Genomic DNA, 127,815 nt, shown 5'->3' with positions numbered 1-127,815 from the left:
GTAGAATATTACACTGATACCATACCAGCTTTATCCTTTAACACTGAAAGATTTCTTCTCATTGGCTGTGAAAGCTAATTTACAAAATGTATAAAAACAAATGTATGTTCTCCCCGATGTAACTTAAATTCAGCACAACTAATACCTGGGGTAGGACAATGTATTGTACGTCAATTTTTGTAGTTATGGCTTATGCAATATTATTACGGTATTGCTTGCATCCAGTATTGATCATTTAATTAAATAATTATATTAAACAGATTTCCCTCCCAATTTGATTCATAGTATCATGACTGCTTGCATTGGCACTTATGTCTGTCACCCTACACTTTACCTTGTTGCAGAATTTTATATTCTTCAATGTGCAATTTATCGGGCAAATTTCCCTGTAAAAACCATTCACCATCCCCGGTGTCCGCTCCTCCTATCTTACCTACCCATATATATAGACGTCACCCGGTGCAAAACTATCAACCTATAAAAGTGAGTAACCAAATATACTAATACCCCTATGGCATCAAAGGTAATTACCCTAAATTAAATAACAATAAATAAATCAATTGATTAAAGTAAAAATAATCAAATACACGAAACAATGCAAATAGCTCCAACACAATATTTGTATTGCATTGCATTAATTTTGTGAGTATTGTGAGTTATCCTGCAATTCACCCCCAACTAATACCATATAAAGAAAACAGGAGCCCCACTTCATCAAATTATGCAATCATGAATCTCTGCATGAAGTACTTGCCTTGCTAAATCATAAATATTACTTTGAAAAACATGTTTTCAGCATTGGATAAAAAGTAGAATAACACTGACAGTAGCGCGTGACTTAGATAAGCAGACAAAACCGGCTGAGAAAGGTCAAGTTCACATGTCTTGGTTGTATATTTTCAGCTATATCTGGAGGCACCTTGACATCGGCTACGTGCAGGGCATGTGTGATCTGCTCGCTCCTCTTCTAGTCATTCTGGACGATGGTGAGTCACTTTGTATTTTCCCCCTTCTCTGACATTTTGGTGTATTTTTACAGTTATTTATGAAACAACACAGCACAGTTTGCCCACTCATTTTCTCACTCCCGCTTCCTTTCACTTTGCTCCTCTCAGAGGCCCTAGCCTTCAGCTGCTTTACTGAGCTCATGAAGAGGATGAATCAGAACTTTCCACATGGAGGAGCTATGGACACTCACTTTGCCAACATGCGTTCTCTAATCCAGGTGACAGCCCCTGTAAAGTAGCTGTTAGATACCACTTAATCCATGTTTAACCCACAAAGAACCTGCTTTCTCACCACCAGTCTCATTATGTCCTTCCCTGAATCTCCTCTGATCCCCTTTCTGTAAAGATCCTGGATTCTGAGCTGTTTGAATTAATGCACCAGAATGGAGACTACACCCACTTCTACTTCTGCTACCGCTGGTTTCTTCTTGACTTCAAGCGAGGTAAAGACACAGCTTGGTGTTAGAGATTTTTTGCCAATTAGAGGAGTGGGAGTTACACTCCTCTTAAGCCTTATTTGTGGATGAAATGCCAAGCCTCTTGTCTTGGCGGTTTGTTAGCAAGAGATGCAGTTATTAGGGCTTGAGAAGGATTTAGAAATCAATATTATTTCTGGAAAAACAACTCTGGGGCTACTTAGGAATTCACTGAGAAAAAGTGTGTCTGCATGAAAAAAGTTTTTAATTATGCTTTCTGCTGCAAGATTGAACAATGGACTCTTGTTTTCTGTGAACTCTCTCACTGTGGTGTCTCAGTTTATCCTCTTTCACACCCTAACAAACACCTGCCCCCACTCTTATCTCTCTGTTGATAACTTGGTTTCCTTCAAGCTCGCTCCCATCCAGGCCCTCAAACACTGACACACTTTCACTCCTTTTTCTTTGTGTGTCCTGTCTTCCAGAGTTGGTATATGAAGACGTGTTTTCAGTCTGGGAAACCATCTGGGCAGCTAAGAACATCTCCTCCAGTCACTTTGTCCTCTTCATCGCTTTGGCATTGGTGGAGATCTACAGGGACATCATACTGGAGAACAACATGGACTTCACTGATATCATTAAGTTCTTCAATGGTAAAACATGTCACTTTACAGCTAATGTCTTCACATATCCTGTCACCACTTGCCACTGATTTTACACAAAACATAATTGAATGTTGTCTGTGACCCTAAAGAAGCTTTGTCCAGTCTAATGAAATCACCCAATGATTTCATCAGGGTTATCTCAGCTTTGGAACAGAGATGAGAGGTTTCTAACTGAAAAGTCAAATCTTTTAGATAGAATTTGCTTGATGTGAACATTTTTCAGGAGTTATGGGAATTTTAGGAGCTAGCACTGTCAGAGTTTGGTCATACTGGACATACTACCATATGTTTTCTCCAAGCGCCAACCTCCGGTCTAAAAATATGAGTCCAATGCAGAAGTGCTAAAAACTGCAGTTCATTGAGGATCCACTTGAGGCTGGCTCTGGAAGTACCAGAAACCACATACACACCAATTCAAAAAAGCTGATCTTTACAGCAGAAATAAACATGTTTACAGCCTGGTACAAAAGACGAGTGTAGTCTGGATAGCTCATTTCTGGATGTGCTCTTACTGTGAGGGGGGTGATTTTTTTTCTAACGCGGCAATTTCGAAGGTATTGAGATTACGAGTCTTCCAATGAGAGGCATAGCTGCCTGGGGGAACACTGTAGCTGTTGGCCGGGAGGCTCAAAGCCCGCCTCTTTACGTCACAATCGCTCGACAGCAGCAATATGGAAACAGATGGGTGACGCCACGGATCCTACGTCCATATTTTATGTCTATGGTTTTCCCCCATCCCACACCATTTTTTTCCTTTTTCAAATCCACCAAATTATAGATTTGACTACATACATACTGTATATGGCTGCTTCAGCTTTTATTATACTTGTCACAATTTAAGTTGCATTACTGTAAAGCTCTGAATGGCTTGGCTGCTTTCAACAAGGGAACACTCGTCAGTGTGTACAATTCATGTTGACAGAGTAGATTATTTTGGGGTTTAGAGATCTGAAACCAGACCACCTTTTAATGGTGCAATGATACATTGCTAGAGCACTACTTTCAGTGAAATCTATCAGAATCTGATGCTTCACATCTTTTCAAAACATACATACATAGTGAAGATTACAGGGTCCATTAGCTCTTTGTTTTCAAAGTACACCTACGCAGTAAAAGTAATGTTATATGCTTTTGTCTTTCAGAAATGGCTGAACACCACAACATGAAGCAGATTCTGACCCAGGCCAGAGATCTTGTCTGTAAAGTGCAGATACTTATAGAGAACAAGTGATCACTCTGTTTGTCTTCTTTTCCTTCCAAGTGATGTGCAAACGGCTGTAGCAGCATCAGAGTTAAATACTTATGAGCACACACAAACACACAGACGTTACACAAGGCCTTTACAATCACAGTTTGCTGCTATGAGCCTTATTAACTGTACCCACAATGTTGTTTGTGTTGTCAACAGCTGTAAAAGAATATTTTCCTTCGTATTTGTCAGTATGTTTGAGTGAGAACAAAATCTACACATATATATGTGTTGTGTGTGTGTGTGTGTGTGTGTGTGTGTGTGTGTGTGTGTGTGTGTTTATATACTCTATGTATATACACACACCATTCAGTTTGTTCTCAGAGATATAACGTTTGAAAACTCAGCCTGAGCGGCTGTTCATATGCAATTATCCTAAAAAAATGTGTATCTCTAGCAAATTTGGTCATATATGAACTGATGTATGAAGTAACTGTTAATTACCTTACCTTAACTACAATTCTACAATTCTACACTTCAATTTAGCAGACCCTTTTGTGCCCCAAAGTGATGTACAATACAAGCAAGAATTTAGACTGGGGGGAAAACCTTAGTAAGTGCGACAAAGTGCTTAAAGTTGATTGGCCACAGGTTCTGCCGTCTAGTGTCAGAAGAAGTCCCAGTTTTGTTTTTTTTTTGTTTTTATTTCTTTATTTTTTTATTTTTTTTTAAGATAATGTAGCCACTGCTAATCACAACAAATAATTCAAGTCAACAATATCGTTCAACATTCAACAGCATTGAATCTTCAGTGCTAAATATTCAATTAGAGCAGGGTTTTAGACCTTCTGATTCATTCTACCCCAGAGGAAAAAGAGGAGAAGGGTCAGGTTAAGTACCTAAGTGTTCCCTGAACAGTTAAGTCTTCAGACATCTCTTAAAAGTAGAAAGGGACTCTGCGGATCGTAAGGAGTTAGGTAATTCATTCCACCAGTTTGGAACAACAGAGGAGAAGAATCTAGCTAGAGATTTAGAGCCATGCTGGGCTGGGAGCACCAGGCGTCTTTCACAGGTCCAATTTTAATTCAACTTAAAGCTTAAGTTGTGAGACTGAAATCAATACTGGTGCCTCTTTATGATCTATGAAATCAAACAAAACCATATTTGAGATGATTCATTATTTTCATATGCTTTTTCTAATGTCTGTAACTGCTGCAGCGATGTAGGCAACGTGAGATCAAAGAAAACACTGCCAGAAAATATTCCTTGTGCGTTTTTCTCTGGCGAAGACTTTTAATGAATGATGCATTTGACTATAGAAAGCATGAAGATATGTTCTGTTTCAAAATCTGTGAAACTATGAAGGCAATGTGTTTTGCTTGATTGCTCTTGTTTCATGAGTTAAATTTTAACATCTGGCAAAACATTCTGGGACCATGTTGCAAATTTTGTGTAACTGCATTTTAAAGCAAGGGTTTGTGATTCATGTGCAATTATTGGTCATCGCATGTCGATTATATTACTGTTACTATAAAGTTATTCAGATGATGGGTGATGTCCTCAACTGAGACAGTGTGTGAGAAGTTCATGTGTTTCATATGTTTGAGTGCCTATTCCAAGTCCCTTTCCTGTTTCAACATGAGAAATCCCCTTTGCACAAATCCATGCAATCCTTTTGGGATGAAGAGAATCACTGAATGTGAGCCCCTCTAGCTTTCTGGGCCAAGTGTTGGACAACATCTCAGCAGCCAGGTCCAACACTTTTTAGAACTCTTTGCCAGAGTGAAGTCTATTTTAGCACCATATACATGTGTACAGATTCGGAATGAGATGTTTCTGTCCCTTTTTGGCTCTCAACATCCAGCTGGGCATACACAGTATTTAACTTAAATCCATAAAACACCCTCGTGTCTTTCTGTATCTTTCAAATTGACCTGGAATACATGTGGTATTCGGTGGACACACATATCCAAAGAATGTTATACCACTGTTCTGTGATTATGAGTCAGACAAACATGATCAGGTCTCGTTAAGACAGACATTTGGAAGCAATCAAATCAACAGAGGGAGGAACCATGAGTGCACAAGGGAGATAACTATCAACATCCCCCGTTTCTGTAGAACATTTTTACAGTGCACAAAAGAGACAGTTAATCTTAAAAGCTATTTCTTCAGTATTTCTGTAGAAGACATTGAGGTCATATCCTTCACATTTTCAACCATAATTTGGGTTATGGTAACTTCAGGAAAGCAACTTGGCATCATTAAAAACAGGTGTTTAGTATTTTATAGGCTGAATGGGTCAACAAATAAACATAAATGAATAAATTAGTGTTCCTATCAGAGTTGTAGTTTTGGCAGAGTGGAAAAGAGTGTTGAAACTTTTAGAACAAAGAACCTGAAGGCAGCAAGTTGTTTGAAAAGAAGAGGTTTCTTTTCAGTAAACATTTAACAACGAACTTTCTTTGTCCAGAGTGGTTCTTTCTAAATGTCCCCGGGTTTCAATACTTGGAGCTTTTTCAAAGTATCTTACACAAATTCTCATGGTGGGATCAAGGTTATTCTAGGTTAAGGAGCCCAGACTCCTCCACAATTCATTTTTTGCCAACTCAACCACTGTATCATAAATAAACATGAATGTTTGGGCACAGAGCTTGTAAACAACACTCATCATACAATGACAGTCTGAGGTCCTGCTGACATCAGTCTTTACCCTCTTTTTATGTCTGTATCTTTTCTTATCTCATTGCAAGGGTATGTATAATTCAGGATGTAATTTAATTTTGCATGACCCCATGATCAAATCTTTAATGTTACTTGCAGGTGTGCTGGAAAATGAGTTATCAAGACTTACTCATGTAAATTTCCCAATGTTGGCTAGAATTACTCTGCAGGGGGACTAAATGGATCATGACGTTCATATCAGAATTGTTTCAGTGCACAGCTTTTTAGGACAACGCTGTTGATAACTGTAGTGAGTTCATTAGACCTAATAACACTTACCAGATGGCCAATAAACCTACTTTGGGATATTTTCACACATCTGGAGAGCTGTCAAAGGAGAGAGGCTTTGGGAGAGGAATTTAATAGAACTGATGAAATGTGATAAATTCGTGGGAGTTCTTAAATGGTTGGAAGAAAGTATTTACAATATTGTTTTTATTACCTGTTGGTGAAATTGCTCAACTCAACTTTATTTATATTGCACCTTCATACATAAAAACATGCAGCCCAAAGTGCAATGGTAAAAGACATGATAATAAATAAAATACTTAAAAATAAAATAAAATAAAATCAACACAGTAAAATTAATAAAATAAGTAAGAGTGGAAAGAAAAGTTAAATATAAGGTAGAGTTAACAAGATTCGATGAACACAAGAAATAAATAGATAAATGAATAATAAACTTTTATAAATAAGATAAATAAATGTTAAAACAATGATTAAAATGATAATAAAATAAATAATAATAATGCATTCCAGGGCTGAAAATAAACATCTCCAAATTAAAAGCTAGATTAAAAAGATAAGTCTTGTACGAAGATTACTTTTAAAAACACCAAGCGATCTGTTTTGATGTCCAGAGGCAGAGAGTTCCACAGCTTAGGGGCAAAAAAACAGAAAGCTCTCTGGTGCTTGTGTGAGACTCATGTGCTCTCATGTATGAAACAAGATCCTGTCTATCCTATCTACATTATATGTTCTGAACATTTCTACAATTGGCTTTCTGGATGTGAGACCATAGCAATAAGGAACTTGGCTGGTGATGCTTCTGTGCTGCTTCTGTGTGTCTTTAGGCACATTTTATGTTATCATTTTCTGCCTCCATTTTTCACAGCTTATTTTAAGTTATACAGTTGCTTTGTCACCTGGGAAAATCAGTATTAACTACCAGGTTTACTCGGTTGTACCATTTTCCAAAATAGGCCCTTAGTGAATAACAACTTATTTTCCCTTTCTGAATTTATCCTCTGTTGGGAGAAAACAGAAATTAAATCGACATGTTTCACCTACAGAGGTACTTGGGTGGTATGGGCACATGTGTGAGCATGTGTAGTGGAGGGAAATTCTGTGATCAAATTGCACTCCTACTGAGCAGTTGTAAACTTTTGAGCATTGGCAGAGGATGCGGAGGAGGTGTGGTAAAGGATCGAGTTTGGAGGAGGGAGGGCAAATTTCAGGCATATTAGCATAGAGAGTCACCACGGGCTACAGTGGACAGACGGTTTTTCTCCCAGGACATCTTGTGAAATACTGAAAGAAAGCAGGTATGTTTCTCTGCAGGCTTATGAGGCAAAATTTATCTTGCTCTTGCTTTTGCAAACCTTTTTATGTGGTCCAAGCTTCAAGTACAATAGGTTGTCAGAAATAAATGCATGGATGTAATCAACAAGACGTTATGCAAGACAAAGTTTCTTGGTATCTGTAAAACAACACTCAGTGTTTGAGATTTAACAGCTGCCTAGCTGGAAGCCGGACAAGGGCTGAGACGTTCATGTCAGAGGTCAACTTTCACAATAGTGCACATGGAGGAGTTTGTGATGGAAAGAATCACTTCAACAGCCAACATTTATAAGGCAGGGGGGAGTGAGGCTGTTTCCAATCTTTCACTTTCCGCTCTTTGATTGAATCTGTTTGTGTCTGTGCAGCAACGCAGTAAGAACAACAGCCATGAAGTTCCAAGCTCTTTTCTTCCTCCTGCTCCTCACCTGCATGTATATGAGTCTGGCACAAGGTAAGTGGGACAGATTATATTTCGGATTAAGACTTCTAAATTGCAAATTGGATTTAGATATTTGATAGATTTAACATTTTTCACAGCAGCTCAGTGTTGCACATTAGCTGTTTTTAGAATTAGACAGTTATGCATTAAACCTAAAGAGATAGACAATGTTTGCATGGACCGGCCGAGGAAAATATGTAGAGTCTCTCTTTGACCAAATCTGGTTGAGCTGTGGCTGCAGCTGTATTTCACAATCCACATTCCTTTTGTTCTGTGACTAAATCTGGTCGCCTAATGAGGTGAACATATCCGGTCCAAACTATTTACCACAACAAAGCGTAATCTGTCTAGGAATGTTATTATAGCCCACTTAGATGTTTGTGACATTGTGACAGGTTTAATTAAGTTGATTTTAATACTGATTGAAGGAATGAACACTTACTACCAGCAGAATAGGGCGTACTTTCCAGCATATGGCCACTTGAGTAAAGGTGAAAGTTCCATTACTTTTGGACCCATGTTTGACCACTGAGATGGTTTATGTAGCTTGCATAAGGAGAAGAGTGTAAATATGTTTTTCACAATATGTTTTCTCCTTTTCAATAGATTTCCAGAGTTTTTTTTTTTAGATCAATAGCTTTTCAATGCTGTCATTATAATCATAATACATTTTCAAATTCTTGAAATAGTGATGTGTTTTCTTCCTTTTGATACAAGTACAGTGATTTAAAGTAATGAGAGTAAAACGATGAAGATTTTTCAGACCCATGATTCTGTTTTACTTATTAAAATTGAGTAAGCAGTCCAGAAATTAGAGGTATCTGGTCATAGTTAGACTAAACAGCGCTCAATTGTGCACATTTTACACATAAGCTCTGTTGGCATGCAAATAAACACAGGTATCCATGTTCAGTACACATGAACGAGACTTGTATATGTTCCAGTTATTCAAATTGAGCTGTATTGATTTCTCTGAGGACCCATGCTGGAATATGAGTGGTTACTTAATTTTTCCATTCTTGTGAAACAGTAATATTTTCAGGTGATGTGTTTTATCTCTCCCTAACCCTCCATATATGTACCTTCTGCCTCTCTCCAGGCTCATATGGCAACTGCTGCCTTGGCTATGTGAAAAATTTGAGATCCAGAGCAAAGAAGAACATTGAAAGTTTCAGGATGCAGGAAACAGACGGGGACTGCAACCTTCGAGCTGTTGTGTGAGTAACCATTCTCATATCCGTCACTGTTGGCTCTCAACTGTCTTTTTGTTTTCCTACATTGTTGAAAATTTCTAATTAAATAAATAACTTGGAAAAGCTGATGGAAAAAGAAACAATCCACTCACAAAGGAAGTGTGCACACTGGGGTCTATGATTACCTTCAAAAGCTGTTCAGGAGCCTTGCTATCAGTGTATAATAATATTGATGTGTGCAGGTTTCTGATGAAGAAGAGGGCCAACCAAGCCAAACCGCCGACTGTTTGTGCCAATCCAAACAAAAAATGGGTTCAGGATCTGATAGAGACTGTGGAGGCAAAAGCGAAAGCGCAGATTATATAAGTGAGTTCAGTAAGTTACACATACATACTTCATTACCTTCAAGAGAGACTCACTGACTGAGCTGATTTTTGTATAACTTCTGTCTTCGTAGACCCCGAAAAGAAGAGAAACGAGAAGAATGAGGCAAGCTGTCAGCCATTATCTAAAATCTTTAATTGGATGGATCATGTTTCAGCACATCTGTTCTTTCCTGTTGCTGACACAGAATGTAAATGTTCACAAGTCACTTATTAGACTAACGTAGCATATAATGCTATAGCCAGTATAACAACAATCTTTTTTTTTTATGAGCCATTGCTATATTACTGTTCACTGCTCTATGATATGTGATAGAGCCTGCTAGGAATGAGCCACTGCTTGGCAGCTTTGATTTTTATTTCCACACTTTGTTTGTGAGCACGTATGTCAGTGTGTGTAATGTGAAAAAAAACCCACTTCTGGGTATAGGTGAGAGTCTTTTTTTTATACGACAGATTTTCATATTTTTGTATCAGCATTTTAATTGTTCTTTGTGACTTTCTGTTTCCAATAAAAACACAAAACAAACCAGACTGCTGTAAGTGTGAATAATTACCCAGAAACTGTATAAGACTGTGTAAATCTGTTTAGTTCTGATGTTGGGTTGTGGCACCACTCCAACCTGCTGACATTTTAACTGGATATCCATGAAACAAAACAGGCTTATCTATAGACTCATAATCTCTCACTCAATCTTAATTTGGCATCAAATTGAGCCTATAATTGGCAGCAATAGCCATCTGTCACCACTCTAAAACTCAGCCTATGGGGCAGTTGGTCTGGAGGGCCAGTTTTTGATGCGTTGAAAATCACGATGGTGAGAGAAAAAAGCTAAAATAAATAAAACAAACAAAACAAGGTTTGTTATGCAATGTAGTACAATGAGGCTCATTTAGAGGTTGTAACTTTTCATGTCTGAAACCTGTCAGGTGCCCTTATGCACACTGAAACAGGTTTTGCTTGCAGTGATAATTCATGCTTTTCACCTTGACAGCAAAATGTCTTTTTGTGATGTGTTTTCAATGTTCGCAAATGGTATGGTTCATTTTATAGCCTTAAATCGGGCAAAAATCTCATAAGAAATTATCATTAGGCCTCAATATGTTCTACATTTTTCTTTCGTTTCTCCAGTACAACATTATGTCTATGAGTTTCCCAATTTTTTTCTTGATGAGCTCTACTGTGAAGGGTTAGTGACCGAGAGGACATTATTTTGTATTAGAAACCAAGGAAGATATCCCTTTGACATCATTAAATTAATCAGCCAAAGCTGCACAAGAAGTTCAGTAGGACTGTGCTTCACTTGCATGGTTTAATCTTTGAGACAAGCATATGCTACTGGTAGGATCAGCCAGGTAGCCCCTCTGATGAACCCGACATGGGAAGCACGCCCTAACCACTGGGCTAAATTGGCACGGCTATATCGTAAATATAGTATAACTTTTGGGCCGTGATTGGTATTTATTGGCCAATCTTACATAAATTCTTTGTTGGAAACCTAAAAACTTGTTTTGTCTTATTAATAATTCTTAATAATTCTTAATGCTCAAAGCACTCTGACTGGATAATATAATTTATTTTTCAAATGTAGAAATCAAGTGTGTGTTTTTTTTACAACATATAAAAGATAAAAATGTTAATCTAAAAAGGTCAAGATGTGTTATAATGTGGGGTTCCTTTCAGAAAACATTACACATATACATGAAAATCAGAAAAGAGATAGAGGTGTCGCTTTGTCTACAGGGGTCGCCGAAGTCAACACAAGCTAAAACTTTCACACAGGAGGTTTAAGGCTTTGGGTTATTTAGAACTGCAGGACCCAGTAGAAAGTGTATTTAGGAGAGGTATCATATTACTGAGGAGCAAATGAAAACCAGTGAACCTGAGGCTTTTGGGTTTGCATATGTCCATTTTTCCCTGGTTGGTGATCAAGCCTCGACCTGAAGTCACTGAGAACTGAGTTAGTGGTTAAAGGTCTGTCATCACTAAATCCAAGCTGTCCTTCGTTTCCTGGAACTGGATAGACTGATGGTGAAATGTTTTCAGATGTTATGAGTGAATTGATGAGATCAAATAGGGGCAGAGACATGGACTTTCTAAACCTCAGTGTTGCATTGTATCATGTAGCCCTGTAAATATTTCTTGTGTATTTCTACAATCATAAAAGAGGACAAAAACTAATCAAATATTATTTTAAGTGTAACTTGTGTCATATATTCTGTATTTCATTCTGTTATGACAGTACCCTGTTTTCTGCTTTTAGAAAACAACTAAACCCACATAGTTAACATTATGTGCTAGCAGGAAATGCCATTAGACCTTTGCCGACACATTTCTATCAGACTGCAGCTCTGTTGCAACTGCCAATTTGAATTTATTGCAAACAAACAAGGCAACAAAATGTTTTCACTGAGGTGTTGTTGGAGCTATTTCAAATATTGTTGCTACAAGTAGATCTCTTTTTTTTGTGTGCATTGCATTGTGGGACAATTATACAACAATAGCAAATGTAAAAGTAAAGGATGTTTCAGTTTATTTGTTTTTTTGGGGGTTGAGAATAGGTTTTGTGCTGCCACGTATAAATGGAAAAAACTCTCACAGTCTTGGGTCAGAACTAATTCAGTTTCATTTTACACACACTTTCTCGAACAAATTAACTTAACAGGAACACAAACAGTCTCTAGGCTCCATCAGGTCATTGAGAAACTAAAACCAAACTGATATTTATTGTTTTTATCTGAAAATCCTGACAAGATGCGACTCAGTTGCTTCCAGCATTCATCAATTTACATGCTTCACAGTTTATGAATTCTGATGATTGTGACAGTAATTCAGAAGTTCCCTTTTCTAAAGGCTGCCATTTTCCTCATAAGTGGGCTCAGATATGAAGTGGGATCAGATGTAATTACATACCTGAGTGTGATATAGAACAGCAAGTGCAAGTCTTGATGGTTTTAAAGAGCAGTGCTACAGTTGACCTTATTTTCCATATCAGGAAGCATAAAGAAAGAACCAATCAGCCAAAAAGTAAGTCACAGATGACCCTCTTTTTATTCCAAATCATTCGTGTGAATATAATGACCCACCTAATGAGGGAAAGATGATGAACGACCATTGACTGAAGGCCTGACTGTGTGTCCCTCCCTCTCACCCCAGGCTCAATCTGTGAAAAGTTTATATAACTCTTAAGAAACCTTCAACAGCAGTTATTAAGTGACAGTTAATGGTATAGACATGTTCGGTCTCGCTTCAGTTGAGCCCCATTTAAAAACATTTATGCTTGGTTTCCAGCCTGTATCAGCAACATCACATTTTGTACATCACCCCTATCTGACTGAAAACAAAACAGAATAAAGCAGCTAGCCATGCATTGAAAAATGTAAATAAAGGAGCAAAGCGAGCTGTTTTAGAATCAGATTACTCTTCTGACCCTACCTATTTTGGGGACAACTTTTTGCTTTGGCGTTCAGACACAAGAAGATAATAGGAATATGTTAGTGGACACAATAGTATAAATACATTTGGTTTGTATTCCTCCCTTGCAGTTTTCTCAAGGGCTGCCTTGTGGTCCTATTGTGCTCTCACATACTTGTAAAGGAAACTGTCCTTATAAGGCTAAGTTTACTCTTTCGCAACCATCACATTCATGTCTTTATGAACTAAACACTTTGTCATGCAAGGCTCAGGGCTGAACTTTCACTGCCAAATGTAATTACAAATAAATGCTGACTTGCTTTCTTTTTTTCAGGGCTGACATATTGGCTCCTTGTGTTAATCCCACGGGTTTAGGAAAGGGTGAAGACAAAGAGAACCCATGGTTTATATAAGCATGATGGCGCAGCATAAGAGACAGTGTTTGTTTGTGATGATGATGAAACCTAATTTGGCACATTATGTCTTATTTGAATCCTGCAGAGATCAAAGAAAGCGTCACTTAAAGCTGCTGTGAGGAACTTTTGTTTTGTATCGATTCCGGCGCCACCCTTGTGGGCAAAGTGAAACCTCTTATCTCTTGTCCTGTAAATGCAAAAGTAGTTTTTTCAACAAAAGCCTCATCCTGTTGTGTTCAACAGGCCATTATCAGGCAATGTGATTATTTTCCATGAAAACAGTCAAATAAAGGCTGTTTCTGAAGCAAGATGTCCATCATCTGGTCTGGCACCCCCCCCCCCCGATGGACCCCCCCGATGGACTTAATTGCTATTGAAGGTCATAAAGAGGCATCAGTATCATTTTCAGTCTGTTTCTCAGCCAGTTCAAAACTCCTCACAGGGCCTTTAAGGAGATTGGTGATAACATATTTTGTGGCAGTTGTGAGTTGTTCTTATTTATCAGATTCAAACTTAATCCTCCCAAAATTAAAAAGAACTTTGTTAAAACAAGTTTTATCCTTATCTGATTGGATTTAAGCATTTTAAGATCGGTTTAGTTTTTGTTTCATGCTATCAGTATTTCAATTACCAAAATCAGCTCCCTTGCACGACTCTGTTGTTCACTCTGCCACAATGAATAGAACTGAATGCATCCTTTGAAGGATGATCCCACAGTCAAAATACCTCTCATGTGGAAATAATAACGGACATTTTCATACAAGTGATATTGTGCAAGAACAGGATTCTTACATAAACAGCAAGTCAGGACTCCTCCTTGGCACCTGAAGGACCCTGGTAATCTCTGTGTGCATCGGCTCCTGCCTACAATGTGCACATGTTCTTGTGAGAACAGGCTGAGGGCTTTTTATTGGAGAATGAAGCTTTTATTTGTGCCAGTCACTGATCAGGAACACAGGGGGTGGGTGCAGATGCTCACAGAATTGGCTCTAAATTCCTAGAAGATGGTAATAGGCAAATAAGCATGCCTGGCACTTTGAGATTGTTGCTCCTTGAGGGAAATTTCAGAGCAATAAGTGAAATTGAGCTGAAGGACTGATCAACTGGAAGAGAACCAGATTAATCAAAGTCTAACTTCAAAGATTAAAATTAATGGAAGTGTCACAGCCTCCAAGGAAATAAATATTTCCTAATTCTGTGGAGTGTACACATGCAAAGTGCGTCAGATTTCATAATCAGACCTTTTACGGAAAGTGCTTGAACAGCACCCAAATCAATTCCTGTAAGCAAACTAGCTGAAAAGTCAACATTTTTTAAACAGCCAGATTTGTGATGAAACAAGAAATCACCCAGCGTCCCATTGGGAATATCTGTGTAAACAGTCAAAAACTTCGCTGGAGTCCTGCATCCAGCAGAAAAGACAATAACCAATCCCATAATCATTTGTCTCTTGCTGTAAGAGAGGATGAGAAAAAAAAAACATTTTTGTAAACATTTTTATTCAGCTTGTTGGTTCAGTCCACACCAGTATCCATTACCAAAGTACCAAGTGTTGCTTTCAAACATGAGCAAACATAACACTCAAAATAGATATCAACAACAATGACATCCAAATTGTGCAAAGAAGTCCAAAAACTTCCTGAAATCCATAAACATGCATGAAGTTTGCAAAGAAATTACATAATTATCCACATGAAATTAAGGCATCCAAAGACCAGTTCGACAAGATCACTGTTTCTGTTTTTTTCTATTATTCTGGACTCGTGAAGCTCTTTTTTTGCTTTACATCTGATTTCAATTTTCCTCCGACATTTTTATTTTTCCAATGTCTCTGCTTCTGTTTCTGTTGGAAGGAGCATGTTATTTGTGTCTTGTTGGGGTTAATTGCTCTGGATTAGTTCAGTAGAGACATGAGCTGTCTAAAAGGGATTGCAAGATGCTAACAGCCATACAGAGATTGATATGTGTCACGCATCATTAAGCTGGCAGTTGGGAAGGTAATCAGAGCAGAGTTAATGACTTAAGATGTGTACAGCCTCGCTCCGTGAGCTATAATGGACTTATAAAGTGGGGCATGTATTCCAACCCAATCCTCAACCTACATAGGTAGACGCTTTGGTCCAGTGTTACACAACAGAGCTTGTATAGTCAGCATCCATCCTAACACCTCACAGACTTAAGCTTTAAGTGATTGAGGGGGTGTAAGGGATAAAACGGTCACATGTGTGTTTGATTTAGTGGCTGAGAAGAGTCAGTCGAGTCCAGCTATTTCCCATTAGAGTATAGCACACACAGCTGAAGGAGTGTGTTTGTCCATAGATGCCACAGACCACTTCCCTGTACTCTCATACTCATCAGGGTGGAGGGATGAATAACTTACAGCCTCTGTGGTCCTCTTCTTCTGGACCCGATGGAGGAGGATCCGATAGGTCCCGGTCAGCGGGCTCCTACAGTCTATGCAGGGGTTGTTTTGTAAGTGAACCACCATAATACCTAACTCTGAGAGTAAAGTCTTCACCTCCTGCTCCTCCACTGATAGTTCCTGTTTGTCCATAGCAAAGTGGGCCGGGGACAGGGGCAGAGAGATGTATGGACTAGGGTATTCAATCCCCTGCAGCCATGGGCTGTTTATGATCTGTGAGAGAGAGGAGCGATCAACAGGCACAGACCGCAGCATGCCTTTAATGACCAGCTGACAGGGGTCAGGCACATAAGTAGGAATACTGTAGGCCCCCTGAAGGATGCAGCGCTTCAGCCTGCCCAGGGTGTCCGCAAAAAAGGGCATGGTTGCTGTCACCATGAAGTACAAGAGAATACCTAAAGCCCAGGTGTCCGAATGGTATCCAACAAAACCTTTATCTTTAAACAGTTCAGGAGCAGCATAGGGGGGCGAGCCACAGAAGCTGGTGAGGAGCTCAGTAGGGCCACACTCTGTGCTGAAGCCAAAGTCTCCAACCTTGATGCAGTAGCTGGTGGTGTAGAAGACATTCTCCGCCTTTAGGTCTCTGTGAACGATGTTTCTGTCATGCTGAAATATCACAGAATAAAAGGAACATTTTGGTAAGGGATGAGATCTGTTCAGACATTTTAGATGTACATGTTATGTTTTGTAAAGCACTGTACAAAAATGGTTCAATCAATTGTTTTTATAACTAGTATTGAAGGAGACATTTCTGGTGGAGTCATGTTATTAAAAACAAGTTTTAGGTATCTTGAGTCTATTTTAGATTTCTCTATCTTATTTATATTATACTTATAATCCTATACAGGAATTTTTAAGAATTTTAAAACTCATCTTTGTTCCTCATTATAGTTACTGCAAACAGAATGTGATTAGAGACAGCACAATATTAAGAAATGTAATATTTTTGAAGTTTAAATTAGCAAAATTAAATCTCAAATTTGGCTTGTGCTACCTAACAGGAGGGAATACTTGTGGATATTTAGAGAAAGTCAAAACGTAATCCAGTGACTCACTGGAGGGGTCAGACTACTAGATTGGGAAGTACTGGACTAAACCAGTTATATATCACTCTATACAACCAATAATGTCAGCAATGGATGTAACACACCCAACATATGACCATTTTTCTGCAGCATGGGCACATGGTTTTATGTCAACTAGTTCATTTTGAAAAACAGAAAGTCGAAAATTCAGAAAAAATACAGAAAAATGCATGCATGTAAATAGGAAAAATTTGATACAGTTTAAGCATGTGTAGTACAGCTGAAGCTTTATCTTAAATGATGTAAGGCACAGATTCAGCATAGTGTTGAGCAGTAAATAATAACTGAGGCTGACACTGAAACTCACCATGTGTTTAACAGCAGCTATGATTTGTGCAAAGACCATCTTGGTTTCCAGGTTGTTGAGTCTCCCCCTGGTGGTGATTCGGGAGAACAGGTCTCCCCCACTGCCATACTCCATCATCAGATAGAGCCTTCTGGTGGTCTCAAACACCTCGTACAGTCGTACTATGTTGGGGTGGCTAAGTTTCTCCATGCAGCTGATCTCTGAGGAAGTCAGTGGCTGTTTCCTGTTATCAATACGCAGCTTTTCCACCACTTTGATGGCGACTCTCTCTGTGATAGAAGAGAACAAGAAGTCTAAATGTCGGTGATGGATTCATGGAGGGCCTGACAAGTTAAAAGGCAAGAATAGGAAAGATAATTTAGGGATTTAAACATGTGATAAAATAACATGTACGCTCTTGTTTTATGCACATGAGAAGATGGAAATGTGTTTCTGGCATAACATTCAATGAGGACTGTTGCAGCATTATTCTGAGGTATGACAAAAATGTGGCTGTAAAACAAGGATCCCCAAAGCTGGATCAGTAAAAAACTTACAAGTGTAATTTTCAACTGAAAAACAACTCTCTGTAGGGGTTGAGAAGGGATCTTGTAGGAGACTTGTTTCATTATTTAGTGTCTAACTGTGCACATAACAGAAAAGACTGACTGCCCACACTTGACTGCATGGAAGGTGCATGTGTTAAAGTAACAAACAATGGATCTTTTGGAGCTTACCTGTATTGTTTTGCTGTTAAAGAATGTAATTTGGACCTTGATCCAACTAGATGCCAAAGAAAAATAAGTAAAACCCTTTCTTACCTTTTGTTAAAGTATGAATCCCCAGCCTCACTGTAGAGAAGTTCCCCTGCCCGATCTCCCCACGCAGCTCATAGAAGCCAACCCTTCGGCCAAGCGTGAGGTCGTTGACAATCCTCTCGTTGTGGGCCATGTCGTAGACAACCTTCTCAAACGGTGACAGCCTCATTTTCTCTGCTTCACTTAGCTGCGGGATGGTCTGTACTGGGGTAGAGGCCTGAGGCTTAGCTATCCCTTCCACCTTTGGAACTTCTTCTTTGGTCTTTTTGCTTGATTTCTGTTTTGGCCATAGTCTAGTTTTGAGAACTGAAATGAAACAGAAAATCTAATTAAGAAACAAGGAACAATTAATAAAGCGTTTGGTTTCTAGACAGAAGTCTTCAGTGCACTGTAAGCCATTACCACTGTGTGAAAGGAGAATGTCGTTCATGCTTCATATAGCAAACGGCATTAGTATAAGGTAAAGGTACTTTTAATTCAACAATCAGCTAAATGTGTTACATGAGTTCAAGGAAATAATGGTCCAGTTAAGTTATTTGAATACGGGATCGTTGAAGTCTTAAAGAGGTCAGTGTCTAAAAGGAGAGATTAGACTATGTTTAGAAGTCTGATAATGAGATTAACCCCCATTTTAGCTAACTTTGTTTTATATGTGGAAATCGGCTGGCCTCAACAATAACAACTATGTATCTATTTAAAGGTTGTTGATGTAAAAATAATATTGAATTCAAGATAATTTGAAACATTCAGATGTGTCCTTCCAGTTTTTTTTTATACATACAATGCATGAATAAATTGACATTGAACATATGAGCAGGTTGTAAAGGGGGCTCCTCTATTTACTGTCTTAGACAGAGGATATCAACTTCCACACCTTTACAGTGTTAATGTCAGCAAAAGAGAACAAAGCTGATGCTACTATATTTTGGCAGGTATGTTAAATCAATTTCAAAAGTGTATATTTTCATTTTTAATGATGAACAAAAGCAGGATGTTCAGACCTTTCCTGTTTTCTCTGTTCTGGGAACACAAATCTCATTCTTTGGACACAGCACTCAAGTCTTAGCACATTTCTTCACTCAACTTGCCAATGTTTTCATTTCCCAAACAAGAAAGTATTTTTAGTTTCTTTTTTAGTAAAGCTTATACAGTGTTTCTTTTGTTTTCACAGAAAACTGTTAAACAAGATTCTAGCTTTTAAAAAACACAATGAGACCAAGGGGCTAAAGGTCAGATGGTTCATTCGTCTGGTCTTAAGCTTTGTGTGAGTGTGACAGAGCACATGTAACTTCTCCACATGACAATATGTGGAAAGACCTTGTGAATAAGTTCAGTACAGCTACCGGTGGTTAACTGGAATATTAAGTGTTAACAAACGTTTGCAAATCAGCAGTCTAATACGGTAAAAATGTGTCTTGTCCTGGTCACTGTGGGCTAAATTTAGCCTGAGGTTCAAAAGGCTCATCCCTCGCAGTGGCCAGGATTACCTGCTTCTTTTAGATACTGTATTAGCAGGTCTAGCCAATTTGAAATGGACATATTTAGACATTTAATTAAGTTATAAACTTATGTAATTATTTTTGTTGTTGTTGTCGTTAGTCTCGCTCTACCCTTTTTTAAAATGTACATGAAAAACAACATCCAACTCATATAAAACTAAGTTGCGGAAAATAATCCTGACACAAAGCCTGGGCTGAAACCTGAAAAATTCTAAATGAATGTCCAATCAGAATGGAGTATTGAACCCAGCCAGGTCATTAATATGAAAGCCAGGTAATAATTGCATTATAACTTTTTGTTGAATGTTAGTGCTGCCTTCAGGTACACTTGACAGTTTAAGGCACCATAATGTAACAATTCAAACATGCCTTGGATAATAAGACTAATAAGATACCCATTGTTTAAGTTTTAATAATAGTAAAAAATATATTGGCACTATTGATTTTCAGTTATTATCTACCAATGCCTTACAGATTGGTTATAAGCCAGTGATAGGAAGAGGCTCTGCGTTTTAAGGATGTGAAATAGTGTTGCCTTGTACCTTTTTATTATATCTGACAACAAAGAGATAAATGTTGGTTAACAACAGTTAAGGTCTTATTTGAGTTTTCCACTTTTTAATAAGCTACTTTTTAATAAGTGTGCAACTATTCACATTAGCAAGATGTAATGAAGGGTTAACAATGAACCATGTTACTGATAAATCCCAGAAGCAAAACACACGTCATGATAAAGGACAAACAGAAGTAAAAGGGTCCATTCATGATGTCACAACCAGTCAGTTATTGTGTTTGAAAAAACTGATACCAGAGTTATGAAGCAAGTACAAAAAAAGCCATTACAGAAGATATTCATTAACTCATAAACTCTTCATTTAAAGTCTGACAAGAGAGACTTCTTTAAGACAAAGCACTGTTGCGGAACATCTACATGACTGAAATAATAGAGACTAGATAAACTTACCTGGAAGATGTGGATCCTTCATGTCTGTCTCAGACTTTAAGACCAGACAACGACTGAGCATGTGAATAGAGCCTTGGAGGACATGTAGGAGCTCATCACAATCCGATTAGCCCGGTGTATTAGTAGACTGCCCATCGGGTTATGTGACACAGGCTAAAGGGATGTATGTTACATCTTTCCAAAGAAAAAACAAATCCTTATCCTTTTTAGTCTAGACACCAAGTGATTGCGTAGACTTGTAGATATTTGAAAGTCTCAGCTGTGTGAAACAGTTGATGGGTTAAACATTTCTATCAGGCAGATAACATATCTTTGTCATGAAGTTGGAAATTTAGCCTTGTTTTTTTATGCTGCAGAACCCTGTTCTGAGCCTTCCTTAGCTCATGGCATGTTGCTAGAGATTAAAGCAACATGTAGCCTACATCCACAAAAAGAACAGGACATTGAGTGAAAATTAAGCCACACCATCAATGCTAAATAAGTTGATTTTTTTTTATCACCAGGCCTTCCTAGGCTCAATGCAATTGTTCAGCATCGTTTCAGCCTCTAACAATAGTACTGCTTCATGCCAGATGATAACTTATAAAAGATATTTGCTATAATGCTACATAATCAATCATAATCACTCAAGGTGCAAGACTGAACACTTCAGGTGCTCCTTTGTGCCCAGATTCATACCATCCCTGCATTGTCTGTCACACTCCCTCTTATCATCTCGTACTGACTCTCTGGCTACTGATGACATGATAATGCATATTACATTATATTGTATTATATAATAATCTGTTATATCATATTAAGTCATATTACATTATTATTGTTTACTACAACTTACGGTCATATTTGAATACCCATATTTCTTTTTTATATTGCTTAATCTGTCATTACCAACCATCACACCATGTCAACCTGTCAACATTTTTATACTGCCTGTAATTACTGCTATTTGTCCATCTTCAACATTTGTATTTATCTAAATTAAATTTTTAAAATTGTATATATCTAAATTGTATTCTATCTTGATTTATCTATTTTTATTTTCACTTATTTTGTTTTACTATTTGGAACTTTTTCTTGACTGTACTTGTGTTTGGGTTGCTGCAACAACTGACTCCCCCCCGGGGATCAATAAAGTAATATCTTATCTTACCTTATCTCATCTTATAATGCTTATTATCAAGCATGTGACTCCATGGCAGTGCTGTGTTTACAGCTTGCTTCTGCTGCCCCCCAGGGGCCACAAGTATTTAGGACCCCTATCTGGTCTCAAGCCACTATGGTTTTTAATATTATCAAGGTTTCGATTACTTTTCTGGTGTTGAGCCTTAAAAAATCTGAGCAACACAACCGTGCAAACAGAGCCGTAGTCCATGTTGTATGGCTCTGCGTGTAAACAACCTCACATAATATCATCATCAGTTGTATCCGAGCCGAGCCAAGGCAACAAGTTTTGATTGACATTTCACTCCAGCCAATGGCCAGTGTTACTCTGATATCTATCCAATCAGTGACGAGGGTGAGTTGGCGGGAGAGGAAAAGGCGGGGCGTCGAAGTGCCTGACTGACCAATCAGCGACCCGCTCCATGAGAGACCGGAAGCACATGCTGCCGCGCTGCAGCTAGTTATGTTGTTGTCTGCGACATGTAGCTAGAAAACAGAATTGATTTGTGTGATTTTTTTTATATATACAACGTTTCTGTAAAATAACTTGAATGGCTGCAACGGTGGTTACACCTGTCTCTCCACCGGAGCCCGACCGGTGTGTGAGTGAGGAGGAGAGCCGCGGGGCTGAGGCCGAGGAGGAGAGCAGCCAGCAGCAGACAGGCCCCGCTCCCACCGTGACCCACACCCGATTGTCCAGACTCCCACTGGCCCGCATCAAGGCGCTCATGAAGACCGACCCAGATGTGTCACTCGCAAGCCAGGAGTCTGTGTTCATCATCGCTAAAGCCACGGTAAAAACCTCAAGAAAGTTATACAGCAGCACGCTGTACTCACTGTACAGTCCCTGACAAGTCTTATCACTTATCCAAGTTGTAGGAACAACAAATAACAACTTTACTTGTAGTTGATCATTTGGAATCAGAAATGGCTCATATGTAAGGCAAAGCCCTCTGAATTATTTTTATTTTACCAAAATCAAGTTTTTATCATTCATTGAGTTTTTTCATTTAATAAGGACAGAAATGTCAGATTTTGCTTGGACAAAAGTCTTGTTGCATACAAAAACTTATCATCAAAGTCTTCTGGAATGGCAAAGAAAGCAGTCTTACAGGACTCCCAGAGTTCATCAAGATTATTAAGTTTCATCCTCCATACCTCCTCCTTCATCTTACCCCAGACATGCTCAATAATGTTCATGTCTGGTGACTGTGCAGGCCAATCCTGGAGCACCTTGACCTTCTTCGCTTTCAGGAACTTCAATGTGGAGGCTGAAGTATGAGAAGGTGCACCATCCTGCTGCATAATTTGCCCTGTCTTGTGGTTTGGAATGTAATGGGCAGGAAGAATTTCTTCATATTTCAGGCTGATGATGTTGCCATCCACTCTGCAGATCTCTCACACACCTCATGCTGAATGTAGCCCCAAACCATGATTTTTCCTCCACCAAACTTGACTGTTTTCTGAGTGAATCTTGGGTCCATGCGGGTTCCAACAGGTCTTCTGCTGTATTTGCGGTGATCGGGATGCAGTTCAGTGGATGATTCATCAGAAAAATCAACCTTCTGCCACTTTTCTACTATATACTTATGTGACAAGACTTTTGTCAAGCAGTGTATATGTCCTCACAAGATGTCACTATTATGACTTTACAGAAACTTTGTCAAAAATGTAATTTTCATATAAAAATCTGATGGAAAATGTGATATATTTGTTTAGTAGAGTTTATTAAGATCTCAACTAGTTGGCCCAAACCCTTAAAATCAAGATGAGCTTTGCACCTGCTATTCTTGGAGTTAATATTAATCAACTGTATAGCACTTTTCTCAATAATTTACAAAGTACTTCACAAAAAACACATATAAGTAAATAAACTGAACACAAAGAAGACTGATTAAAAAAAATCAAGAGAATAAAAGACAGATAAAGACAGCAAATAATCTCGGGAAACTTTTCCTGGAAAAGAAAGTTTGAGGAGAAAATTCAAATAGACTTTAAAGATGTCATCTATCTTGTTGTTAGTGCCCCACAGTCAAGGGACTCCTCAAATTCACAGAAGAACACACTTTTAGGACAGATAAGCCTCCACTGGTAGAAGACCCAATACACATTATGCCGGGCCCTCAGTGTGTCATTATTGCACTTTACAATAGCTGACTAAAAGTCCTGTATCATTTCACATGGATACAATACAGCATGGATCACTGTGCCTCGTTTGTTATTGCATCTCCAACAGCTGTCATCCTTTCTAAGTCCCAGCCATGGCATTTTTGAGGATGTCTTATAACTCCTATTTGACTCTTTATACCTCATCAATGATTATTTGGTATGATAGGGATTCACCTGCCAGGTCTGAGGAGCTCTTCTCAAACTGTTTCTTGCAAATGCCAGCACAGGGTTTCTCAGGAAGATTTGATTTTAATGACTGACTGACTGAGTGAGTGAAGAAGTGTAATGGTACCAGTCTAGTCTTGGGCATCCCAGTTCACCTTCTTCCACTGGAGCAAATAGTTTCTTTTTATTGAAAGAGGGCGTCTTGTCTGTCCATAGCAAGCAGATAATAGCTCTGTTCTGTCTAGTTAGGAGAGGAGGGGGAAATGAGGTTGTCCGGCAATTCCATTATTTAATGTATTGTGTGTATGTGATGATTTTGTTAACTCTGAACAATATACTAAAATGAATGCCCAATGTGAAAATATATTGTGTCAGAAAATAGCACAAGGGGTAAGAGCTTGTTATGATGCACTGAAGGTTAACCAGGTAAAATTACAAGAAAATCTGTTGGTGACATGAAATAGATGTGCTCAAAATGCACTGTGAAACATTGTGTCCCATCTCCCTTGGATTCATGTGAGCGCTGGTCTATAACGATATCAATGGGAACAAAGGGTTATTTCTGTAATGATTATAGTGCATCTCTTTTTTCTTTTTTCTAGGAGTTATTTGTTGAGATGATTGCCAAAGATGCCATGGTGTATGCTCAGCAGGGGAAGAGGAAGACTTTGCAAAGAAAAGACTTGGGTAATTGCTGCTAAAAAACAGCAAAATGAAATATGGGGAATGCAAGTAAAAGTGGGGTTAAGTTGCTGCTGTTCTGCTGAAGATCCAGACCAGGTTTTGACAGGTTGAAATGATCAATTATTTCTCCATACAGTAGATTTGTTGCTGTCTTAAAAAAAAAAAGATCCAATGTTGCTTTTTAGTACTTGTTAAATGTCTTAAAACCACTGGTCTTGACTTAATTACATCTCTTCTTTTTTCTTTTTTTATCTTTTGACTACAGACAATGCAATAGAGGCCATAGATGAATTTGCATTTCTTGAAGGTAAGATTTGCCAGGACATGAAAAACCCCTCATGTTCAAATGTATTTTTGAAGTTATATTTTTGGGGGCTTTTTCGACTTTATTCGATAAGACAGCTGAAGAGAGACAGGAAATGTGGGAAGTAGAGAGCAGGGTAAGACATGCAGGAGATGGTCGTGGCTAGGATTTGAACCGGCGACCCCTGCGATGAGGACTGTGGCCTCTGTATGTGGGGCGCTTAGACCGCTAGGTTACCAGCGCCCCATGTTTAAATGTCCTTTTAACCCGTTTTCATATATAAAGTTATGTAATTGATACAAGGACGTATAAATCTCCTGTATACCTAATTATGGACAAGAGACAAACAATATAGCACTTTCTTGTAGACATAAAACAGACTTTACAAAGAGCATTTCTCCATTGACTTTTCTTTTTCTTGTTTATTTTTCTGCAGGCACGCTTGATTAAACAATTCTTCAGGACAGGAAAACATGGAATAACTGCAACAATTCAAGTTTTTTACAGTTTTTTGTTTGGGGGACACGATTTGTGGTGAAAACCTTTTGTGATACTTTTCTAAGATAACATCTCAGATTGGATATTTAAGCCAGTAACTGTTTTTCTACAATGTATGTTTAAGACTTTTCTAACTTAACTTTGAAGACACCAGTAGTTATGAGTTCATCTGTTCATGTAAATATTTGTCAAATACTGCTGTTTAAAAAAATAAATTTAAGTTTTAGACAACACATTTTCTTTCTGAATCAAAATGTTCATCTGTGTGTCAGATCTTGAATTATGAGTAAATTTGCAAGACAAATATCAACATTGTCATAATCACAAAAATACATTGAAAAGAGTAGGGACTTAAACTTTCAGCAATTGCCCAATGAGACAAATGTATTCACAGTATAAAAAATATTACAACTACAGAAACTGCCCTAACACCCAGACCAAGACAGAGAAATGTTTAACAGTAAATCTTATGGTTAACTATTCATACATCAAATCGTTTTCCCATAGTTGAAAAGAAAGTGTTTAACCTGAACTCAATCATTCTGCAGCTCTTGACCTCAAGAAGCAGCATTTAGTATCACTCACATTTCCTGCTTTCCTACATTGCTTTGTGTAGCTGCCATTAACCTTATTAAAAGACAAACCATTACCAGTGTTTATGAGTAACATTGCATCACTAATGGTCCCACATAATGAAAAACATGTTTCTTCTTGCCTTTACAGAGGCATCAAAGAAAACAAGTGGTTTTAGTTCTATCAACAATGTGCCAACTACAGCTGGGGGTGATTTGTTTGTGCCGAAGAAGAAAGAAAGTAGGAATAACACCAATTTTTTAACATACCACTCAGAAAAATGCTGTATCCTTGGCTGCAACATCTCAAAAGTTTCCTCCTGTCCGGGATTGGATTCTGGACCTTATGTGTAGTGTACTGGTATAAGTTCTTCTGGAGCACCTGCCATGTTGGTGTTGGTGTTTTTCCGCCTCTGCATCTGTCTGCACTGTTCATTCACTGGTTCACATTCAGGCAATCAGCACAATGCCTCATTATCATGGTAACCCCACCCACTTACTTCACTGGATTAATAATAAGGTTTGAACTGAGAGGCTGCATATTCTCTATAGAGCCTGTATTAGTTTTTTCCAGCAGATATCAAAGCTTGGCCTAAATGATGACTAGAATATGTTGCAAAAAGCTAAAAAATATATATGATTTAATAGGAGTTCTAAGCTACACTCTCCTCAAGAGCTTTTTCCTGATTTTTGGCCAGGATCCAGTCTGAGGACCACCAGGGATACAGGAGCTTTCCAGGGTACTGCTTTATTTAATCTTTAAAACAGTCTGGCATAATCTTAACTAACTGAATTGCAGAGGGAAATTGATTTGACTTTGGGAAATTTGATTTGATTCTGTTCTCTACACATGTTGGTTTGAACACATAAAAAGACAATGGAAGAAAAAGACCATGACACAAAGCATGTGTAAACAAATTTCAGTAATAAAATAAACCAATATGAATGCCCCTTTGACATTATTTTATAATGTTAAACGTTAGATATTTAAGCTTTTGTTGTTTTAACTGCTGACAGAGAAAAGACCTACCAATACAGACTTTTGCGGCCCTTATGGTTCAATATATTCCAAATCTCCACGGCCCTCAGTCTCAGCACTTGCTCCCCACAGGGCTGTGTGCTGGGTCCCCTGCTCTACAGCCTCTACACCCACTACACCCACGACTGCGCCCCCACCAACCATGGTGACACCATCATCAAATTTGTGGATGACACCCCGGTAGTGGGGCTCATCGCTGGGGGCAGCGAGTCCGTCTACAGAGTGGAGGTGGAGCAGTTGAAGGGATGGTGCAGAGACAACAAACTGCGTCTTAATACGACAAAGACAAAGAAGCTCATGGACTTCAGGAGGAAGGAAAATTACATCCAGCCCTTATTCATAGGCGGGGTCTGCGTGGACAGGGTGTCAGACTTCTGCTTCCTGGGAGTCCACATCAAGGAGGACCTGACCTGGAGCACAAACACAGCTGAAGTGGTGAAGAAGGCCCAGCAGAGACTTTATTTCCTGAGGGTTCTCAGGAAGAACAACATCCCTCAGAAGCTGCTGGCGTCCTTCTATCGCTGCTCAATAGAGAGCGTCTTGACCTACTGTCTCTGTGTGTGGTTTTCCAGCTGCACAGTGGCTCAGAGGAAAGCGCTCCAGGGGGTCATAAAGGTGGCTCAGAGGGTCATCGGCTGCCCTCTCCCCTCCATGGAAGAACTTCACAGTTCCTGCTGTCTCAGGAGATCCCAAAACATAGTGCAGGACGCATCGCACCCTGGTCACAATTTTTTTGAACTGCTGCCTTCAGTCAGGAGGTACAGGTGCATGAAAAGAAGGACAAATAGACTGAAAAACAGTTTATACCCCACAGCCATCACTGCACTGAACGCTGCTAAAACATAAATTCAGTCCTGTGATATCTTGCCTAAGGGAATTGTGCTATGACTGTCCAATGTAGATGTATGTGTGGGTTTTGTCTGTCTTGTTTTCTTAGCACTTGTTTTTTTTTTATTATCTATTGCACTGAAACAAGATTGCACTTCATTTCGTTGTACTTGTGACAATGACAATAAATATATTCTATTCTATTCTATTCTATTCTATTCTATTCTATTCTATTCTATTCTATTCTATTGTGAGGACAATATGGTATAATTGGGTTTTAAAAATCTTGTAATTATATATCAGGTATTTTTTGTTTACATTTAACACATGAACTATTTGATTAGGGATATTTCAAATTTAAACAGAAATGAAGACAGTGTACTGACTGGGACATTTTATAGGTTGAAAATACATTGTGCAATTACGTAAGGGTTCATCAGCTGAGAAACTGTGAGCTATGCTGATGATTGGCAGCTGATATACTTACAGTATTGTAGCTGATATATTTATGATGCACAGTATGTGAGACTGATATCAGCCTCTAATATCTGCCTGGCTCTGTTTTGGAAAACAAAAAAAACATTGTTTAAAGCAGGTCAGAAATAGTTTCTATATTTGACATCAATTTAAGCAGTAGATACTCTCTTGAAAAAGTGGTTGAATATAAATCTCACTCGTAATAGTTCATTTTGCTGATGCCAAAAAAATATTTTGGACAGGACCAGCTTGGGGTATAATGGTGGAGATTAAATTCCTTGCTCAACACAGGGACTGTTGTAGAACAGAGAAAATCACATGGAGCCTGAGTTTGCATTAGGAATGTATCTGAATCTCTCTAGACTTGAAATGTGTGTTGTTCTTTCTGGCAGCATTTTTAAAACACTTCCCCAGTGTTCAGTTTCACACTCTAGGCACAGTCTAACCTCTTGAGTTTTTGCAGTGGGGATTTTCAAAATAAATGCTTGAGTGTGTTTTAGCTGATTTTCTGGGTTTAGTGTTTCGTGGAGTAATGAAACAGAGCTGTGAGAAGCACAGATGTTTGGTTCCAGGAGAGCACCAGTCTACTCCCTGCAGAGGAATGCCTGACTGGCACAGGGGAACATGAAGTACTCTTTTCTAATAAAACATAATCACATGTTGATGGATTGGACATCATTTTATTTCCATAGTTAATATAGACATTCCATTAAGAAAATCTTGTGTGAAAAGAGGTAAGGCCTCCCCCTGTGCAGAACAAGACATGAGCAGTGAAGCGGGTGCTGGCTGGTGTTCCTTTATATTGATGAAAAAAATGGCATGCTGTGTGAATAGAATGGTCCCATGCCTTTGTCTTTGAAAATCTTAATATTAGATAAGCAAATTTTTATTTATCTTTTGGTCCCTGAATTTAAAGAGATGGTTTAACCTTTAAGAAACAATCCACACTAGTTAGAAAGTCTCAGAGTACATTGCCAAAGTATCAAACTAGAAAATTATTAAATATTTGATGCCCAAAGAAACAGTTGTCATATATACATAATATATACATATATATTGCAAAATTAAAAATGGAAAGTAATAGAATGATAAAATAAAATAAAAATTGAATGCAAAAGGCACCCTGTAGGTAACTTTCTGTTATTTATTGTCAGAGAAGGGACAGCTAGCTTGAGCACCTACTGACACATTTTATTAGTAGCCTTCATTTTTACACAATAGATATAAAAAATGAAATAGCAAACTAAGGGGCAATTATTTCAGCCCGTCATGGAGTCTGACCTTGCTCTGTAAAATGGTAAATCTAGAGAGTTTACAGCCATGCTATTTATTTTGTGGAGCTGAGCTGAGTCAGAGTAGTTCTTTTAGCTAACTGCTAATGCAAATGTTCTCATTTTAATGCATGCTGACATGCTGTCATAGCAACATGGAGTTTACTAAGTTCGACCCCTAGCATCTTCTTAATCTTAATCAAGCCTGTAAGTGTCCTCTAATAAGCTAATTAGCGTTAATCACAGAGAAGAACTTTGGCTGGTGGAACCTTGTTTGATTTCCAGTCATTTGGTCTGAAGCATTTTTAATAAATGTACTTCACTTTACTTAAAAAATGCTTATAAATACTTCTATTAGACTGAACTACAAAGGTGGCTTTAAAGTCAGATCAGCATAGTAAATCCTCTTAGCTTCTGTTAAAACCTTCAAAATGCTGACAGGAATTAATGCGATGGAATTACTCCTATGACTGGGGGCACACATTAATGAAATATATCATCAATTCTTCACGTTTTAAGCAAAATTTAAGAAATCTCAGCATTCCATTCAGCTTATTGTCTGTTTTTTCAGCTCCTTTTTGCCTTGTTTCAAAGATTAGTTGAAGTATTCCCCCCTGCATTGTATCCCTTCTAAATCCTTTCAGGGACAGTAAGATCTCTTGGACTGCATGTTCAGCAACTGAGCCCTCCAACATCTCCAGGAGGCCCAACTATCCCCTCACACATCTCACGCTCTCCACCCCCTTAAAGTGCAAGACATTACCCCTCCAGCCCCACCATTCATTTCCACAGTATTTCTTTTATTTTTGACTGCCCACATGTTTGCGAGAGCATGTACCTTGACAGAAGATATTTTAATCGCAGCAAAAATATGCAGAAAATGTATCAGGCACACAAGCCGACCTGTAGTCATGTGGAAGGTATGTTTTTGCAGCTGACATTCCAACCTGATTTCTTGGGTCAATTTCTTGAACAGTTAACCCCACCTCCAACACACACACACACGCACGCACACACGCACACACACACACACACACACACGCATTCACTCACGCACACACACACACGCACACACACGCACACACACACACACACACACACACACACACACATGCACACACACAGGCACATATAAGTACATTTTCACCACAACCTCACCCCTCAGTGCATAGACAACATACTTTTACTTCCAGATTTTGGATATCTACTGCCAATGGGGTCATATTGTTGCCTTATTGTCTGACTATTTCTTCATTCTTCCTCTAAATGTTTCAGGAGTGAAAGGATCGTTTGTTCACATCAAATCTGCTGGACCACAGGAACCGCAGACCTCTATTGATCCACCCTTATTAAATATGTCTATTACCAGTCCCACATCACTGTCTAAAGCAGTATTTTCCTGTATTAAAAGTGACTCACTGCTCTAATATGTTCTTAACATTTATGATTTTCCAACGCATTTAGATTAATGAAGTGTGATGTATTGTTTTTGATTTCTGAGATTTTTACTTTGGAAACACTATGTGTCTCAAAAACGTAACGCAATATTTTATAACATTAGTAATCCAGTTGGATATAATATATGTATACAAAGTATGTTGCATTCATGTGTCAATTTACTTTGATACCGGTTTGTGTTCCTCCTTGCAAAGAGCTGGCAAACATAAATAACTTGGCTCCATGTCAAAAGCCTGTCTTACTAAACCATCAACTATAAATGTCATTCCTTGGTGTCAATCCAACAGGAATAACTTAAGGGAAGATAAAAATTTCTCCACACATCGAAAGCAGCATCAATCAGTCAGAAACAAATGCAGCCTCAAGACACACTACATTTTTATTGACATTCAAGTTTGCTTATTAGTTGTCAATCTGGGCAAACTTGCAGGAACTTAACAACCCAAGAGGGATAACATATATAGAAAAACGTGTAATATGTCTCTGGAATCAAAACAAAGCAACATAGACAGCACCAACAAATAAAAGTGGTCTATAATAAAAAGCAAAAGGATTTTTTTTTTTTTTAGTATGACCTGATGGCCTCTGGAGTTTGACTGCAGGACTCAGAGTCAATGTCAGAGCCTGGCTCTGTTATTACACGTCTCTCATCTTCGGGAAATGCATTCAATTCAGCCAAATCACAGTGCTCCAGTTGTCCAGCTCACTCCTAAGAATTTGTTTGCATTTGATATAACAAGAGTACCAAGAACTCATGGCGGCAAGTTTTCTGTATTATCAGTACCCAGCTATGCATCCGCTATTTAAGGGATAATGTATAGTGAATGGGTGGTTACATAAATCAGAATCCCCACAGGATAATCACTATCCCCCCTAGATCACTATACATTATCACCAGTTCCCCAACTACCATCTAAGGACATACAAAAAGTTGACACAAAATATTAATTTAAAGATGATTTTATGGATGACAGGAATATTTAGGTTGACATTTCTGTCCTCATTCAACTGCAGCTCTCCTTATTCCTGTGGCTTGCAGTCGACGCACCTTTAAAATAAATGAGGCAAATATCACGACTTTTCACAATCTTGCTATCATCAAAACCGCTTACAGTTTAAGTTACTTTGTAGCAACCGATGCACTCACCAGCTCTGCTGCATTGCAGGACAGGACCTTGCTCTATTATTCCCTATCAGAGATGGTTAGGGCCCAGTAGCTCCTCAGGCTCACATCTGTGCCTGGTACCTGTAATTATTTCCTGCCTCTCGGGAACAGCCTTAGACAGAAACTAAGAATTTTTGCTGCAAAGTCAACAGACAGAGGTGAAACGCGCCAGACTCCTTTCCACAGACCGATTTGATGTGACGTGTGATCAGGTTGTCCCTGGCGTTTCTTTTGCTGTTGATAATGAATCACTGTTGTAGTGGGGTTTGACCTGTTGGGATCAAGTGTTTAATACAGCCATGCAATCAGTTTTATTAATGTGATTCTTTATGTGTTTCTCCACTTCTATTATAATGAAGTTACACTGCATTTTACTGATGAGATCTATGTGTTTTGGGTATTTAGATGAGTAGATTGTCATAAGACAAGGGAACAAGCAACACAGTCAGACTTTAAATATTTCTTGGCAAAAATAAGTTTGAATGGAGCAACATATAACTGTGATAAGTGGTGTCTATGATCATATAATTTGTACCAGGCCTGATAAAATAGATGGCTCCATTGTTGTTATTAATCAGCAAGGCATATGAAAGGCTTTCAAGTCTTAAATGTCAACACTGAGATGTGGCAAAATTTGTGTATTCAATCAGGCATTGATTAATAACTTTGTGCAATGTTTCATTTGGTAGGATGATCCAACTTAGGCACTTCTGTCATTTTTCTCTGTCACAGAGTTGGTTCAAAGGAATATCTCTCTGAAACAGATGCAGGCCTAAACAAGTTCACTGTTTTTTCTCTTCATAATCAGGTCCTGATGCTGTCTTCTATTGAAACCTCTTCGTAATGGATGTAAATGATCAACTCTCAGAGCCTCCAGCTTTTTCTTGTGGTGTTCAGTTATGGAAACTAAATGACAATTTTATTATGATTTATGTGCAGGCAGGGAGTGGCTGCAAAGACATAAAGGAAACATTTTTCAAACATCTGAATCACTTTATTGGACAAATTTATTACATTCACTTTGTGCCATAGTTGCATTTGCACAAGCCAAGCCATGAAAAATATAAAAAAGAAAACAAAGACTGGAATAATGTTCAGAGATTGGTTTCGTATTGGCTGTTAGACTTTCAAGTTTGTTCTGTAAATTGATACACCATTTCAAAAGAGGAATGTTAGATTTGTCTTCATTTCGGCTGCCATTGGCTTAGCAGTTTCAGCTTGCACACCCCATGTACAGAGGCTATAGTCCTTATTGCAGCAGCCGCTGATTTGACTCCTGTCCCTGACCATTTGCATATCTACTCCCACTCTCTGCTTCCCACAATTCCTTCCCCTTTTCAGCTAAAGAATACCCCCGCACTGGCCAAAAAAAGAGATGTCTTAATTTTTTGTCAGGGAATATAATATAACAGCTGTCATCAGGAAATTTGAATAAACACTTTAAAACCAGCTACATTACAGGGTTTGAAATCGAACATTCAGTAGTGTGACAACAGCACAGAAAAAATATCACTTTTGATGATACTGCCATGAGTAGAAGCATAAAAAATTTAAACAGAAAGAGACCGAGGAGCAAACCTTGTGGAACACCAGTTGCCAATAAAAAGCACTCATGTTAAACATCTAATATATTTTTGGGGGAGATTAAAACAGAAGATTAAGACTAAATAAAAATATAAGATAGTTAGACCTAATAAACAATGAAATATGATGCATAAAATTAAGAGAGTGCAAAGTAATCACTTAAGAAACCTTTTGAAAGACGGAACCTAACTAGCTTCTCTGAAGCTTTGCAGAAGGCTGTTATAATCTATTACAACATTTATGTAACAAGCATATTTATATAGAACAAGTTAACATACACTGTATATCTGTCATCTCTTATTAACTTTTAAGCCATGAATCATTTATAAATGTCATTGGGAGTTAAGTTATAGAAGCAGTTTCTGATTATTTCTAGGTGTGTGTCATTTTGTCTGGAATTCCACAGAGAACACAACTCTGCTGCAACTGATCCAAATGCACAAGCCAGACACGCCTCTTGTTCTGTCTGTCAGTTTCCACTACTACAAAACACAGCTGCAAAACAGGGTTAATTGGATGCCATTTAAAAATGTATAATTTTACATGTTATTTTTTAGCCAGGGTTGATCATTCAACATAGAGGGCTTAAGGCTGATTCTATTTTTCCATTTCACCTATAAAGCTGTTTCAGATCTGAAGGGGAAAAATGCACCAACATTAAGTAAAGATTCAGGATAAAGGAGGAATTTAAAGGATGTTAAATGAGACAAATGAGGCTTGGCACCCTGGGTGGAGAGGAAGGAAAGGAGGTAGAGAGAGAGGTGAGATGAGTGTAAAAGGAGAGGAAAATGAGGGTAGGGAGTTTGGCTGCGTGTGAGAATGACTGAAAAATGGATAAACAGAGGGTGGGAGGGAAAGACGGTAAGATAGAAAAAGAGAGGTTGTGGAAGTGAGTGAGTGAGAGATGGGCAGGGAGGTATAAAGAGAGGGAGGGAGTAATATAAGAGAGGCAGCCATAGAGGGAGAGGTGACAGAGTAGATTATCCTCCTCTCCTCTCCTCCTCTCTGCCAGCCTCATCATGTTCATGCTGCAGATGTTGACTGTTATCTCTCTGACTGTTATCCTCCTAGCTTCTGTGGAAGGTAGGACACAACCTTACTTACTGTTTGTGTATTTGTGTGTATGTGTGTGTGTTGCATGGCATGCATGCACCCTGCAGGTGGACAGTGTAGCAAAGAGAGCGATGGCGAAGACAGAAAAAGGAGAGATGAGGGACAGAGGGGTAGCAGCAGGGATGGAGGCATGGATGTAAACAGAGGGGCAGGAGGATGAGCATCTGAAATCACACAACACTCACAGAAAGAGAGCAACTGTGTCAGAGCTCAGTCTGTGTGATGTGTCATCTTGTCTGTTTTAATGAAATTTTGTGAAAAGCGCTTGAAGTGCGTTGATGTGCCTGAGGATGGATTCAAAATTATCTGTGGCATAACAAAGCAGCACTGTCCTATTTTACAGCTCCTGCTGCTTCCATCACACTTTAATTTGTTTACACATTTGCTTTGGATGAAAAGGCATCATGGCACACCCTCCACACAAACACACATTCCTCCCCTCTTTCTCTCACTTTCTCTCATTTCCCTGCCATGCGAGTATGTTTTTGCAGCACAATGGGATGCCATTGTAATTCATCTGACATTCTTGTGTGTACATGTGTGTCCATATGGGAGTGTGTGTATATGTAACTATAGGGCATGTGCACATTCTGCAGAACTGATCATATGTTGCTGTGTGCAAAAGCTGCCAAAATACTTTTCAGTCCTTGCAAACATCAGAATACTGACTGCAGTATTTAAAACCAGGATAATGTGCAGGAAATACAAATGCAAAAGGTCTCTGTATAGCTAATGCCATTCTGTCTGAAACTTTTGGGGTTTATATAATGTTGTGTCAGCTGCCTGTGCTCACAAAAAACGATTTCTACTCTGACATAACCAGGTACAGGAAAGCCTAAATAAAATAAAAGGTGTGAAATATAAGGAATAAGCCAACTAACTTCAATCAGCTTGACAAAAAAACGCTTTAATATTGTTCTGTCAATGAAATGTCCCTTTGTTTCTCTTTGCTTGTCTCTTTTCTGTCCCAGGTAAAGGTGTGCAGATGCAAAGAGATGTCCAGTGCTGCATGTTGTACTCCCAGGGCAAGGTGCGTACCAAAGATGTGTTGCGGTTTGAGGTGCAGACAGAGGGGCCGGACTGCAGTATACAAGCCATCATGCAAGTATTTCAACTATCCACTCCTGGAGCTAAAGAGCACACAGCAATCTGCAGGCATGGAAAATATGCCTCTCGTTAGAAGAGGGCAGAGCCGGGCTGAGAGGCATTGTCATCTTTCCAGGTCATGTTGTTATGGCAGGGCTCGGAGCTGTAATTGCCAGGGAAGTAAGAAAGGAAATATGTGGGAATAACAAGGCATCTGAAAATACCTCCCGAGCCAGCTGAGCCCTGCTTCAGCCAGTCAGTCAGAACAGCAGGGTTTAGTTAAGTAAACCATTCTGCATTGTGATACCTATTGTTTCCAGCAGGTCAGAGAAATCTGATGTAGCTTGAGGAGCTTTTTATGTGGTCCAGTTAACAAAAACAGAGAATTCCTGCAAAGGAGTTTGAATAGTTTCTTTAAGTGCTCTGTATCTCAATGGTTTCCAGCCTTTTTTCTCCAACTTTTCTTAATTTTGACTACAGTTTCTGTCTGACAGAACAGAAAGGCAGTTCTGTCAGACAGAAAAACCTAATATCACGTGTTTTACAGCTTCTCCAGTATTCTTCTTACATCTTTTTGATTACCTGGGGCCCAAATCATCATAGTCTTTGCTTCACCTAATTTTACTGCTGAACCATTGATTATTCCAATGTTGTTCTTACAGCAGGTAAAAAAAAAACGTGGCCTCCTCTTCGTGCAGCAGTACCTGCCATCATGTGTAATAAGTATTGTGTTCTTTTTTATAGTCTTTACACAAAGAAGGCAGTGAAATGTGCAGACCCCAGGGACAGGAAGGTGAAGAGGTTGTTAAGAAAGCTCCTGCAGAGACAGAGAACCAAGGCCCACGGAACCATGTGGCTTCTTCCTCGTGACAACTTGCCTGTCATGTCAGAGGTTGGATAAAAGCTGTGCTAGGGTTACAAGACACAACTACTTCAATGTGTATTTCCATTCATTAACTTCCTCTTCTTGTTACCATTAGGACAAGAAAGATAACTGGGCTGTTCTCAATGTGGAGTGATGGAGCACAATTAAATATGGAGGAAAACTCATAGTCATAAGTAGGTATTTCAACCATCAGTAACATATTCAATAATGCAAAGGTACATCACTTTAATATCTCATCCCATATTTTCATGTTCTCTTTTACAGGCCAAGTTAACTTTCAGCAGCTTGTCATCTTTATGTGGCAAAGCTTTGCTGACTCTCCAATCGTCTCGTGTGTCTCTCTCTATCTACACTATCTGTCTCCCTGGACCAGACCCGGGCAGCAATACATATTTAAATGGCTTTCGATATTTAAACATGAACTGTGCTTGAAATGTTCCCAAACACGTGGCTGAAACTGAGGAGTTTTTACTTGTAAGATAAGCAGAATTGGTTTTTTTTAATGGCTCATACTGTTATTTGCCAGGATCTGCCTGGAAGTGTCTCTCTCTACAACAATATTACTTCTCGCGGCTGATGTACAATCAGTGGGAAAGGTGTAAAAAAAACAACAACAAATCATCGAGTAGTGATATTTATGTTGTATATCAGCAAGATAATCTATGCTTATTTGTGACTTGTATACTTTTAGTAATGTGTAATGACACTGCATACAATGCAGACTTTGACCTGATATATCTGACTGTTAGGTGAAAAGTGGGATCAGAGTTGAGAGTTCACCTTTTCAATGAGCAAATGTTCCTGATATTTTGCCCACCTTGCATATTAACTGTTTCTAAACTGAGTATGAAACTAAAAAAAAGAGGTCCTCAGGGATCTACATTTGTCAGGCAGTTAACATTTGTCTTCTTCATCAGTAGTCTGTCACCAAACTATGCCAAAGTATTCATGAATCAAATCATCAAATGACAAGGCTGTTAAATCCTAGAGGGCTCAATTGTGTGAGAAACACAAAAGCATTGTAGAAGAATGCACTGTATGTGAATTTTATAAAATAACCTTCAATAATACATGGAACTGCCTCTCTGCTTTTTTCTGTGACATTTTGTGCCTGAGTGGATGTCTTATTTACCTCACAATACACTTAATTTAGACATGCTAGCATCCTACATGTTTCAAAGGATAGCTGTGTGGTAGGTACTTCACTTTGGTCCTTTCTTGAAAACCTCACAATTAGAATGAATGTGTGTTCAGATATTTTTCTGAAGGAATCAAAACATTGTAATGATCACTATTTTTCCTATTCTAGATTAGCTATGCCATCATTTGCATTTTTTGCTATCAGTTAGGTCCATGGTCAGTTCTGGTTTTTAGTGCTAATTAGCTACTTTTAGCATTATATTCATTTGTGGTAATAATCTATAAATAGGCCTTTGGATATGTTTATATTATTTATTGTAAATGTTGTGTTAGTATTGAGAGTAGTCATTTTAACAAGCCTTTTATAACATGCAGCTCAAAGCATCAAAGCATTAGTAACCTCATAACTGCTAGCATGGCTTCAGCAGCCTCTTGTTTATCCGCTGTTTTAAGGAAGCTCAGTGTCACAGCATATAATTCTAGTTGTTGAGGGGGTTACAGGTCATGTTTTAAATGAGTATTTAATTGAATTGTATCTACTTCAATTGTTTAAGACAAAGGTTAATCCACAGTGATGGAGACCTTGCTGGGTGGTTTATTTCTGAGTTAGGGTGTTTCAATACAAAGAAATATTTTCATGCTGACAAAAAACATAATGTGAAGTGTAGCTTTAAAAGTAGTCAAATAAAAACATTCAAATCAGCTGTTTTACTGTATATAGTAGTGCAGTATATACTGTTATGATTTCAGGCTGTTTGAAACTTTCCCTTCCATATTCATTTGGTATGAAATCTCATTTTTCCAAGGAGAACAGCTTCTAGACAGGAAAACATCCTCCACCAGGGGTAGCCACAAACACAGTAATGAGATCACCCTCAAATTCCTGAGCCATTTATTTGTCACATTTTTCACAAGCTGTCCATCAAAATGCTGAGCTTTTATCAGAAAGAACGTCAAGCATCAAAACTGAAGTAAAACCTCTTAATAAGCATGCAAGTGAAACAAATTCAAATAAGCTCAATTAAATGCTTTATAACTTTCTACTGTAATGATGATAAACTACACTTTCCATTAAAATAGTCAACACCAAAAGGCATTAAGCGACTGTACATTCAATTCATCAAGGCATTTACCAAGTTTCCTCACAGTACCTGTTCACAAAACAATTAAAAAAAAAACTTGTCAGTGGTTAGCTTGCAATATATAATTCGAACCAAAATGTAACCACATGAAAGTACAATCATTTGTAGTATTACTCGCCAAACGGGAGACACAGCAGGTACATTTTACACATTGTTGTTACCAACAACAAATTGTGCTTAATTGGTCGTCACACTACTTAAGTATAAACAACTCCAACTCTCTGAATTTTACAAATAAGTAATTTAACAAATAATCCAGTGCAAGATTAATCAAATCTTTAAAAAAAAAAAATCGAGAACTTCTGCCAAAAAAAGGAAAATAAAAATTTTAATTTTTCTAAGTCATAACCGGTCACTTGCTTAGACTGAAAGTAAAAAAAGAGTCAATAACAAGTATGATGGCAGCTTTTCCTGTGACATAACTTTGTAGCATAACAGTCCCACGTTAAAAGCAATAGCACCTAGAAATATAGGAAATACACAAATATAATATTTGTTAGAAAGCACTGAGTGGAAAACATTCTACCAAGTCACTTGAAATATATAACAGATACAAAAACCCTCAACTACAAAATAACAAGTAGCAAAGAATCTCTACCACAAAGTCCTCAAGTGTTTAACAGTCAAGTACATTCAAAGTTATGAATAACATTGTGCAAGCAAGCTTAAATAACAAGAAAGACTTTAAAAGCTGAAAATGTGGAACCAAAACTATTCAGTGATTGATGTATTTACATTTTGCTGATATGCTCCTGTGTATTTTATAAGTTGCTGATGAAGACAGACATAAGTCTAAGTTCCGTTAGAGGTAGTCATGATGATGTTGACAAAAATGAGTGTTTAAAATATGAAAAAGATTTATCAAGTGTTAAAGTCCTGCACCATAAAAAAGCTGAATTTTGTGTAAATTAGAAAAGAATACCAGCGGTCTTCCTTTTTATTTTTGAATACTGGTTTCTTTGTATACTGATACTGTGTGTTAAACCCTGGCAGGAGGGATGTATGATGATTTGGCTGTACGGATCATAAACAATACAAAGTTTTGAAACATGATAATGCTGAAGTTATTTTGTCTTTGACATGTACAGCTTCCTTACACTGTGAGAATTAGTGATAAACCAGTAAAATGCCCCCAAAGAACTGACACTTCAGGCAAAAGCATGACATCAGATTGTAGGCATAAGTTTGTAACTGTTCCTAAACATAATGTGTACTTATTTCCTGACATCAAGCAGCAGGGGTGGGTGGATTTCTGGCTTCCCTGACCAAGAACTACTTTTTCCCAAGACTTTCCCTTCACCACTGACAGTCACACCTCGATGTAAATGCTTGTGGTGCATGCATCCCATGTCTTCCCTCTTGTATCATCACATTGTGGTCTCACTGTTGCGGTGGTTGTGTATATCGTTTTCCTGGCAGATAAGCTGGTAGGGCTTCTCATTCTCCTCGAGTACGGAGTTGCACACTTCCGCATCCTGAGTCTGCAGCTCTTTACGAGACAGGTGCTCTACAATGCCAGCCCCGAGCGAGTCACCCAGTACGTTGGTGGTAGTACGCAAACGGTCCCTGGGGAAAGAAGAGAGAGAGAGAAAGAGAACACATAGGGACAAAAAGAGAGATTTCATGTATGCAGGTTTAGACAGGGGAAATATTGTTGTATACTGTATATGACACAAACAGCTTATAAATGTGCCTCTAAACAAAGCTTCTTAAATCGGTCACTCTGCATTATGCATCAATAACCTTTGTAGCAGAGGGACCTCTGGGCTCTCTGAAGCTTTACAATGACATTTAGGCTGGCACACACACAGACCAATCCCCATCAAGCTGACATTTAGTGGAAACTCACAAGAACCAATCCACAGCGATGATCAGTGTTATGTCCTCTGTGGGCAGTCCCACCGATGTCAATACGATCACCATGGTAACTAGGCCAGCCTGAGGGATGCCTGCTGCTCCGATGCTGGCAGCAGTTGCTGTGATACTGAGTGGGTGGTGGGAGGGAATGAAGAGGAGAGTGAAGACATTTAATAAAGAGAAACAAACAAACTGCACATGTGCTCTCTGGTGGGAGTAGTAGAGTGACAAACACACAGGGGGAATTCTACAATTATGGAAATGTTCTTTCGAGTGGTCATACCGACATGTTTTTAAATAAACTTAAGAAAGTTGTACTAATGTTTTAAAGGATAACAACGGATTTAATTTTATTTCTCAAATAACATGTACACATGAGAACACTATTTTAATAAAATTGCTGACCAGGTGAATTGTTATATAAATAAAACATGATCACATGTTGAATCTCCTCTGCAGCCAAAAAACAGGTGGCGCAGAGGATTCATATAGAAACTATGTCTGTTTCAAAACTGAGCAAATAAAAATGAATTGAATGAGTCATTACACAGTTTATAGATAAATTATTTTTTGAGGTTACCCATCCAGGATTTGTCTTGTCACCTGACAAAGGTTGTCTTAAAAAAATCTTTATTTCCTCTCGAAACAATATGTTCCTCAAGAATGATAAAACATTAAGAAAAGAAAAAGGAACAATGCATTTTTTACATTCTTGGCTAAACACATTTTATCAGCTCACCTCTAGACTGATCTGTGCAAAAAAAAACCTACATATCTGATGCCAGCTTCTGTATTTACAAGCTGCGGCCCACGTGCTTCCTCACCTGCCGTACCTCTCTATCAGAGTCAGACAGTATAAGTGTTTGCCTATTAACCTCTTAGCCTGTGGATGTCATTCCTGCTACAATCTGTATTTGTCAAGACTTGGAAGATTTTCTTCCAGAGCCTGCAAAAGTTGTAGATATAATAAGTTATCAGCTTTATGTTGTAGCCTAGATAAACATATGGAAAGGACGGTGAAGCATATTGTTTGACATCCCTGCATGGCTGCATATACACTAAGCTGCCTTGCTGTTGCTTGACCTGAAAGCGTCAAATACTTGAACATATGAAATACTCTTAAAACAATATTTACAGGTATAGATCTAGGTATAATGCAGCAATATACAGCTCATATCTCTTTACAAACAGATTGGAGGACTAGGCTTCAGAGTTCTTGTGAGCTTACTTCTTCATAACTCCATGCTCCCTAATATTTTTCATTTTGAGAATTCTTGTTGTTGTCATCCCTCAATAATACTGGGGAAATGTAAAAGATTTAGGACAGCGTGTCAAAGAATTCACAATTTTTTCCATATGCATTATCCCTTTAAATGACAAGTAAACAGACTTTTAGCATGGATTGGGACAGTTCCTCTTTAAATTGAGAAGCTCAGATATAATCCATAGTATTGGTCTATATCACCTAGAGTGAAACAAACTAATAGGGTTACCTGATTGTGAGAATCTGGCCAAAGTTCAGGTCCATGTCATTGACTTGGGCAATAAAAATGGCTGCCACTGCCTCATAGAGGGCAGTTCCGTCCATGTTGATGGTGGCACCCACAGGGAGGACAAAACGTGTCACTCGTTTATCCACACGGTTGTTCTCCTCCAGACAACGAAAGGTGATAGGTAGAGTAGCTGAGCTGAGGTATGAGGGGAAAGAGCAATGAAGTATCTTGAATAAGAACCAGTCAAGACATGTAAATGAATTGTATTGTATTGTAACATATCCAACTATTTCCTATCCTATCATAATATATAATGTATGTATCTAACAGTGTAGTATTTTGATTTCATACAATGTAAATACTGTTTGTATCATATCCTTAACCCTTCAGTACTTAATTTCTACATACCTATACCTACATACATTTCTATACCCTAGAGCAGGGTTTCCCAAACTGTGGGTCGGGACCCCCTGGAGGGTTGCCAGACACTAGTGGGGGGTCGTGAAATGTCTTCCTGAATGTTTTTTTTTTTTTTAAGTTATCTAAAAACATTTATTATTATTACCTTTATTTATTTACCTTGTTTTCTTATGTTTATCTTCCTTTTCATTTGTACTGTTAATTATTATTATTTCTTTTTTCTTTTGTATTTATGTTTTTTTTTCTTCTCTTTGATGGTTTTGTGTTACTTATATATAATTTGTTAACTTGTGGTGAACAAAGAAATACTGAAAAAATGCAATAAAGAAGTTGAATGACAAAAGTTATCTAAAAATATTACATTTTACCCATCATGGTACACAATATCGACAAAAATAGTAGCTAAACTTGAAATAAAAATAGAAAATAGAAAATGTAATGAGTTTTCAACCTTTCTTTTTGCCAAATGACTCCTAAGTTGAGGGCGAGTAAACAGGAAATTATCAAAAGCATCAGTAGCAGTTGGTTAATTCATAACGGAATGTAGGCTAATTTTCTGCAGAGCAACTAAATGAAGCCACATTAAATCACTTTGAGGGACAGCAGGGGTTGCAAGTCTTTGGCACCTTTATTTTGGGGGTCACGGGCTGAAAAGTTTGGGAACCCCTGCCCTAGAGATTAAAGGTGAACATCCGTCAGTTTCAAGTTATAATGTTTACCTAGATGAGGTTCCTAAAGCAGTGATGAGCGCCTGCAGCAAGCCACCAATGAAGATGTAGGGATTCTTCCTGGTCACCAGGAAGAAGAGCAGTGGCAGGACAAAGAGGCCATGGATAAGGAGACCCACAATGACCGATACAGTGTACATCCCCAGCTGACCTCCCACCTGTGCCAGATCCTTCATCTCCACAATCTTCCCTGCAATCAGGAACAGGATGCCGACTGGAGCATACCTGGGGGGGTGACATGATTATATATGAGGATGATAAAGTGACTGACCTATGTGTTAATATACAAATAAAGATCAGAAGGTTACAGAGTTGGAGGTGTGTATTTACTTACCAAATGATGACGGACACAAGCCTCATGATGGCTTCATTCAGGCAGTCAAAGAAGTCCCTGAGGGCCTGACCCTGTTGTTTCATGTTGCCGATGACCAGACCGAAGCACATGGAGAAAACGACCAAACCCAGAGCGTTCACTCCATTAGAGGAGCCGGACACAGGAACAGTCTCCTCCACTGTCTCCTGCAAAAATAAAATATGTGTAATTCATTATTAGATGAAAATCCTCCTCAATGGTGAGATCGAATCATGCAGTTAACCCACCTGTATGGTGTGTAGCACTCTGCTGAGGTTCACGCTCAGGGTAGAGTCTGTTATGTTGAGAGTGTCGGTGAGATTCAGTGTCACTGTCACATTCCTTGTGTGCACAGTCTTCTTGTACAGAGTTTTATACTATAAAAGAGAGTGTGACAATCAAACCAGACTTTTATTATTTTTTTGAACAACTGAAACAATGTATGTTTGTACATATTTGTCTTCAATTTATTTTCTCTGTGCATGGATGAGATCTCAAGATATATGTTGGCGGTTGTTTTATACAATGAAATATCCGTTGTGTTATATCCAATAGTACTAATAATATATCACAGATAGGAAAGAGTGTCTCACCTGCTTAAAACAAGCCTCTACAAGATTAGGGGGAAACATGTTCCTGAAATAAAAAAATAAAAAAATACATTTTTGCTCCTCTTTTTCTAAAAACAGAATCATATGAGTGAAAGCAGGCTCTGGCATGGTTTATTATGTTTATCAATTACCATTTCATGCTATAATATCTGCCTGGGAGAATTGTCATTCATGTTTCTACACTCACTGTTTCTACTTTTCTTTTTACATCTGTGTGCCCTAATTATTGTATTAAGCTTTACAAAGAATAGTTTGACATTTTGGGCTACAATTATTTACTTTCTTGCTGAAAGTAGGATAATTGAACCCATAAATATCTCATGTATTCCCTTTCCAAATGCAGTCACAGCATGCTGCCAGTTAGTGAGCTAAACATAAAAATCTGAAAAACAGAGAGAGCAGTCTGGAGTTTTTATACAAATCTTGCATCTCTCAAGTAGCCTTATAAAAAAAATAAAGATTATTTTGTATTTAAACCCTTACAATCTATTTGAAAAGCATATTACAGGCCTTGCTCTACCAAGTCAAGCACACTGGCGACTGGATGTAGTGTCATCTGACCGTCTACGTTAACAAAATATCAGACAGTTCCTCTAAAAGTGGATGAAGTGGCTTTGTGTTGGCAATCTTAAAACTGCTGACACAGTTAACAAAACTCGTGATTGACTTTCAAATAAGTTAAAGAGAGTTTCTAAGCGGTGTCATTGCTGTTGGTACCTGATCAGATCCAGGAAAGCATCAGCAGCCTGAACTGGTTCTATGTTTCCACTGTTGGCCACAGGACTGTCCCTGCTGCCTTTCCCAGGTTGTATGATTATCACGATGACAATGCCGATAAACACAGCAAGCAGGGTGGTCACCATGTAATAGACTACGGCACGCATACCCATCTTACCCGATGCTTTGCTGTCCAAGGAGGAAATACCTGACACAGAAGAGATATAAGTTCAGAATTTTTCATTTATGTTTTCATTAATTGACACAAATATATTTATACAGTGACTAGAGCTGTCAATATTTAAAGTTGAGCTTAATGTGGTTACACTAATAATCCTTCACTTTTCACATTTTGGGGTCTGGGGATTATGGACTGTGTCCGTGCTCATTTAGAGCTAACCTGTAACCAAACTGGAGACGATGAGAGGCAGCACCAGCATCTGAAGCATCCTCATTAGCAGCTCCCCCGGAAAGGCAAAGTACTTGATCTCCCTCAGGGACAGATTGAGTGGGCGCAAAGTAAAGCCCAGGATGACACCTGAATACATGTGCACACACAAACAAAAGCATAAAGTCAGATATAGTCAATCGACCATATTTACAGTGCAGCCAATACCCATTAACATGGTATCATGCTCAAATGTTGGTGTGGTTTTTCCTGTTGTGTTTTGTGTTGACAGTGATATGAATCTCAGGAATCTGAAAAATTAATACTTTTTAACAACTTTTTGATTGAGGCACAACTGAAAAGACCAATAAAGTGATCATCTGGAAGCTAAAGCTAAACATTTGATATTTAACAAGTTACAATTAATCAAAAAATTATGTTAGAATCCAGCTACTTACTAACGCCAATAACCTATAGCTAGGAAGTGGCAGAACTTTCTTTTAACCCTCCAGGTTTTCACTATCCATTGCCTTTAGAGTTGCTGTGGAAATCCTAGACCCCATTAGGATCCCCTCTTCACTCACCTAGAACCACAGCAGCAACAGTAAAGAGAACGAACAGGTTCCTTTTGAGGAAGCCTTTGACGCTCTCCCTACTGATGGAGCTTATCCTCTCCTTTATGCTGCTAGCTCTCCTCTCCATGGCTCTGCGTATGCGCCGCTTCAAGTCTGCTCTCTCTGGATGGGGGGGTTTCTCCGAGTCCTCGTTAAGGAAAAGACTAGCACTGTTGGGGGGCTTCTCGTTCATAATCAGCTCCAGCACCTGGTCCAGGAGGCGGGTCTCGTGGGAAACTGGTGAAGGAGAGGTCGATGTATACGGAGAGAGTTAATCCTACATGTAGTTTTATCATTGCAAATTATTTGAAAAAATAGTTTGCTGGAGGACATGAATTGACACCTACACATATTGATATTGTTCAACTAAGAGACAGCATCAGATCCAAACAACGGAGGTGAAAATCATATCTGACTGACTCTGACTGCTGTTTTTCCACATTAACGCAATTTTTTTTCTTCTTTTAAGTTATATTTTGGGGGGGGGGGTTTAGACAAGGACTATGGCCTCTGTATGTGGGGCGCTTAGACCACTAGGCCACCAGCGCCCCACATTAACACAATTTTTAGATAGTCAATCAAAACCATGCCCAGCTAAGACTTAGAAATAAGAGTTTCTGTGAAACTGAGAGTGCAAAATATAACCATGGAGGGAAGTTAATATGTGGCGACAGACATACGCTGACTGGACATTGTGGGTTTGGTTTTTTATACAAGTAAATTATCTTTTAATAAGTGTGGCTTTTTTGGAAACATCCAGAAATCTAATGTGTCATCCATTTAATATAAAGTCATTAAAATAGTGAAAGGGTTAGTTTATAAACATAACAACCGTAAGGATAAGCTATGAAGCAGGAAAACTCATTCAATCTTTTTCCAGCTTCAAAAATGTATTTGTTGTTTCTATCTCTTTTATGTAATTCTATATTACAATTATTATTACGATGATTATCATTGTTACTGGTATTGTAAATGGTCACGGATTAGCAAGAAATTTGAAATCATTGACTTATGTTCTAGAAAATTGTGATATTCATTATTCATAATTTAAGTGTATTTTAATGATTTTTCTGTTTTAATAATGTTTTTGATGAATCCTCCCCAAAGAAGGGTCAAAATGTAAATCCAGAAAATAAACAGCCACAGTTCCACTTTAAAATGTGAAACAACTTGAACTAATAAATAACAGTCTTTCATAGACTTGAAGCAAAACTTTTCTCTGATAAGGACAAGGCAAGAAATGGAGGGAAACTTATCATGAGTTACAACATTAACACCTAACTTGTCCACAACACTCCCTGAAGTACAAAATATGACATGCTATGAGCTTTATATTAGATGTACTGCAGCATTAAAAGTAAAATCATTAGTTCATGGCTTTATGTTCTATAGTACTGATAGTCCTTTTGTCTGAATTTGTGTAAATTAAGAATGAACACTGGTGAAACAGACCAGGACACAAAGAGAGACTAGCTTTCTTGTTGGTCTTAAAGTAGTAGAAAGCAAAGGTGGCATGAAACCTTAATTCACATTACAGAATAACCTTAAATAATAGCATGCTACAAGTATAATTCAGGCTCAGTAATTACATGTTTCAGCTCTATGTTGCCTCTGCCTTGTATGCACTAAAGCAACAAAGTAGATATAAGCTGTGCCTCTCTATGTATAGTGGGAAAAAATAAGCCTCAGCAGTCTTACCGTGTTTCCTTGTGCTGTACCACGCAATGAGTGTGTGTGTGTAGCACGTGGCTGTTGGTCTCACTTCTCCTTATCTATGTAGGGTACAGCGTTTCCTCTGAATTACCCTCTACAAACACACTAAGCTCTCCTCTTAAAGAACAACACAACAATACAGCTGGCATCTGAGCTCTAACACCTCTATATCTTTATTCCTCCCCTGGGGATAAACATGAAGCATATGATCTCCCAAGATGTCATCTATTCATTCTTGTCCATTGATTTTCTTTTGTGCATTGTTCTGAGATTCTCATTTATCTAGATATACTTCATACACCGAGACCCATTGTTGAGCAGGTTGTGGGATGACCCTGAATAATTCCATCTATTTTTCACCTCAGTGTCAGATAACAAAGAATCAGCTCTCAGCACTGCAGGACTGTCAACACAGACTTCATCTGAGTGTGTAGGTTTGTGTAACTGACACACAGAAGAAACCTCTGATCAAAAAGTGCAACACAGTCTAAGTGTTGGTGAGGACCTCAACAAGACTGCTGATGATCCTATTTAAACACTGAATGTGCTGAATGGATTAATAAAATGCCTCTTACACAGTTCTGCATCAGCTTATAAAAAAATCAAAATATGAATGAAGCATAACATTGTCATGCTTGGCACATGTCCAGTGGACATTTAAAATACATGAAAAATGAAGCTTAAGTAGGAATTGAACTTGGCAGGGTTCTTTTAAGTTTTATTTTGGGGCTTTTGAGCATTTATTTTAGAGACAGGACAGTGGATAGAGTAGGAAACTACGGAGAGTAGGGGATTGCATTTGATAAAGTTTGAATAGAAACTGAGCCAGTCGCTTTGAGGACTCTATCCTCTGAAATGGTAGACTTCATTCAACTGCTGAACTTAACCGGCACCCAAGATTTTGAAATGGAAATTTAAGCAGCTAAACTTAAAGACAGTCACCATCTTGCTGATGCACATTAGGATATTATATTTGAGTGATTACAACTTGTAGTGTTCAGCAGGAGGAGTTCTCTGTACGTTATATGTCTCATCTGCATAAATGTTAATTCTGTTTTCTGACTATTTTCATTAACTGGACTTGTGGTTAATATAAAATGTATTATGATATATAGAATAATGCATTTTTACGCTGCTTCTGACATGAATATCAATCAAATCTATCAATCGAACCCAATAATTCAATGTATTACTTTATTTCATGAATGTATTTACAATATATTTAAAACATGTATATGGCTAAGATAACTATGTATATTAGATTGTAATATACATTGAATTATGGAATTATATCTAACATGACAACAACGTGATATCAGCTGACCAGCTCTCTAATTAATGGTATCACCATTGGCCATTGAAAAGCCAATATCAGTACACCACTAAGATGTCAAATGAAAATGTCCTTTTTAGTTTGGTCTGATTCAACAGATTTACTGTGGTTTATTCAGAGTTGCAATAAAGCACCATGATGTGGTAAATGTTATATTTTGTCTCTTTTTCTGTGTAGTTTATTCATTCCACAGTTTAAAAGCACTTTTCACTATGGAATAAAATTGTATAGTTTCTGATTTAATGGCAGCATTTGAAACAGTTTGTCACTAAGTTTCATTTAAGTCGCTGTAGTAGTACAAAATTACTTCATTAACGTGCCAGAGCAGCCTCATATTGCTCTGTCCTGGACATGCTTCTGTCTGACAACCCAAACATCCACAAGAGGATCAGGACAGTGATAAACATTAACCAAGCAGAAAGGACATGAGTTCCTGTAATAGTAACAGAAAGCTTCGATAAACATGAGATGGTCAACTGGCCTTTTTTGTAATGAAATTAAAAAAATGTGCTACAATAAATCCAAATCCACTGAACACAAATACATATTAAAATTAAACTTGGTCCCATGAGCTTAATTGCTGTACAGCTATGCAGCTTGTAAAGCAGAGCACATTTCACACCTCAATAGAAAGCCAGTTCAGACTGACATGTCAAAACATACTAGTGCACAAGAATCTCATCTCAAACTGGTACATGCATATCTATCTTCAATAACGTATTGCAGTTCAGTTTATCTGTTTCTGCGCAGCTGTATCACAAAAATAGTACAATCACAAGTATCTCAAATGTATTTCATGCACAGACCATCTTCTAAATTAACCCATAAAACAAAAAATGCTCTTTAAAAATCAGAGAGGGAACTTAAATTGATGTCCTAAATGTTCTACAACATCTGGAATCTCTGCATAAAGTTACTTTTGTCCAGGTAAGTTCAATAACCCTATATTCACCAAAATACAACATAAACATCAAGACAGAGGAAGTTTCTAAGCTCTTCAAACCTCAGCCAAGTGCTCACTGGTTACTCACCACTCATGGTTAAGAGTCTGTGTCAAACCGCACGATTAGAGTCATGGAACTCTCTGAGGGTCTCAGCAGCTCACAGAGAGTGAGGACTTGAATGTGAGAGAGTCCACGTTGGGCTGCACAATGACACGACATCTCACAGCTCTACTCTCATAAGCACACAGACATGAAAAGGCCTCTCACATAGCCTGACCTTCTCACACCTCCACACACACATGCATAGAAAAACACACTGACATGCACACTGAACTGTCAACCTTTTAATCCACGTCCATCAAAGATCAAAACCAATCCATCTAGCTTCCAACACCCAGTCTGAGGCAGCCCCCTCAGCAACATTTCTTTACACTACAGGTCTACTATACTTTCCCCAAGTCTTTACAGAGTCCCCGTCATGGGATTGTTAGAATGTATGGCATTGTAACGTATACGATAGAGCAGCCCTATTCAATTAGTGGCCCGCGGGCCACATGCTACCCGAAAGCAACCCTTGAGTGGCCCAAAAGCAACTGTCACGTAAAATTTAAAGAAGCAGTATTTCAGCATAGGTTTAGTTTAAGCACTGCTCTTTTATTGTGTTTATGCCCTTTTGGATGTGGCAATACGTTAATAAACATCCAGTGTGTTTGTATCTTATCTATTTGTTTTTCTTTTAAATGGTTAAATTTGCTCACTGTCTGCTAAAAATGTCCGGCCTAGCTCATGTCCTTAGTCTGAAAATCTGGCCCGACCAAATATTTAATTCAACAGCCCTGCGATAGAGCATCCAGATGAAAAACGTTGTTTTTTAAGGGTCAATTGTAGCACACAGTTCAGAGGAGATGTTTTAAGGATTCAGTGTTTTAAGAAGTTCTCCCATAAACACTGAAAAAAAAAAAAAATGGAACAATGGAAATATGTTTTGGGCTTTTGCTTGTGTTTGAATTGGTATTATTTCTCTGTTTACAGCAAAACTATTTTATTTTCTAGAACACATTCCTTTAAAACAAAAACAATGAATTATGTATAGCAAGCAAGAGAGCTAGCACATTAAGAAAAATCACTTTGTTTATAGACATACAAAAACATGACAACAACCATGATAGGCAGCTTTTGTTTTTAGTTTCATACTGACAATGGGCATTGTTGAGGATGACAACTATTGACAATGACTACGTGTAAGTTGCTGAAGACAAACACAGTAGTTCTCTCCTTTGAGGTACACATATTTAGTAGTGTTGTAGTCCTGTCAATAAAACAACAATAACACTATATCTGTTCACCATTCAGTCACAAGGATACATCAATCTACAGTTTTGATAATGTCATCATGAAATTAAAACATCACCACCAAACAAAATCAAAATGGTCAGCAACACCCGAATTATGGCAAAGACTTAACTAACATCATTTACTGTATATATATATATATATATATATATATATATATATATATATATGAAAATTTGAAGATAATAGGAAAAACAACATTGTTTTATCTCATTTAATTTTGGATTCAATTGCAGAAAGATGCCAGTAAACATTTAAAAGCTTGCAATTCACTTTTGGTTTTTATGAAAATGGTATGCAAATCAGTTTTTAAAGTCTTTAAGTGTTCATGATTTACTTGTTTTTGTTTTGTTGTTGTTGTTTTCCTTACACTTTGGAAGCTGTTAGCTTAATTAGATAGAAAATGTAGGCTAGGCTTAAATAAGCATTTTGCTTCTGCCTTTTCAGTCATCACTTAATACATTACTTTTGGTTTGTTGAAAGTGTCTGTACTTTGAAAATTATTGTGTTATATAACGACTGAAATAAATTCTACTACTACAACATTATGCATTTTGAAATAGTATAATTATTTTCCTGCTAAATGTCAGTGTTATTACCATTTTATTAATGTTCTTTTAGAGTTTTTTTATTTTAAAACAAAGGAAACCTGTAAAACATAAAGCTGGATGTCAGGTGTCTTTTCAGTGTATATGTGATGTGATTGTTGGAGTTGGTTATAATACAAGGGGCACCAGTTAAAATCTTGCCTCGGGCACCATGTCAGTTCGGGCCGGCTCCGAATGTAATGTCCAATCCTGAATGAAAGCATATCATATCTGAATCAGTAACTGGCTGCTGTTTAATATATATTATTTTGTGATATATAGAATAATGCAATTTAGTATTGCTTCTAACATCAATATTAGTCATGTTCTAAAATCTACTGTATAACCCGATGTATTTTTCTATTTCATGAATTAAATCCATTCTAAAAATCCATCAAAAACATGTTGCTGGCTAAGATAACATGTATTGTATATGAGATTGCAATGTGAATGAAATTAAGGATGTTATTGTTATTACACTGTTGTATTTGAAATGAGCATAATATATTGGCAATTAGCATACATGTTCTCTAATCAATGGCATTGGCTGTTGAAAGACTGATATTGGTTGACCACTCTAATTTTTTTTACACACACACACACACACACACACACACACACACGCACACACACGCACACGCACGCACGCAGGCACGCACGCACACACACACACACACACACACACACACACACACACACACACATACACATATATACATATAAACAATCATTTGGCAACATTTCGCAACGGTGGCCAGTAAAAGTTTCCTTAAAACAGGCAGAAACCTTGAACAGAACCAGACTTGTTGGTTAATAGTCATCTGCCTCAACTGGATGTGCTATCAAACTTAAGTATTTAAAGTACATGTAATTAATGTTAGGGATAATACTGATGGTCAGGCTTCACCAGGAACAGAATGGAAAAATATTTGAAGAGGGAATAAAGTAAAGATATTTCAGAGACTGCTACATGGATGAAAAGGATTCCTTTAAAATTGTTGGAGGAACTGTTTTATTCACAATGAGTTTATCCAAATTTAAATAGATAGATAGATAGATAGATAGATAGATAGATAGATAGATAGATAGATAGATAGATAGATAGATAGATGCAGATGTAGCAGCTACTTTGTAGAAGAAAAATAAATAAATTAGTTACCCTGCTTCTGCTTTCAATGGAGCCTAATCCTTCCGTTTTCCACTGATTTTTACTCTCTGAAAAGACAGTAAAAACAGGTTTTTAACTTCACTTTCTTCCTTACATATTTCACTGACACCTTGACAGACTTATCTTTAAAAAGACTTACCAGACAAATCAAATCTTTCACACCTCTGCCTGTCCAAGACGCTCCTTCCACCGTCATGTGGATACCTCTCTCCCTATCTCTCTCTCTCTCCACCACCACGGAGTCGATAATGAACTAGAGATGTTGCCCACACACTGTATTTCCCCTCACCGTCTTCACTAACATCTCCTGGTTTACTATCAAGCCCGCATGTGCTTCTCCACGCAGCCTCCAGCGGAGAGAAGCGCCTTGGAGGTCTGCGTGGGTGGAGGAGAGGTTAAGGATCCTCCAGGAGAGGAAAAAATGAAGATAAACCACCCAATGCCCGGCCACCAGTATGATCCGATTTGAAACTGCATCGTTATGGATTTCATAATTAGATAAATGTTGAAAGCCACTTTATTAGAACACGTTAATGTCCTGCACAAAGATACCATCAGCTGTGTTGCATTTCAAATACAAGCAGTAGTGTAAACATAACAGTTTGAGCTACTACATCATGCATGTGCTACAACTGTTAAAACCACTCTGGGGAGCTCGTGTAGTTAACCCTTTGTCTCCCATCTTTCCACTCACAAACCCACTCATGTTCATGAAAAGTTGAATTGATATGCACAAAGCCCACCACACAATCAGAAAACAAAACCATGTTTGTGCAACTTTATGAACATGTGCTCATATTCAAACCTTTCAGAATCCATTGAATTGAAATTGATTTGGAGAACCACAATGGCAGGGAATGTGTTTTACATTTTTTGAAAAACCCACTTGTAGTATTCATTAGTAGACTGAAAAACCCTCTAGTGAAGGTGTTCTCCTTAAGTTGTTTTTAGGGAGACTACTATGGCTGCCAACTTTCTCACTACTAAATAAGGGGCAGGTGCACGGTGCCATGGGGGTGTGAGCATGATGTGTGAATTCAGCGTATATTCATATTCTGATTAAACTGGGAATGCAGAAAGTGTGTATATTCCCTTTAATCCTTACTGTATCATTATGTAACCTCATATGAATAAACCTCAAGGAAACCACAATTTTGCTCTTTACATAAAAAAAAACAGGCAAAAGACAAATGAAATACAAAAGAGGAGTATGACTCACCAAATGTACTTTTTCCAAAGATACTTTTTGCTGCTCTTGACTGACTCAAGCAGTCTTTTGTCCTTTTACACAGCCAGAGAGAAGTCCTTACATGACAAGTCACAGTTTACAGATATTTGAAGTTCATTTTTAATCAGCTCTGTGCTGCATCTGTTTCTTGAGTCTGACCATTTAATGGCCATTAGAGAGAAAATCCACTCCACACTTGTTTGCAGGTGTGGAGTGGTTATATCTAATCTAGGATCTGTAGAGTGCAGTCTGCTGTGTTTACAAGAGTTAATACTCAACATACGGGACAGTTGAGGTCCCGTATGAAACAAACCAATTTAGCCCAATATACGGGATGTCCTGGCTAATACGGGACAGTTGGCAACCCTAGAGTCTACACAGGCTGTATGCTAAATCTGAAAGCTAAATGTTAAATTTCAATGTGATCTTGCTTTAGCCCAAATTAGAGTTTAACTTCTTTTCCAGCTGTGGTTGTGGACAGCTGGAGATATGTATGTTTTAAATCTTCAAGATAATCATTCGGTTATCTAGTGTTATAACCCTTCTCCATTCAAAGCTTCATGGAAACTGCATTGGCCCACACCAAACGGCCATGAGCTTTCCATCAAACACGAAGCAGATTAGGAGGCCCTGTTGTCCTTAAAGCTTTGATTTTCTGGCAATTAAGTTCTAACAGTAAATTCAGAAGAGTCTCAACAACTCTCTTGAATGCTTTTCTAAACACTAAGCTATGAAGGCTAATATCTAAAAGTGATTCTGTAAGTAATCTCATGACAAATAAGCCACTCTTTATGCTACAGGATATTGTTTAATGCAAGTGGAAACTGCTCAGCTTCGTAATAGACCTTACATTGTAATACTGTCAACATTAAAGCAACTATATTATATATATGATAGCTTTACTGACAGCATGGCAGTTTTTAACAACTGCACCATTACATCATTACTACAGGCATTTCAATTTTGTCATGTCAAACTAATTTGGTAACTTTGGTCATAAAAATATTTTTTCTGGGCTTAAAAAAGGCTTTAATACCCCAACATGCGTAAATGTATATGGCTCCACCAATTTACAGCAGATAGGGATGCTGATGAAAAATATACACATTTTCATTAGCCAAACAACAATACAAAATCCCCTATAGGCGAGCCCATACCTCCACTACAAACTACCATTCCTGCTGTTTATCATACCTATCTGAGGCTGTGGACTCCATCTGGTTCAATCTGGTGTAAAACCAAAGTGATGGGAGCAGATTGCATCGCCATGGCAACACAATTATTCTGCCATAACGTGGGAGGCGAGGATCATGTATGATCCACGGTTAGATAGTGTAATTATTCCCCTGCCTGCAGGCAGAAACATTTATCTGTGTGTTGTCTTTTTGTGATCAGAAATTGCATTCTTTTGGAACAACATATCAACAGCTTCCTTCAGTTTGAATCGTGTATCAGTATTTATTAATTATAAATGTAAATAGGCGTATATAAGCACATTGAATATGTTTAGAGATGGTCAGGTATGTTAGCTCAAGGACCATAGAAACATTGATCAACCACAATGCTGATTTGATTAGGAAACTGTTTCTCCTGTAATGAAGTTAAGTGATCATTGATCTCACTTAAAGCTTTCTATTAGTTACTAAGCAACATGCTTTGAATTAATGTTATAGTATTGGTGTGAGCAAACTCCCATTGAGTCTGCAATGTTTGTGCAGCCACTTTTACGTCCCATAACACGGTTTAATAGTATCATGATGCCCAGGCGAGTGGAATGGAGCATGCTTCCTTCTGTCGCTAGATCAAAAATAGCAGGAACACACACACACATGGACACATGCACACACAACACACACACACACACAAGTGGTTTGCTCATCAATTATTTGTCAAAGGGGGGATATTAGCTCAGTGTTGCCCTAAATCGACCCTCTCCCATGATGTGACAGGCAAGGTTTTATTCTAAGACTTTAAAAAAATAAATCAATTGACAGCACAGTCAACTCGACCTTGTACACTATGAAAAGATGAATAAATATTTGAACCAAGAAAATGAAGGAAAATTAATTGTAAAGTTTGTAAATTTGGTTAGAATGAGAAAATTAAATTAATCAGAGAGAAAAATTTGATTATGTGCTTCTAAAAGCCAAAATAGAAACAAATGATGAAGAAATCAAACTTCCCACATCAAACTTTTTTTTCTTTTAACTGAGTTTTTTTTTTTTAAGTCCAGCAGTTCAGAGGGTACGTGATTGGTTCCAGGTTCATATGTTAAAGAGATGAAAGTAGAAAAAAAAACTCTCTGAATGAAAATAACTTGGTACACACACAAAGGTCAGGGAATAGATTCTCTGCTCTGAAATGTCAGCTGATTTTATTACATCGGGCTACATGAAGCTATTTAGGGAGCCTGGGGAAAGAAAAAAAAAAGTACTGTGTGGAGAGGAGAGGGGTGAAATAGATCACATCATATTATACTAGGAAAAAAGAGTTGAGAGGCTTTTTTGTTTGTTTAGTTATTTATTTTTTTAGATCTGAGAAACATTCACACGTTAAACTGTATGGAATCACACAGAAAACGCATCTTTTTGCTTTGCTGGAAGTTCAAACATATAAATGTGGATCCATCTGTCACTGAACTGCTCCTGACTCCATAACTGAGAAAGCTTTTTTTAAGAGAGCAATTCATCTTGAAAGACAGCTTGCATTTTACAAATATAGTTTTTAGGCAAGGATGTAACAAATCAAACCATTCAATTTAACACATACAAAAATGTGATTACACTTAACATAATTAGAGCACCCTAATATAATATTAGTATTGAAATAAAATGATTTCCTAGTTTGCTTCAGGAAATTAATGTTGTGCTGTAGAAACTTTACTACAACAACAAAATGTGAAACAGAAACCAACAGGTACCATTCAACTTAGTGGTTTTAGTATTCATCTCAGGCTGCTGTGCATAGTTATCCAACACCATTCGCTCTAGTGCTCTATTCACTTAGTTCAGGTTAACAGATCTGACTATAAAAGTCCTCAAAACATTGAGAGAGTCTGAACATAGCTGTGTGTGATTCCAGTGTCAAACTAGTGTGTTTGTTTGAATCAGAGAAGCAAATTAGGAACTTGAGATAAATGTGAGTTTGTATCCAAAATAAAAGACCAGCTTTGTGAAGTGTTGCTTGTACGCAACATGATTAGTATTACTTAGAAGAATACAAGCAATTTAAATGTTATGTTGGTACTTAAGGGCATGCACACACTACAAGAAAATGTTACTTTTTAACACATGGACAGAAGAATCATTACAAAAATACATTTTGGAATGACATGAGAACGCATTAAAACTTAAAAAACAAGTATATGGTATATTTTATGGATTGCTGTACTATTAAACACTGCTTTATGTATTTGATCACTTCACAGTGCCTTGCTTTTCACTTTGGCATTTGATGCTGTAACCTTAACAGAAGTGACAGCAAAATATTGTTTAATAATAAAATGAGACAAAACATTCACCATTACTGAGAAAATGAACAGAAGTAATCATTTATTGATGTTTCCAAACCATCAAGACTACCTTTGGTCATCTGTTGGCAAAAAGGATCAGAATCGCTTTCAACAGAATGTCTTGTCAAAAATATTGTATGAATAATTTGAAAGATCTTACAAGGTTTTACAAAAGGTGCCTTTCAAATATAAAAAAGTGAATTTTGGAATATCAGCATGAATGTTTCAGCTTTCATAATCCAATTTTTTTTTTTTTATAAAGCAACATTTTGAACATTTTGCTTTAAAAGTTTGGGTTATTCTCAAAGTGGTTGATCACTAGAGAACAAGTGTTTACATGAACTAGTTTACATGATATGAACCAAAAGTGTTCAGTTATTGCTCCCTCTCTCAAACCATGCTGATAAGTATGCAACAGAAATGCTGATACAGGTAAAACAAATACCTTGAAGATAGTTTTAGTGAGTGTGACCGGAAAGATCAGAATAAGTAAGAAAGACGTGATGTAGTCTGTGTAAAATATTTGCTTTCATGCAGTTATAAAGGCCACCATCATCTGCATTTGTGTGAGTCTTTGTGTAGGAGTGTTCAGTCAGGCGATAACAAGAGTCTGAGGTTATAAGTAGTGCCCCTATGTTACGGTCTGCTCATAGAGTTTTTCACAGCATCCTCCAAAGACCTCCTGGTTACCAGTAGCCGCACAACGTCCTCATTCTTCTTTGTTAGCCTTTTACGAGCTTGGTCGTGTGTCACCATGGTCATATCCCAGCCGTTCACCTGGTAGGAATAGAGGAACTTTCAGAGAAGCTGTAGCCACAACAAGAGACGGTGAGAATTCAAACAAAGCCCCGTCTGACTCTCTCCTGCACCCATGGTGCCATCTTGTGGACGTAGATCGATTTCACTACAAACCTGCATTATTTTGTCTCCCATCCTTAAGCCGGCATCCTCTGCTGGTCCTCCAGTTGATATTCTGGTCACATAGATGCCCTAATTAAGACACAAAGACATGTAACATCTCATATCATCACAGCTGTTTGACCAATCAAAAATCGATTCAAGGAGGATTCATTAAAATAAAGAGTGATTCGGTACGATTTGATTCGGTTGGATGTAAATTGATAACCAAATCCTGAGTAAAGTTTTACGTATTATAACTGAAAAAAGGGATTGGTGAACCTTAACACCCTTGGTAAACACTATAAAAGTGCATAAGCTTCAACTGGTCCAGAACTCTGCAGCCCCCATAATTTCCAGAACCCCCTCCTTCCACCATATCACCGCCGTCCTCCAGCAGCTCCACTGGCTCCTGGTCAAATTCAGAATCACCTTCAAAATCCTCCTGTATACTTTTAAGGCCATCCACAACCTTGCCCCACCGTATCTGTCCGATCTCCTCCACATTGTCACCCCCTCTCGCTCCCTCAGGTCTTCCTCCTCCCTCCACCTCTCTGTGCCCTCTGCATGTCTCAGCACCATGGGGAGCAGAGCTTTCAGTCACTCTGCTCCCCAACTCTGGAACTCACTCCCACCAGACATCCATAACACTGACTCACTTCCCCTATTCAAAATAAAATAAAACTCAAAACCCATCTGTTCCAATCCGCATTCCCTGTTTAACTTCACTGCTTCATTTTAACTTGGTGTTATTTTGCTTGTTGTCTTTATTTATTTTATCGTGTTGTTTTTAACCTCTCTGTAAAGTGTCCTTGAGTGGTTAGAAAGGCGCTTTAAATAAAATGTATTATTATTATTATTATATAATTTAATGCCTAAACCCTCTTTTTTCATGTAACTTCTGACCTTTAGAATTAAATTAAAATTAAAAAAGCATCACAAGGTGTCTGAGCAATGTCAAATACATAGAATTATGATGAAATTAAACAAAGTAGTAAAACCTCACATTAAAAATGCTGGGAATATGCCTAGGTGTATCCAACACACAATCTTTGGCGTGCTTGATGACTCACATAAATTAATAAAAAAAATATCATTTTATATTCTTGAAGAAAGCTAGCAAGATGTTCAGTGTTACATTCAGCAGACTATAACATGGTATATGTGTAAACCTGCAGTATTCTTCTCTATGACGTCACATTTGGATGAGTCTGGTTTGTTCCCACCTGAGGCTGCAGGTAATGTGTTCAGACCTGTCCTCTATTTAAAACTCACCAAAGTGCTGCTCTAGTAACACTGTGCTTTCTAACAGGATGGGGATTTTATCAATCATTACAGCAGAAAAGTCTGATATACCTTGTTGAATCATTAGGTGGCTTTGTGATCCAAAAAGACTCTGCTGATTCAGTAGTGATCTAGCTGGTCACAAAATCTCCTTCACAACAAGGGGAGTCATGGAAAGAGGTTTTTTCACTTTATGGCCTGTGCTTTATAAACTTTATAAACAGCACTTAATCACAAGTTATCTCCTTTGTTCTTGTAGGGATTATTTTTGTGATCATTGCATTTAATTGAGAATTTTTTAAGTTATTAAGAATGATGAACACAAGTTTTATCTGTCCACCATATGATTATAAATGATCAAACACAAAGTAACAAGTTATCCTCTCTCCAATCAGCCACCTTCAGCTTTACCTTTTACTGCATGTAACTGAAGTACATAAAGAGCTCCTAGACGCAGTGCACACACACAGGGCCTCTTTGGAACATTGAGTATGTGCATGGTGCAAGTGCAAGACGGCGTCAGGAAGAAACTCCTTTGAATTGACTTATTGTGTGCTTAACATGATTAACCCTCATGTTATGTTAATTTCTCTGTAACAGCAATAATATTCCTGGGTCAATTTGACCAAGGGCATATTCAATTATCCAAAAGTGTCAGAACACCAGAAAAATCCCAATACACATTTTTTTATTCTATTTTTTAACTCCATTACTAACCATTTCAATCAAGATTTAATCCAGTGGTGTTCTTTAATTATCACAGATAATGGTTCAATAAGGATAACTCACTCGTTTTTCATTCAAATTAATGCTAAAACTTTTTCAAATGTACATTGGAAAGACCAATGCTGCATTTAACTGGTTTAAAAGGCACATATTGCCTAAAATAGACTTTAAAAAGGGTCAATTTGACCCACAACACAACAGGAAGGTTAAACTTGGGTGCTAATTCTCTATTTAGGTATTTGCCTTTTTGCAACAGGATTGCAGTTTTGGCTTTAACTGTACTGCATTCATTACAGACACTGGGCTGTTGATAAACATTGCTAGCATGGCTGTTGATCACATTTGTAGGGACTGGTTATTTTTTCAGCAGATAAGAAATTAACCTCTTAATAGCATGTGTGAATGTGTTTTGTTTGTGAAAGTGTTTCGCCATAATTACATGAAGCAGGTATTACCATATTGCACACTCCGAACATACATATGCTGCATGTAAAGTTGGGTCTTGAAACTTACTTTATCAGTCTTGTCCTCAGAGAAGGGGTTCTGTCCAGGGTCCTGGTCAATCCCTCCTCCGATGCTGAAGCCCAGGATCAGATTGTCTCCGTGCCGCAGCTTCTGGATTTCAATTCGTTGCTATTTAGCAGAAAAAAATAACAAAAACAAATTTAGAGGCATCTTCATAGGGATTAACCTGCAATGCTCGACACAGAAAATGTGTTCATAATTTGATTCATTTTAAATTTTTTCAATCAGTGGGACTGGCTCACTGACAGTGTCATCATGTGTCAGACATTGGACAATCTGTCAGACAAACTCTTATTCCTAAAAGTCCTTTCCTTTTAATGTCATTAACTAGAACTTTAAGATTCATCTGTCTGTCTGTTTGTGCTTATTAAACATTTGCAACACATTTATTAATTAAACAAAATCATAACAAAGTGCACCCGTTTGAAAGTTACACAGAAAGGTTTCATACACTGCAGATGCCCATGCAGTGAGTAATGAGTACTGATTCACCCACCTCATGCAAATGATGCAGGCTGACAAACGGCTGATTTCAGAGGCTGTTGCCTTTTATTTGAAGTTACACAGAGACTCTGTCAGAGCAGCCCTGCCCTTGACAGTGACAAGCAGCTGCAGGCTCAGTAACCAGATGGATGGATGGATGACTCTGACAGTAGCACTCATCAGCACAAAGACTGTGTGTGTGTGAGGATGAATAAGCAGACATTCACTGAGTGTTGCTGCTGATACAATGAAGTCTGAGCATGTCTGGATGACTCTGAGTAAGAGTAAGTCTGTCAGGACTTGCAGGCAGTACATCACACTTCTCATCCCTGATAAAAAGAGATAAATAAACCTGACTTGTAGACCTTCTACTCTTTCACTGAATAGCCTGCCAAGATATAGATAAGACCTGATTAACAGGAGCTGCAATATTTGTATGTTTTTCTTCTTATTGCATTGTTTAAGGTAGTCTTTCACAATCTGTTTATCGCACATGCATTTGATGACAATGAAAATGCTATGGACTGTGAAGCCTTACTATAACTGGGATATTGCTTACATACACTACCAGTCAAAAGTTTGGAAACACCTTCTCATTCAAGGGTTTGTATTTATTTTAATTATTTGAAACAATGTATATTGATACCAAAGAAATCAAAACTTTGAAAGAACATATATGGAATTATTTAATTAACAAAAAAGTGTTAAACAAACCAGAATATGTTTTATATTTTAGATATATTTATATTAAGTAGTTCATATTATCAGTTTATATTTATGTAAAGTAGCCTCCTTTTTCCTTCATGACAGCTTTGCACACTCTTGATATTCTCTCAGTCTGCTTCACGAAGTGGTCTCCTGGAATGGTTTCTAATTAACATGAGCCTTGTCAAGAGTTCATTTGTAGAATGACTTGCCTTCTTAATATGTTTGAGACCATCAGTTGTGTTGTTCAGAGGTAGGGTTAGTACTCAATGGATAGCCTTATTTGACTACTGTTGTAATCCAGATTATGGCAAAAACAGATTATTTCATAGTTTTGATACCTTCAATATTAATCTACAATGTTGAAAATAATAAAAATAAATAAAAACCATTGAATGAGAAGGTGTGTCCAAACTTTTGACTGGTAGTGTACAAACAGGCACATTTCTATATACGGGATGGGAGAGAGTGATGTTTACTTGAAATTCAGATTAACCTGTTAATAGTTAAAAGGGGATTTTCTATGAGTAAATATGTGACTAACATTGCCTTATTGCATACAAATCATCATGCACTCTTCTGTAAATGAAAAAAAAAAAAGAGTATTGGCTGATAAATTACAGCATGTTTCATATAACACAGAAATGTCACTTTTATTATGTGCCTCTTTCTTAAATTTCCCCGTATGTGGGACGAATAAAGGACTATCTTATCTTTTCAATTATAGAGCAATGAATACCAGGCTCATCTAACTTTTTAAATTGCATATACATCTAATAACACATTGTTGTACAAAATCAGAAAATCCTGCTCAATCTTGTTTTTATTTTATTGTAATCAAACTTTTAAAGATTACATAAGTGACATACAAGTTTCCTAGATTGTGAAAGTGGCTGCCCTATATTGAGGAAGTAAACGTACCTGCTCCCACCCCTTGAGACACCTCTGAATTTCTGGCCTGGATAAATCCAAGCTATACCAGCCTTAATTACCACTTCTTTGTCTTAACAATAAACAAAATCAATCTTGAATGGCCAAACCTTTGAATTCTGAAAGCACACCAACAAGTTACCAAACATAAATGTACTTTGAATTCAGTAGTTTTGCCTTAAAGTCGAGCATGAAGGCTGAATCACACAGACGGTGACGCCCATTAGTAAGAGAAGAAGCTGCTGGGTCAAGAAAAATATTTTTTCTTAACATCTAAAAACAAAACGTGCGCATGAAATTCCTTTTAATTTTGAAGCCTGTTTCACAATGAAGTGGATTAAAGAGTGAACATGGGATTCTCACATTAGTCATCACTATCTGACATCTTGTGGCACAGCTTTAACGGGGCTACTGACGAGGACCATTGTTCACTTCAGTTTGGCTACATAAAGACGATAATGTAACATTGTATGATTAGTTGTAATGTTACTTTGTATGATCGCAGTGACTGCATTGATACAGTTTGGCGTTACCGTAGGTATCATGAACTAAACAATAAAGTCCCGTTGAATGGATACAGTTCTTCTCCCAAACTTACCACAACAGCAGTCACCGGCTGTCCTGGAGTGAAAGACATGGCGTCGCGTCGATATTTAGACCCCAAATCGTAGAGAGTTGCAAAAAACAATAGCTGTAATTGTCACGTGAAAAAATGTCCGGGCAATGGCAGAACTTCGTGGACACTACATGAGTAACTGAGGCTGCTCCCTGGCTGGAGACCGAGGCTTTCCAGATGACGTCACATCGCCTCCCAGCGCATCAACTTTGCCTGCTTTGTAGCATGGGGTGGTCCGGGAGGGCGGTGTTAAATAGTTGGACCATCCACCGACACTGCAAAGACGTGATTGTTGGTCCTATAGGACAGAGCTATAGGATGTATTCTTGAAAAAAATAGTGGCTCCTCTCTGGTTCTGTATGGAGCCAAAACGATGACTTTAATGTTTAGTATTTTTAATATTCTTAGACATTAAAATATATTACTTAGATATATGCCCAGCTAGCAATGTTCTGTTCTAAAAACATTCTGTTAATGTTACAGAGAATGTTACTGTAATGTTTGTCAGTAGGGAGTTTGCTTTGCATTCAAAGAATGTGTGGGACCTATAATAATGTCAAGCATTGATAGGGACACTGACCCCCCCCCCCCCCCCCCCCCCCCCACACACACACACACACACACACACACTCTAATGTTTTTGTTATTTTGTCATTGTATACATAATCTGTCTTAATGAATAATTGTGCAGTAGTCAGGTACACAGGCATCTGCGTGTTATCCCTATGTGTAATGTGTAATAAGGAGGAGCAAGGCTCAAGCAGGCAGTTTGGGGCAGCTTTGGAGCAGTTTTGGGTCTTTTGGGGATGCGCACGTGCACATGCGCAGTTGAGAGAACGGACCGAAAATGTTTTACGCCGTTGTACTTGTACCTGTTGAATAATTGTGTGAGTGAGTAAACTACAAAAAACAACCCATGCACTCCTGGAAAATCACTTTTTGTGTCCAAGTGTGTAACAAATGTTCTCTAGTAACATTCTCTAAAAACATTCATAAAATGTTTGGTAAACATTCATAAAATGTTAAGTGACAACAGTGCCCTAATGTCCTTGAAACATTCTCAGCAGGAAGTTTTCTTTATGTTCACAATTTGTTCTCAGATAAAAACTCTAAAAACATTCAATAATCTGTGACCCAAAGAATGTTCTCAAAACACCCTTTGAATGTTAAAGATAAAACATTCTATCTTTGTTCTAATTAAATACACCAGAATATTCTTAAATAAAACATTTGTGATTTGAAATCGATAAACACCCTTAAGATGTTCTTTGAATGTTACACTCAGAACCTTGTCTTGAAACAAAATCAGCACTTATAGGGAATGTTAGCCAATGTGGTGTGAACATCCCCTGCTAGCTGGGTGTACACTTTCTGTGCATGAAAAACACCAAAAAACAATTGAAATGACAACGACATAAGAATTCAAAGAGTGGGTTGCTTTTCCCATTTACCTTTTTTTAATGTAGGCTTCCTCAGAAAATGTACATGTTGCATCATTTAAAATGTATTCTGACTGATTATGATGACAGATTTCAATCTGTTTGGATTAAAATTGTTCTTGGCTACATTATGATCAAGTTTGAGGCCAATTACAAACTATAAGAAGACATTCATATACTATACATATCCAGCAGAAGAATTGGGTCAAAAAAATATTTTTTTGGAAAATTAAAAATGAAACGGTAATTCAAAATACATTTATTCACAAGTTGGTATCTAACCCATTGCCTTAAACTGATCAACCTTTAAATTGTTTAATATAATTTTTTTTATAATCAACTTTTTTATTTGTATACCTTGGCATCAATGGGGCTTCTTCATATTTGTAATCTTCTTCTGTTTTGTGCTAAATATCACAATAAATTCTGTTAGAGTAAAATTTTTGTGGCCATCAGTATGTCTAAGACATTGACGAGTTTGACTTGAATTGCCTCCTTTACTTGAGTTGTTCTAGGCTTTTATGAATAGGCTTTAGACCAGCCTAAACCATGTTTATGAGGCAAGTAATCAAGTTTACATTTAATCTAGATTTTTTTTATTATCTGCAGTTAGCAGGGAACGCCATTTACGTTTAGCAAAAGCAGTTTCGTGCCACTAGATGGTACTCTAAAATAAGTCACACGTTTGCTCTTAATTTGGAATGGAGAGCTCTTGACTGATTTGACCAACGTACACTGTATTAACCCTAACCAATCACATTGTTGATTTGATACTAAGGCTAACTTTAGAAATGGTCCAAAATATTGATGAAATCAAATAACTACTTTATTCATTTTATACCATCATTTGCATGTTTGTCACTGTGTTGTCACTTTATGAGACCATTTCCAGTGAAAGAAAAGCAGGCTGGGATAGAACCCTAGTTTATGTCATTCCATCCCCACATCATGCACATTGCAGCTGGATGACCTTCTAGAATCATACAAAGATATGTTTTAGAGGAAAGAGATGGAGTAAGAACCACAAGGTGACAAGAAAACTAAGTAGAGCAAAATAGAAAGCAAAATTTATTGAATACGTAAATTCACAGTTTTACAGAACTCAGTGTTTTGTCCCAGTTTTGTGTCAACATCATATGCCTTTTGTTTAAGCTATAAACAAGAACAGATGAAAAGCTTTGCAGATAAGGTTTATTAACTTAGACATTACACAAATCAAGATACCTTATTTATTATGCAACCCTTAGACATGAAAGTGAAATATTCTGAGATCTCGTGGTCTAAATGCATCAAAATCTCCATCTTTAGCTTGAAGTAAAAACGAAATGTCTGACCCACATTTATTGTTGAAAAAAACATAAAAATGTCCCTTCTGTGTCCAAAACTTAATTTGAATCGTATATATTTCTACCAGTGAGACATGTGTCTCAATTTCTTTCAGCTTTCCTCATCATTGCTGATAATGAACCTGTGTAGTATACAAAGGCCTATGTCACCTGTATTCAAAGTAGTAGCCATTGACCATCACATTCCTGATTTACATGCACTGCAAACACTTCCTCCTGCTGCACTTCCATTAGTACAAAGCTGGGATGAGATAAAGATGAGAATAAAAACATTTAATCTCAATTAAAAAATCATGCACGATGCAGTGACTAAATACATCACTTTTTTTCACCTTTTTTTTCAAATGGTTCTGTTTGCCAAATAACAGAATGGAAAAAAAGCATTCACAATTCACTGATATTAAAATGTGAATCTGCTCTATTGTTTCTTAGTACTAACTTTATAAATCTGCTGTTTGTTCTCATGCTTATTGTTTGGGATGGATGAAATAAATTAAATGTGGCATTCCAGCAGTTAGATTGTGTTTCCTTTGGTTGGACATGGAACAGCTGTTTTCCTGTCTAAAGGCGCTGTTTTGGGGCAAGCTAGCTGTGGGCAACATATTTGTCAGAAAAGTTCATTAAACAATGTAAAATTACTAACTTTTTTACTTTTAGTGTCTTGGTCAATTGTCTATTTGATTTTATGAGTTGAAATGTTGTTTTGTAAGGCTTGCAAGGCTTTTATATTTGATTTCTGGATTATTGCGCCTGTACCAACTTGGCCCTTTCACCTTCTCTAGATGTAATCAGTTATCCAAAAATCATTTGATTGTACCATCTGTACTCTCTTTTTCAAGTGAGTAGTTCAATATCAGTATCCTGGAGCAAAAGGTGAAGGTTGTCTGTACTCCTGTGGTAACCCTCCATGTGTCAGTTTCACATCAGGACTGGTGTGAGAAAATGGTTTACTAGTGAAGGGCTGCTCCTCTGTGATCTCCTGGTACTCATTCTCAGTAGTTCCACTCTTCTCTGTCTCCTCCACATTTGTGTCTGCGTTCATTAACTCCTGTGACGGGCTTCTCTTCTTTTGGAATTTTTTCTTGAAGTTCTTTAGGTTTGAGACAACTGATGGCTTTGCTTGCTGGTTACTGTGGGTGCTGACTGGGTGCTCAGTGGCTGTGTGTGTAAAGCGACTGTCAGGAGCAGACACTGTTCTGACACAGGCCTGGTTCTGCTTCAGAGGAGGATGAGAGCTTCGAACAGGAAGTTCAGGTGGCTGCTTGTTCCTGATCATTGGCACAGGCTGGAGATAATAGATATGAAACAAAATGAAGTGGGTCATTCTTTTACAAAATGAAGTACACCTCTGATTACTTTTAGAATCGAAATATATCAGTTAACTGTTCAAGCACCAGATAATATCTAGAGTAATTTACATAGATCACCATTACCGTGGTTGGAAAATGGGGGATGTCCTGTGGAAACTCTTCTTCCAGACTAGGGTAAAGTCTGCCCTGAGAAAAGGCTGTAGGGGTCTTCAGGTTGTTTGGACGGCAAGGAAGAGCAGGTGGGTCATCATCTTGTGATACTGGGGAATTTATGCTGGCATGCAGGGATTCATTTTGCTGCAAATTTGTGTCGAGGTTCAGATGTCTTTGCGGAAACAGTAGTTCTGCATAGTCAGTCTTGTCATCCGAGCTCTGATGTAAAATGGACAGAGAAAGAGAAAACACTGTTTTGTAGTTGTGTCATTTTTGCATGATGCACAAGTGGAGAGCAAATAAGGAAATAAAGGGGGTTTAGATGTAAAATGTGACCAATTTTCACTCTGAATGGATGCACTCTTAATGCTTCAAAGCATATAGTTCTGTCATTTCACAAAGTCAAACTGAGTTAATTGTAATCACACACAGACTTGTGAGCACAATGAATTAATTTTGCATTACTTCTTAAATATGACAAATACATTATTAAATAAATAAATAAATACATAAAAATCTCCACACAGGGGCATGTACTTTTTTTTTTTATTCGGGTGGTCCACCTGGGGCATGAACCTCTGCAGGGGTGACATAAAGATACACGGTGGAGCCAGACTTTTATGATGTGGATGGCCAGATTGGGGCACTAACTTTTAGGGGAGGCCAGCTATGGTAAACATTATGGGCTAACTCCAAACCTAGGAAGGTTATCTCCTCTGATCACACCTATTTCAACTTTGAAAATAAAACAATCCAAAAAATGATGTATTCTTGTGTGTGATTTTTAACTTTGAAAGACAACATAACAGAGGGGCAACATTTAAATTTTCTAAACATTTAGAACTCATAATTTCAAGGTGGGCACGAGGGTGGCAATTCAGATTTCAGGGATGGCGCTGGCCGCTTCTGATCTTAACTGTGTCAATTTTAAAGCATAGGAAATTTGATAGTCTTGGGTGATGTGATTGCTAGTGCTTTTTTAATATTGAAAATGTTTGAGAAAATTGTTGATGTTTGCTTTTATATTGCTAACCAGATATTGGTTACACTTTGCTAGGTTGGGTTCTTGTTTTGTATTCATGGTTACATCATCTACATTTTTATTCTTGAAAAGACATTTGTCTTTGTCTAAATGAAAAAATAAAACCTTCAAACCACTTTACTCTAAACTACTAACTAATAAAATGTTTCCTCACCTGTCCACAAGCTACAGTCAACACCTCATTGAAAGGCATGATGGGAGTCCTACGATGGAAGTCCACCAGGTCTTGCAGACATCGGTGATGCCTGGTCTCTCCTTTTATGATGTAAAGTCCATACTCCAGTGCATCAACCATAAAATGTCTGCAGCGGTCCTCAGCACTGAGGGCCAAAGAGAAAGAAAAAAAAACACAAATCCAGCATGAACAGGGCTGGACTTTGACCTTTCAACTGAGAAATGTCGCTTCTCTAATGCTGCAAACACTTACCGGTACGAGAGGGTGTAGCCGATCCTGCTCTCACTGACCCTGATAAGGAAATAGCCCGGAGGCTTGGACATAAGAAGCTCCTCTGCCGTCCTGGACAAACAATGAACAAGGTAAATAACATGGTCTGTACATGGTCTGGTGATTTTATTTTGTGATTTTTGGATGTAAACTAGACCTGGAATTAGTTAACAAAAAGTTTCTGTGGAATGACTCATCAGGTAAATAGATGAGACCAAAAATACTTTGAATTACAGTCCTGTCAGTTTGAGATCGAATTTGAACAAGGCATGGAGCACACCATGGGAAAAAATAATCGTAATGTATTAACCATTGTACAAAGTTATTAATGTGTACAGAGGGTGTGGAGGAAGCATATATACATTAAAAGAAGAAATCTGCTCAGGGGTGAGGTCCATTTATAAAACTACTTCAGTGACTCATTGTTTTATGCGTATCATAAGGAAACATAGTTTTATGTTTTTCCCAAAAAATAGAGGAAATGCAGTATAACTGTTGGAACACAAAATGCTCGGTTATTTTTATTGTACAGATTTAATTGCATTCTTGTGGTTGTTAAAACAGTTATTAAAACATTAGAATTTGATGGATTGGAGACTGAATATTGCTGTCTGTGTAGACTTTGTTTAGAGTTAATGTTTGTGTTTCTCCAATATTCTGGCTACAGTATGTTGTTTGCTCTAAATAGCAGCGATACAAAAAACTCTCATCGACCTGTCAGTGAGAGACTTTGTGGACTTACTTCCTGGAGATGATCCCATGAAACCATTCAGGGACTACACCGTTCCTGATCACAGAGCTAAGCTGGGACTCCGTGAACCAGATATAAGCTTCATGTTGCCCCTGTAAGGGTGGACTCCACTCCATCATCCTGGGACACTTTCATTAAATCCTCTGTGGGGTCTACTGGGAAATTCACTGAGCTCCAAAACCTACAAATATATAATTATCAGATTACTGCGTTACATACAATACAAACCACTTACATTTTTGGCAAATTAATGCATCCAGGATAACTGACAGATTTTATATTCAAATGTTAGCAATTTAAGATCTCAGGATACGACACGTAAAATTGATGCCTTACCCCCTTTCCATATTACTCCATTCCTCTTACAATGTCACATGGCAGCTATCAGGTTAAGTCTGATGTACTTTGCTGATTTTTGTCTTCTTTACATTACCAATTCTTACACTTAAGCAACAGTTTGCTATTTACATCACTTTTACTTATAATTTGTTTTGATAGTTTGTACAGTTAAAGGGTTATTATCAAAATCATCTTATTTGAATAACAGAGATGTTCTTAATCAACAATAGCTCATAGAAAATGGTACTCACCCAGTCTGGCTGCTTCTGGTAAACTGAAACTGTAAGGCTTCGTCCCCTGACAACACATTCAAGTGGGCGGAGACAAAAGTCCACACACGTGGCCAGAATCATAGCCTGAGTAACATAGCTTCATAACAAATTAGGAAATCATTAAACATTGTTTAGCAGGTTCATGAAGGAAGATATTTTTCTCTTCAGTGCGATTGCATATTTGGAGTATATCGAAATCCAGACTACAAAGACAAGAAACCATAAAGCACAAGTGATCCACGTGTTTGTGTTCTATAAACACCAAAGAGAAGGTTTTTTACTTATTAAGAAGACCACAGCTCTGCCTCTCTTAGTCACTGAATAGCATTTACTTCAGCTCTCTGTTCCAAGCTGAAAGGCCATAGGGTTAGAATTCAAAACAATATGTTAACTTAGTTCACCAGCACCCAAGGTATATGCAAATAACAGCTCGGTGTTACATTGCAGCTCAATAAGAAAACACACAACTGACTGTGGTTAGTTCTTCACCTTTGTACTGTAAATACACTTTTTAGTGTCATAAAGATATAATATTTCATATAACTGGACACCAGTGTAATTTAGTGCAGTCTAATAACCTTGCAAGTATATCCTTTATTTATGAAGTTTAACTGATTTCAGGGGCAACATTTGTTATTTTGATGTTTTTTTTAAATTGTATTTATTCAGGAAGAGGTTGGGCTCCTTTTTCAAAGCAGTTGGAAGCTATCAATCAAAAATTTGGAGTTAAAGGTACTCTGCAAAATGAGGAATTGGTAGTGAAATGAAGGAGGAACAGTTTTAAACCTTCCTTAAATGTATCTTCCTGAGCTACAGGCTACCACTGCATCCTGGTTACCCCATGAGCAATTCCATTCTCAATACAATGCTATGCAATCCATCAGCATCAGGAAAACAAGGTTGACCCTCTTCCCCAAATGTACAAGTTGTCGCCTCTTTTTGTTGAATTTGTGAGCATAAACTATGTGTAGGCCTTACGATAGATTGCTAGCAAGTATTAACATAATTTACAGTTACCTGAAGCAGGTGCACTGAACTAAGTGCTTGGGGAAGAATGTCTGTCTCTTATGTTTATCACTTACCAATAGAGTGATATTTGTGGGTTATTGAAGAAAATGTCTATGCTGTTGTTCCAATCAGAGAGGAAACTCTCACAAACAGGAACTAACTAAACAATAAAGTTCCTGGTCTTTGGTGTTGGTGTACTGTTGGTGACATGTTAATTGTATACTGGAGATCCATTCCACTGAACATAAAGAATCAACATGGCGAATTTTACGCCCACATCATTATTGTTGTTACATAAAAAATACCAAAAACAAAGGTCAGAGTCTTACTTACTTGATGTAAATAGAGTTAGAAAAGGAAGTGATGAGTTCAGGGGCAAATATTTTCATAGAGCCCTTCTCTTTTTAAACTACAAATGACCTACATGCCCACACACAATGCATCAACTAGAAAACATGTGACTGCTGCAGTTAGCATCTTTCACTTTAGCTTATTTTTTGTATGCTTAACTAAACTTTGTTCTGCCTTGAAACATTACATGTAGCCTTTTGCTGAATTTGTTGATCATATTGAGGAGAATGGAAAATCAAAGCCATAGCAGACAGGAAAATGTAATATCATACAAATATTTGGCACCTATGAATGAGTTGATGCATCCCTGTGGGGAGTGACAGCTTTAAGAAGGCCACTCTCAAACCAAAAGCCTGAAAAATGAACATATTTAGCAATGCTGTGTCAAGTTGGTAAAATAATAAACAGCACAGTGGGAGACTGTCTATAGTAAAAGTCACTTTAACATAACTGCACATATATAATTTTTGTTACTTTTGTAGAATTTATTGGAATTCTTTGAAAACTCGGGAAATAAGGGATTTCAGGGAATTTCTGGAGACACGCATTTTCTTTACATTTTAAATTGAAATTTTCAGAAACTTATAGTAATTTATATTGAACAAATTTAAGAAAGACTGATAGTTTTTTTGAAAATTAAAAAAAAAGGAAAGTAGTGGACTTCATTTGAAAATAATGTTAACAGTGAATTTAGAAATTACTCTTACTTTTGGTGCCTTCATTGTTGCAGTAGGGCACAAGTACTAATATGTGTAATGTTACTGTATACTAGGAAAGTCTTTGTTGGCTTTATGTCATGCCACTTGGATAGGCCTACTGCAACCATAGAGCCACCTTGGGATTAACTAGGTGGCTTTAAGACTTTAACAGAACAAAGGCATGTGGATAACGTATAGGCCACTACTCAAGCCAAACATGATTTTGCACACCCTGTGTTTGGACCCAATGGATTGCAGTATCTGATAGTGTCTTCACACTGTATTGATGATACAACACACCTAATGAAAAAAACAGACTTCATAATAACCTCTACTATTTTTTTTTCACTTTTAAGGATGTACATTTTCAAAAATAAAAAAGTGCACATATTATAGGTTGACTAAATACTTAAGAATCTCATTTTTAATAAATCATCAAAAGTACACATATCTACAAAAGGCGTAGATCAATAAGATTTGTGACGTACAATCATTGCAGATCTTATTTACAATTGCTGAATTATTTCACATATTCCCCATGAAATTAAATACTAATTGAGATATGGATCGCTGGAGATATGTTGACATTGCACTGAAAATTTGCTTTTGTAACTCAAATCAAAGAAAAAAAAACTGAGGCCATTTTACAAACCAAATTTATGCCACTCTTTAGCCTCGATTTGGCTCCCATCTGTAAAAGCCAGATAAACCAAATAGCCACAGTGATTTAAATCCACAGGTTAATGTCTAGGCATTTTCCAATTTCATGACTCTTCAGCTCCTCTATGAATGATTTGCTCTCACTGTAAAAGATCTGAAGTGTTTTCATCAGCTTTCAGTTAATTTCCTATTATTTCACTGGAACAATTCAACAGAGCAAATACTAACTTGGAGTGACAGCAGAAAATAAAACAGCAAGGATCCTTTGTACATTTCTTATCTCAAATAAAGCCTGTCAAGTCAAATATGCAAAGCCATTTGAGGTTTACTATGCACCCAAAATGCATAGATGGCCATGATAGTGGACCAATAAAGAAATAGGAAGGAAAAAGAGGGGAGGGCAATGAGAGGAAGAGTAGGCAAGTACATCTGTGGCCTCCAAAAGCATCAATGCAGAAGCAAATGCACTAGAAAAAGCAAGGGAAATTGAAATATCAGTTAAGGGAATAATGGTAATGCAAATTTTAAAAAAAACTCAATCACAGGCCTTCAGTATGTTTTCATTCTTCTAACTAAAATGACAAGGTTTCAGTGCTCAGATGTTTTCAAGGAAGCCCAGATAGGCTACATGAAAAACTTGTGCATGAATATTCTTTGCTTTCAGTTAAGACAACAGTTACAGCCAACACATGTTAAGAACTTTTTTACAGAAAGAACAAAGGAAAAGTGCATTAACAATAACAACATTAAAGGGCACTTCGTCATTTTGGTGCTATGTTTTGTTTTGCTCCATAAATACTGCTACAGTACAGCCCATATCCAAGGCCCAAAACAGTTGTGCATGATCCCCCTTTTGAATGGACAACTGGAAGAATTGTGAAAGTATCAAACAATGATATTGTCATTGCTGTCAGTCCTTCTGTGCCTCTGCTGTGCAACTCTATTGCCACCAGCTGTTCAGATTAGGTACTGCTAGTCCACCAGAAGATACGCAACAAATAACTGTTCACCTCCCACCAATAACATCCACCTTATCTGAGAAACTGCAATACCTGAAACAATGAGGTAAGACACTACAAAAGGAATCAATGCCCCCTTCAATTAAGCATACTTGGTCAAGAACCCAATCTTTACCAAGAGTGGGTGAATACTTAAGATGAAAAATAATCTGGGCCCCACATACATATTACATTGCACATTTAAGTTTTCAAGAGAGGAATGTTTCAGCCAAAGAAATCATCGTTAAGACACAGTAGAAAGGTGGACAGAGGACATATAAACCCCAATGAAGATATGGTGAGTAAAAAAATTTGCTGGCACTACTTTTTCATAGGTGGGATAAATTATATAAATGTTCTTAGATTACAAAAACTGTGCTCAACCGGGATTGTGCTCTTATCACCCTGCAGACAAAGATTGCATGATTATTTTATAGATAGGACTAGATATAAAATACAACGTGGGCTGTTTTCGTGCTGAGGATCCAATAAATAAGACTTCACTTAATGACACTATCAACAGATGACCAGTTCGTCATCAGATTTTGTAAGTAGTAAAGTTTGTTCATTTCTAGGGTCTCACCAGCAGTCAGTCCTTAAAAGTCAATAAAACTGAAGGAATTTGGTTGAAACTGTTGGTATAAGCACATCAAGGCAATCGTGTTTAGCACATGGCAGGGGTATCAGTTATTAGATTTGCTGGTGACATAGGAAGACTGGTAAGGCAAGGGGAAATAAACGCTTGTTTTATCTGCTAAATGAGATTATGGAACAATCAGAAAGAGAGGGAGGAAGACAGGAAATATAAATTGAAAAAAAAGAGAGAACAGAGTGTGCTCTGTCTGTCCAGTTCTGTCCAGTGGGGGGGACAAAGTTAAGGCTCTGGTGGATGCCGATTGCTCCAATCTCCTCACAGGAGAGTGCAGCGGAAGAAACTGGTCTTCTTGGGCTGTTCTGTAATCTTTACTCCTTGGTTGCTGCCCTGCGGGTTGTTGCCCTCCTACAATACAAACAGATTGGGAAGAAAAACCCAGATGTGAGAGCAGCAACATCAGACCGTGACAAAACACATACACCAGACAACATCTATTGTAGCTTTACAATTAAAATGCAGTTTCCACTCTTCTACATTCTTACCAGCTTCTTGTCCATTTTTGCTTTGATGTCTCTGGCGAGGGTTAAGAAGGCCTGCAGACAGTAACAGATACACAGAATGTAGGATATTAATGCTTTATTTTGTGATCAAATGGGATCAGTCATCATAGATAGCAACACAACCCACTTTTTCTTCTCTGATTTTGATATACTATTATATTTTTTCAAACTATAAAGACGATTTAAAAAAATGTCACAATTAGTGAGCCTTCGAGGCGCTTGCAGGCGGATTTTGTTACCTTTGGACAGAGCTGAACACGCTATTTTCCCATGCTTTCAGTAATAAATCTTGGCTAATCCAAGAGGCTGCCTTCTACAGTGTTTATACCAACACACAAAAACAAGAGTCGTATCAACGGGCAAGAAAATTCAATTAAATAATTGCTGAAACTTTTACTTAGACAATTTGACAAAGGTTATTTCCAGTACGTGTACAGATTGCCTGTGGTGATCTGTTTGCTAAGACAAACTCCCTAATCTATTCGATTTCACATGATACGATAGACAGAATACTGATCATATTAAATGCTTCTTCCAGAGTGAAAAGTATGATGGCACAGCGTCAGATGGTTAGCCTCCTTAGTAATAATACTTTCATCTAAATGTGAACATTACAGAGAAAGCATGAACTCACATTCTCAACGTTGACGTTTGCTTTTGCGCTCGTCTCCATGAATTTAATCCCGTACTCCAGTGCCAGCTGAAAACAGGAGAAAAGAGACAGAATCAGTTTCAGAACTCAAGCATGATGAGCAAAAATAATCAATACCCATAAGAGTGAGACTCTCGAGTATTAAATGTGTAGTGTGAGTGGTGCTATTACCCTGATCACTATCATCAGAATGTATAATTGGAATCATTGTTATTCGAAATCTTACTTTTTTGCTTTTTCACCTCTCTGATTTATTTCTCTCTTCTTCTATTTGTGTTTTTGTTTTTCGTTTACTTTAGTTAGTTTATTTGTGTACACAGGAAAGCGCACAGGATCAACTGTGTTGTGTGTAAAGTGCTTTATAAAGAACAATGATTTGAAAATTTTGAAATCAAGTCTGACTGCATTCACTGTCGAATGTATCACCTTCTCTCCTCGTTCTTTGGACACCTGTCGCTTGTCATTGACGTCGCATTTGTTCCCAAGGACCATCCTTTCTACATCTGCTGAAGCATGCTGTGGAAACAAGGGTAGAAACGCGGTCAAACAGGAAATGAATCATCGATCAAGTGTGTTTAGAGTTGTGCATACCCCATAGCTTTTCGTAGAGTAGCTACAATCCATGAGAAAACTGCGAGTAAGCATGACAAAGAAAAGTCAAACACACAGCTAAGCACAAATGTGGAGTATTTTACCTCTTCTATATTCCGTATCCAGTTCTTGATGTTGTCAAAGGACTTCTCGTTTGTAATGTCGTACACTAACATGATACCCTGGAGAGTTCAGAGGAAAGAACAAATTAACAAAAAAAAGTAGCTGCAACATAAAGTCAGTCAAACACTGTATCACATCACAGGGACAGCTTCTGAAATCAAATATATGAATGGATAATAGGATTCTGCTGTGTTTATCTATTTGAATACCAAAGGTAACAAGGATCTATTAGGTTAAAATGTATATCCAGTTAAACTTGAACTGAAGGAGAGGCTCAAGAGAATACCACAATGCTTCACTGAGCACACTTCTGATTTCACAGGCGTGTGTAAAATTAGAAACAACAATAATGCAGGGTGTGGTTCTGCTGAAGCCTTATGCTGCACTGTGCACACCTGAGATGACCAACTCGTCCATTCAAGTCCCAGCGGTATATTTTAGGTTCATGGCGCATTATAAAACTTACCATGGCTCCTCTGTAGTAGGCTGTTGTGATGGTCCTGAATCTCTCTTGCCCTGCTGTATCCCTAAATAGAAAACACATTTTTTTAACATCACAACTGGGTTAAATGCTAACCTCAGGTGACAACATTTTTTTAACACTATATTACAGTGAGATCGCAACAACACAATTGTCCTTAAGTATTATACAAGTATAAATAGATCATTTATTTGTACAGGGGTAAACAAGAGCTCAGTGGGCACAATATTTAACTTTATTTAACTTAATTTAACTTATTAATAATAATAATAATAATAATTCATAGGATTTATATAGCACTTTTCTTAATACTCAAAGTCGCTTTACATAAAATAAAAGGAATAATAAAACAGAACAAGGACAGAGGTGGGACAGGGGTAGAGGTCATGTGTTGTATGCTTTTTGAACAGGTAGGTCTTGAGGTGGTTTTTGAATGATTGAAGTGAGTCAGAGTTGCCGATGTGTGGAGGGACAGAGTTCCAGAGAGCCGGGGCAGTGATGGCAAAGGATCTGTCCCCCAAGGTGCGGTGCTTGGACTTGGTGATAGGGGACAGGAGATTGGCATCTTGTAAAAACGGTAATTTAGGAGGGACATCTCCCGTTTCCCACCACCAGCTGCGCAAGTGACTGCAGCATCTCACAACGTATCCCCAGAGTACCGCAGGCAGGGAGACATGCCTGGATGATCTGAGGCGGCGAGATGGGGAGTGACGTTTGAGGAGGTCGGTCAGGTATGAGGGTGCGAGGTTATTGAGGGCTTTGTAGGTGATGAGCAGGATCTAGAGACAGTGTATTACACTGCATCATAATAATAACATGAACCTCATACTAACGTGAGTGTATCTGTCATCAGTCATTTCTCCTTCCACATTAATCAACCTGTAAAGTGAAAGCCTTTAATTATCCAAGACGCTCTTACCATATCTGTAGCTTGATCTTCTTTCCATCTAATTCTATTGTCCTGATCTTGAAGTCGATACCTGAAAAAGCAGCAGTTACAGAAGTCACAGACCCACAACACATCGGTCATTTGATGCTGAAACTCACTGAGCACATAACATATAGTAACATTGGTGTTTAGTTAGAGACGTGGGGAGTCAAACATATGACACGCGGGCCAAAACCGGCCCGTCAGAGGTTCCAATCCAGCCCAAATTACAGAGAAGACATTAACTGCAATTTTACAATAAAAGCGACCGCTATTTCAAATTTGTCCTGCTGATGGTTTATAAAGCACTGAATGGTTTAGGCCCAAAATACATTGCTGATCTGCTACTACTTTATGAACCACCTCGACCTCTGAGGTCATCAGGTACTGGTCTGCTTTCAGTCCCTAGAGTCAGAACGAAACATGGTGAAGCAGCGTTTAGTCATTATGCACCACATATCTGGAACACACTCCCTGAAAGCTGTAGGTCTGCTCCAACTCTCACCTCTTTTAAATCAAAGATTAAGACTTTTTTATTTGCCACTGCCTTCCTATCTTAGCTCATTTTAACCCACTTTAAATTAAAATTTTAATGTAATTTTTAATATATTTCAAATTTTCCTTTTCTTTTCTGTTTTATCATATTTGTCATTTTAATTGTGTTCTTTTATACCTGTCTGAATGTCTCCAATGCTTTTAATGTTTTAATGTAAAGCACATTGAATTGCCCTCGTGTATGAAATGCGCTATACAAATAAAGCTGCCTTGCCTTGCCTACAATCAAACGGCTGACAGAGGGCACCTGAACAGCGCTCGGGGACTTTTTTTTTTTCTCAAAGTGAGGAAAAATATTATTTACAGTTTGCATAATCCGGTGGAAATTCATAGACTTTTTGGACCCCACATACAACACTGTCCAGCAAGCAACCTGTTCATGCTGGAGCAGGGGGGTCCATTATAGTCAACTTTACCTTCATTATTATAATCTATCTGTTCTTTTGCTGTAAACGTAACACTCAGGTGTGTGTCAGGTGAACAGAGGTGTCAAGTAACAAAGTACAAATAAATTGTTACCTTACTTAAGTAGAATTTTTGGGTATCTATCTATACTTTGCTGGAGTCATTATTTTTCAGCCAACTTTTTACTTCTACTCCTTACATTTTAAAAATAGCCTTGTTACTCTTATTTCATTTTGGCTTGTCATCGTTAAAAAAAAACACATTTATGCACATTGACATTCTAATAAAGGCTGTTGATAACATGCCTGTGAAGTTTGACTTTTTGCACCATTACAATACTTATAGGCAACTAGTCATCATATCTTCCACTCCATGAAACACGTTAATGCTCAGTAGTACACATATATGGTTGTATAATGCATTTGCATTGTACGGAAATGCGTTCATTTTCAATGGGCATGAACTCGGCTGAATCAGGTGCAAACCAAAAATTTCAACATCAACATATTAATATAACATTATAGTCATTATGGCCTTTAGAAACATGTTTTTTTGGGGAGGTGGGGTAGTGCACTATAGGTCCCTGTGGCGCAGCCTAAGCTTTTGTCCTTAATGGCATTTTTTCCCCTTACATCACTTTAACTTTTATACTTTAAGTAGTTCTTAAACCAGTACTTTTACACTTTTACTTGAGTTGATACTTCAACTTCTACAGAAGTCTTTTTAAACCCTAGTATCTGTACTCCTACCTGAATAATGAATGTGAATACTTTGACACCTCTGCAGGTGAATAGGAAACCTGTGTATTCGCAGCAGGTTTCAGGGCTTAAAGAATATCACATTCGGCTCCACTATGAGACTCATCAGGGCCAAAAATACAACAGCTGTTCTTGTAAACAGATAGTTCATTAAATGTGAACATTTTCAGAATGTACTTTTATTGCACTAAAAAAAAGGAAACATTTGGAGATTTTGTTTATAGGTTATGTTATGATTTGGTCTGGCCCACTTGAGATCGAACTGGGCTGTATGTGGCCCCTGAACTGATATGAGTTTGACACCCCTGGTTTACAGGCTCATTAATACTTTCTGTAAGGTTGGCAAAGAGAGGGCGAAGTACAGCTGGTCATCAGAAAAATGTCACTGGTATCTCACTGACAGCTTGATGCTTGTTAGCTCATGTTGAAGTGGTTATATATGTACAGTCAAATGTTATTTGGCCACCCAAACTTGCAGTTCATACACACAGGTTTCTTTTTAGTTTAGTAACAGGTTATAAAACACACCGTCGTTTCTAAAAAGCCTCTTTATGAAGCCGGTGGAGCTGCTTCCTGACTACGAGATGAATGCTAGTCAGAAAAGTTAGCATGACGGGATGGGCTGCTCCTAGACGCGCTTTTCGGCAAAGACAACACCAATAATCCGACTTTAACTCACCTATCGTGGATATGAACGTTGAATTGAAGGCATCCTCTGAAAATCTGAATAGCACACAGGTCTTTCCGACGCCTGAATCGCCGATCAAAAGTAGTTTAAACAAGTAATCGTAAGTCTTCGCCATGTTATTAGTTAGCTTACTCCAGCGGACGTCCCGCCCCTTGTAAATGAAGTGACGTCACAGCCAGTCAGCTGTCTATTGGTCGAATCAGCTGTCATTCTTTTGTGTCGTCGTGGCCCCGGAAGTCCGTTGTTGTCCCGGAGAGGGTTGCTCGTTTCGTTGTCCAAGGCCGCCCGGGCTGAAATATTAACTTTCCTCACTCTCACAATGTGGGTGGATGCAGGGCCGACCCGGGGCATAGGCCAGGGGTTCCCAAATTTTTCAGCCCGGGACCCCCAAAATATAGTTGCCAATTACTCGCGACTCCCACTGTCCCTCAGAGTGATTTAATTTGGCTTAATTTAGTTGTTCTGCAGAAAATTTGCCTACCTATATGAGCATGTGGCTGTGTTTCCTGTGCCTTTATTAATAAACCTACTGCTACTGATGCTTTTGATAATTAACTGTTCACTAACCCCAAATTCAGGAGTCATCTGGCAACAGAGAAAGGCAGAAAACACATTTATATTTTTTAACTTTTGTACTATTTTAAGATAACTTTTGTCATTGAACTTTTTGTGTGTGCATGTTTTAGTATTTCTTTGTTCACCACAAGTTAACAAATTATATATAAGTAATACAAAACCAACAAAGAAAAAAAAAAATACAAAAACAATAATAATAAAAAAATAATAATGATCAGCAATACAAACAAAAAGGAGGATAAACAGAAGAAAACAAGGAAAATAAACAAAAATACATAATAATAATAAAAACAATAACAAGTTTTTTTTATTGAAACTGAAAGTGGGTGCTGTCAAAGAATAGTGTAACTTCATTAAATTAGAAAAAAACCTTGTCAAGATATTGAATAAAGAACTTTTAAAAATCTACATTGGAAAAGTTTTCTTGAGTCAAAAAGGAATAAGTCAACTAGAAATACTAACTCATAGCTATGTATATAAAATATTACAGTATTTTCGCAACAGGGGAAATAAACTTTGATTCATGTTTTATGATCTGTTTTTTGTTAGTTTCTGTTTGCGCTGAACATTGAATCAGCTGGTGTAATTTTCTTCCTGTCATGAGGAGACAAACTCCTCCCCCTGGTCTTCTCTGTCATTATTTAACAGAACAGGTTGATCACATAAACAAACTGTAGCTGATCCTGTTGGGAGAAACCAGAACGTGAAAATCGGTCCTATCTATCTAACTCGCATACCCGAAAGATCTCAGCAAAAATGCCTGTAAGTTAAAATAACTTTTACTCTTTTGTTGCTATTATTTTCAAGTGGTTATACATATAAAAACTGTGTAACAGCTAACGAATACTGGATCATTGGGCCGAATTTAAAACGTAGCCTTATACTAGATAATGATTAAGAAGATATATTTATCAGTGTGTGTGTTTGTGTGTTTGGTAGGCTGGGGCGCGTAGTATACGAATGTGTTTGAATTAAATTGAATGATTCCTTAGTTGTATTCAGTATAGAGCGGTATAGAGGTGAAGTTGTGCCTGGGCTTGCCTGGACATGTCTATGTTATTGCTCTAAATTGCAATAAATGAATCAGACAGTAGAGGGCGTTACAGTTTAACTCAGAACATTGAATCACTGCTAATCTGTGTGGTGTGGTGTGGTGTGATAAGAAATAAGGACATAAAGTGAACTGAATGTTTATAATGACAGACATAAACTGGATTGATCTTGTTTCCAGCTTGCTAGAGATTTGCTGCATCCCAGTTTAACTGAGGAGAGGAGGAGACACAAGAAGAAGAGGCTTGTGCAGAGTCCCAACTCGTATTTCATGGATGTTAAATGCACAGGTAATGAATTCACCACATCTTTAATTTAGCCCTTTTGATATTCAAAATTTGTGTAATCAATTATGTATAAACAGTGTCCTTTTTTATTTCATTTTATTATGAACATGTCTGTATTAGGCTGCTATAGAATCACCACAATCTTCAGCCATGCTCAGACACCAGTACCTTGTGGGGGGTGTTCTCTTATCCTCTGCCAGCCTGGAGGGGGCAAATGCAGACTTACTCCAGGTGAGTTAAATATCATTCAAAGGATTCTTGACTCTTGATGAGATGTGATGAAGTACTAAAATGCTTATTTTTTTATCCATTCAGGTTGTGCCTTTAGAAAGAAACACACCTGAGCAGAAATATGGGACCACCTGTCAGGCATCAGAATGGACCATTCATGAAAAAAATGAGTCTCACACTCCTTGAAATGAAGTGTCCTAATCCTTGGAGAAGAAACATCACCTCTCTCTGAGCATCTTGTTGATTTGGAGGGCAATTGGGTTCCTCCGATAGGGTTTCATTGGATAGGGGTGGAGCTTTGAAGCTCAAGAAAAACTCGAAGTTGTAAACCTGCAGACATTCCGTTGTGATCAGAGCAAATCACATTAATATTAGATTGCTAAAAAATGAAGCACTCAGTGTTTATAAATATGTACACAGTATCTACATCAACATGATTATAGACTTGAAAGTACAAAAAAGTCAAACAAGGTTGATTTCTGTAAAACATTTATTAGATTGACATAGAGAGAGGGGTGGTGAATTAAATTTCTCAAGATGGTGTCCTGGCCCTGGCATGAGATGAAACCACGATGACCATCACAAACAAAAATAAAACATTTTAAGAATTTATTGTCTGCGTAATGTGTGTTCTTTGGTCTTGAGAGTTCCCCTTGGCAAAAATAAGTGGTGTAAAAGAAACAAAAAAATAAAAGCAATACAATTTCTCACATGCCTAACATTATTCTACTATATACAATAAGTATCCATGTTTGATAAAACTTGACTGAGCTTCCAGTGGTTTGGGGTTTCGCTCACTCATGTAATACAACGTATTGTAAATCTAGTATTGGCTACATGATGGCATAATGTTGGCATTGATGCAGACTGTCATTGGTCATGTAAAGCTTAAGGAAAGGTAGTTCAGCTTTGATATTGCAGGCCAGATTCCACAAACTGTACAGTACATGCAGCTCCCAGGTTCTGCACGATTCCCACACCAAGAAGAGAGTAGAAAAAATGCACATAAATAGTGAGTGCATCTTCAACATGTAAGCCTCGGCATAAAGGGATCGGCAGAGGGGGCGATACAAATTAACCAAATGAAAGAATGTGCCTGGCCCCGGTATTTTTTATTCAATCAGTGAAACCTTTCCAACAAGTCACATGTTCCACAACACTGTCATGCTGTTACATAAAAAACAGCAATGTAGCATAATTGTAGGACAATACATTGTCTGCTATCCTGTAGCCCTTTAAAGGTCATTCAAAATTATCTGACAAAAAAAAAACCTGCTGAATTACTTCATATCACCACAAGGTGGCACTTTGAGCAACCTTATGTAGACTGAGCAGAATCTAACTATGTTTTAAATGAATCAAAACTTAATGAATGTGCACATACAAACTGCAAATTTAAGCAGTTTAACAGGTTTGATGACCAAATCTGAGGTTTATTTGCGTTGTATGGGCTGCCAGTTATTTCTATAAAAATGGTCAAAAATTATATTGGGGAGAATTTCTGCAATCAAGGCTGGAGAAAAAAAAAAGAAGCCATGTGGTCATAATGACTCCCCATCTTAAAAAAAAAAAGAAAATTGTGCATTTGAAATAAAACAAACATTAAGGGACAAGTATTAAGTTAATTCCCATTCATTAAGGGAATAAAGATTTTACAGCCCAAAATGTGGAATGGATTCGTAAATCGAAGGAATGTTATGCAACGATCTCATCCTCTCCGGCTTCCTCTCTTTGTGTTTATAAGTTGTTCAGATCCAGCAGGGTCTGGTCCAGGCACTCTTGGATTTTTGCGTTTTCCTCTTTGGCGTTTGCTACTTTACCTAAAGAAAGGAAGAAAAGTGACACAGTGAATCCCCATCCATCAGAAAATAACACTGTACATGTTCGTCATATAATTTTCATTGAAAGGGTTTTGAAACAGCATTATTTCAAAACAGCATAGAGCACTATTTCACTGAACACAGGTTTTGCATTTTGGTTAAACTGTGCCACGTGCAAAAATTCAACCATATAACTGTGCCTTTCATGCATAAACTACTGGCTGTTATTTTCTGCCTTGTGTATATGACATATATATAATCTTAAGGACACACGTGATTAGACACAATATCGGGATCCCAAAAGGAAGTTGAGTTAACAACCAGTATATGGTTTTAAAAGGTTAGAGAGGATTGGGAGGTTTATTAATTCACACCAAAACCAGATAAAATCTCACCTTGTCTCATAAACTTGCTGATGTTTATACGTATGATGTATGACAAAAACACTTTTTACAAGAGCAAACTGGTGATTATGCATTAAATATTTCACTACAATAAACAGTTTGTGTGAAAAAAACAAAACAAAACAGAGAGACAAAAGCTGTAAATTAGGAAAGTGAAAGATTTTAATTAATTGTTTTCTGTATGATAGAATAAGCAGAAGGCACAGTTGATCATAGAGACACTTTGAAGAGTCCTAAAATTCAAAACATGAGTCAGAAAAGGGAAAGTATGAAGCAGAGATGGACATAGAGAGATGTCAGAGCATCTACAGAGATGTCATGTCATTGAGGGCATGGTCCAGCTCCTCACTAATGGCCTTGTACTTCAGCTTCTGAGAATACAGTTCATCTGGAGGTCAAATGTTGACAGGAAGCGCATGTAGGTGTAGAGGACAGCAGCGACACAAGAAGAAGTAGAAGAAGCCAAAAGTGAGAGACAGATGGAGGTAAAGAGCAGAGGGAGGAAGGAGAGGACAAATGAAAAAATGGGTCAGGTTTTTTAAAGCTGCAGAAATGCTTGGAAGAAAGAGAGATGCATGTGTAATATTTCTTACAGCTCTTTTGATGGGTGAGCTTTCGGCATTAAAACCTGCCCTAAATGTGTCTTAAAACTGCTTCAATACCAGTATAAACTCAGGTGCATGTGGTGCTGAAGCTATATAATCCTGACCCAGACACACCAGATCATATTGTGTCCTCTTAGAGTAGTCGTCCTTCAGAAACAGAGTTCTTTCCTTAGCTCTTCTCAGGTAAGGCGCTTCCATGCATTTGGCAGAGAGTGAACTTTTTTTCCCACAGATATTTTTAGTGCTGCTGAAATAGGACACTGTTTCTAGGGTCACACTCAATGCATCTATGCATGTGTGTTAAGATGGTTTGAAGCTAGCACCTGAAACTCCAAACTATTTGTTCATTATCAAACAGAAACTGAACGTATGTTGTAGTCCAGTCATGCTGATGAATGATAGATTTTTTTCCTTTAAACTTTTTGTAAGAAATGTACATTTTGGTGCAAACATGAGGTAGAACTGTAAATCATTATGACAATTAAATGTTTCTGATCTCATACCTTCCAGGTCATCAATGCTCTTTTCCAGTTTGGTCACAGACCGCTCTGCAAACTCTGCACGGGTTTCAGCCTGACAGAAACATAGACATCCATAGTATGTTATGAGCTGAACCCATCATAAAAGACTAGAATTTTTAGTGGTTTTAAGAGTAGTGGACAGTAAAGCTGCCATGTTTTATTTTAAGACATGCACATATGAAACTAGGTCCATAACCTCAATTGACTCCCCAAAGCGTTACATTGCATGTGTCCTCGACCACCACCCAATTGTGATTCCTGTCAAAGTCTTTTTTTTATCATAATGAAAGTAACCATTTTAACATTTAATGATTGTACTAATAAAATAAGGTGGATGTTTTGCTGGTGTGATATCTTCTATTTGACGCCAGGATAAGTATAATCCTGAACTCACCTCCTTCAGTTTGTCAGACAGAACTTTAATCTCCTCCTCGTACTTGTCTTCTTTTTCTGAGTACTGTTGGCAGAGACGCAGAGAAATAACATTACCTCATTAGTGGCAGAGATACATACAAACACATGCTCATACATGCTTTCAACTACAAATGCACACAATGAGAACACACACACACTTGCTGCCTTCATCCATGTATTATAATTGCTACCACTCCCTCTCTGAGGAGTGATAAGTAAGTAGTGACACAAAGGAGGAGAGGTGTTGGCCTGGCCTGGGAACAAGCTGTGCTGCTGTGATGCCAACCATGGCAAGCCTGACTGAACAAAGCGAAGGCATGTGTTGTTGAAGGAGCGTAGTCATGTGGGGAGCCTGGCATGCTGTCATACTGCCTGTCTGTGCCTGGGGAGGAATTTAATGTGGCACACAAGAAAAATGTGCTGCAGGTTTCTACTGGAGGCTGCTTTACATACACTGAAACACCTTACTTTCATAAAAACATATTCACCTTCATAAAAACAGCCTTGATGGCTACTTTCACGTGTTGAATAAGTTGTTGTGCAAACATGTATTTAAAGAGCTACACTGCTAGATAGTGAAGGTCTACTATTCTCAGTACGTTCATACTTTCCTCTAAACAACTAAAGGTGATAACAAGTGGTTGCGTTGATGATACACTTTTACAATAGAGGTAGTTTGAAACAACACTTAGGTGATGTGGTTTCTCTCCCTATAGACGACTCACTCAAATTACCGTCCTCTGATCCAGCCCAAATGACAGGATACAGTTAGGTGAAGACGACTATGTGCCAAATACCAGACCTGTAGTCTAGTTTACTATTGTACTGCCTGTATTTAGGTTGCATTTTTGTTAAGACAGCTGGAGCAACTTTATGTACCATCGGTTAGCTTTTCACAGTATGTTAAGAAAGTGATCTGTAAGTATACTTTGATCAGAAAATACAACTCTGGCAGGCTAAAACAGTGTCACTGAATGCATGCCAGCTTTTGTAACAATACATTTAAAGACTTCCAGACTTCCACAAATGCCTCAAATTAAAGATATTTTTAATATAACTGAGTTAAAAAAATGTTAGGCACAGGCTGCTGCATTTTTTGTCTAAATGTAAAAAATATAAATCACATAAGACAATAAATGTACATATTATTGTATATAAGTGAGTTAATTTCTGCTGCAAGGTCCAGTTATTGTCATGCATAACACTCATATGCCATTTGACACACTCACCTTCTCAGACTGGGCTTCTAAGGACTTCAGGTTGTTGGTCACATTTTTCAGCTCATCCTCCAGGTCACAGGCTTTGCTGTGGAGAAAGAGACGGGTTGGGTTTGAATGAACGAGCGGGTGAAGGAGGGTCAGTGTCTTTGGTGTCATGTTTGTGTTCACATGTTTTTACCATTCTGACAGCTCGGCCCTCTCCTCTGCTCTCTCAAGGTCTCCCTCCAAGATCACCAGCTTACGGGCCACCTGGGACAGACAAAATTAAAACTTAAAGGTGAAACAGATTCAAAAAACAAGGGTAGAGCAGATGATGACTAAAAATGCAAGAATGTGAATGTGAAGTGCAAGGTTTTCGTCAACCAAGTCTCACCTCCTCGTATTTACGGTCAGACTCCTCAGCGATGTGTTTTGCCTCCTTAAGCTGAATCTCCTGCAACTCCATCTTCTCCTCATCCTTCATCGCTCGGTTTTCAATCACCTTCATTCCTCTAAAAGCATGAGAAGGAATTTAGGAATTTAGTTATTCCAACTTACAGCAAAGTCTTTGCAAACAATGACAATTTGGAGAATATCAAAGTGGAATTTCCTCCACCATGTTGTATACTGACCTCTCGCTCTCATCTGCGGCCTTCTCAGCCTCCTCCAATTTCTGCAGTGCTGTAGCCAGCCTCTCCTGGGCTCTGTCCAGCTCCTCCTCCACCAGCTGGATCCTACGGTTCAGAGCTGCTACATCACCCTCGGCCTATGGGGAAAGAAAAACGGAGGGAAAAGAGAAATTTAGTCATTCATTCATTTATTCATTCGAGTTTAAATCATCCAAGCTGGTCATCCCTTCCCCCACTTACCCAGTACAAAACAGGAGAAGAAAAAGAAGGCACAAGAAGAAAGAGTGGGTAGAGGGAACATCCACAAAAAAATGGATAAATCCACTCACACATAGTCAATGCATACTACAGGTTAGATGAAATAAGTGAAGACATCTACTCCATGGTTTTTAGGATTTCATTTGTCATTGATTTTTGGCTTGTAAAGCTAAAAATGTCTAGGACTTGGGTCTTTTTTCCTGACATTGCCCCCTTATTTGACCTCTACTGCCATAAGGTGGTTTGAAAACTAGCTTTTTTCTTTCATTTCTGAGCCTATTTATTGGAATGCAGACTAATAATACAGTCATCAATAAAGTGCCCCATCCAAACCCTAGAACAGAACATCTTAGCAATGTATTTTCAGAGGTTTTTCAAACACAGAAAGTTAGGCTAATTTTCACCTTTAATTACATAATTTTGTTTTATAAAACAGAAAATGTTCATCCTCACAACTTATTAGGTGATGGACAGTTTGTCCTGTAATGTTATAATTATGTCCATCTCTTCTTTTGCTACCTATAGAGCAGGCGTGAAGGCACTACTATAACACATATGCAATGAGAAGTGAGAGATTATGGTCAAGTTAAGGGTTTCCAAAGTAGGGGGGGGGGGGGGGGGGGGGGTCACAATATGCCTTATATAAAAACGTTTTATTCAAAATTGCTTATTTTATGCATTACTGTAAAATTGCGAAGAAATAGGGTTGTTAAATTTTGAATGAAACCATGCAAATTTAAAAAATGACATCAGTTTGGGACTTTTCTGTTGCTGCATGACCTCTTAACAGATCATAACAGATTAGCAACAGCATCAATATTGGCTGGTTAATTTTAAAGCAGCAACAAGTGCGCATAGGTGGGAACATTTTCTGCAGAACAGTGGAATTCAGTATCTTAGGCCTTAAGCCAGAAAGAAACTCACAGATGCACACAGACTGATCTGTGCGTCTGCGTATTTAACATTGTATATTCTATCACTGACACAGTCCAAACATAAGGATTACTTGTATCATAATGTAACAATAATAATAATAATCATCATCATTATAATAACTTTTATTTATCTAGCACCTTTAAAAACAAATGTTTGCAAAGTGCTTTGGGAAACAAAGCAGGGCAGAATCCGGGAGGATGACAGAGTAAACCTTGAAAGTCAGGGAGAAGTGTTGAAATAACAAAGCAAAGACAAAATACAAAGCAAAAGGTTAACAAGAATAAACACAAATTAAACAGAATAAAGTGATGAAACATTAGACGAATAAATCATTGTTATGGAGTTTTTTTAAATAAAGCATTAAAGGACAATAAAACAATTTTAAGAAGCAGAATACATCACATCAGAGACAATAGAAAAGGATAGAGAAAGAACAAAGATTATAAATGAAAAAGGAAATAATAAAACAATAAATAATGAAATAAATACATTCAAATTGATAAGTTAAATAAAATAAAAATAAATAAATACAAGTAAAAAGCAATAAAAATAAATTAAAATGGAATGATAAATTGTAGCACTGCATGATATTACCAAGTGGGAGCATATAAATAGAAAAGTGGACCTAAAATTGAACCTGCAGTACACCACAGGTAATAAAAGGATAATATATATTAATATTGTGGTGACCACAAAGGTTCTGTTTAAAAGATAAGAGTAAAACCAACTAAGTGCAGTGCCCTTGACACCAAAAGTAAAACAATTAAACTGCGCTTTCTCCTCTATCAGCAGCTAAAAGGATGATGTTTGTTACTTTGAGGAGGGTGGTTTTGTATGCTGCAACAGAGTCCAGAGTAACCTTACAGATGTGATTAAATGGGAGACCAGCTACTCAGTGTTAAAATTTGCATTAAAAGCAGTTAAAGAGGCTGTGTTAAGAAGCTCAGAAAACCTGGTAACAGGTGTAGAGATAAAAACCTGACAAGAGATTGGTGTGCTGTTAAAAACAGGTACAAATGATAAAATCATGCTGAGCAAAACCAGTTTATGATCGGACACAGATATCCTTAGTATTAAAGTTGTAGGGGCCGAGATCATAGTGTAAGGGTGTAAACTCTTGAGTCTTTAGGGAACATGAATGAACTGAGTGAGGTTAAAAGAGTCCAAGGTGTCAATAAAAAATCTCTGCTAAGAATCTGAGAGGGACAGCAGACATGAATGTTGAAATCACCTAAAATAACAATCTTCTTGTACTTAGACATGAAATATGATAAAAAGTCAGCAAATTCTTAAATTAAAAACAGATTTGGCTTGGGTGGTCTTTAGATTAATGTAAGTAAAATTGGGACTTCGGAGTGCACAATAAAACCAAGATGTTCAAAGGATGAAAATGTATTTTGTGTGATGGGTGTGCATTACACAACATGGGCATCCTCTAGAAGATTATTTGTCTGAAAATATTGAAACTCAATTATCTTAAATACAATGATTTGCTTGCAAATGTGATGCCCTGACTGTAGATAGTCCATTTAGTGTCATATTAACACTGAATCTACAAAGAGAAGTCTGCCAGAGAAATAAATAGGTTCAGCGTCACCTGTACCATTATGAGTCAGTGAGACACTGTAATCTGTTCTTCATGCTCTAGGGGCCTACCTATAAAAAAATACAGCTACTAACATCTGACTCTGACTGGAGAGTGTCATTCTTATTTCCCTCTTTTTTACTTAGTTCAGGCATTTTTGCCTTTATTAGGGCCAGGAGATCGGACCGGTGACCACTGCGACAAGCACTACAGCCTCTGCATAAGGGGAGCGCGTCCAAACTGCTAGGCCAACTGGCGCCCTGAGTGTAATCCTTTTAATATCTGAAGAGCAACAGACTTTAGATTTGAAAGAAACATTTACAAAAACTAAATTTCTGGTGACCGTGAATGCAAAAGTGGGCCAAGTAGGCTGGACAAATGGGCTTCTTCTCATCTGCCCTTAGTAAACAAAGACAGAGAGAGAAGAAAGCAAATAGACAACTATAAAGGCATTTCCTCTTTGTTGGCCGGAGAGTTTATCCAAGCACCACCTCCTGGGGAGCGGCTTTCAAACTGCCAACAGGCCAGGCTACATTTTCTTTACAAACATTACAACAAAAGACTATCAACTGTAAAAATGCAAGTTTATGATCAGGCAGCTCAAAGAGCTCTAGAGAACTGCACAACCCTAAAAACCTAGCCAAGTGTACTCACACAGGTTTATTCTCTCTTCCTAAAATGAAGCAGCGGGGGATTTCTTCGACAAACAAAATTTATTCTGTGCTTGGTTGCAAGGCTGCAGTTAGTAGGTCAGTGACTCATTAGCTTGTCACTCAGTCCAGAAGTCAGTCCTAAAGTCAGTATAACAGGCAAAGTGTCTGCAATTCAGGTAACGGATAGGTGAGTCATCCTGCAACAGATGTGACAGGACAAAGCCACTAAGACAGAGAAAGTAGAGACAGAAAGCTGACTGTAATGGGGTTATTTAATCTGTTCATGCTGAGAATTAATAGACCTCTATGCAGCATATTCTTCCATTCTCTCATAGGCTCAATATTTCAGGAAATGAAAGCATGGTTTCCTGTGTGTTGGCAGCTGGCACAGCCGCCCTTTTTAATTTTTCAGATTTTCTTTTCCCGTCTCCCATGTCATCAGACTGCTGACTAGCCGCTCAGTCTTTCCACCCTTCTTTTTTTTGCTCTGCATGTTTTTTTTTTGTCCTCTCCCAGGTCCTGCCCCAATGAACCACCCAGAGCACCCAGGGGAAGCCGCTGATATGAGACAGGAAATGTCTGCCCAACTAGCATTGACACGTCTTAAAACAGCAAGCCCCCTAACCTAACACAGAATGAATGAAAAGTCATAAATTGGTCCAACATGGTGAAATCTCATCAGTAATGTCAGTTACAAAGATCTGCATCTGTCAACACCACTTCTGGCAAGTGAAAATGTTGAGTGGAATCAGACCATAGCCTGAAATAACAGATATCTTTACTTCCTTAGCCCAGAGTGAACCAATGTGCTGTGAAGAATGCCGTCTGCACCCAAACAAACATGCTATTCATGAGTGTCAGGTCAGCTACACTGGCACATCAGACGCTATAATGTACCTCCAGACACACACACACACACACACACACACACACACACACACACACACACACACACACACACACACACACACACACCACACACACACACACACACACACACAAACTGCAAACAGTCAGTCTCATTCTGTCAATCTCTGCCTCAGTCAAACACACATAATTAGCAGCTAGCAACCAGCTAGTTTCCTCCCCTGCAAATGTGTGTTGTCAGGCAACACACAAACACAATCACCAAAGTGTTAACCAACACCACTATGGTTCTAGTATACCTACCCTCACATTTTTGTGATGGCTTATCTGTCATCAGATTTTTCACAATTGTGGTATGGTGGAGATCCCCTCTGTACAGAGCCTGCCTTGTGTGAGTAAAACAGCTTGTGAACATACAGCTCATACTCTCATGCCACTAATTCACTCAGCCATGGCGGCAGAAGAGAAGAATTTATCCTGTAAATCCTGAAGGTGCTGTTGAAAATACTTCTGCAGCTTAAGAAAATCATTTCATCAATGCTTCAATGACAGTAACACAGAGAATTCAGAGCAGTAATAACAAAAGTGAGCAATAGGTACAGGTAACAGGAACTAAGAACTGCTAATTATAGACAATACCTCAACTATAAGAACAGATGCTGACTTCACTTTATAAATAAGGATCTTAAAAAAGTAACAGGAAGTCAGCCTCCTTACATTTCCTCTCTCTTTGATTGTTCTGTCTTTCAGAGCTGGTATTCTCTCTGTCTGTGGCTTTGCCCCTTCCTTCGACATTCATTCAGCATTCTTTGGCTGCCAGGGACGCACAGCACCTTATATGGTAAAACAAACTACGGAGGATGTTTGTGGTCCAGTACCAGGGAGATTGTAGCAACTACACACACGCACGCACGCACGCACGCACGCACACACACACACACACACACACACAAATACTGGATGGCAAGTAGCTGCTCTGTTATCAAGCTAGCTTAATATTTAACAACAGTGCTTTCAAAAAAGTGAGTGAGTTCCTGTGCTGCCAGCTTTTTGAAATGTAAGTGCCTTGGAGGACATTCAGGCATGGGCAAAGACACAGGCATTTACATGTTGAGAGATTTATGAAGTTGTCTTTATGTTTAGAGTTTGAAGGGATGATTAATATCACTCTCACGTCTGTACAGATAAACAAAGCAGGTTGTTTAGCTTGGCCTTTAATGTATCATTTTTAATCTCTACAATTTAGTTCATTTTTAGGTTCTTGATTGTTGATAATATTACCTTTGGAGCATGGCAAGCTGCTTTAACTCTTTATGCTATGCTAACAAGGTGCTTGTGATTAATAGCTCTATATTCAGAGTGAAGACATGAAAGTAGTATTTATCTTCTCACTTACATTTCAATGCCAGTAAGGGTATTTCCACAAAGTGTTGATCTGTTATTTTAAGAGTTCAATATTGAGAATAACAGCTCCACATTTAAACTATCAGTAAGCTACTCATACAGAAATATGCGGTAAACCTCCGGTCTAAAAATATGAGTCCAATGTGGAAGTGCTAAAAACTGTAGTTCATCGAGGATCCGCTTGAGGCTGACTCCGGAAGTACTGGAAACCACATACACACCAATTAAAAAAAAACGATCTTCACAGCAGAAATGAACATGTTTACAGCCTGGTACAAAAGACGAGTGTAGTCTGGATAGCTCATTTCTCGATCGGCACACTGTACGGTGGGTGAATTTTTTTCTAACGCTGCAATGTCAAAGATATTAAGATTACGAGTCTCCATGGAGAGGCACAGCTGACTTGATTGACAAGCAGGAACACTGTAGCTGTTGGCTAGGAGGCTCAAAGCCCACCTCTTTACATCACAATCGCTCGACAGCAGCAATATGGCTGCTGCCGACGATTGGCCTCAAAACAGCCCTTCAGAAACAGATGGGTGACGTCACGGATACTACGTCCATATTTAATACAGTCTATGGGTAAATCAGGAGCATATCCGTTCACTTCCTTGTCACTGGCTGACTAAACATTCTCATTTAACCTCTATTTACTAAACAGTCTAGAGTATGACTTGAAGATACAGCACAGTTCTACAGGGAGTGATTGAAATACCTGAGAGAATAACATGTAATAAAGACAGGAACAAGGACAAGGAAAGGAGGGATCTAATTATTGGCTGATTCCAGGGCAGTGGGCTAATGAGCTGCACAACGCTGTTGGGGTTCAGGGGAAGTTATTCCTGACACTGCTGCATACTATTTTCACCATGAATGTGTGTCTGTATTATCTTTTACCATAAAGATCTGGCATGCAAAGACATCTGCAAACAGAAAAGGTTAACCTGTTATGAGATATGATATGTAAAATATATATGTAAAAGGTGTCATTAAACTTCTAAAGAAAAGAGCTCCCTCTGTGATGCAGGTATATCATTTGTCACCGTACTCAGACTTTTAAACTTGATCTTGAGCTTTTAAGTCCTACCAGGCTCTTCTGTGTAATAAAAAGAAGAATCTTGTAAAAAGTATATTGTAATCCTTGAGAAATATAGGAAAATGGAATGTAAACTATTGAGGTGACTTGAGGTGCATTTGTTACACATTTCTCAATAGATTTTTTTGGAAACAGGATGGGTCTACTGTGTGGTGTCTAAATCAATAGTGGGAAGATAATTCAAGACAGTTGTTTTAACTCTTGCAATGAAACTATTTGTATATTCTTTAAGGCTTAATGAACAGTATTTCCACTTTACAGTTTTAGCAAGAGCATGCTTACATAAGCAGAAAGGCTTCTATGACCAAAAAAACAACAACATTAAAATAAGTCATCAAACCTCCAATGCGTCCATAAAAGAGGAAATAACTACATGTGTTAGAAGAAGTGACCTGATTTTGTATTCTCACCAGATTCACTCTCAAAATGCTGCTCAAAGACTAATTTACCTTTGCCTGCACAGACAAATATAATATGCTCCTTGCTTGGACTGGAACCTTCAACCTTGTCCTACATAATCAGCTTAGCCACAAGCCACTAACATGGGAGTTTTCCCCAGAACGCCAACACTGCCAAAACCTATCAACATGTGGCAGTTATATTTGGAAAGTTGAGCTATTCCCAGGGAGAAAGTCCAGAGAAAACAGTGAAACCAGGAAGCAGGTCTTTCCACAGGCCCAGCAGAAAACCTTCAAACCCACTGACCACACTGAGCAGCAAACAGATGATACCTCAGGCTCGTTTTGACAGAATGACGAGCTGAGGGGAGTAGTGCTTAATAATTTCCTATAATTAACATCAAAATGAGATGTACAGTGGTACAAAACAAGAGAGGCCTTCATCTTCTGGCAACTAGTGTAATAGTGTGGCTACCAAATCCAATGTAATTTACATTATCGTGCAGAAGATAACAACAGTTCATTACATACACTTATGGTTTCAAACCAATAGCTAAACCCTATTACCAAACAATAAAATGTTTCACTGATGTTGTGGATGTTGTGGTTTCAACAAAAGTTAAGTTACATAAGCTTAAGTTGAAACACACTCCTATCTTCCTGTTGATCAGGGCTGGAGCTCCAGGACAGGAAGCTTTAGGAGTAGAAGCAAAGGAAGTGCTGGACCAGAGTCGGCAGACAACATCCTGGGAGGGGCGGCTGGGAGGTTCTGCCTTCAAACACTGAAACCCAGTGGCGGGTAGCTCAACTTCCCTTTTATCAAGTTTTGCATATAGTTTAGTGTGCCACAAACCGTGTTTCTGCACGCTTAGTGGTTACGCATCATTTATCACCCTACCAACTGTTTGTTGTTACCAACACTTTGTATATCTTTTATTGTCGTGGTAACGTTTTTCAATCCTCCAACTTTTTATTAAATCTCAAAACATATGAAATTATAATTGTACATCACAAAAAACAAAACGAGCATTTAGTTCCTTGTGGTTTCTTACACATCTCATAAGGTAATGAAATGAGCACAAATGATCTTCTTGTCCTTAATCTCAATTCTTAAAATTAAAAAACAAAATTAGAAAACAGCTGTGTACGATCTATAAAGAAAACAGCCCTTTGAATATAATGGTTGCATATAAAAGGCATCTTAGCGGGTCATAGGAACGTTCAGAACTGTGCCATGTCTGTGTGATCTGACAGAGGCTTAAAGCATTATTGAGCAGATGAGTAACGTCTCCAGAGGCATTAAAACCACACTAGAAATAACTTGAAGGAATTATTTTTGCTTTTAAGTTAGAACTATGGCCAAGTCTTTCTTCTGATGCTTCCACATTTTCAAACAATGATTCATCACTTCAACAAACCCAGCGAGGTTCCTGTTTTGATCTCCCCATGCTCTGATGAGAGAGTTTTTGTGCTGAGGTACAACTCCAGGTTGCCCTAATTATTCACATATGGGGCCACACCAAGCCCAGTGCACAAATGCACCATTCTGTTAGACCTTGAATGCACATGGAGGGAGATATGTGTCAAGTGGAAATACTTTTTGTAGAAACATTTTCAAAATATGTGACAACAAATCCACAATATCACTACCTTGTGCAACGTGTTGTGTTTCTTCAAATGGTTCCTCTCATTCTCAACTTGTTAAAATAAGGTTTGTCTTCACATTCTTTGCATTTCTCGCAACACTGGACTTGTTAGCAGTTACTGTTCTCGTGCTTGCCTTTGTCTTGTACATAGATCTGTATCATACCATCCCAAGACAAGGAAAATAATAAGCAAAATCAGAAAACTATCCTTCTACGGGGTAGAATATTTGTGCAGGTTAGATCACAGGAGCATAGGAGGAAGCAATCACAAAAAATATTGTAATGTTGCAACACTGCCACAGTCCTGTAGTGACAAGCAGAAAAATATTACCCAACTATAACTGTTTTTGACAAAACATTACTAAGACAACATATATCCATATAATATATCAGTTTATATCTGAGCCATTATCAACAAGCTGAGCTAATTTCCATGTGTCAAATGAAAAAGGTGCCATGTTACCTAATAGTCAGTCTGTAACAAAGGGGTAAGTCCTCCAGCAGACCTGCTCCTTTCATCATGTCAGCTCTATATCTTTACAGCCACTCCTTCCCCTCCCACACTCCTTCAATCTGTCTGCCTGTTCTGTCATTAACCTGCTCCTATGCAAAGGATATGGCACCTCATACCATAAAGCAGCACAAGAAACAAGTCATGACTGTTACCTAACTGTGCTGCTATGCTTTCTTTTCCCCCATCTCAACCTTTTCTGTGTGAAGCTACAACACTGTGATGTGGGCAAAGTCAAGAAACAGGCAGGTGACAGAGCTGGGTGAATACCAAGAAGTAGAAAAAAAAAACACACGAGTCTATGTCCCCACATCCATGAGTGTACTGTAGGAAACTGCACACTTGTGTAGCCTCAACAATTGCTTTTGCATATTACAGATGAGGTTGTGCAAGTGCTGCTGACACTATTAGTTGATACATAAACACATAAAGGTTTCAAAAACAGGACTGAATCCAAAAGTTTTAGACTTGTGATTCAGTAGATAGTATAGTATTTCCATCAAAGTTCAAACTTAAATGTTTAAAAATGTCACATTATCATGAAAGAAAACAATTAACGGTGTTATCAAAAACAGGCCCCTTAAAAGTGACTCATTTTGCAGCTTTTGCTTCAAAAAATAAAAAACTTATAAAAATAACTTGTGATAAAAACAGTTTCAAATGTGTTTTCTGTTGAATGACTAATCCCTGGTGTCTAGTTGGAGGTGGCATATTTTCCAGACTACCCTTGGGACTCCATAATAACAGAGTAGGCATCCTACTTTTAGGTCTTTATAATCCCATCCTTGGACGCAGTGTGGTATAGTACAGTACCTGAGCACTGAAACCACACAGCTGTTGCTGGCACACATTCATTCAGCTAATGTGTCACTAAGCAAGTCATTAAGAGTGTTAAAAAGCAAAATATCCCTCAAGAGTCCCAACATTATCCTCTTAATCTAAATGTTGGCAGTGCTGAAAGCAGCTAACACCTCATTAATAAGTCGTCACTGCTGCATTATGGTAAGTATTATCATGATTTGTTTCAGTAATAAGTACTTATTCAGTTTTCAGAATGGGTTCAATGCTGTCTACGTGGTCTACATTTCTCACAGTAGTTTTTCAGCGGCCTAGAAGTTGGTCAGCACTGAGCATGCGCACAGACCTGCAGGAATCCAAACTTTTTTCATTGAAGACCAACGCCTTGCATTGTGGCACCATCACACCCGCGAATGAATCAATGACACGGGCTAATCAGACCTTCTAGGAGCCTGAGACACCAATATGAAGAAGTGAACAGAATCTTCACTTAGTCTGACAGATGATACGACATGTGGGGGGAGAAAGAAGTAGTTTCACTGATGAGAAAATAGATATAGGAAAAGATTTGATCGTCTCACTTTGTCTCGGAGATCCTTTTCTTGATCGAGCTCTTTCTGTAGGACCACAGCCCGGTCCTCTGCGTCGTCGGCCTGCTGCTGCAAACACTGGATCTTCCTCTTGACAGCATCCAGAGAGTTTATACTTGCCATGTTCTCTGTTTGGTCACTTAATTTAAGACTACACGTAAGGGAAAAAAATCACAAGACTATTTCAAGGCTGCGCAAAGAGTTAGTTGCTGCTGCTCTCTCCTTGGTCTATTTATTATGAAAGTTTTAACAAGAACAAAAAATGACTTTGATCGCTTTTTTTTCAGAGAAAAATACTTAATTTCCGTCCCCGGCCAAAGTCTCAGGAATGTAAGAGGCGTTCAAGTGCAACAAAAGTTATATAACCAGGAAGTAACGGTGTCCAGGTGTTTTCCAAGTTGTTCCTCTTGTATGTATGGATGATGAGTTCATGAGCAGAACAGAGAGTAGTCCTCAGGAATGTTGCAGTTTTTTGGTCCGGACACTTTGAGACTCAGGAGGAGGATTAAAAAAAAGCTTCGCGGAGAAGAGAGCAGAGAGCGCCAGACTGTGCCGGAGGAGGAGAGAGATGATCGGGATGATGAGGTCAGAGAGGGCGGGGCTTGTGTCCTACAGTGTGTGAGTGTGTGTGTGTGTGTGTGTGTGTGTGTGAGAGAGAGAGAGAGTGTGTGCAAAAGCTGATCCCTGTGACCGATGTGATCACTGCTACGAGACTTAGTGAAGAAAAAGGAAAGTCAGGATGAATTACTTTCAGTTATTGTACAGGCGCCGTGCCCATAGTTTAGATGTCACGCACAAACTTAACCCGCTCCAACTTGATCTGACAGTGAAAGCTGCCTTTACAAGCTCAAATTCGACCTTCAAGTTTCTGTTTTGCATGAAATCATATATCAGTGCTTATTGAGAAAAATACCAACGTTTCTTTATGGTTTGCTTAGTGGTATTGACCTTTGTAGTGAATCAATTAAGCAGATAGCAAATCCCTAATGACATGACCAATCCATATGTTTAATAATTGTATCCTCAAACAAGTGCATCATCAGTCATGTCATGTTGGGTTGCTGCCAAGCGGCAACCTCTGGTCTAAAAATATGACTCCAATGCGGTAATGCTAAAAACTGCAGTTCATCAAGGATCCGCTTGAGGCTGGCTCCGGAAGTACCGGAAACCACATACACACCAATTCAAAAATGCCGATCTTTACAGCAGAAATAAACATGCTTACAGCCTGGTACAAAAGACGAGTGTAGTCTGGATAGCTCATTTCTCATCGGCACACACTGTACGGTGGGTACATTTTTTTATATTGAGATTACTTGTCTTCCAATGAGAGGCACAGCTGACTTGACTGACAGTCGTGAACACTGAAGCTGTTGGCTAGGAGGCTCAAAGCCCACCTCTTTACGTCACAATCGCTCGACAGCAGCAATATGGCTTCCGCTGCCAATTGGCCTCAAAACAGCGCTTCAGAAACAGATGGGTGACGTCACGGATACTACGAACACATTTTATACAGTCTATGGTACAAGTACATTTTAATTAAAGCTGCTGGAGATTTGTTCTGGTTGTAAAACAAACTGAAATGAATACTGATGCCTTTATATGAGCCAAAAAAAGAAAAAGAAAAACAGAAAATTAGCACAAAAATGGACAATCTCAAGTTATTTTTTATTTCTCTGACAGGGGGTTGGTGCCAGTTGTAGTGCTGCATGCTGCCAAAAAGTTGTTTTAAAAAAACAAACTTGTGCATGCACAGAACAAAAGCAGCAAATAAATAACAACAATAATAAAGTTTCTCTATTCACATTTAATCTTGAGAACATTAGAATGTGTGTGCATCACAAACCTGAAACACCTGATTATCAAGCTAATACGTAACAAATAAAATGTATAGATACATGTGTGCTGAGGGATTTCATACAGAAATACCCTGATGTCATTAAAGGGATGAAGAAACTGTACCATTTTTTCTTAGCATAGCCAAAAGTGCCAATGTTTTTTCCTAAATGTATGTTATATTTTTTGGTTTCCCAATATGTTTTACATGAAGTATAACCGGAACAAATCTTAAAGTTTTTCAAGTATGAAGTATTAGTATTGAATGTAAAAATCTTCTCCTTTTACAAGATCATCTTTTATGCATCATACATTTTTGTATTTGGGGAGCAGTTTGAGGTTTTGTCTAACTGGAGGAAGGGCAAACATCCTCCACCACCTGCACCACCCGCATGTATAGATGATGTTTATTATGTGGGTGTAAATCACATTCATGCTTCATCCTGCATGTTTCTCTGTCAGCCCTGCCTGTGTTTACCCTCTCTGTTTCCTTTCACATGATCAGCCTGTTAGCAAACATGTTTTCTTGAAGAGCAAGCGGAGCAGCAAATCTCTGCTTGATTCAGTTCAGAATCGCTCCTGCTGTCCCACTGAGTGGAAGAAAATCTCCCACAATCAAAGTCATCTGTGGATTGAGCCCCCCTGTCTGATTTGCCCCCTTGCACCGGAAAAGCTGGAAGCATTGATTTCATTAGACACAGGAGTGTGGGGCTTTCTGTTTGCCCTAGCTGCATTCCTCACATACCAAAGTCCCCTGCCTGCTCTCTGCTTTCTCTGCCCCCTTGTCCAGCTTTCCCCTTAAAAAAGTTACTGTTACTGCTGTGAATGATGTTATCATACATGGTGACACCCTCTTTGACCCTGATAACTTTGTTTTAATGCTAATATAGGGATGCAACCCTCCAAACGACAGACTCTTGATCTATTTTCTTAAGCCAGCTGTGGTCTGTGATGACATGAATATAAGCGCTGGTAATCTCTTGTACAAAAAACTATTTGTCATGAATCACACTTGCTTGGCTTTTGGGGTCTGTGGCTCACAGTTCTGCATTCCCAGCCCCCTCCAGGTCTCCAATCTGGTGCTGTTCTCTTTGTGAATTCAGATGTGTAATGACTTGACTGCTGCCTCTAATAAGTGACATGTGGAGGGGAATTTAAGGAAGTGGAGTAGAGCAGCTTTAGAAGCTGGGAATGCTGTTGTCAGTGTAGGATAGTGTAGCGTAAATAGTGCATCAGAGACATTTTTACCTCAAGAAAATTTCAACACGGTTGTAATTGAACAAAAAAACATGCTAAACTGAAATCAACCATTTTTATATTTAACTCAAAACAAAAATCAATCAAAACAAAAAGTATCTTACTCATTCATTTTTTTTTAAATGTGCATTTTTTTAAATGTCTTTCCACGCCCAAAGTGGAAGCCACACCTTTCAGACTCAAACCACAACCTATAACCACAACCTGAACTACCACTTTTCCAGGGCCTTCTTGACCCACTTTACATGGGAGGCTGCTCAGAGCAGTTCCCAGAGTTTATTTAGTCACAGCATGAGGGTAATCCAGCGTGTCTCAGCGTCTGTATGTCAGACACTTCCCTTCTCTTTGTGTGTTGTACAACACTGCGTTTCCCTGGGATATCCTCCATAAGGCTCAAACAATACCACATCTCTGTTGAAAGTAGGAGAGTTTTTTGTTTTCATGACGCTTCTTCCTGCCCAGTTTGCTCAGTAATCTTGTTGGAATGACTCACTGGGTTCTTAGCTTTGTTACTTAAGTGACGTCTGTGTGCTTAACTGGTATGCTCAGTATTTTGCCTTATCTTGGACATAATTTGCTACTTAAGAAGGACTGTGTGTGCATTTGTGTTCCCCTTTTTTCTTCCTCTCCCACAAACACACACACATAACACCCGTCTGTGCAAAAATGCAGGAGGACCTACTACTGACAGATGTGCAGCCTTGTGGTTTGCGGTGTTGCCAACAATCTTGAATATGATCTTTTTTCCGAGATTTCAGCTGATTAGCCACATGGAACTGACTTTTCAAGTGTTATGCTACATTTACTAAAATTAACAATTTGCAAACATGTTTTTTCACAAATTACGCAGTTAGTTTTGGTCAGACGATGACAACAAAGTAACCCATTTATAGAATACCTCAGTGGGAAGGGTACTTAAAATGTTTACTGAGGCAAAAGTTATTACTATCGTTTGTGTAAAAATGCTCTGTGGAAGGAAAAAGTTCTGCATTGAAAGATTAAGGGGACTCTCACTTATTTCATACTTAGTTTATTACTTATTAAATCTTTAGAGACCTAAGTGGGAGCTGAGTATGTCTGCTTCAAGTGATTTCAGTTAAATTAGTATTGTTGGGGCAGACAATTTTGACATAAAAACAAATCTAGAGTGCAATAGAAGACTAACTGGGCCACAATGTACATCAGTTCTCATTGCTTTTATTCAATATGTATTCAATTTTGTCATTCATATGAATAGAAATTGTATGATTGACAAACTGTCCGGCCAAAACACAAGTTGTAAACAGAGACTTTGTGGAAAGTTTCTTATTCTTATTTTAATCAGCCATTTTATTTTTATTTTTTATGCATGCCTTTATTTTGGTATTTTAATTTGGAATTTTGCTTACCCCAATTCCAAAAAGTCAGGATGCTCTGTAAAATGTGATGAAAGCAGTTTTTGATGGTTTGCAAATCCTTTAATCCCCTTATGTAATTGAAAACAGTGCAAAGAGTACTTATCAAACTTTGAAACTGAAAGGAATATTAAAAAAATATGCTTATTTTAAATTTGATCACTGCAACATCTTTCAAAAAAATTAGGACAGTAACAATAAGACTCTAAAAAGTTCAGGTTCATTTGCAACAGGTTAGCATCATGTCACTGCAGTCTCTATGAAGTAAAGATTTAAGGAGGTTCACTGCTCTGTGAGGGACTACATGAGCAAAACGTTCAACATTGCAAAGAATATTGATGTTTCATCCTCTGCAGTATAAAATATAATTTAAAGATTCAGAGAACCTGGACAATTCTGTTCAAAAAGGATGAGGCCATTTACCAATACTGGATGGCTGTGATGTTCGGGTCATTTGGCACCGCTACATTACAAATAGACATGACTTTGTAGTTGAAATCACTGCATGGGCTCAAAATCCCTTCCAAAAGTCATCGTCACAGTTTGTCGCAGCATCAACACAGGTTAGAACAGTACCATGCAAAGAGAAAACATATACAAACATGATTCGGGGAGGGACCATACAGTTGTCTTACCAGCACACAGTTCAAAAGTCAACATCTATGATGGTATGGGTATGCATAAGTGCCCATGGCATGGCTAGCTCACACATCTTGAAAGACACCATAAATGCCGAGCAGTACAGGTTTTGGTGCAACACATGCTGCCATCCAGACAATGCCTTCTTCACGGTAGACCCGGCATATTTCAGCAACAATACAATACAACAATACACACTGTATTACAACCCTGTTTTATTACCCAGCAACGTTGAATATTTGATTGGCCTGAAGTGTTGACACTGTGGCAAAAACATTTAAACTAGCATTATAATCAGCAGGAAACTAAATCCCTTTAAATTCCCGTGTGGGTGAGACAACATGCCTGCACTTCTGGGTTTTGCTCACCCTGTCAAGATTTTAATTTACATAACCGGCTCAAAATACATTATCCCTTATGTATTTTGGTGTAAAAAACAAGTGTTATAAAAACTAGCTTGAATTGTTCAGAGCATGTAAAGTGTCAGAGTAAATTTACATGCATATCAATACAATGCACCTACATCTACAGTATAGGAGCTGAAAAGCTGGCCATGCTGATGACAGCATAAAAAAAAAAACTGAAACATTTTTGGAGTTCTTGTACTTAAAGCAAAGCCTGTGTTCAAAAAAACGGTTGTAATTGCCACCCTCTCTGTCACAGTCATATATAGCAGACATGAGGTAATGTCAGAACTTTAAGAGTAGGTTAAAGTGGTGTATTTAACACAGATGAAGAAAAAAAAAAAGCTTGTCTGTTGACCTCTGCTGCTCTTATTTTCTCATTTGGTGGTTGGAGGACATGGGTGTGTGTGTGTGTGTGTGTGTGTGTGTGTGTGTGTGTGTGTGTCTGTCTGTCTGTCTGTCTGTCTGTCTGTCTGTCTGTCTGTCTGTCCGTCTGTCTGTCTGTCTGTCTGTCAGTGAGAGGGAGTTACAGTTTACCCATGTGTACATCTTTCAGGAGTGGCTGCACAGGAATGTAACACTCTCTGAAGTGCTCTAAACCATCACTGATGATCAAAGTAAACCTACAGCTGGTGCATGCTTAGAAACCATCCAGCTGTGGAAAAGTGGCCTCTAGTTTTCAGAAGTGCCAGCAGTGCAAAAAGACAATTATTAATGACATGAGCCTCTCGTTAGTATTCAAAGTCAGGCTAAGGTTTCAGTGCTGCTTCAGTAATACTGCATTTTAAGTTTCATTTCACATTTGAGTCAACTGAAGTGAGACTCAGTTAATCAGTCATCCCCATGTGTTTGTTTGTGAGTGTGTGCCTGTCACTCACATCTGCAGCTTTCTTCTCAGACAGTTCCAGTTTCTCCTGAGCATCTTTCAGGCCCTCAGAAAATTTGTCCAGTTCATCCTCCGTCTGCTTCATCTTCTTTTGGAGGTCCATCAGCTCGTCTTCCAACTACAACATAAAAAACTGTCACTGCACTGTCTTTGAAAACTGCATTAACATTTTTGTGCACAGCTGTACTTGTTCTTGCCAACTCTACTTTTAACATGTTCTATTTTTTTTTACACTTTGCCCTGTTCTGTTCCATTCTGATCTACCTTACGCCTTTCAGTTTTGTCCCATTCTGTCTTAAACTCTTACACCGTCTTTGATTCTGTCGGGTTTATTGTATTCTGTCTTGATTTATTCTATTCTATTCTATTCTTTTCTATTCCCAACACTTCAGGTGAGCTGTATTTTCTTCTCTATAACATTAATTTCATCGTGGACAATTATTTTCTATTCCATTCTATTTCTTCTCTAGCACTGCTTTCAAGTTTAAGGTTCTTAGTTTCCTTGGTTTTGGTTCCTGGTCTAAGGTGCTTCAAGGTTCTTGGAATTTATTTAAATCTATTGAACAAATTTTAATTAGACACACATTTTATGCTCAAAACCTTGAAAAGAAAATACTATGATAGACAAAAACTGACAAATTAAATCCATTCATTTTGTGTGTGTGTGTGTGTGTGTGTGTGTGTGTGTGTGTGTGTGTGTGTGTGTGTGTGTGTGTGTGTGTGTGTGTGTGTGTGTGTGTGTGTGTGTGTGTGTGTGTGTGTGTGTGTGTATTGCGCTTACACCAAGATGTCTGATAGGATGCCATTGAAGCCAGCGTGTTTGAATTTAGATTAGTGATAAAGAAGCAGAGGTTGTTGTGGGACCTGAATTGTGTTTATGATGCGTGGGGAATTTAAAATGATAATGGTTTGCTATCAGTCTCTCATGACATGAACTCTGGTATGCAGAGCCTAATCCCCCCTCTCTCTAGCTCTCTCCCTCTATCTGTTAATGTCTCTTTCTCTCTCTCTCTCTCTCTCTCTCTCTCTCTCTCTCTCTCTCTCTCTCTCTTACTCTCTCTCACTCTCTCTCACTCTCTCTCACTCTCTCTCTCTCTCTCTCTCTCTCTCTCTCTTTCTCTCTCACTCTCTCTCACTCACTCTCTCTCTCTCTCTCTCTCTCTCTCTCTCTCTCTCTCTCTCACTCTCTCTCTCTCTCTCTCTCTCTCTCTCTCTCCCATACACACACACACACACACTGGGTTAAGTGTTCCCCCTAATCAGTGTTCCCTGAGCTCATGAAGTACTTCTGATAATCCCTCTAAATTCCACACTGTCATTCTCTCCTGGTGTCTTAAAATACACCAGTTATCATTGAGAACACACTGACGCCTGATACCATGCACCGTGTGTATGTGTGCATGTGGATGGGTGTGTATCCACTTGCATCCTAATATATGTGTGTGCTGCCTCTTGTGTAGAATACACCTGTCAAACAGGCTCTATGGCAGACAAACCATCCATTAACCCATCTAAAACTTGTCATGAAAGGGGGACAAGACCACTTTTTAGCCACCCAAAGACTGAATCCTGATGCTGGGTGGTCTCATCAGCTAATGTGGCCACTGTTTGTATGCATCTTTGAGCTTCCGTGCCTCACTGTAACCACCATTAATTGTGTTTTCCGCTGGTATTTGTTATTATGGTGATGTTGTGACTGATGTTTCATTTTTTGTCATTAACATGATCACATTTTGTATAACTAACCAAAGGAAATTGAGGTTATTCCCTATTTTCGTTGATACATTTTAGCTGGAACTAAATAAAATGATCGTGTCACACTATATGGAGGCTATAAACTTTCAAGAGCTGTTCCGAGAGCTTTGCATAACCATTTAAGGAGCCCTGTGTGTTTGTTCTCTTTATACTGTTGTAAACGTTGGATGATTTTGCCATCCAGCCTCAGAGGGATGGTAGCATAAATGAAGAAAATTAACCACACATGTTTTTGATACAACGGCCCTTAAGATGTAAGGAATGTATTATAAATACATGTGAAAAGTGTTTACAGGCTTTTCCCTTCAAGGTATGTCTGGTATGTATCAATGTTGTGATTAGCTAAACGAGTGGATAAGGAAATAAGCATTTAAGAAACCTTCTGTATGTTTATGCTGGGTTATAATTTCTTTCAGGTAGCAATATTTTTTACTACCAAGTTTTGCAGCTCATAAATCATGTAATTAATACAAATTGTTCTGTAAGTTTTCCAGGTGTCCTGCACAACAGCTTTCATATAGTAGTGTTTAATTGGCCTTTTTTGCAGCTGCTAGAATACAGTATCTTTTTGAAATTCCTGACACTGTCTCTCTAAATATTTTCTCCATCCATCTCTTCCTGTTCATTCCCACCTGCTTGCATTTGTCCTCTGCTGCCTTCTTATCCGTCTCCGCCTGCTCTGCCCGGTCGATGGCGTTCTCCTTGTCCAGTTTCAGCATCTGCATCTTCTTCTTGATGGCCTCCATGGTGGATGAGTAGTTGGATTTCCCTCTCTGAGATGATAAAATGCAGCTTTGAAAGTGCAGGTTTTGCCTCCAGCAAGTTGAGATGAGATGTTGAGATGAATAGGTCTAATGTGCAGCAGGGTAGCGAGCTGGAGTCCAACAAAGCTGCAGAGAATTGAAGAAAGAGAGAGAAAGACAGGGAGTGAGAGAAAGCAGGAAGGAGACAGACAGAGTTGTGGACAGAGATGGAGAGTTGAGCCCTATATGGGTAGTTATTTAAGCAACAAGAGAACCTGCCTCCACTCTCTGATCACCCCCACCTCCTCCTCCTACCATGTTCACTTCCCTCCCTCCCTCTTTTCATCCTTTCCTTTTCTATCCACTCACCACTTTGCCTCCACTCCATCCTGACTCCCTGACTATCACTCTTTCAGACACATACTCCACCCTATCAAACCAGCCATCCAAGCTCTGGCCTCTACACTCCACTCCAATCTACTAGCTCTTCAAATGTGCCTGGTCTCCTTATTTGGGCTGTTTTGTTTCCAGAAAGAGCTCCAACATGAGAGAGAGGGAGAACCACAGGTCCTGTTTCCGCATTTAACCTCCCGTCAGTGGATGAAGAGTCAACCTGGCACACGACATCTCACACTCCTTGAAGTGTGTATATGTGAATTGGAGGGGAAGAACAAAATGCAAAGCAGAGATAGGGACGGATACAGAAGACGAGTAAAAAGGTTCCCATGCTGTAACCAGACTGTCATAATATTTGGAGATTAAAGTCAAAGGTGTTGCCCTGCCCAGGCTGGCTGTTATGTCAAGGAGTCTTGTATTCAAACAGAGATTATTATGTGGTCTGAAAAGAGCACACAAAATCGATGAGCAGAGATAATTAGGGCTCAACTGAACTGAGTAATATTTTTGCAAGGATTAGTATGTGCAACACAGCAGATAGGTTGAGATATTAAAACCCTCCCATGCTGCAAATTTGTGCCTCTATCATGGCATCACTGAGTTTTGGTTTTATGACTTTGTGATGTAATTCACACAGCTCATCCATGGTTATTTCAAATGTTATCATTAGAGAGAGCACAATAGACACAGAGAAGTTGTCCAAAGTTATGAAACACTTATGAAATTTGAGCTCTGAGTTCCTTGCAACTGATATTTGAGTTTGTTGAGTGAGGAATGGAACCAGACTGAGAATCAGCTTTTGTGAACAATGAACTTCAGTGTCCAAGAGATATGCAGAAAAATGAAGGGCCCTCAAAGGAGGGGATCCGTGGACAAACACACAAAGTCAGGAATGTATTATACATGCTAATTGTAAACCCTTTGCTTTGCCTTCGTTCTAACTAACTACTTTCTAGTGTTAAACAAAGGAATTTCTAACTGTTGGCATTTGTATCTATTTATAAGTGTAGTAATATCCTATTATTCTAACCTAAACAAGAATGAATCATGTTATTTAGCATGAGTCAGCGAAGTTCTAGCGTAGCATTTTGAAATTTGATGTATTTGGTTTGCATTTTTTTTAAATAGTTCAAAATATTCCCAGTTTAGAAGAAGTTATTGGGTTACAGTGGCTAGGTGTGCGTAAACTTTAAGCAATTATCATCTTAATTAAATGTAAAAACAAGCTTTTGAAGTTCAGTCTTGACAGTGTAATTACTTGTGCTTGATAAATCTGTACTTGTTATTTTGCAAAAGGCAAATTTTCAACATACAAATAGGGTGAAAATGGCATTCCCAACAAGTTATTCAGCAGCAGATTCTATTCAAACAGACACATTACTATGTAATTAATCACTTACTTTAAATCCACTTCATAGGTCCTGTATGTCTGATTTTTTTTCAGTATTACAGGCTTTACTGCTGCTACAAATCTACATATGTATTTCATTACCTAGCATTATTTACCAAGATCAATTATGAGCAGTGGAATGAAGACCTTTGGATCAATCCAGCTTCCAGATTCAATCCCACATAAAACACCCCACTTTGATTCAAGGCGTCTCTTTGGCTTTAGGGCGTTGAATATACAGGCCATTATGAGGTAATTGGCTAAGAAATCTCTCAGTCAAGTTTTGTTGAGAGTAAATGTGTAGTATGGTACAAAAGAGCTCCTCTGAATCTCTGTAGGCTTTCTTGTGCTTTTTTCAGCCACTGATGTGTTCAGCAGCTGCCTGTGGTGTTGATTTGGAGGAGTTGCGAAACTGATCCAAAACCCAAACTGTCCCTCCTCCCTCTCTCTGGAATAGCAGAGATGGCCAAGTGTGGAAAAAAAAAACTGGCAAAGAATAGAATATCGCATAATCATAATGAGTAAGTAGCTACACTTTTGTGGCCAGAGAGGTGAGCTGTGCAGGGAAACATTCGTCCATAATCAACTGCTGCTTTGCGTCTGGCAGCATTTGTGACTGCAGCATAAACAACAATGTTAGATAAGAAGAAGGATCTTTTTTTGTTGTTGTTATTTAGAACTGTTGTGGTTTCAGCAAGTTTCAGAATGCAAACCAAAGCTTAAAAGTGTGTCAAGCCTTGGGAATAGGTCAGATCATCAGAACTACAGAGGGAATTCTTAAACTGTCTTTGGTGTTTGGGTAAGTTCAGTAAGACTTGTGGAGTAAGACAAAACCCCTGAAGCAACATAATGTAAGAATATTATCCATCTGTGTTAAGTACTTGATTCTGATTGATCAAAAACCCATGACCAAGGTATTTAATTCTGAACAGCATAAGCGACTCAAAGGACAACCTGAATACAACCATCATATCATACCAATCCACATTTCATCTATGTCTGTTGACATTGGGGAAAAGACTTTCAGCATTCTACATAGATAAACCTTGTAGCAAGAATGTTACTTTCTGTTTCAGGTTGGTTTTTAGACTAAGGTCATAATGACAGTTACTGTGCCTCAATGTAAGCACAGCCTGAGGAGCTACAAGGCCCAAACCATCCCTGACTTGGAAAAGTGGAGCAAGACCCTATCCAGCAATCCAGGCAAGTTGCTGGTCACTATTAAGTAACTCAAAACCATAGTGATAATAGCCGCAGTTAGAAGTTGTAACATTTTCCTCATTCATGTTTAAGTGTGTTCACTGCAAAGCTCCAAGAAGAAGAGCTACATGAGGACAGAAATGTCAACATAAACATTCCTGAAGAAATCCTGTTCATCTTGTGTAATGTTACCTTCAATGGAAAAGTCTAGTTTAATGTGAATTATAAAAAAAATAAGCAGGCTCATGTTTTAAATCAACCCTGAATTGAAACGTTCAGTTTATTGTTGTATCGTCCCACAAGCTGTCTGATTGGAATCCGTTGCCATGGAGGTGTTACTGACCATGGCAACGGAGGGACATTTTTTTTAGCAGTATAACTAAACAAATTTCAAATCGTTAAATCGTCTTTTAATCAATATTTTGTGGCAACCTCTTTTTAGCTGTAGTTAGTAGCCCGGTAATAAGGGGGACAATGTATGGTGAGCATTAGTTATGCAAATTTGAATCCTGACAGGGTGAGCAAGACCCAGGCGGAAAGCAAAGTGTGAGCAATGTATGAACGGTAAAGAATTTTAAATGAAGCCCTCATTCATTGTAAAGTATAATAAATTGTACATAATTTATAATAGGACTGTTTATTTTGTGTAAAAAATGAATGTGCTATGTAATGTAAAGAATAAAAAATAAATGACTTACATTCATTCCCCAACAACAAGCAAGATTGTTTTTTGATGTACAGTATATATGATGACACAACCTAACGTACAAGGGAAAGGTCAAAGTCTTGCTAACCAGCTGGCCTCCCTTGGAACCATTAACAAGCAGCCTTTTAACTTAACTGATAGCATTAGCTAACTCATGAATGTCTCCTCAGCAACGCAAGACAGGGTGGAGCCGCTTCTCTTTTATATTGGAATGCCATTACTTCACACATTAAGTTCTTCCAAATCCAAACATTAGTTTTCTTACCTTCGGCCTTGGCTTTCCTTTCCCGGACTGACAACAAAAGTTCAACAGAATTTGAGGTTGTAGTATTTCTTCTGACTAACTTTAGGTGTGTTCCCTATTTACCACAATGACAACTCATAACTGGTTTAATGGCCAGTGAGGCGAGGGTTTGTCGGCTTCTCACAAGTCACAACCACAACAACAGTGGAGTGGATACAAGTGAGTCATATTGGAGTCCTAATATTATATATAAATAATCTGACTGACAGCACTGCCAAAGGGTTAGCTTGGGGGCTGTTGATACTGACAAGGTAGACTCAGGTCACAAATTGTGACTTTGGCTGTGGTGGCACCTTGGGCTGCTACATTGATTTTCAGGATGGCTTTTACCACCCTGGCTATCCCTTTGGCCCTGCCCCTTTCACAGCATTCATAATCACAATTAACCATAATTGTGGAGTAAATTTAGTCACAATTAATTCAATAGATAACCAAAACAATTCCTGGGTTGGTGGACTTGTCAATCCTTCGACTTAACAACAACATGGACACGAGTAAAGTGAGCTGAGTGTGTATACAACAAGGATGTAAAATAACAGTTCCAAGTATCATTACAGGGCTTCTGTTTTTAGATAATTTATCAAACTATAAATCAGTTGAATCTCTTGCCACTGAAAACATTCCTTCTGCTCTAAATGTGACCAACACTAGCATTTGATTTTCGAGGCTTGAAGCTAAATGTCTCCCTCACATATTGTATGAATGTTGCAATGTTCCACCCAACCTCTCAGAGAGTAGTTCAAGAGTGTAATTTAGTGCTTTCAATATCCTCTCTAGATGCTCCAAGTATGCTTTCTCTTAAATCTGCTCAGCCACAGAAATGCTGCGGACAGGCACAGACTAAACATTAAGATATTTTGCAAATGAAAGAAGTTGAGCAGCCAATAAAAGTGTTTATGCTTTATGATGGAGACCAGAGCATATTGAAGACGACGATGAGGAATACTCTGCACCACCATCTGAAATGCAGAGCTTCACTGTAAGGGGTCTTGGGTTTTTTTGCACAATAGTGGTTGCCTTCATGCATGTGTGAACACCTCTGGCCTTGAGTTGGAAACATACCTCATGATTCATGTAGACAGGACACCACCTGGATTCTGGTGACACACTCATACACACACTCACACACACAGACAGTGAGAAGCCTCTCTTCTGTAACATTTTGGCTATACAGACAGAACAACATGTTTACTGTATGACAAGATTTTGTGAAATGACATCATGAACCTCCCCAAGCACCTACTCACTACCGGCTGGCACACACACAGACTCAGACTCACACATGCCTCCTTCAGGCATTTAGAAAATGTTTGCATATACAGTTAACCAATCAGAGGTTAGTTTGCATGCCTGAACTGCACTATGCCTTGGGGTAAGAATTATAATACCAAAACACTTTCAGGAACAGGAATAATGCTGAAATGACATGAATCTCAGGAAAAGGAGGAGTTGCTCTTGTATTTGATTGATCCAAATTGTTTCTAGCACCTCTTTAAATTGCATCCAAAGCTCAGGTTTATTTTCAGTACACAATAATTCATTGAGCTGACGTAGTGCTGCTGTTCAGTCAGCTGCATGGAGAATGAAACCGGCAGGTCAGGTTTTCATGTTAAGAATTAAATCAAGGATCGTAAACAGGAACCTGATTGCTCACATGTGGGGTGGTGAGAACAGGGAGTGTGATGTATTCTGTTGCATGCCACATGTACAACTTTCATCTGTATGTGGTCTAAAACAGATCCAAACATTGGGACACCAACAGTCTGAATTAATTCTCAATTTTGGACATGAGGGCAAAAATGTTTCTGAAATATATAATCTATAAATAAGTCTTGTAATATTTGCTCATTCACTTTGATTGTATGTTTTTGGACAACTTTGACCTGTAATGAGGGAACTTCTGACTATACAACTTTCTCAACAAGGGAGAAGATTTCAGGCTCATACACGAATAACACGTCAGAGGAGGGGAGAGAACAGAGCAGACAGAGAGGGGGAGAGAGGGGAAGAAATACATATTACACATAGATGGGAAAAAAATGCATGGGATTTATACTCAGGATTTTTCCGAACACCACATTAGACATACTTTTTTAAATGCTTTAATTGTCCAAATATATTTGTATTTAAAAATTATATTCAATATGACAGAATTGTTTAACATAAAGGCCTATTAGTGTAGTATTAGTGTGTTATAGTTTTGTTACAATGCAATAGATCATGTATTAAGTTGTCATTTTTCATAATACATGCAGTCAAAATGATTCTGAACTTATTGTTTCAAATTATGGAATACAACAAATCATGTCTTCTTAATGATTTGACTGATAATACTTTGTACAGATCTTCACATCAAATACTCACACACATAATGCAGACTGAATTTTGGGGTCTCCTAAATATGTCTTTTTGTTAACCCTTTTTCATGATTAACCATGAGTGCAAAACATTGTGTGAAAAGAGGAACAAAAACAATCCCTTCTTACTTCTCCCTGCCAAACTCTGATTTAATCCTGAATATTGATTCAAGTTTTTCTAGGGAGAATCTGACCTGAACACAGGCACTGGAATTCAGTAAAAAAAAATGTAAAAATAATCTAATTTTACCATGTAGGTCATGAAGATGCATAAGTATAAGAGTGACACATTTTCAAAATCAGTTAAAAACTCCCCACAGTGTTTTTAAACAAGTTTAATGTCACTGTACAAAGACACTTTTGTTCAATTACCTTTTCCTTATACATTAAAGGTAACTAGGGACTTTACCCCTGAGCTAGGTGCATTTCAACCGGAGGAACCAGGGTCTAAATTTAGTTCAGGGGTAGATAATCTCCCCCCTGCAAAGCTCCTGCTTGGGGGCTAGTACTTTTCAAATGTCCTGGGACTTTCGGTTGAATGTTACGGTGTTTGTGGAGCTTACACAGTTGTTGAAACACAAAGGGAGTTGCTGGGAATGCATACTAGTTGAGTCTTTTATTAAGAATCCAAAATATTAGTTAATATAATTTTTTTTCTCCATACGTCACTGGCCTGATTTGCACAATCTACCCAGGAAAGTAGTTCTGGGCGCTAAAAGACCTGGGAACTCTTGGTTTAAATGCACCTCAATACTTTTTTTTTGTTACATTGATGACCTTGCTGGTTTGGCTCTAAAAAGAACTCTTTTGATAAAATGATGTCAGACACACAGATATGGCAAACCCACCCACATATTTTGAAAGGTTGGCTGGGTTCACAGTCACAATCACAAAGTAAAAAGATCAAGTCAGACCGGGTATAGTGTGTTAGAGTAATGACATCATACTGACACACTGGTGACACACCAGCTGTTGCGGGTTCACCTCTGCAGCTTGTGCTCAGCACTGACCTTATAAGGACAACATCTGAATTCTTTACTTTCATGCTGACTGACTGACAAGCAAACTGCTGATAGAGAGGCTGCAGAGAAAACGGGCATTAAATGATGTGCAGGGGCATATAGTTGTGTTCATTACCGTCTCTTCCTTCTTTCTCATTCATTCATTTTTCTCATTCCCTTTCCATCTCACCCAACTTTATTTACAAACACTTTTTTACTCTAGTACACCCTTTCTTTTGTCTGCTGTCTTTCCTTTTCTCTCTCATTACCCTGTTTCCCTGCATGACCGTGTGTTAACCTCAAGTTAAGTAAGGAGGTCAGCATTGACACACACACACACACACACACACACACACACACACACACACACACACACACACACATACTCACACATACATACACACACACATCTGGCTGTAGCTGGATTTCACCACTTTGCTGGGAGTTTGAAAAGGAAAAAAAAAAATGTGTGTGAGTGGGAGTGACTTGAGCAGTCGGGGTGAGAGAGGATGAGGATGGGCCCAGCCTCCAGCTTCACAGTCAGTGAGAGGAAAGCCCCTCCCACAGGAAACCAGCGTTCCACTCCACATGGCCTTTTAAGGTAAAAAACTCCCCAAAAATCTTCTCTCCAGGGAATAGAGCAAAGATAAAGTCGCATTTAAAGCTACAGGGGGAGCAGAGGAAAGCGAGATGTAAGTCTGTGCGTGTGGAAAGACTCTATGAAAAGTTAAACGGAAGGAGACTTAAGTAATTTTTATAGAGGACAAAACCTGAAAGTAGGAATGTCTCCCACAGCATTTCCCTCCCCTTGTCAATGAATTATGCATTGTGAGTGCAGCCATTTTCATGCCTTGTGGTTGATTATAACTCACATTTTCATAACATTTCACTATCAGAGCATTTCTCCCTGAGGGAGCACATTAGCTCTGGTCATGACTGTTCCTTTATGGAAAAGTCTAAGTCATAATTAAAGCGGAGGAGTGTGGGAAATAGACCCCATGCATGTTTTCCACATGGTAAAATTAGCTGAAATTTACAGCAAATGTAAACAAAAGATGCATTCCACAGATGAGTCATTATGGGAAATTGTTGTGTACTGCAGAGAATAACACAAAATCCTACCTATCAGTTTTTATCTCTTTGATGCAACAAAAGAAATTACCCATACAACCGTCTGAGCTTTGTCTGTTAAGATGGGTGTGTGTCTGCACATGCAACAACTGTATTGTTGATTTATTTGCTATGACTGTCAGAGTCAGCGTCACTTTTTCAACCATTCACACATGATGCCAGGGTGGTTTAACATCTCTCATTACCTGTTCGGCAACACCTCTAACACTCCTGGTGATGTTTTTATAGATAAATGATTAAACAAAATTTTAGCTGGTGAGACAATATATGTTTTTAGCAATGCTTGCCACATAGCTCAAGGGAATATGGCAATATGGGTGTGTAGTCCAGACTCTATCCTGCCAAGTATTTGATAGATTGTCAAGATACTTAGGGCAGACATATATAGTTCCTTGATGATGAAGTGTAAACTTCTCTGATCCTCTTATTTCAGCGTGCAAAAGTGATCATGATCAAATGTGTACCTTCTGATTTAACACTATTTCAACAGACAAAAATACTATTATTTATATACTTTATTGCACGACTCTTGTCCCTGGTCCTGACAGGGCCACCATGATACCATGTTAACTCATCTATCAGTTCCTATACTGTCTTCACCATCTCCAAACACTGTGTGTGTCTAAATGTGTGCGTCTGCTTTGGCACTACCTCATCTTGCCCTTTGTTATCAGGCTTAACATTTGCCTCTTTGACTTTGCTCATAGAGGATGTGTAAATAAAGATCCTTGTTGTTGAATGGCTGTAATGAGAGCTTGTAATTCAGAGTGTTTATCACCACACCACACTCATTCAAGGAAGGAGGGGAGAGGAAGCACAAGCCCTTTTTACATGTGTACTCCTGAAAATGTCTTCAAAGTTCCAGCCCATTTGTTTTTTGTTTTTTTTTAAAGATAATGTAGCCACAGCTAATCACAACAAATAATTCAAGACAACAATATCGTTCAACATTCAACAGCATTCAATATTCAGTGCTAAATATTCAATAAGAGCTGGGTCTTAGACCTTCCTATTCATTATACCCCTGAGGGAAAAGAGGAGAAGGGTCAGGTTAAGTTTCACCCCAAAATTGAATTATATTATAAGGATACAAAGTCCATCTTTATGTCATCCAAAACGTATGCACAAATCATGATCAAAATGTGCATTAGTTAATGATTTAACAGAGGCATCAAAGCCCGTTTTATAGTGTTCAGGAATAGCACTAATGTAGATTTTCCCCCTGAATTGGGAAATTGTAACAGCTTTGATCTCTGTCCTGGTCGCTGCATAACCTGCAATGTATTTTCCTTTTGTGTAATTGCAGTTTTAAGCTTCAGCTGAATTTTCTTAATAATTATAATGATAATCATAATATCTTAAAAGGCAAACAATATGTGTCTATGCATAGACTGTAACATTCAAAAAGAGGCTGAACATGTCTGTTAAGGAATGGATCTATGCTTAAATAATGTTTCAGTGTCTCTTGGCCTGGGATACAGTACACAATCAGACTATTGTAAACTTAAAGGTACAGTGTGAAGTATTCCGTGGCATTTACCAGAACAGACTTGGTAGAAATGATCCATAATATGTGCAAGTATTTTTAAGTTAACATGTCCACAGAGGCTGCCATCTTGTACCACCATACTTCTACAGTAGCATAGAATGAACAATTTAGTAGTGGCCATATGCATTTTTGTATCTAGTGAGTGGCTGTGTGAAATGCACTGGTTGGAAGCTGAAGAAGAAGAGAGTATTCGTTGTGCGCAAAAAAAAAAGTTGACAAATGGAGGATAAGGTCTGTGAGCCTCTTGTCAATGGAGGCAACTGGCACTGAGAGGTGAGCAAGGGAGCATTTCAGTCTAGATCTACCTTTGAGTCATAACATTTTGTTTTACATGGTTGTATCTGTTTTACACACTTTTTCTTTTGCACTTTTCACAGAGAGGAGTCCTCTGTGGCTGGAAAACAAAACACGGATAAGAGTGGTGTGTGTTTATATGTGCATGAACCAAACAAACAGTTAAGTTGTGGCCAATAAAACCCAAACAGCTAGCTTAAAGAGACTATAAAGCTCTGTAGAGACGAGGAGAACTGTAGAATTCGGTAATTATTCCCTGTTGGTTTGTCACAAGCAGCTTTCATGTTGTGCACAGTCATAACATTGTTGTTTATAAAAGAAATTCATTAGAGCAGATTTAAAAATGTATTTTTAAATTCCAACATAAGTATAATTTTTGTCTTTTTTTTATTTGAAAGAACACGTTATCTTGAAGGTGTAAGTACATAGCTATAAGCATTTCAATAAAGTAATGTTGCTGAGGTTATCTTGGTGCCTCACTCAAGAGCCCATGCAGGAAGAATGTATGACGTTGTCCAGCAGCCCTTCTGCTTATAGCTGCTGATAGCTACCGGCATAAACCCAGTGTGTGAACCATTACTTAACCACACTGCATCTGCCAACAATGTCATCAGGGGTAAAAGGTCTCTGAACGAGTGGGCCATACTCGTCATAGTGTAGAATGCAACTAAGAAGGCGGTGGAAATGAGGCCGAGCACACGAAGACAATGTGGGAATCTTCTGAATGCTCTCAACTTACTCTCACAAACAAACAGATGTTTCAAAATTCACAAATTGAGTCAAGCTCCACATCCAGACACTCTTCTTTCTCTGCTCCTTCTTGGCTGAACATCACACTGCTCATACTCAGCACTTCCTCCAAAACACCAGAGCCTGGCTGTCATTGACTTTTGCCTCCCCAAAGTTCTCTCTTCTCACCCCCCTCCCGTGCTCCCTCCACTGGCTGCTCTAGTCAAAATCTAAAATCCTGAATTTAAAGGAACTCCCATCAAACGCACATACCAGGTCACTCTGCAGCTCTGCACAGGCCCGTTTCATGACTGCTGGATGCCAGTTCTTCTTGTGCTGTGGCAACCTGGACACCAGTCTGGACTGAAATGATAACTCCATCCTTGTTGCCCAAAGTAAATCTGAACTTTCTGTCTATGTAAGGACACAAGAGTCAATCCTTAACTAAGTTTATGCTTGTTTTACTCTTCACTGCCTTGTCAGCTATCTGTGAAATCACACGCACTATTCAAACATATATCTCAAAGACTAATTATCGTACTCATGTGCAAACTTTCACATACATAGGGACTCTGTGTCACATACCAAAGTCACAGAAATATTGACAAATACATTTTGTCATTACCTTACCCATCCTGGTACCTGTAAGTATTAGGATTAGTAAAATAACTTCATTTTTCAATACAGTCACTGAGTTTATATTCTAAAATCACATTCAGTTGCATATGTTTAATCAGCCTGGTGGCACTGCTGACCATGGTGTGTGTGTGTGTGTGTGTGTGTGTGTGTGTGTGTGTGTGTGTGTGTGTGTGTGTGTGTGTGTGTAGGTGTGTGTGTGTGTGTGTGTGTGTGTGTGTGTGTGTGTGTGTGTGTGTGTGGTGGCGATGATGGTTGAGAAAAGGTCTGTGCCTTTGTCCTCTCGCCTTCATAAGGTTGAACATATGGTTTCAATTAGAGACTAATGGAGAGGGGTGATATGTCATCAGCAGAAAAAACTCAAAAAGACACACACACACACACACACACACACACACACACACACACACACACACACACACACACACACACACACACACACACACATACTTCTCTCTCTCTCTCTCTCTCTCTCTCTCTCTCTCTCTCTCTCTCTCTCTCTCTCTCTCTCTCTCTCTCTCTCTCTCTCTTCTTCTAAATTTGTTAGGTTGTACCCTCCTCCCCACTCCTCACTAAAACAAGTGAAGTGTGTCTGTGTGTGACGAGCTCCCTCTTCTGGCCTGGCAGAGTATCACAACTATCAAGAGGCAGCATACCAACTAGATCCTGTTCTTTCTTCTTGACATCTTTATCTTGCATTTCTTCAATAGATAAAGCTTATATAAAATAGTTCTACATAAGTATTGATGAACAAGTCAGGCTTTGACATAATTTCTTGGTCTGCTAATTGAAAGACAGTTTGTCACCTTGTCTGTAAAAAAAGCAAAGGTGTAAAGTGTTAAAGATTAACAAGGTCTGACTTCAATTCACATTCATTGCTGAAGTTGGCTAACTATAAAATTTTCAGGACAGAGGAATCAAGCTTTTATCTCGTGCGCACAAGATACTTTCCAAAAAAAAATTTCTGCACATGTCACTTTAGGGGCTCCGTACAATACTATTCTTACAAAAAAAATAAGATTAATTAGGATACGTGTCTTGGGCTGTGCGGCAACTGTGTTATTGACAGTCAGGTCACTATCACAACAACCTGAAGAGTGCAGTTTACTGTAAAATGAAGACAGTGAGGAGAAGCTACCTACTTTTTTCTGAGTACATTTTTTTGCTTGTGATAAAAAAAATTCTGGTTGTTATCACAGACTTCAAAGGGTGTGTTAAAAGAGTTTAAGATGGTTAGCTGTAATTAAGGGTTGGTTAAGGGTTTAACAAAGACTTAGTTAAAGTGTGACAAAGTGTGTATAAAGCAGGGGTGTCACACATATGGCCCAGCAGGCCAAAACCGGCCTGCTCCGGGAGAATATTTGCAGTTTTGATGATCTTGTGGAAATTGACAGACTTTTTTAGAGTACTGCAAGATTCAATCAACACTTAAGTTTTCATATATATAAACTTGTAACAGCAGGAGCGGTGGATCCACCTTTTTCGAAAAAAGGAGCCACATATCCTGCACATGCTTACCATACATGTGCGTACGTCATAGGTCCCACTATGAGACTCATCATGGCGAAAAATACAACAGCTGTTTTTCTAAATTTTAGTTCATGTAATGTGAACATTTTCAGAATGTACGTGTACTTTTTTGCACTAAAACAAAGGGAAACATTTTGAGTTGTCCTTCTCTATAGGTTATTATGCTCTAATTTTACTGATCCGGCCCAATTGAGATCAAATTGGGATGTATGTGGCCCCTGAACTGAAATGAGTTAGAAGCCCCTGGTATAACGGGTTAGTTAATGAAGTATTTGTTTAAAGGAGGAGTTTTTAACCAGCTGAGAAACAAACTGAAACCAACACTGATGCCTCTTTATGACCTTCAAAAGCAAACAAAACCATGAACAACAACACTTATACCTTCTCTGTTGTCATTTTTAATGCCTTAAACCACTTAGAGGGGGTAGGTGTCAGACCACATGATTGACATTTGGCTTTAGAAGCATCCTCTTTGGCTGTTTTCATGTCAAATAATCACATTGAGTGATAAATCTGGCTGTTAAAAGACAGCAGGGTGAGGTTTTTGTTGAAAACTACTTTTGCATGTACAGAACAAGAGATAAGAGGTATCACTTTGTCCACAAGGGGGCGCCAAAATTGATATAAATCAAAAGTTCCTCACAGCAGCTTTAAGTGTTAATAAACATTGTAAAAAACGGTTTATTAAGAATGTAAATATGTGCCTTTTAAAGGTGAAATAAAGGGTTAATTAAGGGTACACTCAAGGTTTAGTTCAGGGTTAATCTTACACCCAACCAATAAAAGGTTAATTGAGGGTGTAATGAAGGGTTAGGGGCATACCAAAGATTTGTTAAGGGTACAATAAATGGTTAGGGACATAACAAAGTATTTGTTAAGGGTGTAATGAAGGCTTATTGAAGGGTGTAATAACGTGTTAGTAAAAGGTGTATTAAATTGTTAGTTAATATTGTAATGAAGAGTTAGTTGAGGGTTTAATAAAGGTTTAGTTAAGTTAGGTGTAATAAAAGGTTTGATAAGGTAAATAATAAAGGATTAGCCAAGTGTGTAATATACAGTATTTGGTTGTCGTCACACTAGTTTCTATGAAATATAAGATTTGAATGATTTCCAAAAAAGTTCTGTTTTCAATCAACAATTTACACAGTGTCCCAACTCTTCTGGTAGATAAACACTCAATTACAGTAATGTGAGCAGACGCAGACCCCTGCCTGTACTCATATGCTCAATCACTAACATTTTGCTTCAATTAAAGGAAAGTATGAAAGCAAAACTATGTGATGTAAACATTTTATAATTGTTCATGGTGGCATAAAATGTTTTTCAGAAAAAAAAAAAAAAAAAGGAAAACTTTTGCTTCCAGCCTGTTTAGAATGTAACATAATGGCAAAATTAGGATTTGTAGGGACTGTGACATACAATAAGGACATGTCTCAAATGTGTGGTCACCGCTGGAAAGAAAGCTCTCTTATCTGTTGTTAGTACTGGATCATTGATACCTGCCTTTATACTAGATCAATATGTAGATCATAAATGTAGTACTTTTCTTCAGCTATCCTTACTTTTCTTTTAGACATCAGCATTTGGTCAAATCTTTTATCATGACACTGCCTGCATAGCATTCTGAATGTGTCAAGGTTAGTGATTGTGTTTTAGTAAAAGTGTAATGTTTTTATGAAACAGTGGCTTATCCTATTGTTATTTGAAAGCGTACAGACTGTTCCTCTATATCTCTGCTGACTGTCCCTGCAGTTGTTCTGTAATCTTCTCTCCAAAAGAACTCACTGTTGACCTGTCTAGCTTTCTTGTTTTGGGGAGCTGCTAACATCATGACCTTGGGCCCAGGATGGCATGATTTACACAGGACTGGAGCTCGGTCTTTAGAATTGCATCCATGAGTCTTCAAAGATCAGTGAGATACTGAGGGAATTTGTATTCTTTCGTGGTATTTGAGAGGTAACCAAAATATCTATAAACAAACATTACAACAGGCAGATAAGTGCAGTCCCTTAAGTCATCATTTGACTGGACTTTGCTGCTTATATCATCCTTATCTGGAAAGTGAAAATGTTTGAAGTGGATACAAATCAGACTGTCAATAACTTAGTTATCTTGGATCTTGATCTAGGAATAACTAGTACATGTAGCTCCATATATCTAATCCTTCACTTTTTAAAAGCTTTCTCTAGGGGGAAGCATTGCATCAGAATTGGACTATATTTTAAACACTGACATGTAGCTGCCAGCCTCCTGCCATCATCTCTGCTGAGAGATAACACCTGTTTGAGGTTTTCTGTAAAACGTATGATAAACTTGTATTTTTATGACTCCCAAGTATTTGATTGTTTTGTCATGCAATTAAAAGTTATGCGCTTACAACTTGTGCAAATAAACTTTGAGGTATTGATGAAAGCACAACATGGAGCAATGCTGGAAAAACTGGGACTGCTTACGTTATATAAAACAGGTGTAAAATAGTCCCATGCTGTTTTCAACAAACATGTTTAAAAAACACACAATTAGTCGTCCTCTGTTATAAGAGTCAAAGCAAAGACATCAGAGGCTTCAGTAAAGTGACAGAGATGGATGACAGCTTCAGTTCATCCTCAACGTCTTGATCACAATGCACTCATTATGGAGTGTGACAGACTGGATATTGTGTGGTTTCAGGGAGTGAAGAGAGGGAAAGCTGTAGTCCTTTGTGAAGTGGGTCAGGTCTATGAAGGGGTTAACAGTTTGCTATGTCAGCAGAATGATGTGATTTGATAATTCCCATAGCCTATGAACCCCAGAGAACCAAAGAAACCTGTTATTGGCCTACAGTCGCTCTAATTATCACATGATCCTTTGTCTGGCACTGAATACCAGACATTTGTCGGGTCAGATTGGATGTCATGAGTAGTGTTGGTTTGAATTAGCCTCAAAGCCGAAAATCCATTTTAACATTTCAGTCAAGCAGTAAGGAAACCTCAGAAGAGCTTTTTATCCTGCAAAATCCCAAAACGAGCAATTAACGTGGACATTGAATGCAGAACAGAGAACATGTATGTGTATGGGTTCCCAGATCTGACAGAACAATTTACAGATATGCCTGAGAATAATTTACACTTTCATTTTTTTTTTGCTTAGAATGTACGTCAGAGTTTACATTCATGTAACAAGAACTAAAATCCAAGAGTTTGGGAAACACGTTGGAAATTTAGATATATCATCCCTGAAAGCTCCCTCCCTGTCAACTTCCTGGTATTGTCGTTTGTAATTACAGGAGGTTACACAAGGGCACAAGGAGTAGTAAGAGTTGTGCAGGTGTTCAATGTTCAATTGCAGCTGTGGCAGTTAAGTTTCTGTTTGTGTTGTCTTGTGATGGGCCCACATGCAAAACCTCTTACTAAGATGCATTCAACTTTGTACGTTGAGACTCACAAGGGCAGAGGTGAGGGTGTAAAATTACACTTCCTTTTATTGGGAGTGCAGTTGCAAAAAGAAAAACTGTGTGTGTGTGTGTGTGTGTGTGTGTGTGTGTGTGTGTGTGTGTGTGTGTGTGTGTGTGTGTGTGTGTGTGTGTGTGTGTGTGTGTGTGTGTGTGTGTGTGTGTGTGCAAGCCCGTACTTTCACTTGTGTAAAATCTGTGATGTCATTGCTTGGATCCGGGTGATCCCTTTCTGGCCAATCAGTGGGAAGCAGGAGGTTTCGTGGGAGGCGGTCAGTGGATGATTAAAGGATATTGGGGTTAAAGCTCTAAACCAGGCTGTAAAACATTGACCTGTGGGAGTATGTTAACAGTGTAGTGTGTTGTAGCCTGAAGACCTGTCTGCTGCAGCTGCCTTAGAGTGACAGCTATAGGTTTATACAGCTGGATGTGGCCCAGACAAGACATCATAGGAACTTCAGATGAGTACATTATTGTATCGTCCAACTATCGTCGGGTCATATCAATATTTCGGCCCCAAACATCAGAGCGCACAGAAATAGCTGTCGAGCTTGGACAGTAACGCAAACTACACAGACAAATTATCACTCACAATACATTGCTTAAATTGTAGATTCGCTGTTAGTGCTCTGAATGAATTCTAACACTTTCAGGACTTATCAAAAGATTCTGTCATAGTTCAAACTTATATTTAATGTGAAAGTATTCAGTCAGTGAAGTGTATTGGTTTCTGATTTCTTATATAATTTACAAGCATCAAATTATCCTCAGCCATTGGGACTGTGACAAACCTCTGGTGTTTCTAGAAAACATTTAAAAAAGAAACACTTATAGTGATACTTTGATGCTTTAAAACTCAAAATGTGCCCTTGTTTCCAAGATCACTACAGGGGCTTTTACCTTGGCATGGGCAGAAGGACTAAACCTTTAAGGCTTTTCACCTGGGACAACTGTTTCAGTTGTTAATATTTTTGATAGTTTTATAGGAGAAGCTGTTTATTGGGCTCTTGTGGAGCAGCAGTCACAAAACAGTGATTCTGTTGGCAGATTCTTCTGTTTTTTCTCTGCCCTAGCTTGACTGTAGCAGTCTGCGAAATGTTTTGGAGACAGCAAAACTGTATTTCTAAGCTATCTTGCTTTGCTGTTAGTGCAACATAGCAGCATTTATTTCGCACTACACTTTTTAAAAAATAAATTAATATTCTCTGTGCAACTTAACACTGCTGAAACAGCAAACCTGTGACTTTTTATCCAAATACAAAGTAAAAATATCACTGGAAGGCCTTTATTTTCAGTAAGTAAACCTTTGTTTTACTTTACCTCATTTTAAGGCCAATCAAGGTCCCATGTCCTCTTTCCTCTCTGGACTTCCTCAAATTAAAAGACTGTCTTACTTTGTTAAGATTGTGCCCAAGATTTACCTCTGGCATGGTGAGAGTCATACAAATGAGCGCTTCCTTCTCATTTTTAAAACAATTTTAGCTCTTCCCTACCGGGAGTCTAAAATAAGAGTCTAAAATAGGATCGTGGGAGGCATGTTCCTCTGTTGGTTAAAACAGAAACTTACTCAAAGTTCATAATTTGACATTTATAATAACAATGGCCTGCTAATGTGAGTTAAACTGAACAACGACTTTCAACTTTGCCACCAGTAGTGTTTCCAATGGGTGTTATAAGTTACCAGAATGCTTTCCTTTTCCCTTCTGGTCGCCAAAGAAATTGTAAAACCATAAGAATACAGTAATACAAGTGCCAATGACAGTTAATCCTCAGTAGTAATGATAAGACCACAGGTTTTGTTACTGACGTTCTAGCACAGTGCTATCCCTGAGCTCTCTCCAGTGAGTGAATGTCCATCAGAGATTCAATCATGTTAATGTCAGTGGCTGTTACCTTCCATCCTAAGCTCTTTTGTCTTCCTTTTCAACTTGGCTTCTTTTCTTTTTTCCCTTTTAAGTTAGTTTGGTATTTAACCCTTAATAACAAGTCAGGTAAGTTAATTAAAGCCTTGATTATAGTCAGGTGACGCTAAACCCAACCTTCCGGATGTTAGAAGAACTATTTCTCAACTTGGACCAAATGGGACCAACCGAGGAGCACATCAATGCAGCATCTAACCTTCATTTTCATTGTGCCAGATGACAGAATTGCAAAGCTAAAGATTTTTTTTTTTTTAGTGACAGAAGTGTTATTTTCATTTTTTACAATCATGTCAT

At 38.3% G+C, this 127,815-nt stretch overlaps 11 protein-coding genes across 16 annotated transcripts; 5 read left to right on the top strand and 6 right to left on the bottom strand.

Annotated features, from left to right (window-relative positions):
* The first annotated feature begins 688 nt into the window (after positions 1-688).
* LOC117831560 (small G protein signaling modulator 1-like) lies at positions 689-3,521 on the top strand. The gene is made up of 5 exons (XM_034710303.1): positions 689-986; positions 1,116-1,225; positions 1,354-1,450; positions 1,909-2,076; positions 3,231-3,521. Exons 1-5 carry the CDS (start codon positions 881-883, stop codon positions 3,317-3,319), a joined length of 570 nt encoding a protein of 189 aa, XP_034566194.1. The 5' UTR covers positions 689-880; the 3' UTR covers positions 3,320-3,521.
* A 3,902-nt stretch (positions 3,522-7,423) lies between these two features.
* ccl25b (chemokine (C-C motif) ligand 25b) lies at positions 7,424-10,110 on the top strand. Its single transcript, XM_034710312.1, has 5 exons — positions 7,424-7,545; positions 7,927-8,012; positions 9,100-9,217; positions 9,436-9,559; positions 9,651-10,110. Exons 2-4 carry the CDS (start codon positions 7,949-7,951, stop codon positions 9,557-9,559), a joined length of 306 nt encoding a protein of 101 aa, XP_034566203.1. The 5' UTR covers positions 7,424-7,545; positions 7,927-7,948; the 3' UTR covers positions 9,651-10,110.
* Positions 10,111-14,895: 4,785 nt separating this feature from the next.
* On the bottom strand, positions 14,896-21,905 carry LOC117806588 (serine/threonine-protein kinase NIM1). 3 transcript variants are annotated; one of them, XM_034675566.1, is made up of 5 exons: positions 21,632-21,905; positions 20,482-20,655; positions 18,022-18,324; positions 17,222-17,490; positions 14,896-16,435 (listed from the first exon to the last, which is right to left on the bottom strand). In XM_034675566.1, the coding sequence occupies exons 2-5, from the start codon at positions 20,540-20,542 to the stop codon at positions 15,683-15,685; spliced, it is 1,386 nt and encodes a 461-aa protein (XP_034531457.1). In that variant the 5' UTR covers positions 20,543-20,655; positions 21,632-21,905; the 3' UTR covers positions 14,896-15,682. The 3 variants fall into 3 exon arrangements, with proteins under 3 accessions (XP_034531457.1, XP_034531467.1, XP_034531449.1); XM_034675576.1 differs by lacking the exon at positions 20,482-20,655; XM_034675558.1 differs by lacking the exon at positions 21,632-21,905 and having other exon boundaries at positions 20,482-21,263.
* Positions 21,906-22,054: 149 nt separating this feature from the next.
* On the top strand, positions 22,055-25,431 carry pole4 (polymerase (DNA-directed), epsilon 4, accessory subunit). The gene is made up of 4 exons (XM_034675586.1): positions 22,055-22,436; positions 24,579-24,663; positions 24,926-24,967; positions 25,401-25,431. The coding sequence occupies exons 1-4, from the start codon at positions 22,194-22,196 to the stop codon at positions 25,412-25,414; spliced, it is 384 nt and encodes a 127-aa protein (XP_034531477.1). The 5' UTR covers positions 22,055-22,193; the 3' UTR covers positions 25,415-25,431.
* Positions 25,432-34,820: 9,389 nt separating this feature from the next.
* On the top strand, positions 34,821-38,004 carry ccl44 (chemokine (C-C motif) ligand 44). Its single transcript, XM_034701509.1, has 5 exons — positions 34,821-34,939; positions 35,941-36,070; positions 36,800-36,947; positions 37,036-37,114; positions 37,206-38,004. Exons 1-4 carry the CDS (start codon positions 34,876-34,878, stop codon positions 37,072-37,074), a joined length of 381 nt encoding a protein of 126 aa, XP_034557400.1. The 5' UTR covers positions 34,821-34,875; the 3' UTR covers positions 37,075-37,114; positions 37,206-38,004.
* Positions 38,005-38,956: 952 nt separating this feature from the next.
* On the bottom strand, positions 38,957-53,968 carry slc1a6 (solute carrier family 1 member 6). Of its 2 annotated transcripts, XM_034701491.1 has the most exons (12): positions 53,641-53,968; positions 53,493-53,548; positions 46,374-46,640; positions 45,802-45,939; positions 45,402-45,609; positions 44,667-44,709; positions 44,322-44,450; positions 44,056-44,240; positions 43,713-43,946; positions 42,574-42,768; positions 41,073-41,207; positions 38,957-40,789 (listed from the first exon to the last, which is right to left on the bottom strand). In XM_034701491.1, exons 3-12 carry the CDS (start codon positions 46,594-46,596, stop codon positions 40,591-40,593), a joined length of 1,689 nt encoding a protein of 562 aa, XP_034557382.1. In that variant the 5' UTR covers positions 46,597-46,640; positions 53,493-53,548; positions 53,641-53,968; the 3' UTR covers positions 38,957-40,590. The 2 variants fall into 2 exon arrangements, with proteins under 2 accessions (XP_034557382.1, XP_034557391.1); XM_034701500.1 differs by lacking the exons at positions 53,493-53,548; positions 53,641-53,968 and adding an exon at positions 48,102-48,111.
* Positions 53,969-57,897: 3,929 nt separating this feature from the next.
* Positions 57,898-64,632, bottom strand: tax1bp3 (Tax1 (human T-cell leukemia virus type I) binding protein 3). The gene is made up of 4 exons (XM_034673170.1): positions 64,389-64,632; positions 61,661-61,780; positions 59,153-59,230; positions 57,898-59,017 (listed from the first exon to the last, which is right to left on the bottom strand). The coding sequence occupies exons 1-4, from the start codon at positions 64,425-64,427 to the stop codon at positions 58,877-58,879; spliced, it is 378 nt and encodes a 125-aa protein (XP_034529061.1). The 5' UTR covers positions 64,428-64,632; the 3' UTR covers positions 57,898-58,876.
* Positions 64,633-66,890: 2,258 nt separating this feature from the next.
* hsh2d (hematopoietic SH2 domain containing) lies at positions 66,891-71,322 on the bottom strand. The gene is made up of 6 exons (XM_034711698.1): positions 71,229-71,322; positions 70,884-71,073; positions 70,124-70,213; positions 69,851-70,016; positions 68,625-68,873; positions 66,891-68,476 (listed from the first exon to the last, which is right to left on the bottom strand). The coding sequence occupies exons 2-6, from the start codon at positions 71,009-71,011 to the stop codon at positions 68,045-68,047; spliced, it is 1,065 nt and encodes a 354-aa protein (XP_034567589.1). The 5' UTR covers positions 71,012-71,073; positions 71,229-71,322; the 3' UTR covers positions 66,891-68,044.
* A 2,628-nt stretch (positions 71,323-73,950) lies between these two features.
* On the bottom strand, positions 73,951-82,030 carry LOC117830782 (ras-related protein Rab-8A). The gene is made up of 8 exons (XM_034709055.1): positions 81,546-82,030; positions 79,140-79,200; positions 78,206-78,266; positions 77,721-77,798; positions 77,452-77,541; positions 77,008-77,073; positions 76,356-76,406; positions 73,951-76,218 (listed from the first exon to the last, which is right to left on the bottom strand). The coding sequence occupies exons 1-8, from the start codon at positions 81,667-81,669 to the stop codon at positions 76,129-76,131; spliced, it is 621 nt and encodes a 206-aa protein (XP_034564946.1). The 5' UTR covers positions 81,670-82,030; the 3' UTR covers positions 73,951-76,128.
* A 721-nt stretch (positions 82,031-82,751) lies between these two features.
* On the top strand, positions 82,752-84,310 carry LOC117828000 (40S ribosomal protein S27-like). The gene is made up of 4 exons (XM_034704937.1): positions 82,752-82,892; positions 83,362-83,470; positions 83,588-83,698; positions 83,783-84,310. The coding sequence occupies exons 1-4, from the start codon at positions 82,887-82,889 to the stop codon at positions 83,809-83,811; spliced, it is 255 nt and encodes an 84-aa protein (XP_034560828.1). The 5' UTR covers positions 82,752-82,886; the 3' UTR covers positions 83,812-84,310.
* tpm4a (tropomyosin 4a) lies at positions 84,171-109,175 on the bottom strand. Of its 3 annotated transcripts, none has more exons than XM_034704911.1 (9): positions 108,836-109,174; positions 106,441-106,566; positions 89,294-89,427; positions 89,056-89,173; positions 88,861-88,931; positions 88,692-88,767; positions 87,443-87,505; positions 87,031-87,100; positions 84,171-85,518 (listed from the first exon to the last, which is right to left on the bottom strand). In XM_034704911.1, the coding sequence occupies exons 1-9, from the start codon at positions 108,947-108,949 to the stop codon at positions 85,436-85,438; spliced, it is 855 nt and encodes a 284-aa protein (XP_034560802.1). In that variant the 5' UTR covers positions 108,950-109,174; the 3' UTR covers positions 84,171-85,435. The 3 variants fall into 3 exon arrangements, with proteins under 3 accessions (XP_034560802.1, XP_034560810.1, XP_034560817.1); XM_034704926.1 differs by lacking the exon at positions 84,171-85,518 and adding an exon at positions 86,097-86,310 and having other exon boundaries at positions 108,836-109,175; XM_034704919.1 differs by lacking the exons at positions 106,441-106,566; positions 108,836-109,174 and adding an exon at positions 100,024-100,607.
* Between the last annotated feature and the right edge of the window lie 18,640 nt (positions 109,176-127,815).

Source organism: Notolabrus celidotus, chromosome 2, assembly GCF_009762535.1.
Source record: "Notolabrus celidotus isolate fNotCel1 chromosome 2, fNotCel1.pri, whole genome shotgun sequence".
NCBI classification, from domain to species: domain Eukaryota; kingdom Metazoa; phylum Chordata; class Actinopteri; order Labriformes; family Labridae; genus Notolabrus; species Notolabrus celidotus.
The sequence above is the reverse complement of the archived record's forward strand: the minus strand, read 5'-3'. Positions and strand labels throughout refer to the sequence as shown.

What these genes read in the sequence shown, in the direction of transcription:
- LOC117831560 (XM_034710303.1), top strand. Translation starts at nt 881, where the DNA reads ATGTCTTGGTTGTATATTTTCAGCTATATCTGGAGGCACCTTGACATC. An exon ending in ACATGCGTTCTCTAATCCAG is followed by an intron (nt 1,226 to 1,353) that starts GTGACAGCCCCT and finishes CTTTCTGTAAAG; the next exon opens with ATCCTGGATTCTGAGCTGTT. An exon ending in TATCATTAAGTTCTTCAATG is followed by an intron (nt 2,077 to 3,230) that starts GTAAAACATGTC and finishes TTTGTCTTTCAG; the next exon opens with AAATGGCTGAACACCACAAC.
- ccl25b (XM_034710312.1), top strand. Translation starts at nt 7,949, where the DNA reads ATGAAGTTCCAAGCTCTTTTCTTCCTCCTGCTCCTCACCTGCATGTAT. An exon ending in GTATATGAGTCTGGCACAAG is followed by an intron (nt 8,013 to 9,099) that starts GTAAGTGGGACA and finishes GCCTCTCTCCAG; the next exon opens with GCTCATATGGCAACTGCTGC. An exon ending in TGCAACCTTCGAGCTGTTGT is followed by an intron (nt 9,218 to 9,435) that starts GTGAGTAACCAT and finishes TGATGTGTGCAG; the next exon opens with GTTTCTGATGAAGAAGAGGG.
- LOC117806588 (XM_034675566.1), bottom strand. Translation starts at nt 20,542, where the DNA reads ATGCTCAGTCGTTGTCTGGTCTTAAAGTCTGAGACAGACATGAAGGAT. An exon ending in GAAGGATCCACATCTTCCAG is followed by an intron (nt 18,325 to 20,481) that starts GTAAGTTTATCT and finishes GTTTCATTTCAG; the next exon opens with TTCTCAAAACTAGACTATGG. An exon ending in GATTCATACTTTAACAAAAG is followed by an intron (nt 17,491 to 18,021) that starts GTAAGAAAGGGT and finishes CTTCTATCACAG; the next exon opens with AGAGAGTCGCCATCAAAGTG.
- pole4 (XM_034675586.1), top strand. Translation starts at nt 22,194, where the DNA reads ATGGCTGCAACGGTGGTTACACCTGTCTCTCCACCGGAGCCCGACCGG. An exon ending in TCATCATCGCTAAAGCCACG is followed by an intron (nt 22,437 to 24,578) that starts GTAAAAACCTCA and finishes TCTTTTTTCTAG; the next exon opens with GAGTTATTTGTTGAGATGAT. An exon ending in TTTGCAAAGAAAAGACTTGG is followed by an intron (nt 24,664 to 24,925) that starts GTAATTGCTGCT and finishes TTTTGACTACAG; the next exon opens with ACAATGCAATAGAGGCCATA.
- ccl44 (XM_034701509.1), top strand. Translation starts at nt 34,876, where the DNA reads ATGTTCATGCTGCAGATGTTGACTGTTATCTCTCTGACTGTTATCCTC. An exon ending in CCTCCTAGCTTCTGTGGAAG is followed by an intron (nt 34,940 to 35,940) that starts GTAGGACACAAC and finishes TTTCTGTCCCAG; the next exon opens with GTAAAGGTGTGCAGATGCAA. An exon ending in TGCAGTATACAAGCCATCAT is followed by an intron (nt 36,071 to 36,799) that starts GCAAGTATTTCA and finishes TCTTTTTTATAG; the next exon opens with TCTTTACACAAAGAAGGCAG.
- slc1a6 (XM_034701491.1), bottom strand. Translation starts at nt 46,596, where the DNA reads ATGAACGAGAAGCCCCCCAACAGTGCTAGTCTTTTCCTTAACGAGGAC. An exon ending in GCTTTCCTGGATCTGATCAG is followed by an intron (nt 44,710 to 45,401) that starts GTACCAACAGCA and finishes TTTTTATTTCAG; the next exon opens with GAACATGTTTCCCCCTAATC. An exon ending in GGCCAGATTCTCACAATCAG is followed by an intron (nt 41,208 to 42,573) that starts GTAACCCTATTA and finishes CCACCCACTCAG; the next exon opens with TATCACAGCAACTGCTGCCA.
- tax1bp3 (XM_034673170.1), bottom strand. Translation starts at nt 64,427, where the DNA reads ATGTCTTTCACTCCAGGACAGCCGGTGACTGCTGTTGTG. An exon ending in CTGAGGACAAGACTGATAAA is followed by an intron (nt 59,231 to 61,660) that starts GTAAGTTTCAAG and finishes TGTCTTAATTAG; the next exon opens with GGCATCTATGTGACCAGAAT. An exon ending in TGGGAGACAAAATAATGCAG is followed by an intron (nt 59,018 to 59,152) that starts GTTTGTAGTGAA and finishes TATTCCTACCAG; the next exon opens with GTGAACGGCTGGGATATGAC.
- hsh2d (XM_034711698.1), bottom strand. Translation starts at nt 71,011, where the DNA reads ATGATGGAGTGGAGTCCACCCTTACAGGGGCAACATGAAGCTTATATC. An exon ending in GGCTACACCCTCTCGTACCG is followed by an intron (nt 70,017 to 70,123) that starts GTAAGTGTTTGC and finishes TTTGGCCCTCAG; the next exon opens with TGCTGAGGACCGCTGCAGAC. An exon ending in TGACTGTAGCTTGTGGACAG is followed by an intron (nt 68,874 to 69,850) that starts GTGAGGAAACAT and finishes ATTTTACATCAG; the next exon opens with AGCTCGGATGACAAGACTGA.
- LOC117830782 (XM_034709055.1), bottom strand. Translation starts at nt 81,669, where the DNA reads ATGGCGAAGACTTACGATTACTTGTTTAAACTACTTTTGATCGGCGAT. An exon ending in CCAAAGAACGAGGAGAGAAG is followed by an intron (nt 77,074 to 77,451) that starts GTGATACATTCG and finishes TCCTGTTTTCAG; the next exon opens with CTGGCACTGGAGTACGGGAT. An exon ending in CAAAAATGGACAAGAAGCTG is followed by an intron (nt 76,219 to 76,355) that starts GTAAGAATGTAG and finishes TTTGTATTGTAG; the next exon opens with GAGGGCAACAACCCGCAGGG.
- LOC117828000 (XM_034704937.1), top strand. An exon ending in CATGGATGTTAAATGCACAG is followed by an intron (nt 83,471 to 83,587) that starts GTAATGAATTCA and finishes TGTCTGTATTAG; the next exon opens with GCTGCTATAGAATCACCACA. An exon ending in CAAATGCAGACTTACTCCAG is followed by an intron (nt 83,699 to 83,782) that starts GTGAGTTAAATA and finishes TTATCCATTCAG; the next exon opens with GTTGTGCCTTTAGAAAGAAA.
- tpm4a (XM_034704926.1), bottom strand. Translation starts at nt 108,949, where the DNA reads ATGGAGGCCATCAAGAAGAAGATGCAGATGCTGAAACTGGACAAGGAG. An exon ending in CAGAGGACAAATGCAAGCAG is followed by an intron (nt 106,567 to 108,835) that starts GTGGGAATGAAC and finishes TTTATGTTGTAG; the next exon opens with TTGGAAGACGAGCTGATGGA. An exon ending in TGTCTGACAAACTGAAGGAG is followed by an intron (nt 87,101 to 87,442) that starts GTGAGTTCAGGA and finishes TGTTTCTGTCAG; the next exon opens with GCTGAAACCCGTGCAGAGTT.